A 117,369-nucleotide genomic window follows, 5' to 3' on the forward strand; every position below is an offset into this window, starting at 1 on the left:
GGAATTTGTGTCAACACTTGGCCCTCATTATACATGGTTTGGGTAAGACGCCAGTATGAACTGACCAACCCTTCAGCTGGAGGCACAATCTTAAAATAGTGTGTTATTGCATAGCTGAAATGAAAGACTTGGTAGAAAAGGCACAGAGACACTTCTTTTAAAGTAATCATAGTTTACACATAAAAAGAAAAGGAGTACTTGTGGCACCTTAGAGACTAAAATTTATTTGAGCATAAGCTTTCGTGAGCTACAGCTCACTTCATCGGATGCATTCAGTGGAAAATACAGTGGGGAGGTTTATATACATAGAGAACATGAAACAATGGGTGTTACCATACGCACCGTAAGGAGAGTGATCACTTAAGGTGAGATATTACCAGCAGGAGAGCGGGAGAGGGGGGCCGGGGGGGGACCTTTTGTAGTGATAATCAAGGTTGGCCATTTCCAGCAGTTGACAAGAACGTCTGAAGAATGGTGGGGGGTGGAATAAACACGCGGAGATAGTTTTACTCTGTGTAATGACCCATCCACTCCCTGTCTCTATTCAAGCCTAAGTTAATTGTATGCAGTTTGCAAATTAATTCCAATTCAGCAGTCTCTTGTTGGAGTCTGTTTTTGAAGTTTTTTTGTTGAAGAATTGCAACTTTTAGGTCTGTAATCGAGTGACCAAAGAGATTGAAGTGTTCTCCAACTGGTTTGGGCCAGATTTCCCAAAGAGTTCAGTTCCCATTCAGACACCAAAATAAGTGCCCAGATTTTCCAAAAAGAGCTCAGCATGCAGGGTTGGCATCTTCTCTCCGAGGACCCCAAAGCACAATTCACACGTCCTCTCTTCCTATTTTGCCAAAAGATACATCAGAATAGCCCAGTAACAGACGCACAGTTTCAGGGTAAGCTTTGTCTGCCCATGATGGGAAGGGAGTGTCTTGTACCATTGTTTAAGGGTCTCCCCTGGCCTTTGAAGAAGAGGAGGAACATTGGAAAATTTGAAGGGACTTTTTGGTTTCCAAAGGAATCCCTCTCCCGGAACATAAGAAAAGTTCTACCTGCAGTATGGAGACCTGGGTTCTAGTCCCACCTCTGCTACTGACTCATTATATAACCTTTGACAACTACTCTCTCCCCACCAGACAGATGGAGACAGGAATATGTCCCATTCTTTGTAAAGTCGGCTATTTAAGCTCTAACTATATTTAAATCAATGGAACTTCTCATGGGACTCAAGCCATGTCTACAAGCTGTGCTGCTGTAGCCCTGTATGTACGTACTTGCTACAGCAACAGAAGGGGTGTTTTCTGTTGCTGTCATAAATCTACCCCCTCAAGAGGTGGTAGCTAGGTCAACAGATGAATTGTTCAGTCAGCCTAGCGGTGTCTATATGGGGGCTTAGGTCAACTTAACTGTGTTGCTCAGGGGTGTGAAAAAATTTTCACACTCCAGAGAGATGTAGATAGTTTGACCTAAGTTTTAGATGTAAACCAGGCCTAAAGATTAGGACATGTGGAAGAGTTTCCAGGATGAGAGCCTGAGGAGGTGCCACTTCCAAAGCATGAGAATACACAAACTTCCCAATGGTGCAGTAATATATACCCTGACGCGCTCAAAATCTTGCCCAGTAAACACTTAAAAAAAAACCTCCCTCATGTGTCCAGCCAAGTGTTTCATTTCCCTTTCTTCCAACCAGAGATTTAATGAACCCTGAAAATAGTCACCTATAAGCAGAACAGTTACTAAACTGGTCTTCTCAAGTGCTCTGCTTGGTGCCATCAGCCCTTCAACAGCCATGGTGGATCCTCTGTGTCCACAGAATAGGAGTTGAGGGTATTGCATGCCTCCGAAAACTCTCTCCTGGCTTGATCTGGCATTCTTTGTTCACCCAGAATTCCCACTGAACTCAATGGGGGCCCGATCCCACTCTCATTTACACAGGTGTAAATCTGCAGTAACTCCGCTGAAGTTAGTTATGCCAGAGCAAATGCAAAGTGAGAGCAGAATGTGCCTCTAGGTGGTTTGAGAGAGGTGTGCCAGGACTGGGATCAGGCCCCTGCTGGCTCCCCTATGCTCAGGAAGAGGGGCTATTATTAGTGCTTGTTCATCTTGTATGGGTCTCTACCCCAGCCGGGAAGCTGGCACAGCGACTGGGAGCCCAAGCCGCCCGTGTAAATCCATTGATTTCAATGCACAAAACTAGCGTAACACCGAGAATTCCTCCCCTGCACTTCATATCTACCCCATGACTTCAGTAGGCTTCGCATCGGGCCCTGTGTGCATTTGCCCAAGACAGAGGCTATTTGTCCACATCCTCTGCCTCACGGTGAATTTCCACATTGAAGATGCCAAGACAGGGAGGCCCTTAATTACCCAAGCAGGAAAAAACACCCAGGGAGACAGAGTGAGCCTGTGAGCCAATGGAAAGCTTGGGAGAGGTGGCTCCTGCTTCACAAAAGACGCCCTGTTCTCCAACCCCCCCCCCCCCCGGCCCCCGACCAGCCAGGTCAGTAATTTTCCCTCCTCGTTCTCTCCCGCCCCCGCTGCCCAAATCTTCCCAGATGACAGAAAACAGAAATAACGCCCGCCCCAGAGCCCTCCCTGCCCCTAGCCCAGGCAGCACGAAGCTCTGCTCCCCCGCTCCCCACCCCGGGCCAGCAGAGGCGCCCAGCACTGGAGGCAGCTCCAGGCATGCCGCCTGCCAGCCAGGGCCTCGAGCTCCTAGTTACACAGTAACCTGTTGTCTGGTTGCGGCTCCACCTCTCCCTGCCTCCCAGCCCTCCCCTCCCCATGCTGTTCCTCCACTACCCAGCCGCCTGTCACCTGCTCTCAGAGACACTGGGGAGACCGAAGTGGAAGACAGGGGCAGAGCGAATATAAAAAGGAGCCACCCTGGAATATTAGGTGGGTTCCCCCCTCCCTCCCTCTCCGTTAAACTATTCAGCTAAAAGCCTCCGGGACACTGGGGCTGTATTCACATCAGCCAAAGCAATTTGCTGAGGGAAAAAGCACAGGGACGCCTGGTGTACTGAGAATGGCAGCAGGACTTCCCTAACAGGGCACAGCTAACTGGGAGAGGAAATAGAGACCAGGAAACAAACAGCAGAGGCTTCTCAGCACCGGTAAGTCTCACCTCTTAGTTCTCCACAGTCCCTTATTCTCTGTGACATGTGCCTACTTCAGAGAACGGGGCCATGCAGCTGGGGAAGGGTGGTAAGAATTTAGTGCTGGGAGACGTTAAAGAGAGGGATTTCTCTAAAGAAGGAAAAAGCAGCAATTTTCACAGTGTTTTCCTTTTCTCTCCCTTTCCTGCCCAGTGTCCTACCTCCAGTAGGTGGCACTTTCTTGGCAGGGGACGGCCGTTTGGCAGAGAAGAGGCTTTTTAATGAAGTCTGAAGTTTGTATTTTTATGTCAGCTCTGTTTGTTTGCAAACAAACATTGGGGTTTCCTCCTCTCTGGAGAAGTTGGAAGGAATTTCTCCTGTTTCAAATCTGGATCCTTTCTGACTTGCTGGTTTGCTGGGTCATCCCACAGCACACAAGTTTAGACTGTACTTAAAAATCTAGTGGGAGTAATTTCTGAGCTGCAGAGCTGACCCATGACTGTGCAGACTCCCTGAAATCTTTCATTTTATACCTGTAGCAAGAGACATTGTCTGTATGCTTTCCCCCTTGTGCTTATTTGGATGTTAAATACTGGAGCAAATTCCTCAGGGGGACATTTGGCGAGACCAGATTTCTTTAAAGTGTTGACTGATGGTATTTTTAAACTCTGGGAATTATTTCTCATATTGGCAAAGAGTCCTGTGGCACCTTTTAGACTAACAGACGTATTGGAGCATGAGCTTTCATGGGTGAATACCCATTTTGTTGGATGCATGCATATATTCACCCACGAAAGCTCATGCTCCAATACATCTGTTAGTCTATTAGGTGCCACAGGACTCTTTGCCTCTTTTACAGATCCAGACTAACACGGCTACCCCTCTGATGCTATTCCTCATATTGTGAAACAATCAGGCAGTAAAAGATGATGCTACGTCTCCTATAATTAGGGCCATTCTGTGTGATTCTGCCTCTGCTGGGCTGCTTTGAAAATGTTCCAAGAACTGTCTGGAAGATTAAACAGGGCCAGATCCTTCAGTTCTTACTCATTCAAAAAGCCTGTTGCAGTCACTGAGCTGCCCCTGCAGGGTTTGCCTTGCAGTGAGGCCAGTTTCCATGTCAGGGAAAGCAGTTGCAGTGAGAGGGCCAGCTCCTCGACTGGTGTAAACTGTCCTACCTGCCTAGAAGTCAATGGAGGTACACGGCTGTCCACCACCTGCGAAGCTATCTGGGAGCCTTCTTGGTGCCAAACAAAATACAGCTAATATGGGCTCCAAGAATTCAAAGCTTGCAGTTATGTGTCCAAGGTTCCATTTAGTTGTGTAATCAAGTGATTTGCTTGGGCACAGAAAAGAATGGCTCAGTAGAAAAAGAGACCCTGACAGCTAAGCTCTTTGGAGGTATAGGCCTTTTAAAAGGCTCTGTCATAAAAAGGGAGATTGAAAGCCACAGACTTGGCTATGGAAATGCAAATAAATGCAGTAGAAACTGTCACACCGGGCGGCATAATGTTCTCATTTAAACAAGAGGCATTTAGAGTAATATAAATTATTTATTTACCATCCTAGATTTGCGGTCAGACCTGATCCTGATCCTTAGCTGGTGTCCAAAACTGGTTGCCTAGTATAGGTTGGTCTTTATGATAAAGTGGAACCAAACTGCACTGGAAACTTTAAAGTGATTGCTTGGGATGAGGGTTTCCTTGCTAGTGCCAGGTGCTGCTTAATGCAGGTGCATGATTATTTGTCTGACATATTAAAGCTCTGATCATTAGGTTTTGTAGTATAGCACTTGAAAGCTGAACCCATGCTAAAGGAACAGATTAGGCAGAATCTGCTATGGGTATAAATCAGCTGTGGTAGCAATAAATCAGCTGTGGTAGCAAATTGAGTTATGCCAATTTGCTCCATCTGAGGATCTGACCCCTGGATCGGACAGATCACTTTCCTTTGTGCATTGCAAAGGTGAGTGCCCTTCAGATAGGCTTGTGACTGTCCAGGTACCTTATTAGGGATGTGGGAAATTTAAGAGGCCCCACAGTTCTAAAAGCCCCAAATGCTCCCAAAAATATTCCAGAGGTTTTTTAATTTCAGATTAAGGAAAAAGTGAAATATATCTATGTATTGCCAGTGTGTGTAGCAATGGGGTTGAGGAATGTCCATAGGAAACCACTCAGAGCACCACATGTGATCAATTAACTATTCTGGGGCATGAAAAAAATCCCACATTGGAATGTGTGTGTGGGAGGGGGAGGGGGGAGTGCAAGTGTAATCTCACAGAATTATTGCCTGGATGATTCTTTTAGGGCTGGATCCCTCAGCTATGTCCTCCTGTCTGTCCCTCTTCCTTTCTCTCTCTCTGCTCCCTCTCTCCCCCACATCAGTCTCTCTCTCTCTCTTTCGTGAATGCTGATTCTGGGAAGGTTAAGTGGTTTTGATGACAACCATTTTCTCCTAGCACAGGGCCAAATTCTGCCCTGACTCACACCTTGCATAAATTTATAATTTCAGCGTGATCTGTAATAAAGCTATCCCACTACCTGCTGATTCTACCCAAATATACACAAACCTGCCAGCCTTCCAAACATCCTCTCTGAGAGACCGTCCCCAGAGGCTATGCCTTTGAAAGACCATGGACTTCCTGGAATAACATCAGGGCCAGGGATTATTTCCCATCCCGCAATAAAACACACCCAAGTGGCCCAACCTTTGCAACTGTTCCTCCTGGAATGATGTCACAATGGCACTGCAACATCACTCCTTTGCCAAGGTATCCACATCAGGTCTCGTTTGACCTATGTTCAACATTAGATAGCTAGCAAAGTGCCCACATTACTAGCTAAGGTCCTTCAAAACCTCTCACCTGATCTCTGAGATACCCCTTTCTTCCGCTCCCATTGTACTCATCTGTCATAAGAAGCCTCATTGAAGAGCTTTCATAAACAACATGCATGTGATTATGCTACTGCTAATCTGAAATTCTCTAGCCACAGAATAGGTAGTGGAAGTTTCCAAACACTACCCCACCTGTATTACAGCAGGGACTCTGGACCCCAGCCAAGAATGAGCTAGACCTTATGCAATCCGAGGCCAAGGTGGGAACAAACTTTGGCTCCGGACTCCCAGTCCAGTACCCCACCCACATGACCATGTGGTCTATTTATCTTACCTCTGGGAGGTGCCATTGTTAGAGGATGGAGGGGAGTTTGAGTCTCCAGACCCGTTCAATCATTGGCCTTTCTGTCGAGATGCATTTTAGGGTCAGTGGTGGTAGGGTGGACACTTGTTCACTGTAAACTGGGCTGAGACATTCCATGTGTCTTTCATATACCTTTAAGGGGGTGACAACAATTCACCCTACCTGCACTGGATTTGAACAGACAACCTTAGGGCAAATTTATCCTATTACCAATCCCTAAAACAGCTGGTCACTACAAACAGGGAGTTTAACTTTCAACTGGAGCACCTTAGGCAGCCGGTAATGCATGGAACTCTGATTGCCCTGATATTGCACAGAAAAGGCCCCTTTTGCTAGGCAGGTTTGTATGCAAATGGAAAGCTTTTCCCTTTGAAGGGAAGCAAAAGGTTTCCATTCACATTATGCAGTTCTTCGGTGGCAGAGTGATTTGTAATCCTCTTTTGATGAAACGCATGATGCCAAGGATAAGATGACCTGTTTTCTTCCCCCGGTAATCTGGATAAATGAGTAGGAATCACAACTAAAAAAAGAGAAATAATCTGCCCTGAAAGTGTCCATGTAGCGGAACAATTTGGAAGCCTCACACAGTTAGTTTTGGTTGCACAATGATTTCCCAATGAATGCACTTAGGCTCCATCCATACTACAGCTCATCAGTGCTCACAACACCACCGCTGAAACAGGCTTGTTTCTAGCAGGGCTCTAGTGAAATTTCTTTAGCTTGTGGGGATGGGAATATTTTTTCTAACAACCTCGTTATAAACCATGCTCTGGACTACAGGGTGTAAGGGATCACTATTCCATTCCATGAGTCTCAGAAAAACTGTTCCTGTCCACACCAGCCATGTGAACACCCTGCTAGCAAAAGTCACCTAGAAAGAGCAATGGGTGTATTTCCTGAGGCAAAGGAGGCTGCTCATCCTGTGATGCTCTCCTCACCAGATGTTTTCAGAGGAAATACAGTTCTTGGTTAGGGACAGCAGTTTCCTCAGTCTGCTCCTCCCACCAGCAGGCTCCTGTTGCTTCCACATGGAAAGACCCCATTTGACTTCCATGGGCTTGAGATCAGGTCCTATTGGTCTCCCACACAGGTGGACGATGTATCCCTGAGAGCTGGGAATGGCCCTCACTTTCAGGCTTGTCCAGATATCCTGGTTATTCTATGAGAGGTGTTTTGTCCCACTTGTTTCAAACACTTACATACTTGTGTGGCGGAGCCTCTAGCTAGTTAAGCCAGTGAAATTGACCTCTGGCAGGCGGAGTGCATCTGTACCTCAAGGATGTCCTGCAATCAGACTTATCATGCTGTCCTCTCTGAGGCACTCTAGCAAACTCCCAGCTGCCAAAATCCTCCTGCCTGCGCTTTCCGGACACCTCACCAGAACCATGCCCTGCCCCCACGCCAGCTACAGCTGGCTGGGACTTTCCACTGTGAAAATGGGGTCACTCAACTCCTGCTGCTCCCACTCCTCCCGCCTTCTCACTGGCTGAAAAAGAAAAATAATGACTTCTTTGCTGCAGCTCTCAGCCTCCCTGCTTCGAATGCTGGGGGCTGCCTGCCACATGCTCGGTCTGTCTCTGGGAGCAGCTCTGCTCTCCACAGCAGCCTGGCAAACGGTCTTGACCCTACCTTTGCTTAAACCATGTATTAGAGTAGTGCATTTAACCCTGGATTCCTTAGGATCCAGCCCTTGGCATACGTTAGGAGGAGAGGTGCAAAGGGGGGGGAGGGGGGGCTGCTCTGCACTGGCCCGCAGGTGTGAATTACAACAGCTGTTGTTATGGCAACTAGGGATCATTAAGGGTGAAGGGGTGTCCTAGCCATGCTCCTTTCCCCCCAACCATCTCCCCACAAGGGCTGCATGGAGGAGTTGGCAAGATTTCTCCTATCTTGCAGAGGGTGGAATCCTTCTGTGGCCAGTTAAAGAGGCTTTAGGGCAGTTTTGCCCTGGGGTTGCAGCTTACAGCTGCTTTGACACAGCAGAAGATCTGGATTTTAAACTACAGGGACCAATTACAGCCTTTGCATAAGAGTGCAACTCCCACTAGAGCGAATGAAAAATGCACCCAACTGGATATGGCACTAATAAGAATATTACAAGCTTCATTTGGATTTGTTCTTTCAATGCAAATTCTCAAGGGAGACAGCAAATTTCTCCTTCATTCTGGATCCTAATTCTGTTATCAGCTCAAAACAGTCTCTATTTTATTTTCTCTGAATTATTTCTTCCTGTTTTCTTTTTCTTGGTTGTTTATTGCCTTATCAGTCTCAAATTGTCCAGATTTATATCCCGCAAGGGCTAAAGTGCAGTCCATTTGCATGGCAGTAAACCAAAGTACCATCCATCCAGCAGTGAAATTCACCAGCGCTGTGTAACTCTGAAAGAGAAATACACTCCATAGGAAGAAAGGCACAGTCCTCCAGACCAACACTCCCCATAACCAGCACAGTTTACATCCTACCCCAGACAACCTTCCTTTTGCCAAGGACAGCTGAATGGGAATGGTCTTGGAGCCTATAAGTGTAAGAGTCCCTGAGTCACACCTTGTAGCAAGGACTACGTTACAACTCAGACAATCATTACAATGGTTTTCATTAGTATAAGGAACAAAATCGTTTATGAACGATTGACACGGGCCAAAGCTGGAACCTCTTTGAATTTTATGGAAGTTGGGTGATAGGAGGTTTGGAGTGAGAGCCCAGCATCCAAATGTGCCCCAGTGGTTTTGGTTCTTGTTTGGATCCAAAGCCAGAGCCACTGTAATGATCCCATTCGGATGCAGCTTAAATCTCCTGCTATCGTGAATCTTTTGCCCTAGGTGGGAGAACTCTCACACAAATAATTGATCTCACAGGGTTTCTGGGTTAGTGACTCCAAACCTTAACTCTTCCCCAAGTCAGCCTTCAACCCAAACAATGTCCGAAACAATCTGGATCCTGCCTCATCAGCCCAGCTCTACTGACTTCATGAGTGGATTTTCTTGAAGTGAGCTGTAGCTCACGAAAGCTTATGCTCAAATAAATTTGTTCGTCTCTAAGGTGCCACAAGTCCTCCTTTTTTTTTTTGATGGATACAGACTAAAACAGCTGCTACTCTGAAACCCATCAGACTACAGTAACTCCTCACTTAAAGTCGTCCCGGTTAATCTTGTTTCGTTGCTGATCAATTCAGAAACATGCTTGTTTAAAGTTGCGCAATGTTCCCTTATAACGTCGTTTGGCAGCCGCCTGCCTTGTCCACTGCTGGCAGGAAGAGCAGCCTGTTGGAGCTAGCTGCTGGGGGCTTGGAACCAGGGTGGGCCGGCAGCCCCCCCGTCAGCTCCCCGCTCCCCTAAGTTCCCTGTGCGGCAGCTGCCCAGCAGGCTATCAATTGCCGGCAGTTCAGCTGTACCTCCCCCCACGGCCCATTGCCAGCAGTTCAGCTGTCCCTCCTGCCCTCTGCCTTGGAGCTGCTCCCGGGAGCCTCCTGCTTGTGGTGCGGGCTGGGGTGGGGTAAGAGAGGGGCTAATATCAGGGTGTCTCCCTGCTCCTGCCACCTGCTTACCCTATCTCCATAGAGCAGGGAGGGAGGGAGGGGAGAAGGGGACATAACAGGGCTCAGGACCGAGGGAGCTTACAGGCAGCAGCTGCTGACTCAACTTCTGGATTTACTTAAAAAGGCAATGTACTTAGAATGCGGTTAGCATACTTAAAGGGGCAATGCGCATCTCTCTCTCTCACACACAGGGTGTGTTCCTCTGTCTGCCGTGTTGTCTCCCCTCCCTCCATTTGTGCTGCCTTGTAGAGTGTGAGGCTACATTAACAACAATGTGTTAACCCTTGAGGGCTCTGCTGAGTTCTAGTTCATCATTTAGCAGTAAGGCATTCCCTGGGAAATATCCCACCCTCTGACTCCACCACCTCAGCCAAGCATCACAATCATCATTGCTGTGTACAGTATTAAATTGTTTGTTTAAAACTTTCTGTGTATACATATATTTACATAATATGGTCTTTTGCCTGGTGAAAAAAATTTCCCTGGAACCTACCCCCCTCATTTACATTAATTCTTATGAGGAAATTGGATTCACTTATCATTGTTTCGCTTTAAGTCACATTTTTCAGGAACATAACTACAACATTAAGCAAGAAGTTACTGTATTCGCTACCTGCTTGATCATTGCTGCAAGTGGGACTTCTCTGGAATCCCTTCACGGCCTCACTTTAATATTTCTGATACTAACCTGATGGAACTAAGGAATTCACATACTGATGGTGGATGCTGGTGCTTAGCGTAGTCAAGGACTCTCTGATCAATATTGTGGGCCACAGTCTATGCTGATTTACCCCCAGTGCAACTCCAAAGGACCAAATTCTGATCTCAGTTACACGGACTTCAGTGGAGTTGATCCAGATTTACACCAATGAGCGATTCAGATCAGGTCCATAGATGTCAGTGTGGTTGCCTGGGGAATTAGGCCTTGATCCAGAAAAGCACTGAAGCATGTTCTTAACTTTTGGTGTGTGAGTAGTTCCATTGACTTACAGGAGGGTTTGAAATCTGTCCCCAAATCCAGACCCACAACTGGATGGTCCCTGTTTCTATAACGGGCTGATTGAAAATCCCATATCAGCACACCTTCAAAATTTCATGGGGGGTGTAATCAGCAGGCCTGATCCCCTCTCTTTCACTGTGATATAAACCAGGAGTAATTCGTTGAAATCTATGCATCAGAGCTTCAGCATGGCTCCAAGGGAACTGCACCAACTGATGCCAGCTGAAGATCTGGCCTTATAGTTTTACATCTGTGCAAAACCAGTGCTAGTGAGAGGAGAGTCGGGGCTGGTATCCAGATCCAGATTTGCTGTAATCAGGCAGTATCTTGGAGTCCCAGGCACCCCTTGTGATTCAAATTAAACCTGAAGTAGGCTGGCATGTGAGGAATGTGAATAAAGTGGTTTTTTGCCCTGGAGATGAGGAGGGAAGAGTAAACATGTCACAAAAGGCTCAGGGCACTGATTTCAGTTCACTGACCAATCTCAGTTGGGGCTGAACGCTGAAGAAAACATCCAAAGGTTAATTACTGCTGCCGGTCACAGCTGCTTTTAAAAAAACAAAACAAAACAAAAACAAAAAAGCTTAATTAGCTGCAATAAGCAGCAACCCAGCCAGCTGAGACTCAAGAGAATTAAAACTGGGCAGGAACAGATTCAGCAGGATAGAGAGACCAAAATGCACTTGTGTTGTGATCATAGCTATCTCTTGCCAGTGTGTGCATATGATACCTTGGGAGTGCCCAGCTGATTTGGTGATCCTGTCACATGTGGGATAGATGGGAGGACCCTTTTCCTGCTGCATGTCCATGTGACTGTGATTTAATTACTTATTAAAATGTGAACACCCAAAGTGAATAACTTGTCATCCGAGCTGGAGTTGGCCAAAACAGTGATCTAGAAAATGGAGCACTAAAAATGTGTACAGGCAGCTGTCCATGGCTGTGTGTCCTTATTAACAGCTCCCCTTAGCCAGCAGATGGGGTGCAGAAGAACAGTGGTCCTGATTACTATTCAATCAAAGAGAAGGTAGGGTGAGTTTAATTGCAGTCTGGAAAATCTACATGAATCAGTCTCTGCCCTGAAGGGCTTTGTACTGTCTACTCTGAAGTGCCCCACGTTTCTGCCTCTTCCCTTGGGAGGCCATTCCACCACCTGACAGTTCTCACTGAGCCAGATTCTCCACTGCTATTTAGCCTCAGGCTGCACAGACTATATTAACTGGCCTAGGTTACTGTGCCCTTAAAACAGCCACCACTAACTCTCCCTTCAGCTCCAGGAGCCCATCAGTCTGAGGCTAAACAGGTGTCTCTGTTGCCAGGCTCTCCCCTGGCGTTGCCAGGAGCTCACAAAGACCAATCGTGCTCACCCTGCTTCCCTGCATGGTTTTAAAAGTGCCTTTCCGTTAGATGAGCACCAGTCCTGATCCCCTCGTTCCCTGCCCACCTGTCCCCTGGGAACTAGCACAAGGGTGTCGAACAAGGGTGCTCCTCCTTTGTGCCCACAGGCAAAGTTTTACCTGTGATACCCTTCAGGGCTGAAAATCAGGGCCAAGCCTCTGCACAGACATACAAGAGACCTGGTAGCTCAGAGGGGACAACTTGGGGGAAACTGGTAAAGGCCTGATGGGTTCATTGATCGCAGGGGGTTTGGTGCATCCTACATCCGTGAGGTAGGTTTGTGCTGCACAGATGACTTTTCCACCCCTTCCCTTCTCAGCACCATTGACTACTCCGCTGGGTTCCTCCTCTGCCAGCTGGCATGTTGCAGCAGGCACCTGCCATAACTTCTGCTGTTTGGCCCTAGAACAAGAGCTCTGATAAGGAGCCAGGAGAAATCACATGGCTGATGTTCTGTGACCCAGAACAAGATCCCCAACATGGGTCCAGAGCTCAAATACAGTGACAGCTTTTTTTCCCCTTGTGCCAGGTTAATTATTTGTGCTGAGGTTGTTAAAATGCTTCTGCATCATTAAGATTAGAAATGGCCCTTTTAAGCTGCCTGGACAAATCCAGCGACACACTTTCTTCCATTGGAAATGAAACAAAGGGCAAAGCGAACAGACTTCATTTGGAACGTCTCTTGTGGGGGGGGGATCATTCTGGTTACTGTGTAACTCACCGTGCAGCACGTGTTGTACATCCCCGTGTGTCTGATCCACAGAGGATATGTTTCCGACAGCTCCTAGATAGAGGAACTAGTTCTGCTTTAGCTCTAATTGTAATTAATTGTAGAGGCTCATGCTCTTAGCTGTGTACATCCAGGGTTTAGTCCTTAGTGCTGACTAAAATGCCACTCATTCCAACTGCACACTAGATTCAAGCTACTAGAGAGAATTCAGAGCTTTGGCCTGTCTTTTAAGCAGACCAGATTGCAGAGTTCAAATTCAAATGTGAACTAAATGGGGGGGTCTCATTAGAACATCATTCCAGCTTATAGTGACAGCTGATGTGAACATAAACCACATCTCTGAAAACTCTCCTTAACAGAATGAGCCAAATACTAAAATGTGGCCAGAAACTACCTGCAGAACCATACAATAGACTTGGAACAAAGGCAGGCAATGCATCAGCCAGTACTGGAATCTAGGATTAGGGTTCAGCCCAATCTCTGACACACTTTGGTTTCGGGAGTGTTGAGATCCAGATTCAAACTGTGTGTCTTGGACCCACCATCTCCCCCTCCAGGTATGGCCCACATTACCATAATATCCAAGCACCTCACAATCTTTAATGTAATTATCCTCACAATAACCCTGTGAGGTAGGGAAGTTACATTATCTCCATTTTACAGATGGCAACTGAGGCAGAGTGGCTAAGTGACTTGCCTAAGGTCACATTAAGAAGTCTGTGGTGGACTTCTGAACTGAACCCCTGACCCATTCTTCTTGCCTTAGCACCTTTTCAAATGGCAAACTGAACTAGGTCTCCACCATCATGTCTATTGAGTATATGCACCTTGTATATTAACAGAGATGTGGCACAGTGCTATGGCAGGCTGCAATAGTTGAGGGCAACCCTTGCAGAGCTATATTGAAGCATTTAAAGGTAATTCAGGATTTCAGAAAATGGGATCCCTGTTCCACATACTGGTTGTAATCCCAACTCCTGTCATCAGAGAGACAGAAACAAGAACCATATAGGGATGATCTATGATTCAGACATAGCTGGCTGGTACCACAGTGCCTCTGTGTTTGTGCCTTTGGCGGATGGTGTTTCTTTATCAATAGCTGGAAGTGGCGACTGACGAAATAAAATGACTTCAATGAAATAAAATAGGGCTTACCTGACTGAAAGCCAGCACTCTTCTTCCAAGGCACTTTGAAAACCAAAACCTTCACTTATAGTCATTTTCAGTCAACAGTCTGTTGCCCTTATTCCTTTGTTTGCAAACAAACAAAGGTTGTTATTCCTGGAGCTCTCACTTGGAAGAGGACGTCATGAATAGAGATGGCCACAAGCTTTCCACTGACAAATGCCATTTTATCAAAATAGAAAGTTTTCATGGAAACATAGAATCATAGAATATCAGGGTTGGAAGGGACCCCAGAAGGTCATCTAGTCCAACCCCCTGCTCAAAGCAGGACCAATTCCCAGTTAAATCATCCCAGCCAGGGCTTTGTCAAGCCTGACCTTAAAAACCTCTAAGGAAGGAGATTCTACCACCTCCCTAGGTAACTCATTCCAGTGTTTCACCACCCTCTTAGTGAAAAAGTTTTTCCTAATATCCAATCTAAACCTCCCCCACTGCAACTTGAGACCATTACTCCTCGTTCTGTCATCTGCTACCATTGAGAACAATCTAGAGCCATCCTCTTTGGAACCCCCTTTCAGGTAGTTGAAAGCAGCTATCAAATCCCCCCTCATTCTTCTCTTCTGCAGGCTAAACAATCCCAGCTCCCTCAGCCTCTCCTCATAAGTCATGTGTTCCAGTCCCCTAATCATTTTTGTTGCCCTTCGCTGGACTCTCCAATTTATCCACATCCTTCTTGAAGTGTGGGGCCCAAAACTGGACACAGTACTCCAGATGAGGCCTCACCAATGTCGAATAGAGGGGAACGATCACGTCCCTCGATCTGTTCGCTATGCCCCTACTTATACATCCCAAAATGCCATTGGCCTTCTTGGCAACAAGGTCACACTGCTGACTCATATCCAGCTTCTCGTCCACTGTCACCCCTAGGTCCTTTTCCGCAGAACTGCTGCCTAGCCATTCAGTCCCTAGTCTGTAGCTGTGCATTGGGTTCTTCCGTCCTAAGTGCAGGACCCTGCACTTATCCTTATTGAACCTCATCAGATTCCTTTTGGCCCAATCTTCCAATTGGTCTAGGTCCTTCTGTATCCTATCCCTCCCCTCCAGCGTATCTACCACTCCTCCCAGTTTAGTATCATCCGCAAATTTGCTGAGAGTGCAATCCACACCATCCTCCAGATCATTTATGAAGATACTGAATAAAACCGGCCCCAGGACCGACCCTTGGGGCACTCCACTTGATACCGGCTGCCAACTAGACATGGAGCCATTGATCACTACCCGTTGAGCCCGACAATCTAGCCAGCTTTCTACCCACCTTGTCACACACATGTTGTGTGTGACAAAATTTTGTAAAGGAAAGAAACCGAAGAACAACAACAAAAAAAGCATTTTGCTAAGGTCAAAACGTTCTCTTTTGACGTTAACAGAATGGAATATTTTGATTTTTGTTTCAAAACGACTCTTCATTTAAAAATTGATATTACAAATTAAAAAAATAAAACCTGTTGAAAGCGGAACACAACTTTCTGATTTGATCGAAATGGAACATTTTAATTGATCCAAAATGACAGCTTTTAGAAAACTGCATTTGGCGAGATTTTTTTTGCCGTCATTTAGTTTCGGAATAAAAACAAATTTCAAAAAGTTTCTTGCAGAATGGAAATTCTGAGTTTCGACCAGCTCGAGTCATGACCACAGAGCCAGATTACTGGGGTTCTGCCGCCAGCAACATTTGTAGAGACTCCTTACAAAACCCGAGAGGAATGATGGTGGTGTGATTAAGACTGGAAATCAGAAGATCTGGATTCAGTACAGTTTTATTTTGACTTAATAGCATCGTATACCCCCTTTGTACTGGTGTAAAGCAACAGAGAATCAGGCAAAAAGTGCACAAAAGGACATAGTAAAGAAGGTGCCGGAATACAGAAAACTGATGTACAAATGCAGTGAAAGACATGTATTTGTACAGTAAAATGGGCAGTGCAGTTTAGCTTGTTGTTGAGGCCAAGAATTTGGCACCATTCAAAGAGAGATTGTACATTTACATGGATAACACAAAGTTATAATAGTTAATGCTAACAGAACCCCATGCTGCAAGGTTTAAACCAACCTCTAACCATTAGGGATTAAGGAGAGACCTTCCTGGGGGTTTATACTACTTCTGCCTATTGTGGAGTTTCCTGCCCAGTTTACTGCTGATTATTGTCAGAAACAGGATAGTGAACTAGATGGACCACATGTCTGATCCAATATGGTAATTCTTATGCTCCTATGTTGACTGGGATCCCCGCACATATCTACCACACAGTCAAGCATGAACCTGGGACTTTCTTCCCCTGTGGATGCTCAGGGCCAAGTTCAGTGGAATTACATCAGCGGAGAAGTCAATGGATTAGGTCTGTGGAATTATGCCAGCTGCTAATTTGGCCCATAGACACATTGCATCCTGTAAACAAATATCAGTCTACATCCAACAGACTCCCACTGCCTTTTGATCCTGCCAGCCAAATCAGTCTGGCCAGATCAGCTCCCCTACCCCTTGCAGAGCCATCTACCCCCATAGGACAACTCTGACCACAAGGGGTGAGGAAACCTAACACCACTCCAAACAAAAATCCATTCATTCTCTCTGGCTGCAGCTGTAAATGGAGCTGGCTGTCATAGGCACCTATTGTGCAGCGGTGCAAGGAAGACTAGCAGGCATGAAATATTAACAGCAGAAGTGTGTCGGGCACACAGGAGGAGCAGCTGCAGGGATATCACCTTACAGAAATGCCACATCATTCAGAGCCACACTACCCTCCAGGTACACGCGGGGCATGGCATACTGTTGATCAGCCCCAGCAAGCCCTCTGTTCAAGACTTCCTCCAACTCACTACTGTCAAATAGAAGCCCAAGCCATGGATGGCTCCCAAGTCTACTGATCCCCAGAAGGGTTCTGGGGAGTAGGGTTTCCAGAGCTCATCAGTGCCACTCCACATATTGTCCAGGGGCTGAATGGGCTGCTTCAGTAGCACTCCCAGCCCCTGCCAGGCCTAGGGCTGGAGACTCACGCCCTCCCCCCATGTGGTTGTGCTGCCACCAGACCGGCTCAAACAATATCTGTTTGTTTTATAGGGACACTCCCGGCTGAGTTCCTAAGTGCCAAGTTTCAGCCCAAAGTGAATTGTTAGCAAGTGTCCAAAAATATACAGACAGGACGTGAGTAAGAAATAGAAACCGAGCAGGAGGAGAGGGAGATGAAAGCAGCAATAGTTAGTTTACAGACTGAAAAAAGCCCTAAAGTGTCAGACACGATTTCAGCAGATGAAACGTCTAAATCCTCCATCGCCCAGCAAAAAAACCCTCAAAATTCCCACAGTTGTCAATGGAATTTACGGATGCAACAGTTTATCCCAACTGAAGGCATCTGTGAACTGCTTCAGGCCCCCTGGAAAGGGGAGGAGAGTGACTCTAGGGCAGGTGACGCAGCTACTCACCTGTGGGGTTAGACATGGGAATATTTGCAGCTTTATTCCTCTCAGGGCATTAGGGGAGCCTGACAGAGGCTTCTTGACTCAACAGAATGAAGAAGCCAGCAGTTTAACAGGAAAGGGACCCTAAGAAATGGAGAACATCTCCTGAAGTGGGAGGGGTCAGATTCACCAATCTGGATTTGCACCCAGCTGCAGTCCCATTGATATCCATCAGGGCATGTGAATCAGCACTGAACCTGGTCCAGAGAGTCCATCCCCCTTTGGGAGGCAGGCTGGCCAGCAGGCACTTGTAAATGCTTAATGCTAAGCCCCATGCCTTGCATTTACTGCCCCTCCTTGCAGAGGGCATTCTTCTGTTAACCAACAGGTGTAAAGCCCTGGTTTCAGTCTTTGATGGAGTGACTTTATCCCTTTGCAAGCCTGAATATCAGCCAGCAAGTGAGTCCAGCTTTAACATCCACCTTTGGGGAGTGTCAAAAACACCCTTAGCAGCCAATCTCTCAGGTGGAGCTGGTGGAAAAGAATTACAACAGCCTCCCAGTCACACACACAGCTCACTGACCTCAACCCCTTCAATAAATCATCTCATGGGCGGGGAAAGGGGGAGAGAGGGGGGCTGCAGAGGCTGAGAAAGGCTCTTAAAGAGGAACACACCTCAGCATTTCCTGCTGGGTGGTGTGAAGCAAGCCATTAGGGCAGGTCTTCTTTCTCGAAAGATTTTGGCCTAGTTCAGACTGGTACCATAATAACACTAGTGACCACAGTGAAGTACAGCTGTCACTGTGGTCACTAGTGTAGACAGGGCCTTTGCTGGGAAGCAGAACGCTGCAGTGCATTTGCCTGCCAGCTCTATTAAGAGCAGCTTTATGGGTCACTTATGAAATCAGATAACAAATTGGTGTTGAGGGCCAGAGGTATCTTATAAACAAGGGAATCTTGTAAGGGCAAGCTAGAGATTATTGTATTGTGTTAACATGTTAACTTGGCCACCCAGCACGTGTGTTAAATAGTGGTTTTAATTAAATATTTATGCAGGTAAATGATTAGCTTAAAATAACCGTCACTAAGAAGCCAATCACTGACCTGGCTACCATACGTTATAGCTGCGGTAACAGTTATTACTCTCAGTATAAGAAAAGAGCTGTGATCTGTCATGTCACTGTGCAGCGAGTGTGGGCTTTTAAATGACAAGTATTCTCACTGATGTGCAGCCTGCTTGAGAGTAAAGCTGCTGAAGGAAGCAAGGTTTTGCATTTTCTGATTGATGTGCTTAAATAGTGTAGTTTGGGGTATTAAATAACAATGCATCGTGGGTATATTCCACCCCATTTCAAGCGAGGATCTGAGCTCTTGAACATTCCTTTACAAAGGCCCACAGCCCCCACTATTAGGTAGATCAGTAATACTGTACCCTTTTCTTAAAATGGAGGCATAGAGCCTTCAAGCAACTTACCCAATGTTATACAGTGAGTCAATGACAGAGCTGGGAGTCCTGACATTCTGTCTTCCACTCCAGCCACTAGGCCACACCAGCACATACATGCCACTGGCTGCTTCAGAAGTCAAGTGCCTGCTAGCTTGGAGAAGGCAAATGTGCAGTTCTGGCTCCTGGGGGAGGTGTGCGTGTGAGGTAAAGCTCTTCAAATGCGAGCGCTCAGCCAGGAGAAATGGACACGCTACCATTCATAGACACCCTCCACACTTTGCATAGACACAGAGCCCCTCATTCAGTGCCATGTTAGGAGTTTGGCTGGAGTAGAACATTATGTTCCCCTGGAGTTTTTCTTGCTACTCAGGAGGTAGACAGTGCTCTACTCATTAGAATAAGAGTCTCACACGCACAGCCATTCCCTGTTTTGATTGGCTAGGCTTCCCATGCAATATAATTCCCTATTTTGATTGGCCCAGTCTCTGATTTATAATGTAATCACAAGGTGCACCAGAGGGGAAAAAAAGGGGGGGGGGCATAGGATTCTTTTCATCTTGAGACTTCAGGTCAGATGCTGCTCCCATTGAGACTACTTCCACTCCCACTGACTTCTCCGATGAGCCAGCCCTTAGTTCACTCTTTCCAACCTGGCATTATACACTAACTGTACTGGATTCATGGTCCTGCGTCAGGAATGGAGGAGGGAGAAATATTCCCATTTGTGCTATTCGGATCTGAGAGCATTTCACTCTGAAGCCACCAATGCACCTCCTAAGCAAGCATCTGCCCTATCTGGCGCTAAGGGGTCAGGATCCAAAGCCCAGTAAAGTCAAAGGAAAGATTCCCACTGACTTGGATGGGCTTTGAATCAGGGCCTCGCTTTCTCCCAGCCACCTGAGTCAGACTTGCTGCTGAGATTAGAAATGTTTCCAGAATCTCTTGGTCTGTTCCCATGTGTTGTGGATTCTGTGCTAATTATAGGGCAAGGTGGCAGGTTTTACTGACTGCAGAATGGGAGAGCGGAAAACCAAAACTAGCCAACATTTCAAGGCTTTGGGCAAGAGGAAAAAGCTACAGAAGTCTCCGCAAACACGGGCACTGAGCCATTCCCAGGGAGCCTGGGGAATCTGGAGCTGTTTTTCCATATCAATGACTCATATTACAGACCCGCCCTTCTGACACTTTTGATTTGGGTCTTTTTAAAAGATTTTCTATACAATGCCCGTTTATTTACCTGTGCCTGCATTCCCAAAAGGCTCCCCTGATTTTGGGTGTCTCCATTTTGGGGTCCCCATCTTGAGGCACCTAGGGCCTGATTTTCAGAGCACTCACAGCTCCCATTGACTTCAGCTGGAATGTAGGGGCTCAGACTCAAATCAGGCCCCTGGGCTCACAAGGGGGCACCCTAAAGCAGTGAAAATTTAGCCCTTAGTTCTCATTATTATAGAGTAACAGATATTAAGGCAGTCAGGATTTTAGAAGGGATCATTGTGTTCCTCTAGCGGACGTTCTCCATAACACAGGCAGACCATACCACCCAGAGATTCCTGCATCAAGCCCTTATTAGATCCTTAGGAACTGATTAAGGCAGAATCCTGAGGCTCCAAAACCTGCATTCCCAGGGACCCCGGAAGCAGCAGTGAGTCAGAGAAGGCAGTAATGCAGTGCAGGGATGACCGCTGCTATCTGTGGACCGCTTCCTTTGGCAGGAAGACTTAGGAATGGAAGGAAACAAGACCTTATCAGAAGGGCTTGGGGGAAGGGATATGTTTAAATCAGACGCCATATGAAATCGGAGTTGTTCCCTTCCAGTTATTTAAAATCACCTTCGGGCCTTTGCAACTAGAGGGCCTGATTCACCATTGGCCTGCACCGTGTGTAGTCACACCAGTGCACAATGAGTGTAGAATGCCACCAGATCAGAATGGCCGTGCTCCACACCCACTTTGCTCTGGGTTAAGCACCTCCTCAAGGTGCCAGGCAATGGACAGTCAGGCCCTGTGTGGCTACCAGGTTTTCCTCACCCTTAGCATTTCTGCCTGGTGCCTGGAGAGAGAAAGCAAAAAAAGAGTAAGAATAGGAGGGAATTTCAAAAGCCAGGAAAGAAAGTGCCCAGTTCTGAGCCACAACTGTTTACTCATGATAGAAGCACAGATCATGAGCGGCATGGCATCCTTGGCAAGGTATGTGATCAGCAGAGACACGACAAGCTGAAACCTGTTGTGTTTTTCCTTAACTTGGATTTGACAGGGCTGTCAATACAGAAGCACAAGGTAAATTCACATGATATAAATCAGCTCAGAGACTGGAGAGTCTGCCCTCTGCTAATTCTCCCTTCAGACGGACACTGAAGTCAACCTCCAAACTTCTCCCAAGAGCTTTTAGATTCTGCACTTTCCCCAGATATTTATAGATCAGCGATGCTGACGGGAACGTGCACGCAGCCAGTTCTCTCATGTTCTTGAGGACAGATTCATCTTCTAGCAGGAATATTCTTTTGGTAGCAGCAGTAGTATACATGATGCTATTATTTGGGTCTCTTCACTAGCATTGGGCCCAATCCTGTGAGCTGCTGAGGGCCCTCAACTCCCACTGACCCCACTGGACATTAAGAGCTTCCAGCGCTCTGCAGGAATGGACTCTTGAGCTATATCTGTCTAGATTAAATGTGGCTTGCAGGTTGACAAGGGAGGGGAAATAGCCCCCATTTCATGAGCTCCTTCCAAGCGGTTTGTGAATTTTGTATAAAGATTCTGCAAATACCAGCATGTTCTCAGCGGTGGTGCTTTGTGGTATCAGTTTTATGTTTTGAATGCAGCTTGCAAGATCAGGCTTTAGTCTCTAACCCAGGGGTGGGCAAACTTTTTGGCCCGAGGGCAACATCGGGGTTGCAAAAGTATATGGAGGGCCATATAGGGAAGGCTGTACCTCCCCAAACTCCCTGGCCTCTGCCCCCTATCTGCCCTCTCCCACTTCCCGCCCTCTGACTGTCCCCTTCAGAATTCCTGACCCATCCAACCCCCCTGCTCTTTGTCCCCTGACCGCCCCCCCGGGACCCCACCCTCTATCCAACCCCCTCTGCTCCCTGTCGCCTGACTGCCCCAACCCCTATCCACACCCCTGACAGTCCCCCTGGGACTCCCACGCCCTATCAAACCCCCTCTGTTCCCCATCCCCTGATCCCCTCCGAGAACCTCCGACCCATCCAACCGCCTCCTGCTCCCTGTCACCTGACTGCTGCCCCAGTATCCCCCACTCCCCGTCCCCTTACCATGCCGGAGCCAGCCACGCCGTCACACTGCCTGGGAAGAGCAGCGGGCCTGAGCGCTGGTGGCGTGGTGCAGCACGCTCAGGCTGCGGGGGGTGGGGGTGGGGGGGGACAGCGGTGGAGGGGCTGCGGGCTAGCCTCCCTGGCTGGGAGCTCAGGGGCCAGGCAGGGTGGTCCCGTGGGCCAGATGTGGCCTGAGAGTCATAGTTTGCCCACCTCTGCTCTAACCCCTTCTGTTGATCCACAGTAAGGAGGGCAGCCGCAGAGGCAGTCCCTGTCTGAGCTCTAATCCAATCTGGCAGTGACCTTGCAGTCCTCCCTCCAAGGGAGCAATCCATGCCAAGCCCAGTCTCAGGAGAAACACATGGGTGGTTTACTTTCAATGCTGGGAAGTTCACCCCACCTAAGCCTTTTCTCAGGAAACCTTTTTTTATTTTAGTACAAATCCTGAGTTTATTATTGTTTCTGAGGAGCTTAGATAACAGAGTATTGGGTTCTTTGGAGAATTCTTCCACTCTGGTAGCATAACGATATGGGTTAACTGTGGAAGAGACATTTTTGTGGCTGCTGATTTACCCCACCATGTGCAGTAAAGGGGAAACCAGCCTTAGTTTCTGATCCAACTCACACTCTGCAGTCAGTGGGAAGATCTGATGCTCTGCAATATACCTATGACATGGGTAGGTACGTAGGGCAGGGGAGATATGACACAGAGAGGGCTGAAGAGGCTCCCGTTGGAGGTGTCAGTGCTGAGTACTGCTGGGCAGCAGAGCCCAGGGGAGTGAGTGTGATGGGGTGGGACAAGGAGCTGCTCCAGTCCTGTGAGGGTGGACTGATCCCTGGAGGAGGGGGGAAGAGGTTTAACATGGGACAAACCTGGACCATCACAGAGTCTTGATCCTCTACTGTTCCCCCCCCCCCCAAATACAGCCTACTATCCTGCCCCTGGTTCTGAACTGCAAGGAACAGCCCCAGGAGGTAACTGGGTGGGGTTCTGAGGATTGTCAGCATGAAAGGAACGGTCAGCATGAAAGGAACGCTTCCTGCGTTCAAACTAGACACCCAGAGACGTCTCCTCCTCAGCCTTAGGGTTCTTTCAGACACACCTGTCCCATTCTGACTACCTGCCCAGTTAGCTTTGGCTAAATCCAGAGCCAGTGGTTGCCAGCGACTACGGTCACCTCCCCACCAGCTTGGATTATTTTTAGCTGTGTGTATCTTCTGTAGAATCTCTGATATGTGAAATATTTAATTTGGAGAACAGGGAGTGTTTGTTTCAGATTCCTAGCAGGACTCACTCACTCCTCTAGTCACCACAGCATGCCCCAGTGCCACACACACAGGCTGCCTGCACTCTCACACTCACCTGGGTGTGTTCTCACACAAGCAATAGGCCAAGATCTTCCAAAAACAACTAACAATTGTGAGTGCCTCAGTCTTCAGGTATCCAGTTATAGACTCCTCGCATCGGCCTGATTTTCACAGGCTGGGAATGCGGCACTTTGGGAAAATCTGGACCCTTTAAGGCACACAATTGAGGCACACCAAATCACTAGCTCCTTAAAACAGGCTGGCCAGTCTTCCCCTCATTTGAGAGCAGGAGCCATCAGCACCAGTTTTAAAAAAATATCCATCCAAAACAAGCACCAACCCCCCAGATTTGCTCATGTGAAACAAACAAAACGTGGGGGGGCACATTTCGGAAAACAATTTTTGAAAAACTTGACCCTAATGTTACAGAGAGGATTAACAAGTGCTGGTCTCCCTTGCAACAGTTAACTTCCCTTCCAACTAAAACAATACAGACCTTTGAGCGTGAACCATTTTCTTTTTCTAAATTTGTTTCTGTTTAGAGACAGATGGATTTTTTTTGTGGTAGGCGACAGAGCCCTTCGCTTCTAGTTCACATGTTCAAATCCAGTTTAGGTTGGTAGTGGTGGAAATTCATTGCCATCAAATAGCTGTTAGGCAGCCTGTGTGAAATAAACCAGTGATCTCAGACCAGTACCTAGTGGATTGGTGTCAATGACAAAGAAACCACACTGCAGTTGGCCCTAGCAGGCACCCTCACTGGCAAACCCAGCAGAGCCACGATGGGGAAACAACTGAGGATGGTTCTATCACGAAGGCATTAGATGGAGGCTCAGGAGAGCTGGGTTAAATTCCTGGCTCTGCAACGAACTCCCTATGTGATTTGACAAGTTATTCAATGCCTCACCCCCCACCTGTAAAACAAGGCTAATACTTCCCGCCCAGGAGTGCTGTGAGGATGAACACATTAATGTTTTCCAGGAGCCTAGTAACAGCGGGGTGGGGGCCGGGGGGGACATAACAGGCCATGGAAGACAGGACGACACTCTCACCTCTGGAGGTGGGCAGCCCAGGCTGTGGTAATGTGTGCTGGCAGAGCAGCGTAGGGCATCTGGTACAGCTGCTGGCTGTGCTATACCTGTTCTCATGGGCACAGGCAGACTTAGGCACCTTTCCCCAACACTATACACTTCCAAAACTGTCCAACAACATGAACAGATGGAGCTTTGTTATCCTGGGCACTTTAAGAGATAACGTCATGTGATCAACAGCTAATGTTTCTAACTGGAGCCTGGTGTTATTTGCTCAGGCTTTCCCTAATCTAGCATTCTTGTGTGACCCTTTCTGTCGGCACTGACCGCAAGTGTGGCCGCCAAAGGCAGAGTAAGGTCAGATCTGCCTCCTGCGTGGGTCCCCCCCCACAAGGGCAGTGTTTCTGTCACAAACATCTCATCATCGCCAACCCCTTTCCACTAACAACATTTGGTCCTTGTGCAGGGTCTTCTCTCTCAGGATCAGGATGCATTTCCTATGCATTCATTAATTATGCCTGACAGCATCCATGGGAGGTGCCAGCCCTGCTCAGACCGCTCTCTTGCTTGTGCCGTTGTCTCCTTCATCCGCTTTGAAGGAAGAGAGGGACGGAACCTGGCATTGACAGCAACACGAGAGCTGGCCCATGTCATGCCAGGCTCCCTTCGCTCCTGCTGACACCCACAGGTTCCATGTCAGCTGGAGTGATCACATGGCCGTGGCTAATGTGCTAAAGCTATTAGCTAAATGTGCTAAAGCTAAAGCCCTGACTAGGATTCCATTCAGATTCCATTACATTTCAGTCCTACCGTTTGGTGAGACTTTAGAAAATGCATCATCTCCTAGGGACAATTCAACATCTCCTGGGCCAGAAAATACACAAAGAAGGGCATCAGATAGACACAGTTGCCTAATTAACCCCTTTTTGTGTTTGCTCCAGTTAACCCAGTCCATGCTGAATATGATATGCCAGCTCCACTTAGGAAAACATGATCCGCCCTAGGGGCCAATCCATCAGATAAGCACCGTCATGCCAGTCACACAGACAGACATTCCAGTGACAAGGCTGATGAAGACAAGGACATGGTCTGTTGGTGGCGAAAGGGTTAAACCCCAATGTGAAGCTCTCAGCATTACTCCTTAGCTAGCTCACGTTTTGTTCCTCTACATTTTAGAGATAGGACTGAAGCAAAACTCCGAGTGGCAATCAACCCTGTACATTAGGGCAGCGTGGACTAGTGGATAGGGCACTGAACTGGGACCCAGGAGACCTCAGCTTTGCTGCTGACCTGCTGGGTGTTCTGGGAGAAGTCACTTCACCCATCTGCCTTGTCTATTTAGGTTGTAAACTCTTTGGGGCGGAGACTGTGTGTGTGTACAGAGACTAGCCCAAAGGGACCCTAATCTCTGTGGGTCCCTCTGAACACAACTGTAATCCAAATAATGAATAGGAATTAAGGTATTTATTCAAATGTTGCAGCTTTGGCCAATCTATAGCAGATCTGTAGGTTTTGTAGCCATTTTTAAACCAATGGATTGACTTCCTGCCAACCCATTTCTGCTGTAGGACTACACAGGAGGTGGGATTAGCATGTTTGGCTGGAGTGGCTTCATCTCATGCTCCAGTAACATGGCTATATATTCAGTTCAATTTCATTTGACTGTTTGCTCTGCTTATGATGAGCCTTATTTTAGGGAGGCCATCCCATCTGAGCTATTTGGGATATTCCTATTTAGGGAGATACTACCCTAGATAGCAATACTATGCCAGGCAGTATGGCCTCTAGAGGCTAGAGCACTGGACTGAAACTCAGGAAACCTTCATTCTGCTCCCAGCTCTGTCACTGGCCTGTGTGTGATCCTGGACAAATGACTCTCCATGCCTCTGTTTCCCCATCTGTCAAATGGGGATGGATGATACTGACGAGTGCCATGCGGAGGACAGAACTCCATTTCATGAAGGCGTCTGACATTTCGAAATTTGGCTTCCTTGCAAATTGGAATGAAAAACCAAAAATTTCAAAAATTTTCCAGGAAAGAAAATTCCAAACAAAATGTATTATGGGTTGACCAAAGTCTTTTGTTTCGAAAAGACTGAAATGTGTTGTTTAAGTTTTGACTTTTTTTAGAAAGTAACTTCAAAACGAAAAATCATTTCATTCCAAAAACGTTGAAACGGGGGGTTTCCAATACTGTCAGAACTTTTTATTCCAGTTTTCTTCAGAAAGGAAATTCTGGCTAAATCAACCCAATTTCATGAAGCATTTCGATTGCGTTGGAACTGAATATTTTGATGGAATATGCTTCTGTAGAAGTTTCTCCGTCCAGCTTTAACATGTACCCCCTTTACAAAGCACTTTGAGATGAAACACGCTATATAAGAACGAGGTGTTATTACTATTCCTAACACTACACCAGCATTGCTCAGCCTTTCCTCGTTGGCAAGCCTTTATTCAAAGTCAAAATTTTTCATGATCCTCTCACATTTATTATAAAAGTAAGAGTAAAAAAGTATTAATATTCAGTGCCTCACAACCCCCATGATTGCCTTTTGTGGCCCCCCCTTGGCAGTCAAAATCCATGGGCTTTGACAAACACTGCACTACACCATCAGATAAATCAACCTGGGATAGTTCTGAGACTGGTCACCAGAACAGAATAATAGAATCACAGAAATGTAGGGCTGGAAGGGACCTCAAGAGATCATCTAATTCAGCAGTTCTCAAACTGTGGGTCGGGACCCCAAAGTGGGTCTCGACCCCGTTTTAATGGGGTCGTCAGAGCTGGCATTAGACTTGCTGGGTCCTAGCACCCAAGCCCAAGCCCCACCACCTGGGTCCAAAGCCTGAGGGCTTCAGCCTTGGGTGGTGGGGCTCAGGTTACAGGCCCCCAACCTGGGGCTGAAGCCCTTGGGCTTTGGTCCCCGCACCCGGGGCAGCAGGGCTCAGGTTTTGTCCCCACTCCTGGGGTTGTGTAGTAATTTTTGTTGTCAGAAGTGGGTCATGGTGCAATGAAACTAATCCATCACCCACTCCTGAGTTAGGATTCAATATACCTAGACCATCTAAGACAGGCATTTGTCTAACCTGTTCTTAAAAACCTTCAAAGACAGTAATTGTGCAACCTCCGTACGAACCAGTTCCAGTGCTTAACTATTTGTATAGTTAGAATTTTTTTCCTAATACCTAACTTAACTCTCCACAGTGGCAAACTAAGCCAGGAGACACAGAACAATTGATCTCTCTCTCCTCTGTATGACAACCTTTTACATATTTGAAGTTATGCCCCCCCCCTCAGTCTTCTTGTCTCAAGACTAAACCTGCCCAATTCTTTCAACCTTTCCTGACAGCCATGTTTTCTAAATCTTCTATCATTTTTGTTCTCTTCTGGACTCTCTCCAATTTGTTCACATCTTTTTTAAAGCATGGTGCCCAAAACTGGACACGGTACTCCAGCTGAGACCTCACCAGTGCTGAGCAGAGCAGGACACCTCCCGTGTCTTACATATGACACTCCCGCTAATGCATCCCAGAATGACAGTTGCCTTTTAAGCAACAGCATCACACTGTCAACTCAGTGATCCACTATAACTGCCAGATCCTGCAGTACTGCTGCCTAGCCACTTATTCCTTATTTTGTTTTTTGCATTTGATTTTGTCTAAGTGTAGTACTTTGCACTTGTCTTTATTGAATTTCATCTTGTTGATGTCAGACCAATTCTCCAGTATATCACGATTATTCTGAATTACAATCCTGTCCTTCAAAGTGCTTGCAATCCCTTCCAGCTTGGTGGCATCTGCAAATTTTATAAGCGTACTCTCCCCAGCCCCATCCTCCAAATTATTAATGAAAATATTGACTAGTACTGATCCCAAGACAGACCCCTGTGGGACCCCACTGGATATATCCTCCTAGTTTGACAGCAAACCATTGATAACTACTTTTTGAGTGCAGTTTTGCAACCAGTTGTACACCCATCTAATAGTAATTTCATCCAGTCCTCATTTCCCTAGTTTGCTTAAAGAATATAATGTGTCAAAAGCCTTACTAAAGTCCAGATATATCACATCTACTGCTACTTTAAATACTGATTTAAACAAAGGCAAGTTTCCTACTGAGGGGGATGAGAAAAGAAACAAATAGTGGCAGAGACAAAGCGATCCCGATACACAGTGTTCTAATAATCATATTGCTAAATCTGCCTCGTTTATTTTTAAAATGTACACTTAGTGCCCCATGAAATACAAAGCAAACAACCACGCCCATCAGGAAGATAAAGAGATTTCAGGAACTCTTTCATCAGGAATGCATGAGTAAGAAACCAAGTGAAAGCAAGCGGAACCCAGAGTGAGCGCTGGAGGCTGCGGCGATGCCCCACGGAGAGGAAAGAACCCGGGATGGTGGGGTTGATCACAGGCCTCAGCGCTCACACATTTTCTTTGGTCCATGTCTATATTCAAAGTTGAAACAGTTTAACTGTCAATCTATTTAAAACCCACTTAAACTTGGTTTATCGCAATTTAGCTTAATAATAATACCACCACCCCCCTAACTCTTGTGTAGTGCTTTTCAGCTACAGATCTGTCGATAAGGAATTGAGTTTAACTGATATAAGCCAGGTTTAAAATCAAATTCAGAGCGTTCACAAAAGAAGATTTTGCACAGATTTAACTAAATCAGTTAGACATCACACCCTCAGTTACATATAGACAAGACCTATTGGTGAGAAGTATTAGCTGCATAATCACATGAGACTTTATCATAGTGAAATAGTTCAGGGTGGAAGGGGGAAAATCAGGCAAGGGTTAAATACTACTAACAAATAGTAATAATAATGCTGACTAAATGAGAGGGATGGAAGTACTGAAACACGTGCCTGCTAGCTCCCTGGGCTCCTTGCGTGTTTCCTGTTTTGTGTTTTCTTTTGATACTGTAAGCTCATTGGGGCGAGGGCTCTCTCTCAATCTACCTAGCACTGGGGCTATTGACAGCTACCACAATATAACTGATGATAACAGATAGATTCATAGATTCCAAGGCCAGAAGGGACCACTTTGATTGTTATACCAATAAAATAAAACCCAGCAGGATCTTATTAAAGGAGAAAAAGGCAAAATGCCACATTTATTGTGAATACAGAAAGAATCATAGTAAGCAGTTAGTTATAGCTATAACATTCCATTCAATCTCATATTTATTCTCACACACAGGTTCTGCAAGGTTGTTATCATAGTTACCAGCCTTAGATTGTTATCAAAGTTACCAGCCTTGCTCATGCCAAGCCACTGGCCAGGTGGTCTGGACACAAGAAGGGAGCAGGGCCTTGTCAGATGCTCATCTGATGCTCCTGGAAGTTGGTTTGCAGAATCAGACCCCAAAGTTCTCACTTTCTAGAGTCCACTTTTATAGGAATTTCTTCCTATGCCAGTCTATGGGAATTGCTTCATCATGCTGTTGCTGGATCAATCAGCAGATGGCACATTCCCGACGGCTCCGTGCTGCCAGATGTTATCTTGTTCTTTGGTTCTCCCATTCTTGGGACTGTTGGGTGGATTCCAGTCTGCCCTCCGGTTATTTCCACTTGACGCCTTCTTCAGCCGATGGACACTGGATTCTTAGGCTGGCACCTCCCTGATCATTCAGTTATTATCCACACCAAGCATCCATCCACACACATCCTCTATCTTTAATCACAATTGTTAACAAAGCAAGATGAATACAACAAAAGGGCGGGGAGTCTCTGGGTGCTGTTTCTGTTGTTACAGAGTAGTGCTTTGAGTCTCTCTCTGCGTGAGTAGTTGTTGTTACAAAGAATTGCTTTAAGAACAGACTCTGTCTTAGAATGTACTAACACAATTAGCAGCTTGCAAGTTTCATACATAGAGGGAGAGAAACAGTACCAAAAATCAAGAGACCTCTTAATTAGTAATACCCTGGAATTTAAACTGTGGGGAATCAAACTCATTTGTGATTTTAATACAGAACTTCTTTAATATGATCCAACATGATCATCTAGTTTGCCCCCCCGTATAACACAGGTCTTCCCCAAAATGATTCCTAGAGTGTATCTTTTAGAAAAACATCCAATCTTGATTTAACAATTGTCAGCGATGGAGAAATCACCATGACCCTTAATAAATTGTTCCAATGGTTAATTACTCTCACGGTTGAAAATTTTACATCGTATATCTAGTCTGAATTTGTCTAGCTTCAACTTCTAGCCTTTGAATTGCCTCTGCCTGCTAGACTGAAGAACCTGTTATTAAATATTTGTTCCCCATATAGATACTTATAGACTGTAATCAAGCCACCCCTTCATCTTCTTTGTTAAGCTAAATAGATTGAACTCCTTGAGTCTATCACTAAGGCATGTTCTCTAATCCTCTAATCATTCTTGTGGCTCTTTTCTGAACTGTCTCCAATTTATCCAACCTTCTTTATTTGTGGGCACTAGAGCTGGAGATAGTATTCCAGCAGCTCTCACACCAGTGCCAAATACAGAGGGAACATAACCTCTCTGCTCCTACTCGAGATTCTCCTGTTTATGCATTTTAGGATCGCATTAGCACTTTTGGCCCCAGATATACTTTGGGAGCTCATACTCAGTTGATTATGCTCCCCACATAGATACAGGGAATCATTCAACAACTAGTGAAGTCACTTCCGGGATGGAATGTAGCTCTATGATCTGTATTAATTAACCTAATATAACACCAGCCCTTCTATCGATCTGCAGGGACTGACCCTTGGACCTTGGATCTAAAAAGCAGGAGCCCCTACTGCTCGAATTACAGGAGCTTGAGCAGATTCTGAGAGGTGGTAGCACTCTCATTAGCCACTAGAGGGAGACAAAGCACCACTCCATAGTAGTGTGGCCTACACCCACAAATACCTGAGCGTGGCTAGGTACCTGGTATGCTGTGACTGCTGCTTAGTACACTAGTCAGTAATCTCACTGTCACCGCATGCTCCCCATGTCTACTTGCTGAATCCACCTGTTGCCTCGCTTCACACAGTTAGACCGTAAGCTCTTTCAAGCAGAGCTCAACTTCTCTGTGTGTGTGTGTGTATACATACAGTACCTAGCACAATGGGGCCCTGATTCCTGATGGGCAGCCTTCCACCGACTTCAGTGAGTTCTGGATCAGGCCCTTAGCATGTGCCACTCATTCTACTGTAACTGGACTCTTACTGAAGTGGCTGTCGCAGCACGATGACTCACCTTTAAGTCAGTGGCAGCTTTCTACTCTAGATAAATGTGGGGAATTTACATGCGACACTCCCACCGAAATGCCGGCAATGCCCGTGTATGTGAATCGCACACTTGGCCAGATGAGACTTTATGAAGCCTTCATGTGCACATGGAGCTTACCGCAAATTAGGGTTGCCAATTTTAGTTGGATGTAGTCCTGAAGGTTTCATCACACGACATAATCTTTAATGAAAGATGAATCTTTAATTCCTGGGGACTCCAGGCCAATCCTGGAGACTTGGCAACCCTAGCAGCACTAGGAGAGGGACTGTATCTATGTGGATGGTGTATCACATTTCAAACAGCAAGTTTTAATAGGTGACAGATGGCTCTGACTTCCTTTGAGGCTCTTGCTAGACCAGAGGGGGGCAAACTACGGTCCGCGGGCCACATCCGGCCCGCGGAACCGTCCTTCCCGGCCCCTGAGCTCCTGGCCCGGGAGGCTCACCTCCAGCCCCTCCCTGGCTGTTCCCCCTCCCATGCAGCCACGCCAGCAGCAGGGCTGCGAGCTCCTGCTGCTCTGAGCAGCATGGTAAGGGGGTGGCGGCAGCGCCCTCACGCTGCAGTGGAGGGGTTGGGTAGGGGGTCCCGGGGGGGGGGGCAGTCAGGGGACAGGGAGTGGTTAGGGACAGGGGGTCCTGGGGGGCAGTCAGGGGTCGGGGGTGTGGATAGGTCGGGGCAGTCAGAGGACGAGGGGGTTGGATAGGGGGTGGGATCCTGGGGGGGCGGTTTGGGGGAGGGTCCCAGGAGGGAGCAGTCAGGAGACAAGGAGCAAAGGGGGTTGGATGGGCCAGGGGTTCTGAGGGGGACAGTCAGGGGGCAGGAAGTGGGAGGGGGCAAATATGGGGCAGGGGCCAGGCTGTTTGGGGAGGCACAGCCTTCCCTACTGGACCCTCCATACAGTTTTGCATCCCGATGTGGCCCTCGGGCCAAAATGTTTGCCCAGCCCTGTGCTAGACCATTATGCAGGATACATTTTTTGGCTGTTCTCCTGGGTGCAATGGCTTATTCCCCTGGTGCTCCATTGTTATCAAGGTCACTTCATTTTATGGCTTATACAGACTCAGTAGGACTCCACGCAGCTTCTCTATGGGAGCTTGTATAAAGCTCTGTCATCCCTCCACAATAATGGATTTGCTGATGGGGCAGCATGCAGGGGCTGCTATCTCAGAAACCAGATGGGGTTTGATTGAACCTAGCCCTATAACGGGAGGAGAAAGGGAGGTAGATCTCACAGCATGACGCTTTCTGACAGAGTGTGTGAAGCAACACAAGTGCTACGGTTTTTTAAGATGGCCGCTCCATCAGTCACCTCCCCAGTTAGAGCTTTCTGTTCTGGGATGCTGGAGGTAAACTGCCAACTCCCTGGGCCAAATCCTGCTCTCATTTATGCCCATGCAACACTTTGGACTTCAGAGAGATTGCAACCATAGTGCAGTGGTTTAAGGGGAGGTATGAACAGCACATAAAACAGCCCTAAAGTGAACAGAGTACAACTGGGGTTTATAGAGCACAGTCCATTCTCCAGCAATCCTAAAGTGCTGCACAAAGAGATCCATCAGCAGTGTGGGGATTATAAAGAGAAAGCAGCAATTTTGAGCTCAGCAGCAATTCACACACAAAGCCTCAGGCACTGGAACTGGCTTTAAAAGGCTTTACCTTCTACCTGGGCAGAGATGAACAGAGGGAACCTTGGGTTAATCTGTCACCTAAATGACGTGCCTCTAACACTGCAGCAGCCTTTAATGATCCTGCGGTAATGCCAGCGTCAAGTCATAAAACGACAACATAGGACAAACTGAAAGCATTCGGTTAGGAATGGGCCCACAACCTGCTGTGGAACTTGAATCCAGGACTTTTGTCTGCCTGTGTGCACACATTAGGTGTTTCATATAGGGAGATATAGCAATGCAAACAGATGTGCTTCCATGACCTCTCCCTGCTGCACATTAGGTGCAACTAAATACGATTATTTGCACACACTATTGACTGTGGACACAGAATCAAAAGCTGGAGCCCTGGATGCCGAATGAAGTCCGATTATGAAGTGTGGTGCACACCCAGGCAAATATTTCATCAGGTCAAACAAGTAGAATGTGCTAATCACAACTCCTTTGTTTCTGTTACAGTTTAATGTCTTGACAGCAACATGAGTCTCAAAGGATCTACCAGCAGCCAGCCTGGCTCTGCAAAGTAAGAACCTGAATGACAAAGTTTGACTGAATGGCTCATCCCCAAGAACTGCAATAGATTACTACCTTCCACCACAAACACATTTCCTTCCACTCCGGGTTCTCCCGTAAGGGCGAGACTCTGCTTTCTCCTGCTCACTTACTTGGGTCTCCTCAGTTGGGGCCAGGGAAGATTCCACCTTGCCATGTCCCAATGCAGTCTAACCGAACATGCTCACGCGTGCCATCATGTATCAAGGCTTTGCCACAAAGTGCCATGTGGTTTGATTGACACTCTAGAGGGAAAAGAAACCTATGTCTGGTTGCCCTGTTTCTGTAGTTCTAGGGTTCATTCAGGTGCCCACAATTTCTATGGGGCAGATTCAAATTATACTTGGCCTGGATACACAAAATCACTCCCTTCTCTCCCTGAAAGCTTCAGCCAACCCTGGACAGCAGGGTGCACATGGCAGTACACGACACAACTCTGAGCTGCTGCCTGCCCCAGGAGGGGGAAACCAGGACACAGCTCACTATCCTGACTGGCCCCATTGCTATAGCACCCCCTGGCATCAGGACATGGCATTGCAGGGTACTTTGCTGCTTATGCCCCCTGTTGACCACCTGTGCTGGCCTCACGATGGCCTGTTGCTGTTTGGATTTTCTGTGGCCGTCACCCCCTCAAATTCAGCCCCCTTCCGGGGTAACAGAAATCCAGCTGTAAGTCCAAATAAATACCCAAACTAATAGTTCTTCTGCCCCTCTCAAGCAACCCTGAAGTTCTCTACTCCCCACCCCCACACCTGGCCCTGGCAGAGTTTCTCCTATGCTGCTTCCTCCCCACCACAGGTCTCCTCCACTGCCTCCCCTCCCCAGGAACCCCAGCAGCTTCCCTCAGGGATCTCCCTGCTCCTCACAGGCCCTACCTCAGGGTCCCCCACAGGAACCTGACCTGCTCCCTGAGTTGTATCCTCCAGCCTGACTTCCCCAGGCTCCTCTGAGAAAGGGGACTCTCCTGGCTCCTCTCTGAACTGAGTTCACGGCTCTGTTTACACAGTCCTCTCTCTGATCTCTCACAGCTGGGATCAGGCATTATAATTAAGTTTCCATCACATTCAGCTGGGGGATAGCTGTCTGGTCACAGGCAAGGCTGAGCCTTGCTTGCCTTAAAGGGCCAGCCAGCCTGTGACAAGGCCCTACAGACTAGAAGGGACCAGCAGATTCTGGGAGAACAAAGAAAGAAAAATGGGTGATGTTCAGTGATGGAAGATCCATACATCTGTTGTCTGAGGCAGAGAGTCCTCTGCCCTTTCTAGGTCTGACCTGCCTGAAGGGAAAGCCAGTGGGCTATGCCTTGGAGTGAGCGAAACCTCAAACAGGAGTAGGTCAGATCCCCTCCCCTCACCAAAAGTAGAGCTCTCCAGCAGACTATTCCAGCTTCCTGCCAGGCTCCCCAGCTTGTTGCAGTCGGAGGTGTCACTGGAGAATTGGTGTCAGTGACTGATACTCCTCCAGCTCACCAGGCAGGGTGCTGATAACTACCTCACTTCCACACTAAGGCAAGCTGGTGTGAAAAACCCATTGCCCTTTGCCATTAAGGTGGTTTGAAAAGCCCACTGCCATTTGCCATTCAAGCACTAGACCAGATTAATTGGTTACTATCTGTGTTGCTCAACTGAATCACATAATGAAGCCAGTAAAAAAAAAAAAACACAACAAAAAACTTTCTGAGATTTGTTGTTTATTTGCTCCTTTTCTTTCCTTTTGCAGCAGCAGTCTGGGCAAAGCAGATGGTGCTTCGAGAATGAGTGCAAAAGATTTATATGGTAAGTCACCACCACGGATACACTAGGCTGCTGCTGAGATTTGTGTGAGTAAAGACTGCCAGGTTCAAACTGGTAGCGGGGAAAGCCGAAGGCATCTTTATTGCATGGCTTCCTGTTTGTATCTCATGGTGGGACAGGGTGGGGCAGTTGTGAGATGAACTGACATGGACACGTCACAATTCACCTTTAGGGGGCTTCTCACTTTCTAATGAAGCATCCAGTAGAAGAGGCTATTGCAGACAGGACGTCAGACTAGACAAGCCACGGGTCTGTTCCAATACTGTTTCCTATATTTCTCCCTGCTGAGGTGCTATGTGGCAGCAGACAGGCAAACGACATCTGTTTTCCTATACACCATGCTTACAGCAGGTTTTCATGACATGGTAACAGAAAGGCACATGTCCTCTCTGCACTAGTGGTCATGCCATTGCAATCACTTAGTGCAGCCACCTGATAGGGGCTACCACTCTTGTATTAATTTTGCTAGTGTTACAAACCTGTACAAAACAGACACACGTCCACAGGAATCCCTAACGTTCTCTGGTTGATTTAGCCAGACAACCAGGTTCTCAAAAGTGTGAAGCTAAAAAAGACTGTTGTGAGCAGGTTAATGATTATACTCATTAATTATTCCATATACCATGAAAAGTCAATGTCCTCTGAAGCTTTCAAAGAAGAGAGAGTTTACAAGAAATCATTTTCTAGATGGCAAGAAGAGCTTCAGATGAACATGTGGGGCCAGATCCTCAGCTGGTGTAAATTGATGTAGCCACATTGAGGTCAATGGACTTGCATACAAAAGCATCGTATCAGAGATAGATATTAATAATCATCAACATAACTGATGGATCTCAGCTGATTTACACTAGCTGAGAATCTGGTCCACACTATGTAGTGATGGCCTGAACAAGCAAGGGGAGGGGGTGAGAAGAGAAGTCTTCTCCACCACCCAGTTCAGCTAGGAAGATAAAAGATCCTTAGTTTGGTGTACTCTAGTTGTGCTCTGGAAAGCCTTCTGTGTGTAGAATTCTCATTGACTTCATTAGCAGGATCCGGCCACAGATACATAATGTTAGTTTTGTGAGTGCAATGTGATGGGTGCAGATATAAAGCCAGAACTGAACAGAACAGGGCTTTTCTGAATTTGCTTTCCAGCTGCAAAATTACTACACAACCTTGTGGAATGCTGGCAATTCGTCTGGGTTTTTGTAGACTATCAAAGCATTCCAGCAGCAATTCAATGAGTTGTTCAGACTTGATTACAAACTTGCCTTTGCCTCTTGGTTGCCTGAGATATTTTCACTGTATCATAGAATCATAGAACTGGAAGGGACCTCAAGAGGTCATCTAGTCCAGTCCCTTGCACTCATGGCAGGACTTATCTAGACCATCCCTGACAGGTATTTGTCTAACCCGCTCTTAAAAATCCCCAATGATGGAGATTCCACAACCTCCCGAGGCAATTTATTCCAGTGCTTAACCACTCTGACAGGTAGGAAGTTTTTCCTAATGTCCAACCTAAACCTCCCTTGCTGCAATTTAAGCCCATTGCTTCTTGTCCTATCCTCAGAGGTTAAGAAGAACAATTTTTCTCCCTCCTCCTTGTAATAACATTTTATGTACTTAAAAACTGTTATCATGTCCCCTCTTAGTCTTCTCTTCTCCAGACTAAACAAACCCAGTTTTTTCAATCTTTCCTCATAGGTCATGTTTTATAGCACTTTAATCATTTTTGTTGCTCTTCTCTGGACTTTCTCCATTTTGTCCACATCTTTCCTGAAATGTGGCACCCAGAACAGGACACAATACTCCAGTTGAGGCCTAATCAGCGTGGAGTAGACTGGAAGAATTACTTCTTGTGTCTTGCTTACAATACTCCTGCTAATACATCCCAGAATGATATTTGCTTTTTTTGTAACGGCATTACACGATTGACTCATATTTAGCTTGTGATCCACTATGACCCCCAGATCCCTTTCCACAGTACTCCTTCCTAGGCAGTCATTTCCCATTTTGTATGTGTGCAGTTGATTGTTCCTTTCTCAGTGGAGTACTTTGCATTTGTCCTTATTGAATTTCATCCTATTTACTTCAGACCATTGCTCCAATTTGTCCAGATCATTTTGAACTTTAATCCTATCCTCCAAAGCACTTGCAACCCCTTCCAGCTTGGTATCGTCTGCAAACTTTATAAGTGTACTCTCTATGCCATTATCTAAATCACTGATGAAGATATTGAACAGAACCAGACCCAGAACCAATCCCTCAGAGACCCCACTCGTTATGCCCTTCCAGCATGACTGTGAACCACTAATAACTACGCTCTGGGAATGATTTTTCAACCATTTATGCACCCACCTTATAGTAGCTGTAAGGTGATCGTGGTCACAGATGGGGTGTCTGGGAAAGTTGTCTCTCTAGAGTGTCCTCCATTGCAGCCTGGTTGCCTGGAGATTTGTCACTGTAAAGTGACCTCAGCCTGGGATAGTATCACCGTGAGTGACCTTCTTGGCTCAAGGGCTGAGTACTTAGCTTAGTGGATAAAGTGTCGAACAAAGTAATCATTAATCATTTAGATTAGCTGCAAAGACCAATACACACAAATAAAGGGAGGAGATAATTCAGTGCTATTTGCACCACTCACTGACTATTTGTGGTCTAATTTCTGTCTGGGGAGAACGTGCACCGGTTATTCTATTGGTCACTTGTGTCTGGTGACTAAATAACATGTTTGAGTGGGAAAAAGAAGTGCTGATGCATTGGACTAGTTGGACCATATTCTCATTTGCACTAAGGTGCCATTACACAGTGTAAGGGGGCCATAGTGCAAATGGGAACCAGGCCTGTTATGTTTTGTAACTCCTATGTAATTCTGTTTTTAACTGTATGTTGAAGGTACCCAGAGCTTGGCTAGGGGAGGGCAGGTTTTCGTGGTGCAAAGATTTCAGTCTAAAAGCCTCCTTCAGTAAATACCTTGATCATATTTTAGTCTCCTCCGAAGGTTGGTCAAAATAAAAATTAAACCGAAAGTTGAAAATAACATGTTTTAAACATCTCATGTACTAAGGCCACTTCCCTTAAGACAGATATCCACCAACCATGTGAACGCATCACAGAACTGAGACTTGTTATTAGGTAATCAACATGTGGGTGTTAAAATACTGGCTTTGTGCCTCTCCATAGGGACACTGGCAGCTCTAAAATAGCTTTACTGCCCAAAACTGGAAATGGAAAATAAGTAGCCAATGGTTTGGCAAACACTCCCAAAGCACCATATTCTCTGTAAAACAAATTTGTTCTCAAAAACAAAAGTCAATCACAACACTTAGGTGAAAAGTGCCTTGCTTTTTGGTGAAGCTGCCCCAAAAGCAATTGTTACAAATTCACCGACACTGAGAGCTTTTCCACACAGCTCCAGTGAATAGTAAGCAAGCAGCATTAGGCTGTGGGCCATATTCTCAGCGGGTGTAAACTGGTATACCATCATTGACTTCAAGGCAGCTCTGCTGATTTACAGCAGCTCTGGATCTGGCCCGATATTGCACAGAGGTGTGTATGTGGCATCTCTCATGCCTAGGGGCACATGAAACTCCCCTAGGTAATTTGTCAAGGCTCCTCCAAATATCCCTCTGCATGGAGTGATTTCCCAGTCCCAGGGTGCTAGGCCTCCAGCCTCCCTTCTTCAAATCGCTCCCAACAGTTCACTTCTGCAAAGCTCACAAGCGGGGAGAAAAATTAAAATTGTGTTAAGAATTACAGTTAAAAATGCAAATAAAATAAATCTGAAGTGGCCTCAATTATATGACTATGAAGCAGCCAGGGAATGTTAGGTGCTTAGAACCTTGGAAATGCACTTTTATTTATACACACACACACCAGGTACATTTGTTGATGTAAATGATCAAAGCTCCACTGGGGCCAATGGAACCCCTCCAGATTTATATCAGCTGAGAATCTGTCCCATTTTGAGCTCCTGGGTTAGGATACATGTACAAATACAAAGCATTATTCTTAAGTGAGCAAGGCCTTAGTTTTATGTCTCTTCCAAAAACAGCCCCTCCAGCAGCACTGTGCCTTTTTAACACACTGCAGCGTGCCACCCATTCAATTATTATCACCAGTACCTGGGGCTTCGGTGGTGGTTTCCCATCCAAGTACTAACTGGCCTGATTCTGCTTAACTTGTCCAATCTTATGGGATTGTAACACAAAGTGGCAGGGATCTGGACTAGACCATATCATTCCTGACAGTGTTCTGAGCCAAACAAAGCCTTTTAAAAGTTGGCATGCTCAGTCCTAAGGCTCTTCAGCTGGTACAAGTCTGTGTAGTGCCTTTGAAGCTGATGGAGCTACACCAATTTACCCCAGCTGAGGCTCTGGCCCGGTGAGTTGCAATAATTTAGCATGGAGGTCAGGAAGGCATGATTCACAGTGGCCAGGTCATATAGGTCAATACAGGATGCAGCATCCTGGCTAGCGGCAGATGGAAGAAGTGTTCTTGGAAACTGTGGCTATCTGAGCTTCCAAGTACAGTGGGAAGTCCAGATGGATCCCAAATTCAACAGTATAGGAACCAATGGCTGAGAAAATCTGCCCTTACCATCAGCTATGGCTGCACATGGTGGAAAATTACTACAGACAGCTTTAGAGAATTAATGTTCTCAATGATTCAGCCAAAAGAAGCACAAAGGAATAGTGCTTTTTTCCCTTTCAGGTCCACAGGCAACCGAGAATGAGATGTGTTATCAGTGTAGAAATGAAAAAAGGTCCAGCTTCATTACCATCCCCATGTCACTAATGGGGAAACTGAGGCACAGAGGGGCTAAATGACAAGTACTGGCATCCCACAGAAGGTCTGTGGCAGGAGCTGGGAATAGGAACCCAGGGTCCGCTCTCCCAGCCCCATGCTAGACTACACTGCTTCTATATGAATGAGGTAAGCCTTCTGTGTGCTTACTTTTCTGCTGAAAAACCCTCAGTGGTTGGACACCTATCAGTCTCTCCCACTTTATTGACCTGTATAGGCAATATTTTATAAATGTCATTTAGGATGTCAGAGGTGCAGTACCCCAGTAAATAGAGCATTGAACTCAGACTTGGGAGACCTAGATGCTATTCATGGTTTGGCCAGCAGCCTGCTAGATCATCTTGGGAAAATCACATTACTGCACTGTGCCTCAGTTTCCCTGCCTGTGAAATGGGGATAATGACACGGACCTTCTTTGTAAATCACTGTTTATCAGTAGATCTCAAAACACTTTACAAAGGAGGCAAACGTTGCATTAACCCTCTTTCTTTTTGCATTTAGTTACCCTCAATCTGATGGGGTTTAAATAGGCTGATTCCATTAGCACTAAGGGGAATTTCTCCCACACATCCATCCTCATACCCCATTCACTGATGAAATAACAACAATAATAAAATAATAATAATGCAAAAAACAAACCAAAAAACCCTGAGGTTAATGCAACATTAAATGTTAGAACATAAGAATGGCCATACTGGGTCAGACCAAAGGCCCATCTAGCCCAGTATCTTGTCTTCTGACAGTGGCCAGTGCCAGGTACTTCAGAGGGAATGAACAGAACAGGTAATCACTAAATGATCCATTCCTGTTGCTCATTCCCAGCTTCTGTTGTAAAATCAAACACTCAAAAGTGAGGAAATTCTGAAAGTTACATTTTCTCCTGCAATGTAAAGTTGGCCACCTGCTCATCCTGTCTGCCTAGTATGAATTCCTACACATAGGTTTACATTTAACAAGAAGGATAGGAAAAGAGAATACCATGGGCAGAATCACTGGTACAATCTGGCTGCTTTGCATCACCAGGCATCCAGAGTATACTAGCAAACCTGGCCCTGTGTATGTGCCTTGTGTGTGAACAGTATATGGTCAGCATCTCCTTCAGAGTCAACTAGCATGGCTGAGCCACAAACAGATGAATGATCCCTCACCCAGTTTGCATGAACAGAGGGTGAATGAGTCGCACCCAGCTGTTGGTGAGCTTACCTCCAGGTCATCATGGGTATATAGGGTCATCACCCTTAAAAAGTAAAACACAGTCTCTCCTTTGCTCAGCCCCAAGTTCTGGAAGGGTCTCTGGCCGCATTTATAGAAAGTACCATGGCTAGCCAGACAGCAGGTAGAATGACAGGTAGCTATCACGTTCCTGACTTATTCAACGCACAGGGCGGCCAGCTGAATAAATGTTAGTGTGCACCATGAATAAATAAAGCTGCTTCTCTGCTTACTGGCTTCGGTTCTGAACCTAGATGAAAGGACATTGAGGGAAATCCATTGTATTCTTAGCAATCCCAAGAGAAAGGCTGGGAAGGAAGTACTTTAACATAATTAGTAGTTTACACAACAGGCTTATTGCTGTCTTTGTGGTTGCCTTAGCCGGCAGCCTCCTACTGATCTAAACTGTTTTCAAGGCTTAATAAATAATACTGTACCCATTCAAGGGTTATCCACTGAACCCAGGGGGGAAAGGGACTGATCCTAAGATAACTGAAACTAAGGGGGAGAGAGACCCCCTCTATTTACTTCAGTGGGCTTTGAATCAGGCCATAAGAGATATTACACACCAGCAATATTCTAGTCTGTATAAGTACTTATACTGTGATCATCTGAGTGCCTTCCAGTAGTACATTCAGCAGCATGACTCACCTCAATCACCCCTTCCCAGTTGTCTGTACGCCATACTAATTTACTTGTGCCTAGGGAAGAACTAAGACTGATGCCTACAAAATGGAAGGGGGATTTCACAGCCTGTAACTGAGCTCACAGCAAGAAGTAGTTGTGCTGTCTTATCATGGAGCCCAAGCTCTGAGAGTGCTGAGCACTTTGCCTGCTGCAGATTAAGCAGCTGATGAAACAGTTAACTTAAGGAGTGACAGCCTGTCAGCCGTGATCACTCGATACCAAAAGCAGTTTGTAACCGAAGAAAGGTTTCTACGCTGTAACAGAACACTGGGCACGATGGGCCCAGTCATTCCCACCTGCCTGGCTTAGGCAAATGATACCATCTGTCTGGAGGTGCTTTGCTTCAAGCAGGGGTACTCAATTTTTTTCTTTCCAAGGCCCCCCTAACATGCTATAAAAACTCCACGGCCCACCTGTGCCACAATAGCTGGTTTTCTGCAAATAAAACCCATGGCCGGCATTAGGGGGTAGCAAACAGGGCAATTGCCTGGGGCCCCATGCCACGGGGGCCCCCTTGAAGCTAAGTTGCTCAGGCTTCGGCTTCAGCTCTCGAGTGGCAGGGCTCAGGGCCCTGGGCTCCAGCCCCATGCGGTGGGGCTTCGGCTTTCTGCCCTGACCCCCAGTGAGTCTAATGCTGGCCCTGCTTTGCGGCCCCCCTGAAACCTGCTCACGGCCCCCCAGGGGGCCCTGGACTCCTGATTGAGAACCACTGGCTTAAGGCAGTTGATGTGCTGTAGCCAGGAGACTCTTAAAAGGGGCAGTCTGCACCCAACCTATGGTGATCCATTGGCAGCACAGTCTCCATGGAGAAATGCCACTGTAGGATCCTTGGCACATAAGAGACCTCATGACCTCATTGGCTGAGTGGAATGTACTACAGGTCAAAGATTAAATTACAACCCGACTGATCACAGACTGGTTTCCACAGTTACACAGCCACAGTATCCTGAGCGAAGCTGATTTCAGTTATCCAACAGCCCGAGCTCTTTGGGAGACTTGGGTTCAATATCTGAGCCTAGCATATAGTTACATGGGCTGGGAGCTCTGCAGAGGGAAGTGAGTAATCTGAACTGGAAAGAAGGTTTGGTTGAACTGCGTGTGCATGAGGTAAGGGTCAGCTCAGTCCGTATTTTTCCCAAGCTGACTTGCCTCTCTGTCCCTAAACAGAACGCAGCAAAGTGCTAGATAAGTGGCAGTTGCTGGTTCTCAAGAACAGAACAAAACGCTTAATGGACTCATCAAGATTGTGATTCTGCAACTGGCTGCCCACATGCAGAGCCCTGTGTCCAGGCGGAGCCCAGGCGTCCATTTGCGTGGACCAGCTTTCAGGATCAGGGTTCTACTGAATAACCGCACAGTCCTACAGTCCTAACCCGTGTCCTCTCCCTACCCCAATTTTGACTTGTTTTGCCTCTCACTTTGAGTGTGTCTACACCGCAATCTGAGGTGTGACTGCGGCACTGGGAGATGTGCCTGCTTCAGCAGAGTCTAGCAATGTGAGTACATCTCCATGGGCCCACAGTGCTGCATCTACGCTGCTGGTTTGAGCCACGTGAGCGCTGGGATGTCTTCCCATGCTGCAACCTCACTTTGGATTGCAATGTAGGCATGCTCTTTGTGTCTTCTGTGAATTTACCTTGTACTTTCCTCTGCTCAGGGATTGTCTCTTTATTTGTTCTCTTGAGGAACCTAGCATGCTATCAGATACTCAAAAATAATGTCAGTTCCAGCTCTGCTGTAAATATGGCGTTGGGACGAGAATCAGTGTTCAACTGGTGGAACTGAACAAACAGGCCATAAAAGAAATGTCGCTTTCTAACTTCTAACAGGGGCTGATAAACAGCAGCATAAATGAAAATAAAGGGCCCAGGTGATCCCTCAGCTGGTATAAATTGGCACAGTTCCACTGACATCCGTGGTGTTACGTGCATTCACACCAGCCAAAGATCTGGCTCCAAAAACACAAAGCTCTAAAAATTGCCTTGAGACTCTTTTTCATAGAGCTGGGTAGAAAATAGCCCTTAGTTATTGATTCATTAGCATGCTGGACAACAACAAGGGTGATTATTCAGCATTAGTTACTGGTAATCTCCTGTATAGAACAATGGGCTTGTTAATTATTCCAGCTGAGCTACATGTGACATTCACATGAAGATAAATGGATACACTGTAACTGCGCACATGAAATATTTCCTCCCCCCCCAGAAAATTCCACATCTTTCACACTGGTTTAACAGGTTTCAGAGTAGCAGCCGTGTTAGTCTGTATTCGCAAAAAGAAAAGGCGTACTAGTGGCACCTTAGAGACTAACCAATGATGCATCCGATGAAGTGAGCTGTAGCTCACGAAAGCTTATGCTCAAATAAATTGGTTAGTCTCTAAGGTGCCACTAGTACTCCTTTTCTTTTTACTGGTTTTACATGTGTAGCTAATGTCTGCAATGTAAAACTTCAAAGAGAATTGATTCAATAAACAGAGCTCAACCAACTATTTTGTTTAGTGGATTTAGGCCTTGATTCAGGGAAACACCTAAGCACAAGCGTAAGGCCATCCCAGTTCAGGACATAACCGATACGTGCACTACTTGAACTTAAGCTCATGTTTAAAAGTAAACCACACGCTTAAGCCCTGTCTTGAATTGGGATGCTTTTCTGAATCAAGGCCTTAATTTGGCTCCCAATTTTGGGGACGAAAGCAGAACTCTGTCCCAGAGACCACCAAAGAGCAGACTTCGATAAGTTACAGCTATTCACATTAGCAAGAAATCTCTCCCCATCCCAGAAAATGAACACAGCACTCATAAAAGTACACTGGCTATTAAGAGCCTTGGAGACTTCACCTAATTTCTCACTCCAGCTCATTTATCTCCTCGGGCCCCTTCTTTCATGGTTATTTGCCCTGCATGGTGATGGGTGGGGAGGTGTCCATTAAGTGCATGCTTAAGTTTGCTTCCAATAGGTACGAGGAAGAAAGAAAAACATGCCTCTTTGTGATCATCCGCTTACGAGAGGATTTGTGCACTTCCTGTTCAGCAGCATGTCTAGTGGGTAGAGCACTGGAAAGGGAATCAAGACTCAGGGTACAATGTGTATAGTGGGGAAGAGCCATTGAACCAAAATGTAAACCGGTTATATAATGGAAACCACTTCAAGCCAGGGGTGTGGCAGCACCTAGGTCAAGATTCCAGGATTCAGTTTCCCTTTCTGTCACTGGACTTGGGCAAGTCACTTAACCTTTCTGTCTGCCTGTTTCCCCATCCACAGAAAAGGCTGTAAGAAAATATTGACATCCATAGAGGTGACTGTCACAATTCATTAACTCGACTGGGGCAGGGTGGGGAAGGGGTGGAATTTCTATGAAAAAAAAGTCAGTGTACACACTGCTGCATGCTGCTGTCATCATCATTGAAAGAACTGGGCTACAGTTCAGGCTGGAGTGACTGCACAGACTGCCAGGAGAGGCTCTCCACGGAAACGATCATTTGAAAGGAGTGATGTCAGAGGTCCAGAAAAAAAATAATCGTCACTTCTGCAGCGGGGAAGAATTGCTGCCCTCGGATTCCATTGCAGCGTATCAGCAGACAGCTTTTATGTGTATGTAATGTGGTTGGTCAGTATTATTGCCCAATAGGAACTGACTTTCTTCACATGACTTTTCTCAGCCAATTGCAAGCCAGGATTTTCTCATGTGTAATACCATCACTAAGTTACATTACAGGGTGTTGTAAATATCTGTCCCCGAGTGTGGCCAGACTGAGCACAGGGACTGCTTCCTGAATGTGACCCCTGGGGTGCCAGTCAACCCACAGGAGGCTGGGAGGGGGCAGGGCCATGGGGCTTACACGTCTCACTTGATGCCCTGACTCTCCCACTGGGGCAGAGCCACTCCACGCTGCCCCCAGTGCAGGGCTGTGGCTAAATCTGGCCCTTAATGTCTGGGACGTGCTTTGAGACCCTTGGGCACAGGGCACAATGAAAGTAACAACATTGTCTCCAGTGGTTCCCTACCCTATCGTTATGGTTGACGTGGGTAGTTTTCTGGCTTCATATGTGCCCCTCCCCACCCCAGTGCCTAACGTCTCTAGCCAATAAGATGCTGTTCATGTTCACCTTTATGGGTCTGAATATTTTAGTCTCGCTATGATAATTTCTGCCTAGCCCATTAAGAACAATACTCAGCAGGAAGAACACTGTACTCAGCAGGATTAATGCAGCATTCTCCCACCTGCTGGCCATGCAATTCCTACCTCCAGCTCTGATCAGGGGTCCAATGGCTAGTGCACTGGTCTGGGAACCAGGAGACCTGGGATTCATTTTACCAACCTGTTTGCATCCACTTGGCAGTACAGAGTCTGCTCCTATCTGCAGCAGGCAGCTTTCTGCTCTGATCAGCATTCAGAGCCCTGAATTGCTTGGCCAAGTCACTTCAGCTCTTTGCGCTTCCCTCCCGCCCTGCCCTTTGCGCTTCCCTCCCACCCGCCCTGCTATTTAGACTGCAAACAGCTTCAGGGCAGGGATTGTCTCTATACTGCGTTTGTGCAGTGCCCGTCACAATGGGGCTCTCATTTCATTTGGGGCTGGTAGGCTGAGGCCGCAGGTTGCCCATCACTGCTCTACTGTGTGTAAATACTAATCAAGAGGACAGCCTTTTGAAGCTGGGCCACTTAAACCTTCCCAGCGCCTGGTTGCTGTGTGTTTATGCCCCTGTGGAAGTTGGTGGTGGAGCTTATCTGGTTTCATGGAGCTGTGCCACTGGAATACCTGAGGCACGCTAATTCCTTGAATGACTACGTTGTTCAGATCAATGTCTCCGTCTGGGCGACTGCAGGGTCTCTCTTCGCGTTCCTTTCCTACCACAGATCCCAGCTTCACGTTACCCCTCGCTTTTCCCCACTGCAGTGCAGCTCTCCTCTTACTGGCGACCTTTCTTCTTAAAGCCCCACTCACCCTTTCCTTTTTCCCTGCACCATCTGAAAACGGAGCTTTTTGGAAGAAGAGGGCAGCATCCTTTGGGCAGTGTGTGTATTCAGTTCAGCTCCATTAGGCTTGGATAGGTGTCTGAATGCAGCCAAATCCATGGTCATCACCCTGCTGCCCCATTATTGGTATGACAGTAGCATCTCTAGGGGCCCCAACCAAGGGTGAGGCCCCCACTGTGCTAGGGACAGACAGGGAACAAGAAAACAGCCTCTGTCCCAGAGATCTCACTGTGGGAAGCAGCTGAGTAGCTGCTGTTGTGAAGTAAGGTTGTGGGAAATGGCGGGAGAATTCAGACAGCAATGCAGGGCTCTGAAAGGTATGTCTACACTTACTTTCGGAGCGATCAATCCAGCGGGGGTCCCCATCTCCGGTCGACTGCGGTACTCCACCAGAGCGAGAGGCGCAGGCGGAGTCGACGGGGGAGCAGCAGCAGTCGACCTACCGCAGTGAAGACACCGTGGTGAGTAGCTCTAAGTACGTCGACTTCAGCTACGCTATTTTCGTAGCTGAAGTTGCGTAACTTAGGCCAACTTAGCTCGCCCCTTCCCCCCGGGGTCGACCAGGCCTGAATGCTGAACAAAGCAGAGAGCTGCCTGCTGCAGACAGGAGCAGACTCTGGTTTCTGTGCTGCTAGGTAGAAGCAAAATGTGTATTTGTTTGGCCCATGTTCTCCTTACATTAATAGGGAGAGCACCACACAGTCTAGGACAGGGGTTCTCAAACTGGGGGTTGGGACCCCTCAGGGGGTCACGAGGTTCTTACATGGGGGGTTGTGAGCTGTCAGCCTCCACCCCCAACCCTGCTTTGCCTCCAACATTTATAATGGTGTTAAATATGTTTTAAAGTATTTTTAATTTATAAGCGGGGTCACACACACAGGCTTGCTATGTGAAAGGTGTCACAAGTACAAAAGTTTAAGAACCGCTGGTCTAGGACATAAAAGAGCTCTTTCTGTGCTTCCCAGCCTTCTCCCTTCTTTCTGCTCTCCCACTCCCCCCGCCCCTGATACCTTTCTCTAGCTTCCCCAATTGCAAACAGGTCCCTGCTGCTCCCTCATGTCCCTCATCAATGTGCTCCCTTTTTAGGATGGACATGGGTAGTTTTCTGGCTCTGTATGCCCTCCCTAGAGAGCCTAATGTCTCTAGCCAAATACAATGCTATTCACTTCCCTACGATCCAAATTCTGTCCTTGGTTACACACACCCAAATCCCACTGAGTTGCAGGTGTAGACAAGGGCAGAAACTGGCCTGCTGTTAATACTCCCTAGGGGGAGAGAGGGGTCCGGGTTCTAACCCCCCTCTCCTGGCCTCTGGCTGGCTGCTTTCTTCAACCTGTGTGCATTCAGCCATGTTCCACAGCCCATTGCTGCTTGTCTCTCTGGAGATGCTCCTGAGATCTGCTGAGACCTCTCAAGGCTGGTGGTTGTGGTGGGACAGCTATCCAAGCTGATGTGAACCCCAGAAAGTATTACTCTAGCTCTGATTTTTTTCAAGCCAGTCCATCCATCCTATTGTTTCAACTTGAAGCCACAGTTGGATGATACTAGGTCAGACTTGCTGCTGTGGCTGAGATCTGCTCAGCACAACAGGTTGGGGAGCTCCCTAATTCTTTGCCCAGATTTGCCCTGATCACTGCCCTGACACAGGCTAGAGAAGCCCCACATCAGCTGGCAGTGGTCCCCAAGGGACCATTGTGACAACATCACAGAAATTCAGGTGATGAATATTCGTGAGGGTGGACCTGTGAAGTAGTTTTGACTCTTGCAACACCCAGCCTTCATCCCCAGGCTTCTTTTCTGCACAGTTCAAAGGGGAGTAGGCAGGATTTCTTTCCAAGGTTTTATAATCTTACAATCAAGAATTTTTTCTCATTGTAACTTTTAAAAAACAAACACTGGCTTTTTTACTGGAATGAAAAGTTTTGGGAAAATATCCATTTTGGTAAAAAATTTCCTTCTGTTATTTTGAAAAAACATTTTTTCAATTAAAATTTTTGGTTTTGGGTAAAAAACTTTCAGTTTTTGAAATTTTTTACCAATATTTTGGTAATTTTTTTACCCCCAAAATATACTGAAAATGGTTTTCAAAATAAAAAAATATTTCTGTTTCATTTTCCCCCTATAATCCCTGAAAAATGTTTGTGGGAAATTTAGAAAAAATAATATTTTGCATTTTCTTGCAAAAAAAAAAAACCTGGCATTTTTCATTAAGCTCTACTTATAAGACAGGCGGCTGTCTCTGTATCTAAGCTTACATGACCAAGGATTTTTTTTCCACTGGGTTGATTATTCTCTAGTAAGTTATTTCCCCCCATTTGGTTTCTTGTCCCCAGGCCACAGCATGGGGTGCTACTGTAAATACTGCCTTCCATCCTTGCATGCTGTGACAAGTTAGAGGCAGACATTTGGTTTTATTGATTGCATGAAGCCCTTGCACAATCAGGAGGTTGGCTGTGTTTTTCTTTGCTCTCATAGAGTGGGTTATATCTGCACCTAATAAAAAAGGAATATGAGCCCTTGGAATTGCTTTGGTGATAAACATGAAGCATGAGGAACTGGAATTTAGTTATGCAACTCCAACTAACAGCTACTGACATGCTGTCTATAACACAGACCCCATTATTGTTATAGAGCTTTCATACCTTTGGGCGTCATCCAAAACCCACTGCAGTCAACGGGAGTATTCCCATTGATTTCCAGTGGGTTTCGGCACAGGCCTTTCATCACCAACTAAAAGTGATAGCTTCACCAGGCACAGCTCCCCAGCATGGCCGGAGCAGAGACATAAAATCTCTCACACAGAATTGTTAGGGCCAGCTCAAGATGTATTGGTGCCCTAAACAAAGATGTGAGTTGATGCATTTAAAAGGTGCTGCAGAGCTGCTTCCAAGAAGGTGCAATGCATTGTAGGGAATATTTTTCTTTCTGTCTTTCCCCTTTAAAAGGTACCTTGATAAAATGTAAGTGGACCTGCCTAAAAATGGTACCAACCATGGATTTACTTTTCATGGCATGTTTGAGCAATCCCAGATTTCATCTGTCCTGCGGGTGAGCACTGATAATGTCACAGCATGCAGTACAGCCACACATACTGTGTCCTGCTCCTGTGTGTTACATCTACACTTGGAAGGCTTTGCTGGTGTAGCTATACCAGGCGACCAAAGCACTCTTCGTGTGGACTCAGCTTTTGCCAGTAGTGCTTATTCTATCCCTCCTGAGCAAATAAGCTATACCAGCAAAAGTGCAGTTTTGCTCATATACTGTGTCTACACTAGGGACTTCTGCTGGCATAGCTATGTCACTTGCAGATCACACCTTTTCACACACCTGGAGCTAAGCTGACAGAAATTTGTCGTGTAAACCTGGCCTAGGAGTAACCACTAACCTGTTATATGTGTGAGGCAGCACTATTTAGTGACATGTAACTGGATTGCTTTTCTGACCCAGTAATCAGTTACTAGCAGTAGATTCAATGTCATCAGTATCTTTAACAATCCAGCTCTGCAAATCCAGCTCCATGGTAGTTTTAATATTATGCAGAGGCATTTGTTGTCTTGCTTCGTCTCTATGAGCCTCCTTGGAAAGACTGTGCCCCGACCTGTTGTTTTGGCACAAATGCTAAGAACCATGCTAAACGCTCATGTTACCACAAAGTGTGTATGCTGGTAAAGTCTCAAAACTTCACGTTCCAAAAGACTGCTTCCAAAAGTTGCCTGATTTATGCTGGAGGCTAGGCAGGCTTCGAGCAGACCCCAGAATACAGAGGAGCTCAGAGGTCATTCCCACCCTCTTGCTGCCATTTTCCACGGTTTTAATCACAAATCTCGGTGTGTTTTTCCTTAAAGGCCCAGCTCCTGGAGTCATGGGAAAATCACAGCTTTCACTTAAAACAAAAATATGGGAGGAGAGCTTGGGGGAGTCCATGCTCAAAAAGCAGAAGGCAAATACAAGAAACCCGAACTTCACGCTTGTTAAAAATCTCGTGATTGTTAAGCCTATCTCAAGGGCCTGACTCCTGACTTTGGCTTTTGTGGGGTTGGCAGTACAGCTGCCTATTCTGTCCCCACAGCTAGTGAGTGTAGTTCAGATAGCCTGGAGAAGCTGCCCTGCTCCTGGCCCCTAATACTAAAGTCACAGCCTGTTGCCTGAGATGAGCACTCTGAACCTGGCCTTCCACTGCCTTGTATCATCATTTACACCTGTGCAAAGGGAGTGTGAATCACTGCCAGATCAGAACGCTGGGGCTCTCTCTGAAGTCCATGGCACTGAGTTCCTGGTTATCCTCAGCAGAACTTCTCAGTTCTGCGCATGTCTCTCCAGAGTTTAGAAGTAGCGCAGGGACAGACACAGAGCTCAGCAGCTCTGCCATGGCCTCAAGTCTCTAGGATATTTCTAAACTCCTTAAGGATAGGTGTGGAACTCATTGGTTCCTACTGTGTCGGCTGAGCTCAGAGGCTCTGCAAGGACCATTTTCTGGTCACTGGGAAGGCCTCTGCAATCAGCATGAGAAGCTGCTCATCAAGTGGGCTTCAAAACCTTCCAGGGATTTCCTCTGTATCTGTGGCTAAAATTTCCATCACTATCCCCTGCCTTAGAGGTGGCTGCCTATTAGTGGTTCTTTGCGTACCTAGTTTGCAAAGTGCTGCAGGATGAAAGGCGCAAGGTAAATATGATTACTGGTTAGGCTGCATTGCAAGTGTCACTTAGTTGACCCAATAGTCAGTCCTCTATGCTTCTGCACCTGTGACTGCCCCATATTATTCCCTCTCCTCCTCAATGCCTTCTGCTAGTAGCAGCAAAATCCAATGTGAGAGAAGAGACAGGGAGCCTCCTTTGTGATGGAATATTCAAATTAACCAGATTCGGAGGTGGGGGATAGAGAGCGTGGGGTGCATTCATCTCAGGTGTGACTGGGGACAAATGTAACTGGCACCAAGACTGAGTGTGGCCCCTTGTGTACAGCCACTTTGCCGTTAAGTTTCTGTTTATAGCAATGGCACAAATGCAAATGGAATGGAAGGAGATGATATCTGGGAACCACTCATCTCTTTGGATCCTGTCGATAGCACGCTGCTCTCTGGCTTCTGAAATTCCTTACTCTTCGGAGGGCTTCAAAATATATGCCCCATATCAGGAGGCAGAGGGGAAATAGGGTCAGTGGCATACCAGCATGAATGCTGTAGAAGCCCAAAGTGGTACCGTTCAGAAAAGGCAAAACAAGTTAAAATAAATAGCAATCTTTTTTGCTCCACTGTGCTGTCATCATCCATTAACGTCCTTTTGGAATCAATGAGGTTGTTGGGACACACCCAGTCTATGCCAGATTAATAATTATTCCTATTACGATAGCACCTAGAGGCTCCAAGTGCGATCAGGGCCCTGTTGCGCTAGGTGCTGTACGTACACATCGGAAGAGAGATCCCTGCCTGAAAGAGCTTAAAGAGTAAGAAGACAAAAGGTGGGGGACTGGAAGTCTAATTATCCCCACAGATGCCCCGGAGGCTTCAGTGACTTGCCCCAGGCTACGCAGTAACACTGTGTCTGAGCTGGAAATTGAACCCAGTCCAGTGCCTTAACCATGCGGCCATCCTTCCTCCCTGCATTTTGTCTGGACGCTGTACCTGCTATGAACAGCAGGAGTCATCCAATAAAAGAGGATGGATCAAATTCTGCTCTCACAGTGATGTAAAGCCTAAGCAATTCCATTGACTTCAATGAAGTTACTCTGGATTTACACCAGCTCAATTGTTTTACTGTCTCTCTCTGGCTTTGTGTGTGTTACAGTGGCATCGGCTGAGTGTGCAACACACACACATTGCATGCCCCGGACCGGCTGTGCCTGAAGGATGATTTGGTCAAGCTCCAACATGCAAGGAGCATGTTTTGTTCTACAAAATGGCATTCTCTGCACAGTGTGACCTTGCACACACCATATATGCCAGGTCACTCCGCACAGAGGACGCCATTTTCCATGCAAGTGTTGAACTGCATGCCTGACTAAAAATGTCAGGGCATGCTGCCAGTTTGTAGCCATGAGCAAGGAAGAGAAGGGAAAAAACAGAGCAGTGGTTACTGCAGGTTTATGCTGAGTGGACCACAGATTATGCACTGCCAGCTTTTATCAACATGCTCCTTTCCCCTGTGGGGTTTGCCGTAGCCCTGAGACTTTCCTTCCCCTTTCGCCACACTAACACTTCACACCCCCCATAGTGTATCAGAGCTATAATCTTTCAAGTCAAAAAATACAGGAGAACTTCTTTGGAGCCAATCTATGCACCTCTGTCCAGTCAGCAAGAGGGTACCAGTAATGTAAAGAATTCCTTCCTCTGGGTTGTACTGTCTCTGCAGCACGTGTAGGCTGGAGTGTTTCAGGAAACAACAGACCATGTGTGCAACCAAAGCATCCCAAACGGCAATTTAAAGCAAAGCTATCGGCCATCAAGCTGTTGGTTAGATATTGCACAATACTTTACTTCAGCACTGAAAGGAATAATTTTTGAGTATTGGACATGGGTTGGTTGCAGTGCCATGAGTCCACCATTGCTCTAGCAGATAGAGAGCAAGGGTAAAAGCAACAGTCTGGAAGGCAGCAGATTTAGGGTACGCCTTCACTGCAGAGTTAACTCTGGTGATCAGAACCCAGGTGACTAGCACCTGTGGGGTGAGCAGCCACATTGCAAAGCCCTACCTCAGTCACTGTGTCCTCACTGGTGCTGCAGTCACCTGTATGTGTTGCTAGGGCGTTTGGGGGCACATCCTATGGTTCTTAGCACTGCGGTACCATGAGCTACTCCGAATTGCGGAAGAACTTGTCTGTCCTTCTGGGCACAGAGAGAGCATTGTGGGAAGGGCATCAGTACTCCAGAGGCTCAGCCTGCGTTATCATTGCAAAGTAGGTGGGTTACAAGATCAAGTGATAGTGGCACTCGGGCTCTATTTCATAGCCCCAGCCAGGCCAGCTAGCAAGGGTTGAAAGCACCATTAAATCCAGTGAGATGATTTTGTGTGTGGCCGGGAGGGGGTTGGGGCAACACAGGAGTAAGAACCCAGGTTATCTCTGCAGCAAAGACATAATCTTAGAGTCTGATCCCGACTGTGACAGTGAGCTACCATGTAACTTTGGGAAAGTCACTTACATATCCATTACTTTTCCCCAGCTTATCAGATGGGAAAATGTAACTACTTCACCTCCTAGAGACATTGTAAGGACTGGATAATGTTTGTAAAGTATTTTGAGCTTCTCCAGTGGAAGGTGCTGGAGGAAGACAAAGGATTCTGTTATTAGAGGTGTCTGATAACCCAGAAGGACACAGATAAATTAGCTAATGTTACGGATAGTCCAGCTTTCCCCTGTATAAAATAAAGTTGAGGATAGAGCTGTGTCAAACAGTTGCTTGGGAGACACTAATGAGAAAGTTGCTGGCTTCAAAGCCTTGTTACTGGTTTAACCTAAAAGTATGAATTTAAACCATCATAGTTAAGCCAGTATAAGTCCCAGTGTGGACACTATTTTGGTTTAAGAGATGCTTATTTCGGCTCAGCATAAGATGACTGAGAACAAGTTTATGCTAAACCAAAATCAGAGTATCCACACAGGGGTTTGCATCAGATTAAGTATATTGTTTTAACCCCCCTATTCCCATATTAAACTGATGCACCTTTCCTATGTAGACAGGGCCTGTGACGGTGAGGCTATTACAGTCTACTGCCGTCTTGCTGCTTAGAATCTTCTGTCTGTGATTAAACAGAAGTGAAGTACTCAAGAATGCCCCAAATGGGAGCTTTGCAATTATCCAGTACTAAACATATCGGCATCCTCCTCATTAAGTGTGTCTGTTTTCAGGCAGATTAGTTATGCTTTGAGATTGGGAGGGGTTGGGCGGGATCAACAGGAAGATGGAAGGGGATCCCGGAAGAGAAGTAAACAGAAACCTAAGGTAAAGAGCCAGACAAATGTACATACAACACACACTGCAATCCACCCACTGAGCAGCTGCCAAAGGCCAAAGTGTTGGTTTTAGAAGATCCTCATTTGCATAACATCTAAGGACAGAATCTCACGGTGACAAAGCCAGGTTGTCCTTGTTCTTTGGACCTTAAAAGTAACACAAACATACCGCCCTGGAGAATCAACAAAAGGAGCTAGGAAGTTTTGCCTTTCCTTTGATTTTATTTTTGCAGCTACTTGGTATTGTGAGCAGAGCAGTGGAGATGCAGCACTGATTAGACAACAGAAGAGGCCCCCTGGAGTTGTTCAGCACCTGCATAAATTATCAAAGTGACAGCTTTGTACTTACAAAGAAAATCCTCTCCAATGAGAGATGAGCCTGGTCAGCAATCCATCCCTGCTGGAGATGCCGGCAGAGAGGTGGAGCTAGTCCTAGAGCAGCATGTCTGACCTGATCAGGGCATAGGACCTGATGCAAAGCCAGCTGAAGTCAAAGGAAAACTCAGCCACTGATTGCAGTGGGCTTTGGGTGCATCTCTATATGTATAAGCTTTCGTGAGCTACAGCTCACGAAAGCTTATGCTCAAATAAATTTGTTAGTCTCTAAGGTGCCACAAGTACTCCTTTTCATTTTGCAGATACAGACTAACACGGCTGCTACTCTGAAATCTATATGTATAGTAATCAGATGGCGTAAGTGAAGGAAAGGGAGAACATAGAAAAATTTGAGGTTTCACCACAGCCCTAGAACTTTTCAGGAAGTTCTACAGATTTCTCAAAATATTTCAAAATTTTGTTTTGGGAGGGTGAGATAATTGATTTGCCTTGCCCCACTTCCCAAATACAGCAGACCCTTCAGAGACTTGGGATTCCATAGCTCATTAAGTTCTAAATGATGAGTTCCAAGTACTCCTCTCTCTAGGGCAGCTGTAGCAACCTGCATGGAACTTGGAGGAGGAGCACAGGTTGCAGGAGGGAAAAATTTGAAGGAGGCACCAAGAAGCCAGTCTGTGTGCACATGGCTGGAAAGCTAGCCGCAGTTATGGCAACTCTGTAAATAGTCCCCTTAATAAAGACCTAGTTTAGTTTTTGAAACATGGAGTTCTCTCATATTGAACAGCTCGTATTACGTGGCACATGAAACAGCAGAGATCAACCATTGTCCTTGGAAATGGGTTTTGGGGTCCCTGCTATATAATGAACAACTATGAGAAAATAAAAGGGAGGAGAGGATGAGCGTACTTGCACAAGGAGAGCTGGCAGTATGTAGAACCATGCATAGTGAAGACAGGCACTGTACAAGCTTTCCCACACAGCTCTGCCCATGCACCTCCTCCCTGAGCTACAACAGCCCATCCTGTTCTAAACTTGTCCTACCGCAGCTCTGTCAATGCACCTCAGTCCTCTTATGTAGCACCCCCTGCTATTCCATTGCTAGGCCCTTATTCAGTTCAGCAAGCACCATTACAGATAGGAGGAAATTTGAGATAAACCTGTTCCAATGTTGAAAAGTTTTAGTTTCCAGACCTGACAATTTGGCCTGTTTCACCAGTAGTAAATTCACTTTAAAAGGAAGGCACCCAATGTCCCAAGATCCAAATTGATCTTTATCCCACACAGACTTGGTGTTCTCATTTTTATTAGTGAAATTATTTAGGTCAGAAATGATGAATTATACAACTGCCATTATGGAAAAGTCTTATTCAGGTTAGACATTAATCCCACAGCCCAGTAACTTTGTGCACAAACACTTGAGTGCCTTTCCATCCAAGCTGGGGCAGGTTGTGATTAAAATGAAGAGAGAATAGAAACAGAAAGTTTCTATAGATGTAGGACACTGAAATGGGGAACAGGGACACAGAGAGATTAACTGTTTTATCCAAGGTCATACTGGATGTCAGAGCTGGGAATTGAACCCAGCTCTCCTTAATCAGCAGCTTAATCACAAAAACATTCTTCCTCCCGTAAACCTCTGGCACAGAGCCAACATTATAAAAACAATACTGAGTCTGAAGTTTATAGTCTTACTCATTTATGCTTTTGCCAGTGTATCCATAATAAACGTTTATACTGTGTACACCTACCAGTTAGGGACTACTAGGAGCTGCTGTTGCTCTGTTAAGTAGCTCCATAGACAAAGCACATGGAAATATGTGTAATGTAGGTTTATGGGTCAACTCCCAGACTCAAAATAAAAAAAGTAATTAAAAATCAGCTTCCACCAACCCACACAAGGGTATGATTGAAAGACGATACATCTTGTTCTATTTCCACCTCCATGTTCCTTCCTTGGGATGTTTAGGATGTCCTAGCACCACCAGTTAGCTTTGTTGTTAATAAAGACTAAAAGTGTTCTTCCTCTGGCCAAGCAGCCAGAAACATCAGGCTGTGGTTCCCTGACAACCAGCCCAACCAAGATCTAGTGAGGAATGACTGGTTTCAGAGTAACAGCCGTGTTAGTCTGTATTCGCAAAAAGAAAAGGAGTACTTGTGGCACCTTAGAGACTAACCAATTTATTTGAGCATGAGCTTTCGTGAGCTACAACTCACTTCATCGGATGCATACTGTGGAAAGTGTAGAAGATCTTTTTATATACACAAAAAGCATGAAAAAATACCTCCTCCCACCCCACTCTCCTGCTGGTAATAGCTTATCTAAAGTGACCACTCTTCTTACAATGTGTATGATAATCAAGGTGGGCCATTTCCAGCACAAATCCAGGGTTTAACAAGAACGTCTGCGGGGGGGGGGGGGGGGGAGGAAAAAACAAGGGGAAATAGGTTACCTTGCATAATGACTTAGCCACTCCCAGTCTCTATTCAAGCCTAAGTTAATTGTATCCAATTTGCAAATGAATTCCAATTCAACAGTTTCTCGCTGGAGTCTGGATTTGAAGTTTTTTTGTTGTAATATAGCAACTTTCATGTCTGTAATCGCGTGACCAGAGAGATTGAAGTGTTCTCTGACTGGTTTATGAATGTTATAATTCTTGACATCTGATTTGTATCCATTTATTCTTTTACGCAGAGACTGTCCAGTTTGACCAATGTACATGGCAGAGGGGCATTGCTGGCACATGATGGCATATATCACATTGGTGGATGTGCAGGTGAACGAGCCTCTGATGGTGTGGCTGATGTTATTAGGCCCTGTGATGGTGTCCCCTGAATAGATATGTGGGCACAGTTGGCAACGGGCTTTGTTGCAAGGATAGGTTTCTGGGTTAGTGGTTCTGTTGTGTGGTATGTGGTTGCTGGTGAGTATTTGCTTCAGATTGGGGGGCTGTCTGTAGGCAAGGACTGGCATTCATAAACCAGTCGGAGAACACTTCAATCTCTCTGGTCACGCGATTACAGACATGAAAGTTGCTATATTACAACAAAAAAACTTCAAATCCAGACTCCAGCGAGAAACTGTTGAATTGGAATTCATTTGCAAATTGGATACAATTAACTTAGGCTTGAATAGAGACTGGGAGTGGCTAAGTCATTATGCAAGGTAACCTATTTCCCCTTGTTTTTTCCTACCCCCCCCCCCCCCGCAGACGTTCTTGTTAAACCCTGGATTTGTGCTGGAAATGGCCCACCTTGATTATCATACACATTCTAAGGAGAGTGGTCACTTTAGATAAGCTATTACCAGCAGGAGAGTGGGGTGGGAGGAGGTATTTTTTCATGCTTTGTGTGTATATAAAAAGATCTTCTACACTTTCCACAGTATGCATCCGATGAAGTGAGCTGTAGCTCACAAAAGCTTATGCTCAAATAAATTGGTTAGTCTCTAAGGTGCCACAAGTCCTCCTTTTATTTTTGAGGAATGACTGTCAACTGCCAACTCAGCTTTGTGGGATGGACTATAGGGAACCAGATTAGACTACCAACCCACCCTGGCTAAGCAGTGATGCAAAGCTAGCTAAATCCTTCAGCATGATGGCAAGAAGGGATCTTCAGTCCCTCACCCCACAGTAAGCTGAGAGCCCCAGCCTCAGCAGAGTTGATGCGGTTAGCGCCTAGAGAAGGAAGCGTGGGTGAAGCTAATGTTGCTGTAGAGAGCCACCTGCTGGCCATTCTCAAACAGCATGATCCAAGCTCTGAAGTGAACTCAGTCCTGCCTGGCAGGCTGGAGAAAAAGTTTTTTTGAGGTGAATTAGGGAAAAGGTTTACACAGGAGTCTGCTATAGACCACCGGACCAGGGAGATGAGGTGAACGAGGCTTTCTTCCGGCAACTCACAGAAGTTACTAGATCGCAGGCCCTGGTTCTCATGGGAGACTTCAGTCACCCCAATATCTGCTGGGAGATCAATACAGCGGTGCACAGACAATCCAGGAAGTTTTTGGAAAGTGTAGGGGACAATTTCCTGGTGCAAGTGCTGGAGGAACCAACTAGGGGCAGAGCTCTTCTTGACCTGCTGCTCAGAAACCGGGAAGAATTAGTAGGGGAAGCAAAAGCGGATGGGAACCTGGGAGGCAGTGACCATGAGATGGTCGAGTTCAGGATCCTGACACAGGGAAGAAAGGAGAGCAGCAGAATACGGACCCTGGACTTCAGAAAAGCAGACTTTGATTCCCTCAGGGAACTGATGGGCAGGATCCCCTGGGAGAATAACATGACGGGGAAAGGAGTCCAGGAGTGCTGGCTGTATTTTAAAGAATCCTTATTGAGGTTACAGGGACAAACCATCCCAATGTGTAGAAAGAATAGTTAATATGGCAGGCGACCAGCTTGGCTTAACAGTGAAATCCTTGCTGATCTTGAACACAAAAAAGAAGCTTACAAGAAGTGGAAGATTGGACAAATGACCAGGGAAGAGTATAAAAATATTGCTCGGGGATGCAGGAGTGAAATCAGGAAGGCCAAATCACACCTGGAGTTGCAGCTAGCAAGAGATGTTAAGAGTAACAAGAAGGGTTTCTTCAGGTATGTTAGCAACAAGAAGAAAGTCAAGGAAAGTGTGGGCCCCTTACTGAATGAGGGAGGCAACCTAGTGACAGAGGATGTGGAAAAAGCTAATGTACTCAATGCTTTTTTTGCCTCTGTCTTCACGAACAAGGTCAGCTCCCAGATTGCTGCACTGGGCAGCACAGCATGGGGAGGAGGTGACCAGCCCTCTGTGGAGAAAGAAGTGGTTCAGGACTGTTTAGAAAAGCTGGACGTGCACAAATGCAAGGGGCCGGATACGCTGCATCCGAGAGTGCTAAAGGAGTTGGCGGATGTGATTGCAGAGCCATTGGCCATTATCTTTGAAAACTCATGGCGATCCGGGGAAGTCCTGGACGACTGGAAAAAGGCTAATGTAGTGCCTATCTTTAAAAAAGGGAAGAAGGAGGATCCTGGGAACTACAGGCCAGTCAGCCTCACCTCAATCCCTGGAAAAATCATGGAGCAGGTAATCAAGGAATCAATTCTGAAGCACTTAGAGGAGAGGAAAGTGATCAGGAACAGTCAGTATGGATTCACCAAGGGCAAGTCATGCCTGACTAATCTAATTGCCTTCTGTGACGAGATAACTGGCTCTGTGGATGAGGGGAAAGCGGTGGACGTGTTGTTCCTTGACTTTAACAAAGCTTTTGACGGTCTCCCACAGTATTCTTGGCAGCAAGTTAAAGAAGTATGGGCTGGATGAATGGACTATAAGGTGGATAGAAAGTTGGCTAGATTGTCGGGCTCAGCGGGTAGTGATCAATGGCTCCATGTCTAGTTGGCAGCCGGTATCAAGTGGAGTGCCCCAGGGGTCGGTCCTCAGGCTGGTTTTGTTCAATATCTTCATAAATGATCTGGAGGATGGTGTGGATTGCACCCTCAGCAAGTTTGCAGATGACACTAAACTGGGAGGAGAGGTAGATACACTGGAGGGTAGGGATAGGATACAGAGGGACCTAGACAAATTAGAGGATTGGGCCAAAAGAAATCTGATGAGGTTCAACAAGGACAAGTGCAGAGTCCTGCACTTAGGACGGAAGAATCCCATGCACCGCTACAGACTAGGGACCGAATGGCTCGGCAGCAGTTCTGCAGAAAAGGACCTAGGGGTTACAGTGGACGAGAAGCTGGATATGAGTCAACAGTGTGCCCTTGTTGCCAAGAAGGCCAATGGCATTTTGGGATGTATAGGTAGGGGCATTGCCAGCAGATCGAGGGACGTGATCGTTCCCCTCTATTCGACATTGGTGAGGCCTCATCTGGAGTACTGTGTCCAGTTTTGGGCCCCACACTACAAGAAGGATGTGGAAAAATTGAAAAGAGTCCAGCGGAGGGCAACAAAAATGATTAGGGGACTGGAACACCTGGCTTATGAGGAGAGGCTGAGGGAACTGGGATTGTTTAGTCTGCGGAAGAGAAGAATGAGGGGGGTTTTGATAGCTGCTTTCAACTACCTGAAAGGGGGTTCCAAAGAGGATGGATCTAGACTGTTCTCAGTGGTAGCTGATGACAGAACAAGGAGTAATGGTCTTAAGTTGCAGTGGGGGAGGTTTACGTTGGATATTAGGAAAAACTGTTTCACTAGGAGGGTGGTGAAACACTGGAATGCATTACCTAGAGAGGTGGTGGAATCTCCTTCCTTAGATATTTTTAAGCCAGGCTTGACAAAGCCCTGGCTGGGATGATTTAGTTGGGGATTGGTCCTGCTTTGAGCAGGGGGTTGGACTAGATGACCTCCTGAGGTCTCTTCCAACCCTGATATTCTATGATTCTATGATCCCCAACTAAAACTAGAGGGGGGACAAAGAACAAAAATGGCGTTGAAAGCTCAGGTTTGACCTGCACCATCTAAGCCCTGGATTTTGTTGTTCGAAGCTCCAGCTGAGATCTGAGGTCTCCTTGTGTTTGTACAGTGCAGTGCCTAACGCATAATAAGTGACTGTCCTGAAAAGTTTACAATCTAACGTCTTGTCTGCATGAGAAAGTTAACACTGCTTTAACTTGAAACAGTTTTTAAGCTCCCACGTGGACACTTATTTTGGTTTAAGTGTGGCTTATTTTGGTTACTTAACCCATCTGATAACTGCCTTACGCTAAACCAAAATAAACTGAAATAAGAGGGTCCACACAGCCTTTCACAAGGGTGTAACTAAAGTGGTTTAAAAACTAGTGCAGCTTTCTCATGCAGACTGGTCTTAATAGACAGGACAGGGTGGGAGATAGAAGTGTTAACCCTCTGCTACAGATGGGAATCGAGGAATAGACACAGTAAATGACTTGCCCAGCGTCAGTCCTCTGGCAAAAGCAGGGGATTGAACCCAGGTCTCCTGCATGCTATTTCAATGCCATTAGACTACCCTTGCTCTCGTTCCAGAAGCTTGTTGTGAAGTCTGTACTTTTACCAGCTTTCCCACTGCCTTTTCATTTGCAAATCCCAGCTTCCCAAAGGGGAATAGTGCTAAAACAGCAATAGCCTCATTATCTGAATTTAGAAACAACAAACATATGAACACAGATTTCTCCACTGCCCATTACCAAGTTCCTGAGTTGTCTTTTGCTTGTCTCCCACCCATAAGGGCCCGAGGTCATATGAGGGAGGGAACACACTGGCACAGGATAGACGTTGATTAATATTTTCAAATGGTTAAAACCACAAGATTCTTCATACAGGGTGCCTAGACAGAGTAGTGATGGGTGCATTAGAAACACTGTAGATTAGATTAGGTTCTAACTGATAAATTATGGTCATTTTTCATCAGTACTTTTTGTGGATTGGAAACTCATATTTGACCTGTAAGTAGAGCTGGTCAGAAAACAGAATTTCCTTTTTGCGAGAAATTCCAAGATATCTTTTCATTCCAAATCAGCACAAAGAGTCAAAATTTCCATCGGAACAAGCATTCCCCCCCTAAAATTTTATTTGGAACCAGCAAATTGTTTTATTTCTGCAATATGAAATATTACATATTGGATTATATAAATATAATTGTAATTCTAATAATCAAACTGAAATGAACTGAAATGTTAATCAAAACAAAATGTTACAACACTATTGAAATGAGAAAGTCAATGATTCATTTAGACTTTGTCCCCATCGAAAATTTCCTGAGAATTGCCATGTTCCCACAAAACATTTAGATTTTGACAGAACTGCATTTTCCAATGAAAAATTGTTCCATTAAAAATATTTTGGACTAGCTCTACCTGCTGGCCCTTTGGGGCAGGGACACTTCATTTAGTGTCTTCTGCAGATTAGCATACACTGTTGGTGCTTGACCAATAATGTCGCTCAGATACCACCAAGATGGAGTACAGTGTATTGTGATAACATAGGGCACAGTTTAGTTGTCCAGGAGAAAAGGGGAGATACACAATGCAGTAAGAGAGACCCATTCTCTGTTTGCTGAACCAGCCCTGGCAGCTAAGTCTGCAGCTACCTATCACAGCATAGAAGTGATTTGGACTGGCAGTAAGAGAGGCCTGCAGGTGGTGGCATTGGTCTGCTCCATTTGTGTATTAGGCACAAGCAACCAGTCACAGGTAAGATATCCCTGAGCACACAGGTGCCTCTGGCCACAGGGCTGGTAGCACATGCACAGATGTGGAAGGACACAAGTCGTATTTCTGAAAGTCATGGCACTTGGGTACCAAGGTCCCAGGTACAGCAGAAATCCCAACAATAGATTTTAACATATAAACTCACGGGGCAAGGTACCAGGGCACCACCTGGTCATTGAAAGTCCAGACCAGCAGCTTCCCCTCCCTTTGCAGAGTGGCTGCTTGGGAGAGAGAGGGGAAGGAGGCTTTGGTGGAAAGGAGGACACACACCCAGGTATCGTAGGGCTGAGACAAAGGCCCAGACTGTGCCTTTGCTGTTTGTTACACTGGCAGTTGGCACAGAACAGGGAAATTATTGAGTGATCCATCCCCTGTCGTCCACTCCCATCATCTGGCAGCCAGAGCTTGGGGTTACATCCCTGACCATCTTGGCTAATAGCCATTGATTGACCTGTCCTCCAGGAACATATCTCTTATCTTTTTTTAACCCATTTATACTTTTGGCCTTCATAACATCCCCTGGCAACAAGTCCCACAGGTTAACAGTGCATTATGTGAAGAATACTTCCTTATGTTCCTTTTAAACTTGCTGCCTATTAATTTTCATTGGGGACCTCTGGTTCTTGAGTTATGTGAAAGAGTAAATAACACTTTCTTATTCACTTTCTCCACTCCATTCATGATTTTACAGACCTTGGTCATATCCCCCACTGAGTCATCTCTTTTCCAAGATGAACAGTCCCAGTCTTTTTAACTTTCCTCATATGGAAGCTGTTCCATCCCCCTAATAATTTCTGTTGCCTTTCTCTGTACCTTTTCCAATTCTAATAGATCTTTTTTGAGATGGAGCGACCACATCTGCACACAGTATTCAAAGTGTGGGCGTACCATGGATTTTATATAGTGACATTATGCTATTTTCTGTCTTATTATCTTTCCCTTTCCTAATGGTTTCTAATATTCTGCTAGATTTTTTGACTGCCACTGCACATTGAGCCAATATTTTCAGAGAACTATCCACAATGACTCCAAGATCTCTTTCTTGAGTGGTAGCAGCTCATTTAGACCCCATCATTTTGAATATATAGTTGGGATTATGTTTTCCAATGTGCATAACTTTGCATTTATCAACACTGAATTTCACCTGCCATTTATTGTCCAGACACCCAGTTTTGTGAGATCCCTTAGTTAAGTCCAAAGCAAAGAGTTACAATCTTGAGTAATTTTGTATCATCTGCAAACTTTTTCACCTCACTCGTTACCCCTTTTCCCAGATCATTTATGAATATGTTGAACAGCATGGTCCAAGTACTGATTCTTGGGGGACCCTGCTATTTATCTCTCTCCACAGTGAAAACTGACCATTTACTCCTCCCCTTTGTTTCCTGTCTTTTAGTAGCCAATTATTGATTCACAAGAGTACCTTCCCTCTTATTTTATGATTGCAAACTTTGCTTAACAGCCTTAGGTGAATGACCTTGTCAAAAGCTTTCTGAAAGTCCAAGTACGCTATATACACTGGATCACCCTTCTCCACATGTTTGTTGAGATCCTCAAATCTAATAGGTGAGGCATGATTTCCATTTACAAAAGCTGTGTTGACTCTTCCCCAACAAATCACATTCACCCATGTGTCTGAGAATTCTATTCTTTATTATAGTGTCAGCCAATTTGCCTGGTACTGAAATTAGGTTTACCAGCCTGTAATTTTAAGGATTGCCTCTGGAGCCTTTTTTAAAAATTGGCATCACGTTAGCTGTCCTCCAGTGATCTGGTACAGAAACTGATTTAAGTGTTAAGTTGCATATCACAGTTCGTAGTTCTGCAATTTCATATTTGAGTTCCTTTAGAACTCTTGGGTCTATACCGTCTGGTCTGGTAACTTATTACTGTTTAATTTATCAATTTGCTTTATTTGGAATATACATTTAATTTGAGCCTCCATTGTGGTGTTTTTAAAAAGTGTCCATGCAGCTTGCAGGCATTTCACTCTTATGACTGTTCCTTTTAATTTCTGTTTAACTAGCTTCCTCATTTTTGTGTTGTTCCCCTTTTTGAAGTTAAATGCTACTGTGGTGGGCTTCTTTGGTATCTTCCCCACCACAAGGATGTTAAATTTAATTACTATATGGTTGCTGTTACCAAGTGGTCCAGCTATATTCACCTCTTGGACCAGCACTTGTACCCCACTTAGCATTAAAAGAAGAATTGCTTCTCCCCTTGTGGGTTGTTTGCTGGAACTCTGTTTGTTGCTTTTTGTGAGTAATGTATGGGTGGAGAGCAAGGATGGCCTGAAGAACCTGCTGAATCACTTTCTTGCTAGCACTCAACTATTGACATAGTTTGAAAACATCTAAAGAAGTGACTGGCCTGCTAACTTGGTAGATACTGTAGCGTACAACCACATGAATTGGGAGATGCCATGGGATTCAGGTTTCCCAGGCTGATGGGGTTTGAGAGCATTGCTTGGCACTTCTCTCAGTCATCAGAAAGGGAAGGGCAAGATTAGCTCATGTCCACATTGAAGCAGTTCCTCATTAGTAGCTTTGGACATGAATTGCTTTGACCACGGGACCTTTGTCCTATTGGGCCTCCCTACTTTTTTCACCTGTGTCCATTCCAATTTATCTTCTCCTGCCGGACTTTCTGTATAACCCCCTCCTCATGGGCAGCATGTGAACTGCCGGCTGGGGGAGGCTAGCCCCCAACCCCGCCCCTTCTACTCGAGGCCCCACCCCTTCTGCCCCCTGGAGCCCAGAGCCCCCACACCACCACGGCCACTGGCCCAGTCCTGGCCCAGGCTAACCCCCCACCCCCAAAGGAGTGCTGGGAGCACGGGTGGCATGCGGCTGCAACTCCCACAACCTCAGAGTGCGGGACAGTGGGTGGTGTGTGGCCCCTGCCTCCCCAGCCAGAGCACTGGGGGCTGGAGGACTGGAGCCGCATGCAGGGAGTGGTGGTAAGCAGGGGGCGGGGCCACACCTGGCTGTTTGGAGACGCACAGCCTCGCCCAGCCTATGTAACCTGCCGCCCATGTCCCTCTTCAAATCTCTGCACCATTCTCCTGCCTCCTTCTGCATCATATTCAGATTCCTTCTCCTCACTTCAGGGTTCTGCAGAGTTCTGCTCTTGCCTGCCTCTCAGCTCTCATTTCCTCCTCTGTCTTGTCACTCAATGCATTGCTCATACCACTATACCTTGCTGTCTCCTCCCACTGCCATTTCCTGCCCATTCTTGGAGCCGCCTCCTTACTCCTGGGCACCAAGCGCTCTCCCTCTCCTCTTTTCAGTGCTTCCTCCAACACCCTGCCTGCTTTCCACTGCTAATCTCTGCTTGGGTGTTCCTTATGGCCGCTGCCGCACCTGATCATGATAAGATACGTGCATGCGTGTCTATTAATAAACATATGAAGCAACAATTCCTGTTACAAAAGCTTGTCGTGTGAAAGCAAGCCAGATGCTCTGCACATGATTCTCCCCTTCCTCTTGTCTGGGCATCCCTCTCCCTATCCCATCCCCTCCTTCTTTCTCCACATTTGATACTCACCCTTCTATTATCTTTTAGGCTACATACACACCACAGCTTACGTTGGTATAAATCAGGGGTTGGCAACCTATGGCACGTGTGCCAAAGATGGCAGGCGAGCCGATTTTTAATGGCACGCTGCTGTCTGCCGGGTCCCAGCCGCCGGCCCCGCTCAGCCCGCTGCCGAACTCAGGCCGGGACCCCGGCAGGCAGGCAGCAGCGTGTCTTAAAAATCCTGCCTGCCCCGGCCCACTCTTCTCCGCCCCTTCCCCACCCACCCCGCAGGAGCAGGGTGAAGAAGCTTGGTCCTGCCGGCGGCGGCTGCTGCTACTGCAGGGCAGGCAAGGTCCCCCCTCCCCTGCCTCTTCCCCCAGCGCGCTGGGTTCCTGCCCCTCCTCCTCTCCCTCCCTGCAGCCGATCAGCTGATGGCCCTTGTGCCGAGGGGGAGAAGCGGAGCCACAGTGCGCTTGCTGCTCTGGGGGGGGGGGAGGCGGAGAAGAGGTGGGGATGGCGTCTTGGGGAAGTGGGGTGGAATCAGGGTATATCCCCTCCAGCCCCCTGCCGTGAGCCGCTCTGGGCAGGGGGCTGGGAGCACCCCCATGACCCTAGCCCACACCCCCAGCCCTCTGCCCTGACCCCTCCACACGCATCCCAGCCCCCTGCCCTGACCCCTGCACACACCCCCACACTCCCAGCCCTCTGCCCTCACCCCTGCACCCCCCACGACCCCAGCCCTGACTCTAGCACCCCCCACACCCCATACCCTGACTCCTGCACCCCCCTCACATGCCCCCAGCCCTCTGCCCTGACTCCTGCACCCTCCGCACACACCCGCAGCTCCCTGCCCTGGCTCCTGCACCCCCCCACACCCCATGCCTTGACTCTTGCACCCCCCACATTCCCACCTCCACCCTGAGCACCAAACAGGAGCTCCTGCCCCCCCCCACATTCCCATCTGAACCCCTCACACCAAATGGGAGCTGCCCAGGTAAGAACTCCACACCCAAACCTCCTGCCCCAACCCTGAGCCCCCTCCCTCATTCTAGCTCCTGGCCAGACCCTGCACCCCAACCCCCAGCCTGCTCTTTCACCCCCAGCCCTGTGCTCAGCACACTCCCACCCTCAGCTCAGTGCAGAGAGACAGGAAGAGAATGGGCTAGAATGGGCCAGGGAGAAGGTAGGTACCCACTCTACATGGGCAGGGCCGGGATCCCAGACCGGCAGCGGGCTGAGAGGGGCCGACAGCCAGGACCCTGGCTGGCAGGAGCTAGCGGATGGAACCCCAGACTGGCAGTGGGCTGAGCCGCTCAGCCCACTGCCAGTCCGGGGTTCTGACTGCCGGCCCCTTGCCAGCCAGGGTCCCGGCCGCAGGCCCTGCTCAGCCTGCTGCCGGCCTAGGTGAATGGAACCCCAGGCTGGCAGCGGGCCAGTGGCATAAGATCAGCATTTTAATTTAATTTTAAATGAAGCTTCTTAAACATTTTGAAAACCTTGTTTACTTACATACGACAATAGTTTAGTTATATAATATATAGACTTCTAGAGCGAGACCTTCTAAAAAACGTTAAAACGTATGACTGGCACGCGAAACCTTAAATTAGAGTGAATAAATGAAGACGCGGCACGCCACTTCGGAAAGGTTACTGACCCCTGGTATAAATGATGTCACACAGGGGTGTGACTAAAGCACTCCCCGAGTGACGTACGTTACCCGAAGCGCAGGTGTGGACAGCGCAATGCTGCGCACTGGGACGGGAGAGCTCTCTCCCCTCAGCTTAGAGCGTCTGCACTGGTGCAGCTGCCCCACTGTAAGCACTGTAGTGTAGCCATCGCCTTAGTTTATGGTCTGAGTCCGTTCCCACTGAAGACAATAGGAGTTTTACTGTTGACTTTAGTAGGAGCTGGACAGGATTCTTGGATAACAAGTTCCTCAGGGTGGGGAGCTTGTGGTTTTTTTTAGATTTGTAAAGCCCCATGCACCCTTGTGACACTAAATAAACAGCAGCAGCAGGAAGGTAAGCTCTAGAAAGTAGTGATTTTAGCATTCATATACTTCTGGACATATTTAATGCAAGGGACAGATACGAAATAATTAACTTTCAAAACAGCCCTATGTGGTGCATAAGTAGTGATATCCCCATTTCACAGATGGGGAAAACTGAGACTGAGAGGTAAAGTGACTCACCCATGGCCATACAGCAGGCAGTGGCAGAGCCAGGATTCGAAGTCAAGATCTCTCAACTCCTAGAGTTACGCTCTTTCCTGTAGACCACAATTCTTGGGATTACACAATAGGGAAAAACGGCTGCTAGGAATGGAAGTGTGGGAGATGAAGCCCATGCACACACACTGCCTGTCAGAGTAGCTTAAAGGATCCGAAGCACACCAATTTAGTCTGATGGGGCGAGGGGAGAGAAATAAACCCACTCCTTTATACACTATGAGATTGCATTGAGAGGATGTGAGCATCATCAGGCATCAAGACTTTTTGATGTAACTATTGTAGTTCTCAAGGTTAACCCCTAAAAGTGATGATTAATGTCACTCAAAAAATTGATATTTCAATTTTTTTTTTGCAAATCCCCTCCCAATACACTTTTCAGAGTTTAAAAAAAAACGCTATTTTCAGTTTTCCAAAATGTTATTGAAAGTATTATGGATGGTTTTGAAAATATCAAAAGAAAAAAAATTGATTTTTTTCCCCGTTTGTTTGGTTTTTTAATTTGGGCAGAAACAATTTGGTAAATTTGACCTGAATCTGCATTTAAAAAAAAAAGTTTTGTCAGACATTTTGCCCAGCTTTAATGTAGAGCTTTTGTGCAGCGTGGTGGGTGTTCATAATTTCCCTTTCAGAGAAATTTTGCTTTGTGGCCCTGAGCCAGGTTTCTCAGGCAGGGGAGCCATACCTCACTCTCTCTCTTCTGATAACCTCATAGTTTATCTGGCTTTTTAAGTTTCATTTCTTTGACAAACAAGCTTCCAGAAATTCCCCTGGCTTCCAGAAATCAAGTTACCGGTAATATGAAAATCCAGACGTGTTGTTTGCGAGTCTCTGTAATAAAGGTTAATATATTTTTCTACACATGCGCTGTTTCCAATGGATTTGATTAATCCAATACATTCAGAGGGATTGAGAAAGGCAGTAGAGCCAGTCATGTGAGCTACGGTCCTTGGATCCTATTTCACTGATAAATGAACATTAAATGCAAGGCATGTTTTCTTCTTTTTTCAGAACAAAGGAAGAAATACTCTAACTCTAATGTAATTATGCATGAGACATCGCAGTACCATGTACAGGTGAGTTTGCAAACAGCCTTTACGGGAATGAGCAGTAAACTGCGTCAGCGATGGGTGCTGATAACGAACGTGATTCATTTGTATCATGACCCTTGCTTAATTCACTATGCATGACACATCATGGAACCTAATTAGTTCAGAGGCCAATTAGAAGCCTTTCTACGAATGAGCAAAGGTCACCCTACCCACAGGAAGTCATTGATAGTGGCTGATAATGAAACCTCTTGAACCGCATGCTCCTTTCGCCAGTGTTTAGTCTGCTAGTTCTTTCTTCCTTTTCCCATGCCCAATGCCTTTTGAGGGCTAATGTAAACGTACTGTTACAACCTGGCCCACTCCATGCAGTCACCAGTCTGTTGACAGTGGACTTGTGCTTCCAAGCCAACCAGGTCTGGGCAGAGAGTCTAGTCACTGTTTCTTAGGACACATTCCTGGGCTCAGACCTCTTGCCTGATACTCTTCCTTGGGACAGGGAGGTGCTGCCATCCAGCTACCCTGAATCCAGCGTTCAAGACTTCCCAGGCTCCCCAGTCACAGATACCTGCTCCCCCAGCATTCCACCCAGGCTTTGGGCTTCCAGTTTAAACCCTTCAGGGACAATGTGGCAGGAAAGCAAGGAACACAGCAAAGGAATTTCTTAACCACAGTGATTTTACTCTTAAAGCACCCAACAGATCGAGATCTTTGAAACTAACAAGAGTCCTAAGACACATCCTTCCCTCATCTGATCTCACCCCTTCTGTGATTCCATGGGTTGTCTATGTTTCAGGCTGGGCAGGGTTCCTCCTGCCCTCCCCAGTCCTCCTTACATGTGGTGAAGATTGGCTCCTCCACAGAGCTGCACCCCCTCTTAAGTAGGCCTCCGGGCATAGGTCTACACTTCATTGTAAACCCAGGTCTGTGGGACCCGAGCATGTGGACTTGGTGTTTCCAAGCCTGTGCTTGAGCATCCATACTGCATTGTAAGCCTGGGTTTATGCTAATGAGTCCATACTGCACGCCACAGACCTTCTGACTTGCATCTGCAGCTTGAGCTGCACAATGACAGGGCTGGGCCAGTGTCTCAGCAGGACTTGGCTCCACCCCCCAACAGGGTCCTAGGACCCAGGTCCTGCATGCATGCTGATCTGTGTCAGACTGATTTGTGAGTGGATGGAAGCGGGGAGTTGGGCTCAAACTGCATCAGAGTCCAGCCTGAGCGTGCAATGTCGAGATACCCCGTCTCTCTGCCAAGTGTTCCAGTGCAAAGCTCCAGCCTCTCCCACAGTCATGCTTGACCCAGCTGTGTAGAAAAAGACCTTATGCCATGGGGGTTGGCCAGGAGTTGAGAGTCACTCAAAGTCAATAGCACCAGGTGACTCTCAGTGATAGTGCTTCATTGAGGTATCCGCTTTCCCGGGCATGGCAGAGCAGCTGTGTGGAAACAGTACAATAGGTTGTCTTTGGGCATGTTTACGCTTCTGTTCAACACAGTACAAAATGGAGGCCATAATTTGATACTTACCTATCCCACTCTGCTGCACATACATTATAAATTCATCAATACATCCCTTGTTTGTAGCCCTTGCATTTTGGTGTTGTGGAGAGAGAGGTTGTGAAAGCCACCAAGGTGTTGACGGAATTCACAAAGCCTTGTGATGTCAGGACAACAGTCTTTCTAAGCTCCTGGGTTCAGCACCTCTAGCTAGCTGTTCTGCAGTGAAGACATAGGCCTCCGAGGGTACATCTACACAGCAACTCGGAGGTGCAATTCCCAGTTTAGGTAGATGTTCTGCTCAAACTAATGCCTAAGAATAGCAGCATGGCTGCAGCCCGCAGCAGCATTGCCAGTGGCTCAGTTCAGCTGTCTGAGTACAATCCCACCTGACTCCTCTGGGTATGTCTGTGGGCAGCTAGCCTGAGCTGCCACCCATGCCATCACGAACACACGGCTCTAGCTAGGCACTAGCTAAAGCAGAGCTAGCAAGTGTATGTCTACCCACGCTGGGAATTACACCTCCCAGCTTCATAGACATACCCTGAGAGGGTTACAGGCTCACCACCTCTGCCTCGTTGGGCTGAGATCAAGACCCAGGCCTTTGTGAGGCCTAGCTTGCTGATCTGACACATCACAGATCTCCGGGAGGCAGCAATTCTAACACGCTGAGCTAATGTCAAGGCTCAGATCTCCAGTGATACATCCACACAGCCAGTGGCAGCAAGCCACTGAGCCTAGGTCAACCGACTCGGACTCGTGGGCCCCACATTACCTTGTTAAAATAGCTATAGCTGTCTGAATATGTCCCCAGTGGGTCAGGCACGATTGAACTCATGTGGCTAGCCTGAGCCACTGCCCACGTCACCAATTTTACTGCGCTAGCTCAAACTGATCCGGGAAGCACCCTCTCAGCTGCCGTGTAGACACACCCAGTGCGGTCTCTAGCTTGCTGAGAGAATGTCAAGTTCCCGCTTTTGTGAAATTAGGGTTCACTTGCTTGGCTGATGTCAGGACAACTGCCTTTGGCAGCTCACTGGCCCAGCATCTCTAGCTTACAGGGCTGATATGAAGGCAAAGTTCTCTGCAAAGTGATTAGCTCATCAGCTATAGCCTGCTGAGCTCACATCACGGCAGAGACCTCCTTGTGGGCTACTTGCTCAAGAACCATTGTCAAAGGGTCAGCGGGAGTCCCAAGGCACCACCCTCTCTCTGGCAGCGGTAATGCCTCGTGGCCAGGGTCCAAGGCACCGCCCTCTCTCTGGTGGCGGTAATGCCTAGTGGCCAGGGTCCAAGGTGCTGCCCTCTTGCAGCGGTAATACCTCGTGGCCAGGGTCCAGTAGTCACTGCAGCCAGCGGCTGTATCGCCCAATGGTGAGAGTCCAAGTAGGCTGCTTTCCCTACCGGCTAGGGTGCCTAGTGGTGAGTGTGGCGAGGGTAGAGGAACTCCAGCCCACCCTACTCCAGCTGCTTCCGACCTAGGGCCTTTCAAAACCAGCTACCCTGGTACAGGGCTCAGGGCTCCATATCCCCAGATGCATTCCCTGCGTCGCTTCCTGCCCTTTGCTCTGTCTCTGGGATCCCCTCTGACGCATTGTCTCCTTTGGTCCCCGCGGTTGAAAGGCTTCCTGCTGCACGGCTAAGGTGTGCTGCCTTGGTGGGTTGGAGTCCCGGTGGCGTCTCAGCAGGCATTTGCAGCACACATCCATTCTCCTCCTCAGCCATCCACACTGAGCTGAGCTGCTTCCTTTTATATTCTCCCTCCACTGGGAGCATGGCCCAAAGCCAGTTTTTAAACCCTGCGTCGCCAGTGCAGGGTTGATATGCCCCGTCACAGCCATAGCATTCTGGGTCAACACCAAGCATGCACTGCTAAGTTCTCTGGATCAGTTTCTCTAGCTTGCCCAGATGATGCCAAAGCACTGGTGGCAACTAACTCAGCAGTTTTAGCACGGTAGGCTGTTACCAAGGTCCAGGCCTGTGTGAGGTCAGTCACAGCACCTTGAGCCCCCTGAGCTTATCTAGAGACCCTCAGTTCTGTAAGACAACTCTATCAGCATTTGGCTGGCAGGCTGATGTCAAGGCAAAGACTGGGCCTCTTGGAGCTTGCTGGCTCAGCAGCTTTTGTGTACTGGTCTGAAGCCAAGTAAGCCTCTGAGAAAGTCACAGCCACAGCAGCAGTGGTTAAAAATAGGTCCACACAGGTGAGGGGAGTGCAACCATTGTGGCGGTTGTAGATTGTTATAGGTATTGAGGTTCGCAGTGTTGTTGTAGCTATGTTGGTCCCAGGAGATCAGAGACACAAGGTGGGTGAGGCATTGTAGGAGCTGGTCCAATAAATATATTAACTCACGCACCTTGGCTCATAGGTATTGACATCACATTATGAGAGGATGTTGTGTCATCTCATGTGATGGGACATGGCACGTGGAAGAGAATGGGACAAAGGAATCAGCATACCTGAAAGGAATCCATGTCCCCAAGTAGGCCTGGGCCGGGTGGGGGGAGGGAGAGTGTGTGTGTGTGTGTGTGTGTGTGTGTGTGAGAGAGAGAGAGAGAGAGAGAGAAACACTTGTGCTCCCAGCCTTTCTTTCTACTCTGTAGTGCCAGGAGGAGAGAGGCAGCTGACAGGGCCGCTCTGTCTAAGGGAGGGGAAGTCAGCAGCAGGGTCTCCCTTCCCTGCTCCCCAAGGGGAGGGAGAGCTGAGTGAAGCAGGATCTGCCTTTCCCCCATGTCTGTGCCCAAGGGCACAGGAGGAACCAGCAAGGCATCAGGAGGAGGCAGACTGGGGCCTCCCAACTTGGACAATCCTCCTCCTACACCAGATGGGATGCTGCTGCTCTGCCTAGTGGCAGGAAAAACTCAGAGACTCATCAACTCCCCAGCCAGGCACCAGTCCCTCCTGCTGCTCCCACTTCAGATTCTCCCTGACATCACCAGCCAGTGAAGAGGCAGGAGGAAGGGGAGCTCTGGGAGAGCCGAGTTCTCCTAAGCCTAGAAGAGAAAAGGCAAACGCTTTTGCTCTCTCTGCTTTAAGCATGTGCTCCCCCATGTGACCCCTGAATTTAAACTCTGGTTGATTGGCACAAGCTTATAAATTAAAGGAGAGTCCTACAGTGGTTGCTGAAATCCATCTGCCAGAACAAGAGGGCCCCACTGAGCGTGACCTCCCACCAAGAGAGGTAAAGGGGCTCCCTCTCCAGCTGTTGTTGCTTGACCCTGCTGTGGCCTGCTCGACATCAAGGTAGCAGCACTCCCATCGTCCATTGTTACAGACATCCCACTTCCAAATGAGGAGCCAGCCTCATCGGAGAGAGGATCCTTGCTCCGCTGAGCCCTGAAATGTAGCATTTTGGTGGTGATCCTGTCAGGGAACATCAGGCAATTTCTCCATAACACCAAGATTTGGTCTCCCTGTCATGTCAGATTTTAAAGCCCAAAGAGACCACGATGATCATTTAGTCTGACCTTCTACAGAACACCAGCCACTGAGCTTCACCCAGCCACGACTCCATCTGCTAGGCAGAGGGTCAGAATCTACAGGCAACATGAGAATAACGACCTCACTGCTCTTCTTTGCCCGTCACTACATGGGACTCTTTGAAGGGGTGCACTGGAGAGGAAAAGCATTCTGTGCGGGGTCATGACCCCATCTGGGGCCCATTAATAGGTTGTGGGGGATCATGGCCACCCTCCTTTATATGGCTAGATGAAAAAGGGGGATGGGAGCATCCTGAAAAACGTTTGTTGCAAAATGGCATCAACCGTGTGGAAAAGGTAGAGAACCCCTGAGACAGAGGACATGGAGAGCCTAACACAGGTGTGTTTGGTTCAGCCATCTCGCGGCTATCAAGCTGCATTTTAAAGAATTCTTTTCTAACTTGCTGAAAATTAGGAAAACCATAGACGTGAACTGAAGAGCTAGAGGAGGTAGCAAAATCTGACGCTGCATGGACGGCAAAGTTTGCGGAACGGCGAGCAGCCCTCCTCTGCTGTGTGCAGTAGCTAGGCCTCACAGCAATACTGTTCTAGGGGGACTCTAGGGAGACTGTTGCATCAGAAGGTATCACTGCCACAGATTAACATTGCATTGGGTATTGGAGGCTGAAGCAAGGGCAGGCTGCCAATGGCCTCTCATGGGATGTGTGGATCCAAGTGAAAGGTCTGTGCTTCCTGCTTCGCTCCCCGAGGTGGAATGGTATTACAGAAGCAACACAGTCAGCAGGCAGTGTAGAGGAAGCATCTCTTGCTGTGCTGGGGGAACACCTTCTGCTTGATGCAGAAGTGGCATTGAGCATCTAGCCCTGCTTGGGTTTGTAATGAGCAACTTCTGGCCAGAGGCTGTCAGGTGGAGGAGGAAATGGGTTGATTCCCATGGACCGTTTCCAGTCCACAAGAAATAAAAAGGTATCTAAAACCAGTTGGTCACTTGTCATATATTTTAAATGCACAAGGCAGGAAAAATAGGGAGATGAATTTTTGAGATAAATTCTTTCTTATCAGAGGTTCCTATATACTAAAAGAAGTATCCTTCTGTCCGCTGTAGAGACCTGATCCAGCAAAGCACTTAAGCACCTGCTTAACTTTAAGCAGGTACCTGAGCAGTCCCATTGATTTCAGTGGGACTACTCAGCTGCTTAAAGTTAAGCTCAGACTTAAGTGCTCTGTTGGATTGGGACCCTTTTGTCTTGTATAATTAAAGTTCAGAATAAGTAACTTGATGGCTAAGAGCCCCACTTTTGCTGTTGGTCACTGATGTGCATCTTGATTTTCACTTAAGAAAAGATCCCTAACATGTGACAAGAGTATTAAACCACTATTTCAGTTAGACCTTACTCTAGAAAAAGTGTGCTGTATAACTGCACCAGAGGTGTATAAACTTTGTATTGTCCATATTGTCCTGAATGAGAATATAATAAAACCTTTAAATGGCTTCATTTCCCGCTGGCCTGTCATTTTTATATGCACACTTGTATAGACACATGCTACACATCATAAGCTGAATGACTAAAGGTTCATTTTTCTTCACATCCCTTTTTCTAGATCTCAGATACCGTATTTTCAATCTGATTTTTATTTTAAGCTATCATTAGAAGCCCCATAGTGTTACGTACCAAAAGGAAGTCACGGTGACAGAGAAGGGACTTTAAACAGTGACACACACTTCAACCCCCATTAGTTATGTTTCATGCCACCCATCCGTGAGGCTCCACCTTGAACTCTGATCAGAGCAAATACGTTTTCATTGCCATCCTGCAAGGTGTATGTGTTTCCATAAAAAATGAGTTGGCCTTTTATATGCAGAACAGCGATTTGTATAATGATAAAACTTGTTACTAAATTGCATTCATGGTCCATTCTTACAGTATATATTGGATCTGAATCACTTTACGGGTGAAATAGATTACATTTGCTTTTAGGCTTTCAAGTTTTCTTAAAATGAGATAAATACAAGACAGTAGCAAATGTCCCCCTTCCCTGGTAGCTTAAAAAAAAATTGGTCCAGTATCTAGATAAGAGTGAATGACAGGGGGGAGGAGAGGAAGCAAGGTGGGGGGAGTTAATCTACCAATACATGCTATGACAGTCATGTGAGCAACTATTACCCCTATAAATATTAATATAACCAACAGCAAATAGCAGAGGAATTTATGAAGACTGTAAAACAGGTAGATGAATGCCATAGAGCTGATTAGAATTCCAGGCAGTGACTGTAAAACAATGCAATTCACTGTTCGGAATTCAGTTTTGTCACCTCAGGAACATAAATATAGATAATATTATTGCCTTTATGAAATAACATTTGTGGTATGACATTTTAATTACATTTTAAATTTAATTTAATAAAACACCTGGGTGTGTTAATTCTCACCCGACTGCATGGCCAGTTCCGGCTTTCAGCACAGCTGCTCAGAGCACACCTGCCATGGTTTTGTTTACGTATGATTCAGTGCCCAATGAAGTCAATGGGAGTCTTTTCCTTGCCTTTGATGGGTGTTGAAATGGGCGCCTATTCAGTGCTAGGCATTTTACACACTTTCCTCCCTCCATCCAATCCCACATCTTGGCCTGTCTTTCTCACATCTCTTCATGGATGTCTAGCTATCAACTTAAATGCAACACCTCTATCACGATGCCTACAGAACACGGCTGACAATGGCTAGTCAAGCAGGTGGTGACTGCTACATATTATGCTATTTAAGCTATTATTAGAAGCCCCATAGTGTACCAAGAGGTACTTCCTATGTACCAAAAGGAAGTCACGGAGAAGGGACTTTAAACAGTGACACAAACTTCAGCCCCCATTAGTTATGTTTCATGCCACCCATCTGTATTATGATCATCCTCATCCTCCCCGGGCACCTCTATTTGTCTATTTTATTCACCTGTGGTGTTCCATCATAATTCTAGACTATGAACGTTCTGGGGTAGGAACGTTTAGTACAGTGCCTGGACCAATTGGCCCCTTATCATTGATTGAGGCCCCTCGCCACCACTGTAAATATAAGCAATAATAATATGAAATGATGTCTACTTTGAAAAGAGCTGACATTCTACCCCTGGCAGACAAAGGACAGGGGAAAAGGAGAACAAGGAACAATGCACACTTTCTTCTCTTAGGGTTCAGAGCAGTAGCTGTGTTAGTCTGTATTAGCAAAAACAACGGGGAGTCCTTGTGGCACCTTAGAGACTAACAAATTTATTTGGGCATAAGCTTTCGTGGGCTAGAACCTGCCACTCTCGTTATCACTTCAAAAGTTATTTTTCCTCCCTTTGTACCCTGCTGTCAATTGAATGGTCTCGTTAGATTAACCTCACCCTTTGTAAGGCAATTCACACCTTTTCATGTATTTATACCTGCGCCTGTATTTTCCACTCCATGCATCTGATTAAGTGGGTTCTAGCCCACGAAAGCTTATGCCCAAATAAATTTGTTAGTCTCTAAGGTGCCACAGGGACTCCTCGTTGTTTTCTCTTAGGGTGAGATTCACCACTCTGCTGGGAGCCTATCCAGCAGTGACAACCTATTTTCTGCCTTACAGCTTAAATAGACCATTGCTTTAAAAATGTTACTGGTTTTTCTAGCTCTTGATGTGATACCAGGTTACAGCTACAGATCTGATTTATTTGCATGCCTCTTGTGAAAGGTCAGAAGGTTACATGGCTTTCACTGGAATAATTGTAGAATGCCAGACAATATTATCCAGTAACTATAGAATTCATGTGTGTCACCGCTACATTCTCTGCAGTCAAACAACATTAGCCCAGGAGTTTCCCAATGCTCTTCCTGTGCTGCAATTGCACCTTATCTGCTCGTGAAGCATCCGTAAGTGACAGTGGATTTTATTTTCTAGGCCTTTGAGTTGGATCATCCATTGTTCATCAGCTAATGTTATTCCGAACAAGGTTACCAAGGAGAACTGTGCAGATCAGAGGCCCCTCAGCACCACTGGCATCCAAGATAATTACTTGTGACCCCCTCCTCTCGCTCTCATTCTAACTACCTTTATACATAGAAGAGTTACCAATTACCTTGGTACGGAGGGGTGAGCTGGAGGTGAAGAGCTCTATATTCCTTCATCATTCCCCTGCGTAGGGCCAGCTTTATAAGCAGTATAAGCGGCTGCCTAGAGGCCAGTTGGTCTCACCTTTTTCCATACTGTGACTCCATGTTATTAAAAATAAATAAATACACTCACGATTCCCCTCCCATTGAGCCATAAAGAAAGGGAGGGGGATTGTGCCTCAACCTGGACCAGTTCACACACAGCTTGGGGTTAAAAATCTACGGTTCAGAGCACCATATCTAGGAGGTATTGTGACAAAGCGTGGAGTCTTCATGACTAGCCGGTTAGAATTGCTACACTGGATACTGTCTCTTTAAGGGTAGCTGGAATGGGAGCCCAGCGAGATGGGGGGAGGGAGTAAGAATTATATACCTACGATGCCAATGCTGCTGAGGGGCAGGCTTGCCTCTGGTCCACACAGTCCCCTCTTGGTAAACTTTATTCTGTGCTACATGATTGAAATGAGCTAAGCTGACTTGAGGTCACCCTCACTCTTATTAGCCTGACACCTCTCCTGTGTGTATTCTCCCCCCTGCCCCCACAGCACTTAGCCACATTCATCATGGATAAGAGTGAAGCCATTGTGACAGTGGACGACGCCATCAGGAAGCTGATGCAGCTCAATTCTAAAGAGAAGATCTGGGCCCAGGAGATGCTGCTGCAGGTGAATGACAAGTCCATCCGACTGCTAGACTGCGAATCACAGGTAGGTCGTGACCTTTCTCCTCCAGGGCAATATGCAAAATGGGCAATAGACTGCATTCAAAAGTATGCCACTTTCCGGTTGGCTGGGGAGGGGTAACATGCTTTTCTGGGGCTACTAAACTGGGAAAAATTGATACAAAAAACTGCAACCGGGACTGACTGATTTGAACGTGTAGGACAGAAGGGTTTCCTCTAGAGTTTGAGTGCACAGCAAGGTGGGACTGAACTAACTACCCAAACTCTCAGCTCCTTGCTGCTATGCTCAGGGGTGAACGATAAGTCAGACCTCGGTGGAAGTGACAGGTGGAGATTGATGGGTCCAGTCAGGAGTCCACAAAACGGTTTGGGTGGAATTCATCACTATTAATTATTTGTATTTCTGTGGCTCTAGGAGCCCCCAACACAGATTGATGCCCTGCTGTGCACATGTACACACACACACACACACAATTCCTGCCCCAAAGGGTGTACAAGCTAAATAGCCAAGCCAAAGGGTGGGAGGAAAGTCTCATTATCCCCAGTTTAATAACAGGGAACTGAGGCACGGACACACTTGCCCAAGGTTACCCAGGGAGTGTGTGGCAATGCCACGAATAGAGCCCAGCTGTCCTGAGTCCCAGTCCGGTGCCTCAACCACAACCGCACCCTTCCTCTCCGTGCTCCCCGCCCAGCCCCGCTTGCCTGTGTTAACGCAAGCCCAGCGCTGCTAGTTCACTGCTGCAGGTGGGGCGTGGCAAGGGGACGACCTCTGTAGCACCAACACCAATGCATCGTGCTGCAAGCCCAAGAAGCAGCCTGTGCTCTGGGACCCCATCCCCAGAAAGCAAGGTGGGAAACTCCCCCTCCTCCTAGCTGGTCCCGAATTCCCAGGCTCATTCGTCCTCCCCAGACACTGACGGGAACTGTCTTCAGTGTCCGACACAGAGCTTCAGGGACATGTACTGCCGGGCGGCTCCTGCCCAGTGAGGTCTCCTACTCCCTGCAGCAGTGACTGCGTAAGGCAATGCAGGGGATGTCTAGGTGTTCTTTTAACACCACTCCCGGGTGCATAACCCCCTCCCTGATGTTTCACAGGAGGAACTGGAGGACTTTCCCCTGATGACGGTCCAGCTCTGCCAAACTGTGCTGAATCAGATGCGCTACACCTCCATCCTCCTGCTGGTGTGCCAGGACTCGGAGCAGCACAAGCCCGACATCCACTTCTTCAACTGCGACGAGGTGGAGGTGAGCAGGGAGGGAAAGTGAGAAGAGCTCTAGGAGGGAGAACTCATTACTGCTTGGGGCTAGATTTTCAAACCTTCCCCCTGCTTGGGCACATCAAGATTAAAAACCAAACCAGAACCGTATGGAAATGACGATGCAAGCCTCCATGTGCGGGAGTGAATGCAGAGTGGATGCACAGACCCACAGTCTGCATGAGCTTATCCTAAGCTGGCTCAAGTAAGGGTGCAGAGCAATGAATATTGTCATGCCAGGGTACTTTGCACTGAACATTGCCTTTCGTTCCACCCTGTCTAACATAGACCCAGAGCAGAGACATTTCACCAGAGTACGAATTACAGCGGCAATGCTTCCCATCCCTCCTTTTAGCTGGTAGCACTGGAGAGCGTTCTGCCGGCCTTAACTGCAATGCCTGGCCTGGCATTTACTGCTGCTGGAGATCCCCTTCTCAGTCAGAGCGGTGTAAATTGGTGCAGCTCCATTGAAATCAGTGCAACTGGCACGCAAAAGAATTACGTCAATACATCTGGAATTACTGGGAGGTTTTCCCTGCAGCCCTGTCCATTCTGGACCCTCAGTTGCCTCCTTCAATCCTATCCCTTCCTCTTCCAGAGAGCCAGTATGCGGCTGTGTAGCTTTGTCATCAGGCACACAGTCAGGAGTGCAGCCAGGAAGCTCTCTCCTTATCTACACTGAGATTTCAGCCCCACTGAGACTGCAGCTGCCAGTGAGCAAACCCCTAGTGTAAGCTCAGTTTACCCTAGGGCAACACAATTTGTATCCCAGTTCCAAATCAAAGGTGCAAATCACCAGTGTAAGCACATAACTACCCTCGCGGTTTGCACAGACACCAGTGGCTGAAATCCTAGGACATACGATGCCCAAGACTGTCAAAATCCTGCTGCTTCATAGCTAGTCACTTGAAACTAGTCCTCCTGCTTGAGAACCGGGTCCTTTCACTTGCACCAGTGTTCTCACTGGCTGCTCAGCTAGAGGTAGGGAGAGCACTACACAGTGAAACTGCCAAGTTCACTTGTAATGCAATATGAGCCTGTAGCCAGTGACATTCTCAGCCAGCTATTTCCCCATCACGCTACCTGCATCCTCTAGTTCATTCAAAGCAAAGCCTTTATGAGATCACTGGTTTCAGAGTAACAGCCGTGTTAGTCTGTATTCGCAAAAAGAAAAGGAGTACTTGTGGGACCTTAGAGATTAACCAATTTATTTGAGCATGAGCTTTGTGAGCTGTAGCTCACGAAAGCTCATGCTCAAATAAATTGGTTAGTCTCTAAGGTGCCACAAGTACTCCTTTTCTTTATGAGATCACTGTTTTGTGTTTAAGGCGGAGATGGTCCACGAGGACATAGAAAGTGCACTCGCCGATCACAAGCAGGGAAAGAAGATACGGCCGCAGACGCTCAAGTAAGTGCCGCAGACAGATGGGTTCCCAATGTGCAGTGAGGGAACAAATGCCCTCTGCTCTCATCGGCTACATAGAAGACAGAGTACAAAGGTGGACCCCAGGCTCTCCTGGATTAGTTTGAATCCAGAGACAGGTTAAGGTCAGGCTGGGATTTGAGATTCGGGTTCAAGGCCAAATGAGAGCTGGAGTTTGTTGGCAACGAAATCTTGCACACTGTTCTCGGGAGATTTTGTTCACATCTGAACGAGAGCAGGAAAATAGGCCCCCTCCTGGTTTTGGATCGAACCCAGAAATGAAACTAAAAGGGGAGGTTCAAATCCAACAGTTCAGGTTTATCACACACCTCCATTAAAAACAAAACCTCAAAGGGCTTTGAATTAGATGCTCTGCTTTAGGTCCGCCTACAGTTAATATGTTTAGGAGGACACAGGTAAAAGGCTAAAGTCAGACCTGGTGTAAGCTGGCTCAGTTCCATTGCAATTTACAAAGGGTCTGAATGTCTTCACTCGAAGTTTAGCCCTCCTTTTGCTGTCTGGAAATGGGAAGCGCAGGCACTTTGATAGATAAATGTTCTCATTTCACTGGGGTTCCGTTACCTTCTGTCCAAATGCCATTTTACAGCAATACTCTTTGGTGAATCACAAGTGAAATATTCTGGCTGCTGTGATACAATAGCGGGCTCTAGTTCCTTCTCCGCTCCACATGAGGAATCCCCCTAGCATCATAAAATATTCTGCTGCTTCAAGACACCAGATGAAACTGCCTACTCCAATATCAGTCAGACTTTTCTGAAAGTATGGACCCTATAGACCAGTGGCTCTCAACCTTTCCAGACTACTGTACCCCTTTCAGAAATTTGATTTGTCTTGTGAACCCCCAAGTTTCATCTCACTTAAAAACTACTTGCTTACAAAATCAGACATAGAAATACAAAAAAGTGTCACAGCACACTATTCCTGAAAAATTGCTGACTTTCTCATTTTTACCATAATTATAAAATAAATCATTGACAATATTTATATTCCACTTATTTCAGTGTGTAGTATATAGAACAGTATAAACAAGTTGTTGTCTGTATGAAATTTAGCTTATACTGACTTCCCTAGTGCTTTTTATGTAGCTTATTGTAAAACTAGGCAAATATCTAGATGAGTTGATGTACCCCTGGAAGACCTCTGTGTACCCCTGGGGGTACAATACCGCTGGTTGAGAACCACTGCTATAGACCAAACAGGAGGGAATTCAGTGTAATCAGTTAACATCTGTTCTTTTACTCATAGAAACTTACCAGAAATGCACATGGCAATGTGATCTCTTTTAATGTTGTTATATTGCAAACTCCAAATGCTAATTAAAATGGGAGGTGATGTGTGCCAGCAAAATGCTTTGTACTGAGATGGTTAGTGTTTCTCAAACCCTGAAAGAGCTGCATATATCTAGTGCAGGAGGTGGTTCAGATTAACCCACACCACTCAGTGTGGTGCTCTGTCTCCCTCTATAATGACAGGTTTCAGAGTAACAGCCGTGTTAGTCTGTATTCGCAAAAAGAAAAGGAGTACTTGTGGCACCTTAGAGACTAACCAATTTATTTGAGCATGAGCTTTCGTGAGCTACAGCTCACTTCATCGGATGCATACTGTGGAAACTGCAGCAGACTTTATATACACACAGAGATCATGAAACAATACCTCCTCCCACCCAGGAGGACAGTGGGGTGAGGAGGTATTGTTTCATGATCTCTGTGTGTATATAAAGTCTGCTGCAGTTTCCACGGTATGCATCCGATGAAGTGAGCTGTAGCTCACGAAAGCTCATGCTCAAATAAATTGGTTAGTCTCTAAGGTGCCACAAGTACTCCTTTTCTTTTTGTCTCCCTCTAGTGATGGCTGGGTCGCAGATGAGGCTGAAGGACCTGCTACAGCCTTGACTAACCGAGTGAGTCTTTTAGCTCAAGCAGTAGAGAGACTCACGTGTTAAGATCCAGACATTTCAGGTTTGATCCTCACTGCTGATGGCCTATCCAGGGGTGTGACATTGCACAAGCTCTGTGCACAAGGGTGAATTTCAGCCAAAACAAAGTAGCACACACTGAGTTTCCCTTCCCTGCTCCAACTGGCCACTCTCCGGAGAACAGGAAAGGCTGCTATTGGTGGTAGGATGAATTGCTTTTGTGTTCTTTACCCTGCAGAGTAAACCAAGAGAAAATAAAGCAGCGACAATCTATACTCCCACCGCCCCAAGGGCCAGCTCCTATCCCTATCCAGCACGAGATGCGAGGCTCACTACAGGACCACAGGAACCGTGTGGCTCCCACTCCAGAGCATAATGGACCAGGTACTGGAGACCTTCAATGGCTCTATAATAGGAATATGTGACTAATGCAAACAGTTACGCAGGCTGACTCCCATCCTGGACCTCTGGAACTGCACTGAACTTATTTTGGGTCTGACGTCGTCATAACACAAGAAAGCAAATGTCATTTCACGAGTTGCAAAGTGGTTACTGTAGAACTGGAAAACAAACACCCTTTGTTTATGCATTTCAAAAATGCAACCAACAGTACATATTTCTACCTGCCAGGCTAGCAACTGGTAACCTGAGCAATGTGAGTGGGCTCAATGAATCAAAGCCTGGAAGCTGCTTTTGAGGTCATGTTATTATCATTTGTATTGTGGTAGCACCTAGAGGTCCCAACAGAGATGAGGGCCCCACTAGGCAGTGTGCAAACACATAGTAAGGGACAGTCCTTGCCCAAATGACTTTACAGTATAAATAGACAAGACAAAGGGGATACAACAGACAAGTAGAAGATCAGGAACTGAATTCCTGGCCCCATTAAAGACTCAATGGAGCCAGGATTTCACCCAGAGAGACTCAGTGACTGGCCAAAGATCCTAGAGGGGGTCTGCAGAAGAGCCTGGGATAGAACTAAGGTCTCCTAAGTACCAGGCTAGTGCCTTAAACACAAGACCATCCTTCCTTCATTAGTCCTGATATTTTGTTTCACTTTGATCAGAAAGTTGTTTATTTTTCCTCCCAGAAAGAAGTTCCCAATTTCTTTCTTTGAAAAAGCACGGGTGGGGTAAAATGGCCAACAGATTTTACACGCCTTTATTACAGTTACATGAGTTGCTAACACTATGAGGTTTGCATTCTACCTGCTCTTTTTCTAGGCTCAAGAAAAGCCAACGTAACCAGGGTACAACATGAAACTCCAAATACAGTAAAAGCTGTGTTATCTGGCAAACTCTATAAACTGGCATTTCTGATCTTCAATGGGGTTGCCAGGTGTCCGGTTTTCTACCTGAACGCCTGGTCGAAAAGGTACCCAGGTGGCTCCAGCCAGCACCACTGACTGGGCCATTAAAAGTCTGGTTGGCGTGGGGCTGGCAGGCTCCCTACTTGGCTACGCATGGCTCCCCGGAAGCAGCAACATGTCCCTGCTGCTCCTAGATTGAGGAAGGGCCATGGGGGCTCCGAGTGCTGCCCCTGCCCCACCCCACGTGCTGGCTCCGCAGCTCCCTGCAGGTACCTGCAGGTGGAGGCAGTGCGCAGAGCTGCCTGGCCGTGCCTCTGCCTAAGAGCAGCAGGAAAGTGTCACCACTTTCCGGAAGCCGCCTGAGGTGAGCGTCGCCCAGATCCAGCACCCCGAAACCCCTCCCGTGCCCTTACCCTCTTCCCTGAGCTCCCTCCCACACCCAAACTCCCTCCCAGAGCCCGTGCCCTGCACCCCAACCCCCGGCCCTGAGCCCCCTCCCGCACCCAAACTGTCTCCTTTTTTGTTAACCAGAATTTTTGACTTACCGGCACCCCCAACATGCCTGATAAAGCTGTTACTGCACATAGAATCATAGAAATGTAGGTCTGGAAGGGACCTTGAGAGGTCAGATAGTCCATCCCACTATGTGCTTAGACAGAATCAAGTAAACCCAGTGCAACCCTTACAGGTGTTTGTCTAACCTGTTCTTAAAACCCCCAATGATGGGGATTCCACAACCTCCCTTGAAAGCCTATTCTAGTACTTAACTATCCTTATAGTTAGGTTTTTCCTAATAACTAACCTAAATCTCCCTTGCTGCAGACTAAGACGATTACTTCTTCTACCTTCAGAGGACATGGAGAACAATCAATCATTGTCCTTTTTATAACAGCCTGAGGGTTCTTTTCCCTGACTTCTTTTCTCAAGACTAAATATACCCTGTATTTTTAACCTTTCCTCATAGGTCACTTTTTCTAAATCTTTTATCATTTTTGTTGCCCTCCTCTGGACTCTCTCCAATCTTTCTAAAGTTTGGCGCCCAAAACTGGCCATAGCAAGTAGAGCAGGACAATTACCTCCCATGTCTTATATGTGACACTCCTTTTCAGACACCCCAGAACAATATTTGCCATTTTCACAACTGCATCACATTGTTGATTCATATTCAGTCTGTGATCCACTAGATCCCCCATATCCTTTCTGCAATACTACTTAGCCAGTTATTCCCCATTTTGTACCTGAGCATTTGATTTTTTTCTTCCTCAGTGCAGTACTTTGCACTTGTCTTTACTGAATTCCATCATTGACCAATTCTCCAATTTATCAAGGTCCTGAGGAGAGGAAATACTCTTTGTCGTCTACTGTCCGTCCTTGGGAAACAGCTGATCTGTTCTTCTGTGTAGAGAAATGCTATTTTAGAATCCGCTTTGCATAATGAAAATAATATACAGCTGGGATTAGAAGATAGAAATTTGATTATTTTTTTAAGTAACTGAGGTACACACAATACATACTAGATTTAGAATGTCTTGTTCCTGGATTCAGAAATGTCTCCAGGATGAAAAGGAAAATAATATTTATTACTTGCATTATTGCAATGCCTAGTGGCTTCAATCAATATCAGAGTCTCATTGTGGCAGATGCTGTATAAACACTCACTAAGAGACAGTACCTGCCCCAGAGAGCTTTACAATCAAAATAGACAAGACAGAAAAAGAAAGCATTACTATCTCCATTACCTGGTAATCTAGTAGGTCTTTTCCAGCTCTCATTTCTATGATCCTAAGCTATCATGGTGTATTTTTTCCTGCTCTCTGAGACCACATATGTAAATTACACACTTGGATGATATAGCTGGTGTTGGTGCCCCAACATATGCACAGAAACATAGAACTTACAAGTGTAGCCCCAGCCGCTGTAACTGTACATCATACTGCTGTTATATTTTCATCTGCCTAGCAGTATGGTCATCACAGAGAACTCTCTGTTCAGGATTCACAACCAAGGCCATTTACACATGAGCAAACTGGAGCTGAAAATTCAAATGACTTGCTGTTGCTATTCCATAGCACGGGCACTGCCATTAAAAGAAACCAAGTAGCACAAGACCAGAAAATACCATCCAAGCTATAGTTTAAACAGAGGTTGCCATTCACCCTCCAAACCACCAACCCGATCCATCTTCCACAACAAGGAGCACAATGATAGGCCCAGGACATAATTTTTTATTACGCTACATTTCTCATCTAGCTGGCTTCATTGCTGTAATGTGACTCCAGCCAGTTATGTTCCCTTCCCAGGTGTAATCCTCAGCTACGTGACTAACGCGATAGACCATTGTGAAGTCATAGGCCTCAATCCTGCAAAGAGCTCTATGCAGGTGGATTAAGTCAGCGTGTGCAGCGGTCTGCCCATGATCAATGAAATCAATGGGGCCTTAAACTGTAGAGATCACTAGCTCATTACAAACCTGCAAACATGCATCCTGGCAGACTGCCATGTGCAAAGAGGGCATGGCCACAATCCTAAATAGTTAGCATTGGCCACAGTTTGCAGAGACAAGACTTTGGAATATGTTGGCAACTGACCTCTTCTGGGACAGTCTCTTTCAATGAGATATCTCAATGGGACTTCAAAAATGCCAAGGAAGATTTTTCTATCACTCACTGTATACTTGGCATGAAACCAATCTCTCTGGTTTCCCCACCCCTACATCTAATATCTATGATGTACCAAGTCCCGTTAACAGGATCTGAAGGGCACTTACTGGCATTTTGTTTTTGGTTCCACAAATTACTTCCTTTACTATTTTTCCAATACCGACTTCACTAAGAAGCATGGTATCCCCTCCCCAGCCACAAGCACAGCTGTGTCTGAACTCTCCCTGCTGATCGATACCTTCATGTTCATGGTCAGACTGGGACTGTTCCATGGCCTCTCTGGATTACAGTCACCAGCTACACCACGCAGCGTAGTCAAGTGTATGTCTTATCCTACCTTCATAAAGGAGGTTAGAACTGTGCACCTTCTCCAAAAGTATAAGCTCTGGTCCCTTCAGCTGAAGCAGGATCTTTAATAGCTGTTATTAGGGTTTACACAACACAGGCTGCAGCCACTAGGGGGCAAGATAGTCACACTTGAGCAGGTCTGCCATTCTATCCACCCAAGGACAGTGCTGTACAGACTCTAGACAATGCACTACTAGGTCTCTCACTGAACACTTTTGTTTATTATTTGCTTTACAGTAACACCCTGGGGCCCACTTAGTATCTGAGACCCATTGTACGGGGCTGGACATTTTAGAGTTAAGCCTCCTGTATTTTTTTATAGGCAACACTTCTGGTGCACAACATCATCATAAAATGGCCAAGACCTACATACCCTTAACTCTGCTCTTCACAGTATGTTCCAAATGCTTTATGGAATTCTCTAAATCTGCCCACTACATCAACAGGGCTGGCACTGCTTAAGTTCAGGGACCATGTCCAGATAAAACGGAGTCCGGCGTGTATCAGTGGGACAGTACAATACCTTGAATGTAGATGCTTCACTGAGTCAGTTCACCATTCAGACATAATTCAGTGCTTTCTCTGAACACCTGTCCAAACTTGTCACCTAATCCCCTCAGTTAGGGATGATATGCAGGCAGGTTTTGTGGTTCTCTGCCAAACCAATCTCCCAATGCTCCTGTATTATATATTCTGTGCATTTGTCTGAACTCCTATGGCACTTGCTAAAGGAGACTCTTGGGACTTTGAACTCTTGTTTCCTGAACTTAGTCGTTATTCTTTTAACGAAAAGCTGACCCAGAACCTGCTTATTCTGAAATACCGATATGTCATTGACCAGTCTGTCATTTGAAAGCCTATGGACTACCTGTGTCTTTGTTTTTATTTACTCAGGGTGAGCTTATGCAAATTAAACAGAATTACATCATGAGGCAGCACGTACAAGTCTGCACAGAGCTCCTCTGATCTTTGTACAAGCATGTATAAAATATCAGTCGAGCAGAAATCCTGGCACCCTGGGGCTAGCAGACGAGCTTTTGCATTTATTTGTGTCTTTTATTCTCTCTTTTCTTCAGTCATCCCTTGTATTTTTGATCTTTTGCCCATGTGACACTAGAAGCTTCTGCTGATGGATGGTGTGTATGTGTATTTCAGTCAACCTTGACCTAAGAGTGCACGTGGCAGCTCACATTGTGTTGCTTCGAGGTGTCAAGAGACTGCCGGTCAGATCTCCAGCAGACCAGCCTAGCAACACTGAAGTCAATAGAGCTACAGCTGAGGATCTGGCCCTGCATATTGCTTTCAGTAGCTACAACTAACTGGTTGTTGTTTCTTATGATTCATGCACTGTTTGCATTTGCAAGCGGACAGTAAATCAATACACAGACATCGCAGACAGGTGCTACACCTCTGAAGAGCTTAATTAGCAACATTGATCTCATCCTAGCTGAATGTTCTCTGCATTCCCATAGACACATTTTTGTAACCCAGCATAAATTAACATACAAAACCAATCAAGTTTTATCACTCAGTTGGGTACAATGCCTTTATTATTTGTTGGGAGTGCACCCCCATTTTCATCCTTCTGATTGTTAACACCTTGCTGTTTGCTTGCTTGGCAGAATTTGAACAAAGCAGCTCCAGCTCCCAGGAGCATGAAGAGTCCCGAGCGATCTTAGCACAGAAGATCGAAAAAGAAACGGTTGGTAGCAGGAGTTGGGCATCCATAACAGGCAGAGAGATGTGGGGAGAAAGGGAAGAAGTTTGTCCTTATTGGACAAATTGCATGAAATTTAATCATTTAAAACTGGCACCTAGATACCCACCAAGAGGAGATGGACAAGAGAGACGATAATGCATAGGTCAGATTGTGCCATTTGTACGTGCCTTACTCCTTGAGTAGTTGGGACTTTTCAAAAAGAGTGAGGTACTAACTTGATATGGAAAAGAGTGCCCTGATTAGGCTCAGAGATGCTATTTATGCAGTTTATTTTTTCCAGTTGCCATGCAGTCCCATTCACAGGTGGTCAGATACCACATTGATGAATGCAGTAGAAGTGCCTAAACACAGAATTTTGTGCCTGGAAATCACACTGTTAGAAAAAGATCAATTCCACTTTATTTCATGCCTTGATAAACAGCTCCTCCAGGGGCTCTACAAAAGTGATCACTAGACCCTGGGACTGAGGTCCTGGTGGAAGTTATACTTCAACGCTTGGGCTCCTAAGTCTGATGCAGTAGCTGCTCTTTGGCCCTGGGTTCAGCATTTTTGTTTCTTTGCTCCATTCACAGCAAATCCTGAACAGCACCCTGGATGACATTGAGGTGTTTGTCGCTCGGCTTCAGAAAGCGGCAGAGGCATTCAAACAGCTGAACCAACGGAAGAAAGGGAAGAAGAACAAGAAGAAAGCGCCAGCAGGTATATTCCATCAACCAGCATAATAAGCAAGTGGGTAAACAAGAGGACTGAGTTAATGACTTGGGAGGAAATCTAAGCAGGAACAAATTGGTGTCTTCCTGAAGCCTTCAAGTTCAGGTTGAGTGACATAACAATACATTCAGCACCAGTCTATGACCCAGCTCAGTAAGCCCTTCCCTCTGGGAACCCATTCCTGGAGTACAGCAAAGATTGCAGCATAGAGAAAAGATGTTTGCATTGTCTTTATTATGTACGTGCTGCACTACTAGGGCTCCTGAAATCCAATGGGCCAAATATCCCCTTGTCATTAAAGCCAATTCCTTTAATTCACTGGAAATTTGCAACCATGCTTTGCTCAAATAATCTTTCTTCCCAACTTCTTTTCAGAGGGGGTACTGACTCTTAGAGCAAGACCTCCAATGGAGGCAGAGTTCATCGACTGCTTCCAGAAAACCAAGCTGGCTCTCAACCTCCTGGTAAGGTGCAAATGTATTTCATTCCCTTTCTGTGCTGCACGAAGAGTGCTGTATACCTGTAGGACACAACTACTAGGCATGTACATTGGAAAAGAACTGTGATCTCTCAGAACCAACAGAAAATAATACTGAAGCACCTGCTTTATTTCCTCCTGGTTATTTTACTGTGGGGGTGGGGTGGGACATATTCGAGACTCCCACGTCATAGTCACTTGTTGACAAAATGCTGGTTAAGGCTTTTATATAATGTTTCCTGAGGCAGGTTTCTAAAGGTAAAAAGGTGGAAGGTCCAGGCACAAAAATATTGTTACCACTTTTGACCCGACCTTCTAGTCAAAGTTCAGCCCTGGAGGTTGTTCTGGTAGGGAGGAGAATTGAAGGATGGAGTCTGGTACCTTTGAGGCAATTGTGTTTATTTACACAGAATGCACAAAGTCTGGTTCCCTGAAAACAGTAGGAACCAAACAACAGGAGACAGTGTCCTTGCTCACAGCACCAGACTTCTTTCAGCTGGCACCCCCCAACGGTGCACTCGCTCTCTCTTGGCTTTTCCCAGGATTGTGCTACCAGCTGCTTGCTAGGCCGCTGTCTGTCTCGCTTCTCCATCCACACACACACACCCCCTTACCCGAGGGCAATGACCTGTGGAGCCCACCACCCAGGTGGTCAGAGTTACTGAGCAGGCTCACGTACCCCCTTTAGTCTTAGGCAGGATGGCTCAGCTGTCTCTCAAAACTATATTAAATGAGGGGTGGAGATCACAACAGTTTAAATGAGGTTTAACCCAGCCCTCATATTTGCAGGCCAACATTTGTGTGAGCACAATTATCATAGCTGTGCACGCAAATGGGCCGTTAGACATCTAGATACTCATTTGGGCACAAGTCAGTATTTTTGCACATACCCTTCCACTTGCTGCCTTTAAAAGAAATCTGACTAGTTATGCAATCTTTCTACTTCTCTGTTTCGATGGGGGGCAGGAAAGGAAAAAGGTTGTAAATAGGAAAGAAAGAACCATTGTGCTTGAACACGATTCACATCGGACACTTTATATACAGCGTTACTTTGTATGAGCTCCTAAAATACTGGCCCACGTGAAGTCCATAGGTAAGTGAGCATGCCCATGCTTCTAATTCTTCCCCCCAAATGCTCTATATAGCTCTTACTTTCCATTTCTCCTCTGGATAAGTTGCCCTGTTACGAACAGTACAGCGAGGTACTACCAAGCGTGAAGATGTACCAAATGCTGTTGATTCGGCTTAACTATACATATTAGAAAAGCAGGGTAATGACTCTGTTTGAATGAATTCTGTCATTTCACAGCACTCTAACCAAGCTTGCCCAGTGAACCAGATCTAGCAAGATTCGTTTTAAGGAAGTTAGTGGCAGAGAAACCACAGACTGTAAACAAATCTAGGGCAACTAGCAGACCAACTCCAGACTTTTCTACTGCAACTGAATATTAACCCACCAGGAAATGAGCTGGCAGTGCCAGCAAACCCTACCACTCCTCCCCATAGTGACCATTACTCACAGGGAAGAGACCTGGGGCAAACTCTGATAGGATAACTACCACCAGAGGCCAGATTATGAACCCCACCACAAAGGCAGCATCCAGGGCAGCAAGAAGTGTCCTTAAAAACTGTCCTAAAGAGGTGGCCGAGGATTCACCTGGAGTGCAGGAATCCTTAGCTGGCATGGCTGGATTTACCCCAATCCTTCCTGATTCCCTCAGCCAACAGGGGATGGGGAGGGAGCATGACCAGGGCAGAATTCTGTTCTAGCTGTCACAAGTTAAATCAGCCCCAGAGCTACTGTTAACTTGATGCTGGAGGCCAGCCCACAATCAGGGGAGGTTTAGAGCCACCTTTGCTCCACCCCTGCCTCTAGGATTAAACCACAAAGAGGAGGAGGAGTTATGTAGTTTTCTCCAGAGGGTGAGGGCTCAGGTTAGGAAAATGGGATGTAATAAAGTGAAGCAAAATGTAGGCTGAATACCAGGGGAAAACACCAAGCTACAGGTTCTGTGAGACCGGGGAATGATCACCTAAGGGAAGTGGTGGAAGTACCATCTCTTGAGTCATTTTAAAAAGTGGTCTGGACTGGAGGATATTGTAGGGAACAGTCCTGCACCAGTTCTCTAGGAGTGACCTAGTAAGTCTTTCCCATTGCTAATTTTTCTGACTCTGATAGAAAGAATCACTCTGGCTCTTCAACTTTGCCTCGTTGGAGGAAGCATTGAGGTGTTCCAGTTAGAAAGGAAACAGTTTGGGACCAGGGTCAGCTCTGTTAGGCATTTCTACAGTGCCTAGCACAGTGGGGCTAGAGTGTCTAGGTGTTACAGCACTACAAATAATTAATACTATAAAACTAACAGCTTTAAGACTAGAGCTGGCTGCGAGAGGATTTTTCCCTAAAAAAGTTTGTTTTCATCTAAACAAAAGGTTCATGTTAGCAACATTTCAGATTGTAATTAAAAAAAAAATGTTTGGTTTGATAAATATGGGATTTTTGGCAAAAATTCCTATTTAATGGAAAACCCTTTTTCTGTTGGAAAAAATTATTTCAGTGGAAGATTTACAACCAGCTTCTTTGGAAAGTTAATATGGTGACTTGCTTAAAACTTTGTCCTAGACAAAACTCAGCTGTTGCATGTTACAATTAGGAGTGGGGCACATTATTATACATTCACACTGGGCCACATGAAAGTTTGAAATGTGTATGTAAAGGCGGCACAATGTTCATCTTAATTTCCCTTTAAATAGCTCTTGCCTCAGCATAAATCCATAAAGGCTGGTTCTACACACAGATTTTCTATGGGATAAACATGATAGGAGTGTGAATTTAAAAAAACCCAACAGAATGGTTATGCTGGTACAACTCACAGGATGGATGAAGTTATACCAGCATAAAGGTGCTGTCACAGATCAGGGCAGCTCTTCCTGTATTGCCCACTTGTGTTCCAGCCAGGGCACCCACTCCAGGGTCCTAGCTCTTCAGTCGTCACTTCTCTTGGGAGGACACCTGCATCTCTCGCCTCCTGACAGGGGTTTTTCCAGTCTACACAGTTCCCTGCCTAGACTGTGAATTCCCCAGCAAGTCAGACTGCCTAAGACAGCTTGGATCCATGCGTTGCGTATTCCTCAGAGGCAATAAACAGAAATTGCCCACAATTATATGTTATGGCACAGCTCTTTCTAAACAAGCCCAGTTATTCTTACGGTGAAAGCATTACAGAGAAAACATATTATGGACAATAAAAACCCTACACATGTGCTAATAAACTTACCAGAGCTCACCCCCAATTCCAGCAAGGGCTCTGGTAGGTAATCAGTCCTTCAAACCCCTCATAGGAGTTTTTCTTTGGCTACAAGTTTGTTACAGCTTTTCGTGCAGAATAAGCACATATATGCATAGGTTTGCCTTTCCTGAATACAGTGTGGGTCTTTGATTTTCAGAGCCCATGAATAGCTAATCAGTCAGACAATGGCTCTCTCTTCAGGGAGTAGCTTCAAAAGGTTGAGTCTGGAGGTGGGAATTTTCATTCACCTCCCTCCAGGTGTTTTCTAGGAAACCCACTTAACTTTCTTTGTTCCAAAAATTCTTTCGTGTCTTGATTGTTTAAAATAGTCCTTTGAAGCTCATAACACTTCCCAGAGTTTACACTGGCCATGTCTGCCTCCTAGAGAAGTTGCATACAATCCCACATCCATATATAAATTTTGCATTTACAATACAATGGAGTCCAAATCTACTGAAACTTAATTCAATAAGATCTCCCAAAGATATTGAAGGAAATTGCCATCTCTGTCACAGGTGCCTTAAACCGGTAGAGCTTATTCCTCTTCCCATATGGGAATAGTTATACTGATATAAAAGTGCCTTTATACCGGTATAAATTCATCCACACTAGGAGGTTTGTACCACCTTAACTATACTGTCATGGTTAGTTCCGTACATCTTGTGGGTTTAGATGAGTCCTTAGTCATAGACACAAACTGCTGCCCTGAGGGAACATAAAGGGGAAGTAGTAACGACATTATTAATAAATTAAACTAGCCCCAATAGAAACACAGCATTTGCAGAATCCCAGGTTGTGTAACTGCACACACGTTAGGAGGGGTCACTTCACTTAGTAGGCTTATGTACATCAATTCTTTTTTACATTTTCTTCTCCACATTAATATTTAAAACACACACCATCAGCCCAACGTTACTTAGAACCTACGTAGCACTTCCCCAGCAGGAATCCGTCCTTGCATCACGCTTGGGAATTGGGCAGCTCCACTTTGCATATGGAACCACTGAAGCAGAGAGGTTAAGTGATTTACCCAAGACCACAGAGTGGGATTTGGTGCTAGAGCTGGGACTAAAGGCAGCCGTTCCTGGCTCCTAGGGCTGTGCTCAGATGACCTCACCTGTCTCTCACAACAGGATGCATGTGGCGGAAATAATTAAGGCACAAAAATAAGGATTTTAGCACATGCACAGCCGCAGTACCTTGTAGATCCAGTGAGAGATCTAATTTTCCATTGTAGCAATGCCAACAATTTGTGACAGCGAGAGAAAATAAAGGAGGCATAGACTGAAGTGGTGTCACTACATCTCCCATTGATTGCTGTAAAAATACACTTGATTATCATAATATAATCCGAGGCATTTGTTCTTCCTTTACAACACAGCCCATTTCAAAAGGCAGAGCATTTAAGCCTTGACTGTGCCTGGGATTCCGCAATCAGTGGCCAACAACTTCTCTAGATACATTGGTACAAACCCCCAAATATATACAAGGCCTTCGGCCCTGTCTACACTACAGTGGTGCAGCTGTGCCACTGTAGCATAGATGCTTCCCAAATCGATGGAAGGGGTTTTTCCATCACTGTAGTAAATCCACCTCTCCAAGAAGTGGTAGCTAGGTTGACAGAAGAATTTTTTTCCGTCAAGTTAGCTGCATGTCTACAGTGGGATTTAGGTCAACTTAATGATGTCACACACAGCCTTGAACAATGCAGCTAGGTCGACCTAAGTTTTAGGTGTAACCCAGGCCTCACTGAAGAATTTTCCCTGTTGGTAATTTGCTGAATACATTTGCTGGGCACATAGCTCACAATGGGGTCAATGTCTAAATACCCCTGAAGTTCTAGACCCTTCTCTCTACCCAGAACTTTATGGTCCAGGTTTTCAAAAATGACCAATGCTTTTGGGTTCCCAACTCAAAACACCTTGAAAGGTTTTGATTTTCAGAGGGCAGATGCTTGGCACTTTCTGAAAAATCAGGCCTCTTTATGGTGTTTCAAAATGGACACCAAAGGAAAAAAAGAAAAAAGAATTGAGACACCCAAAATCATTGCGTCACTTGGGCTAGATCTCATGATTGGAAGCTAACCATTTATTTTTTTTAGTTCTCAGTCTCCTACAGTAAGGGAAAGTACCAGAAAACAGTAATCTGTCTGTATCACAGAAGACAGGAACCAAAAGCCAGGTTTGGATCAATCTGGGATTCTTCTCTTTTCAGGCCAAACTGAGAAAGCATATCCAGAACCCAAGTGCTTCAGAACTAGTGCATTTCCTGTTTGGGCCACTGGAACTGGTAACCCTTTAAATACAATTCTTATTCTTACTAATGTGCCTGTATAAAAGGCAGCACCAGCAGAGAATAAGAGAGACAGAAAGATACTGGGACATGACCCAGCTAAGGGCAGGCATGCCAGTATTTGCTGTACAAGTGCAAGGTAAGAAGGGAGCACAGAAGCTGATCCTGCATTAGTGATCAGCATTGTAGCAACGCCAACCGTGGGCATGTAGCTCCCCAAATTATCCCAGAATGCTAGCAGGTGCAACTGTAACCAATGTTTGGGGCATGTTGTGTGTTCCTCACAGTCTAGTACAGTTCCTGCTCACAAGATTCAGTCCTTTAGTTCAAACTATAGAGTCTTGTGTTCTTAGCATTGGCCGTCCCTGATCATAACCAAGATGGCAGCCATTGCAGAAAGTCAGAGGGGCAGTACATAGCCAAGCACCTCACTTGTTAGATTAGGACAGCTCTGAAATCCTCAGACACCCACCACCTATTTTTATCCGGGGCACTTGCAGGGAGCATATGGGAATTCAGACTACTGTGCAAAACTGCACGACGAATTCACAGCCAAACCTTGAAACAGCATAACACTCATCTGGGTTCAGGTTTAATTACAAACTTGAATGTGGCTCAAACTATTAACTAGGGTTGCGAGCCTTTTCAGACTTAGGGCCTACAGTAGTGAGAACAAAATATGGTTTCAATTTGGAGTGGCCCTGGGCCCCAGTTTCAAGCAAATATTACTCAATATTTGCCCTGAAATACTATGAGAGATTCCCAGTTTCAATGAGAAGCTCAGAGAAATTGATTTTCAGTTTGAGATTGTGGGATTTGTTCATGAAGTGAAAGTTTGTAACTGGCATTGTGTGTATGTGACCTAGATCGTCCATAGCTGTGGAGGCCCTGAACTCGCAAGGTCTATCCTCAGCCCGCTTCTCTCTAAAGACACCATAGATTTCCTGAGAGGACACTTGACACCAAAAGAGATGATGCTCTGGGAGTCCATGGGCGAGACGTGGACCAGATCCAGGTGAGAGTTAGTCTGGGCAAAGGGACAATCAGCAGATTTCCAAGTTCTAAGAACAATTCAGAGCAGCATTTCACTTCTGTAGCCCGTTCAGGGGGGCTGAGCATGAGGGCAGGATTTCATCCAATAGGTTGAAAAACTAGGGGCCTGATTCACTGTTTTTCTGCACCTGTGTGGCTATTTACACCCTCTGCACTGATGTAAGAAATGTCAGCGGGTGCAGGGCAATGGGGACTTGGGTCCTAGAAATGTATCATTTGAGGATCTCACTCTGCATATAATTTTTCCCTCCCATCTTCTAAGAGCGGAATGGCCTAGAGAGGCTGTTGTCCCAACCTACATCCCAAAGTTCCGCAATGGATGGGAGCCGCCCCAGGAAATCTTCCGCGGAGCCCCATGGGAAATAGACATTGGACATTTACAAGAAGAGGTAGGTCTCATGACGCAAGTCATCTTCCTTTTCTACCAACTTACTCGGCCAGCAGGCCAGATCCTCTGCTATCCCAGTTTACACCAGCTACAGATCTGGTCCTGTATTTCCAAGCTGTCAGGGACAAATGCCAGGTTCACAGCAAGAGCCTTGCTGTTTTTCCGCTGGGTTGATGCAGACGTGATATCTACTGACTTTCTTGAGATGAGGCAATGGGCTTTATTCTCCACTCCATTACTGCAGTGAAATGCCATTGAATTCAATGGAGTTCACCAGTTTTATGCTGGTGTGAGCGGGGAATCAGGTGCAAAGAGTCAGTGGGTTGGTTGGGTTAGAACCCAGGTTCCGAGCTCTCTGTTGCCAGTACTAAATCTCATAGGGCAGGTCTGCACTGCAAAAAAAACCCAACACCCAAAAACCTGCAGCTGTGAACCTCAGAGCCTGGCTCTATAGATTCAGGGTTACACTCTGGTGTTAAAACTGGCAGTGCAGATGTTCCAACTCGGGCTCCGAGACCCACCCTCATTGCTGGGTTTCAGAACTCAAGCAGGAACATCTAGTGCTATTTTTATAGCTGTAGTGCAAGCCTGAGTCTGTAGCCCTGGGCTCTGAGATGCACAACAGTGGGTGTTTTTTTGCAGTGCAGACTTACCCATAGCATATACACTGTACAGAGCAGAGGCCAGAAATCCAGAAATCTAGTTACCATCTACAGCATCCTGGCCTCTTCAGCAGTAGCCCAAAAATCACACCATACTTCAGGGGGGGTGGTGCCATCAGGGGCTTCCCAAATATACAAAATATCCTTTGACCTAATTGAGCTACAATGGAGTTTGTGATGGAGTCTGAAATACAGTAAAGGGGTCGATCAAGAGCGGAATTTATGTTTACTAATCTGAAGAAACTATAGAAACTCGGAAACACATTCATGGATTTTAAGGCCAGAACGGAACACTGTGATCAGCCAGCCTGACCTGTATGACACAGACCTTAGCATTTCACCCAGCGGAGGGAATTATTCTTCCCAATCCCTACAATGTAAGCAAGCCACAAACAAGCAAAATAACTTGTGCTTCAACTAGAGGATCTGTTTTTGAAAGACAGCCCATCTTGATTTAAAGACTCCAGGCGATAAGTTTACAACTACCACCTTCCTGTATCCGATGCAGATTTACGCTCTCTCAGTAACACTATGACTCCATTTTACGTTTCCAGCTGTCATCAGCCAATGGATATCCCTATCGTAACTCATCAATAAAACGTGGCCAGACGCCTGAGCAAACACAAGCAGTGGATGCCTTTAAACAAGGTGTTACTCAACATGTAAATAGGTAATGTACTAGTCCCGGTGCTTAGCACAATGGAGCTGTGATCCTTGATTGGTGGCTCCAGGCATTATCACAATACAAAACTAAATACTAAGATATTTGTCCTCCCACCCGCCACCCCCTTTGGTATGTCTTTGCTATCATTAATTCATGCTAGTTGTCTACATCCAGAGATGCCAAAGACCAGTCAAATAATTATTCATGCATGTATTGCCTGCCTGAAAAGCATTTTAATCAGCACATATGCAAGGAAATGGGTTACCCCCAAGTGCATTTCATCTTTGGAAGAATTATCAGCTGATTTTGTCAGTCAGTCAGTATACTTTTATTTTCAGACCATCGTGCTGACATTAAGAAGTTGGTGGAGGTTCTGTTTCCCTGCAAATTATCCTGTGTTTGGGATACTCTGTTGCAATGTTTGTTCAAGTGGAACAGTTGTATGGCTACAGAAGTTAGGTTGCTCCTTTATGTTCATTCCCCCTAGTATTACGTGTTTAGGGAAACACACTTTAAGGATAGAATACATGCTAAAACCTACAGCTGGTCAAGAGTTTTCTGCTGAGATTTCTGTTGTTGAACAATGCAGTATTTTGCAAAAAAAAAGTGCGATTTCAACAACATTTTTGATTTTTAATGAAAAATTCTAAATAAAAAATGTTTCGGTTTGTCAAAAATCAAAATGAAAATTCCCATTTTAAACAAAATTGTTTCAGATTCCTCCTCCCTCCTCAACAAATTGAAACTTTCCCCAAAATATTCTAAATGAAGTAGTTTTGTTCAAAAAAAAACAATTCAACCAGCTCTATATAACAGCTAGGCATTTATCATTATTATTATTACCAAAACATCTTATTCTAGTATCTGTTGTGATTTAAAAAACTGTCATGGAGATGAGGATGGGCCAACTCCAGAGCTGAAACCCCCAGATCCAAACTCCCAAAAAGCTCAGATGTGAATCAGATCTAAACTTCAGGATTCAGAATTCTTTCTAATGAGCCAAAGCAGAGCGCCAGATGTGATATCCCCCTCTCCCTCCTCCTGTGCCCCCTCCCAGCCCACACGCAGGAGTCTGGGAAAATTCAAATGCCATCAACTATGTTAGCCAGTTCCAGTTAATTGGAAATCAATGAACACATTATAAACTCCGGTGTAGACTGAGGCCAGGACTACACTGCAGATCTATATCAGTATAACTACCTTGCTCGGGGGTTTGAAAAATCCACATTCCTGAGCAATGCAGTTATACCGAACTAGCCCCCCATGTACACAGCACTATGTTGACGGGAAAGCTTCTCCCATCGACATTGCTACCGTCTCTCGAGGAGGTGGATTAAGTACGCCAATAGGAGAAGCTCTCCCATCACCACAAAAGCATCTTCTTGTAAGCATCTTCGCTGCGTGTGAAGACAAGCCCATATTCAAGAAAAGCATGTGGCCCACTGCATTCCACCTTTTATAGCCAGAATGGGGAGTTCTTTGGTAGGAATTACAAATCAGTTAAGTATCTGAATAATTTTTATTTTGCAGTGTTTTATCGATGTAACATCAATTTGCAGCAGCCACAGTTATAAAAGAAATCTCTCTCAAAAAGTTTTAGTGCATGAAGAATTTATTCTTACAGACATTTAGTTCTTTTATCAGTAAATTCCCACAAGCAGGCTTTGCTGTCCTTATGTTTCTCGTTTTACCAGCTTATCCACCTTTCAGATAGGATTATATTTAGCAGCATCCATGACACAGCTGTAGTCATATAGGCCTTGATTCCAGTTAAGTACATGCTTAAGTACTTTCCGGAATCAGGGCCAAGTCTACACTAAAAAGGGTTTGCTGGTATAATCCTCCTAGTGTAAACACAGCTTGTTCTGGCAAAAAAAGTTTTATGCAAATACCCTGAGCAAAATAAGCTATACAAGCAAAAGCACTACGGTTTTTGCTAGTATAAAAGTGTGTGTGTGTGTGTCACACACACACAAACACCACCCCTCTGCCCGCTTAGCTGGCACTGCTATACCAGCAAAAGTTCTAGTGTAGACCTGGTCTTAGTAATGGTGGGCAAAAAACCTGCTGCAGGTTTCTCTGCAGTTAAACTCCTCAAGTGCCAGCCCTTCCCCTGGTGACTCACTTTGCTGCGGGCATGCTACAAAAATACAACTCAGACATTCCTCTCTCTCCCTGCCTTCAGGGCAACTGCTGGGAAAGGTTACCACTCCCTTTCCTGTCTAGTAGATTCAGGCTGCCAGTGAATCGATTCCAAACCACAGCCAGCACCATAGACTTGCTATTGACATACTGTACAAGGCTATAATTATTATGACAATTTATTGCCTGGAACACAAGTTCTCCCAAGCCAGGAAGACTAGAGGCAACATCTTATGGCAGACCTCACAGCTGGTTCTCTGTAGGCCACTGCTCACATAAAATGGAGCATATATTAATATATGTTTAAGAGCCATCATCTTTTGTACTTGGCATAGACCTCCCAGTTGCCAGTTTTTGGGTGGGGAGAGGGTGGTTTAGGACATACTAGAATAATAAGAATTAAAAAAATCATGACACTGAGGATGTGTTTCCATAACAACGTGCTGGTTATAAGCCAATCAAAAGTTAGGATTGTGGGGGAAACACACCTTTTGGGGAAGAACTATTACTAGACACTCCAAAACCACACAATGGGCTGGGGGTCAATAGCTAGACAAACAGATCAAGAATGTGAGTGTGTGTATTCCAGGGATGCAAAGCTAAAATAATATTTGGACGACATTAGCAAGGTTGGGCCAGATTCTCAGCTGGCATTCATCAATGGAGCTACACCAGCATAGCTCCACCAGAGGAGAATTTGGCTGCTCATTTTACACTCGCTATAAAGACAGAAAGCTCCCAGCCATCTGCAATGCATAGCCACACAGACCTGAAGATCCATAGAGAAAACATCTCCCTGGTTCTAGTTTACACCATTTAAACATTAGCTTCCCCTTCCCCAAGATAAGGAGCCTGCTTCTCTCTTGAGAAGTCATTTACCCCGTGCAGAGTGGTAGTGTTTCACAACCATTTTGCACCTGTGTAAATGGCTACCCAGGGTGCCAAGGCACAATAGAATCAGGCCCATGAAGTCTGCTCAGATTTATGGCATGAACAGCTGACATGCTCTGGTTAGCTGGCTACTATAACTTTGTTTCAGTACAGTAAATTCAAGGGTTTTCTGTGTCTCACAAAATTGTCTTAGTCCTCATTTCAGCATAGAAACTACTGAATGGAGAACAAATCTGTCTTTTTGTATGGTCTGCTTACATCAACCTCACAGCTATGCTCTGGTCATTGGTTGAAGAGCCTGCACTTTCCATTTGTGTAGGACTTTTTACTGGAATGTGATGAAAATCTTTTCACTTCCTGGTCACAAGGAAAGGGGACTTGTCCACGGCCTTTGCCCCATTAACAATCTGCAGTCTCTTTAGCTGCATGCTAACATAGTTACTACAAATACCAGTTCCTCCAGCACTGGCTTTACTGACATGGCTGTCAGAGGAGCCCTGATTATAACCTCATTTTGTCTCTTGAAGGAATTTTGAGGCACAAGGGATGGCCCTGCCGAAGAAATATGCCAAAATCCGCTACGATTTCACTGCTCGAAATGCCAATGAACTCTCAGTGCTGAAGGATGAAGTCCTGGAGGTAAATTAATAAACTCAGGAGCAAATCTTTGTAGTCCCTGCTTTCTAGAGAGGAAAAGATGATGCACCAAGAGACTGAAAAATCCCAAATAGTTTTCCTCTGGAAGTTCTGAATAGCAACATGAAATTTCATTTGGATAGTAAGCTTTAAATTTGAGTAAGAAAAGGAAGGCTGGTACTTTTCCAGTGCCTTAGCACATGGGCTAAGCTGAGATTTGAGACCACACTCCGGTTGAAAAAAATAGCAGCAAAGAAAAGCATATTATAATACAGTGTCTGACAACATACTGAGCCCAATTTCCAAGCAGAAGGCTCAGTCTTGCAGCACTGAGCACTCTGGCCTGAATGCAGCAAAGCACTTAAACCTTTGCTTAATATGCTCACCTTTAAGCATGTGAGTAGCCCCACTAAAATTCATTGTTTGGTGCAAGAAGGGTCTTTCTGCCTTAAATTTCAGTATGATGGTGAACTCGGGGACTATTTTCCACTAAAATGTGATACAAAATTTTTAACCAACACCAGTCTCTCTCATTGTAACACACTTTGTTGTCACAAAATACATGATATGACTTTAGTCTACATGTTAAGGCTACATTGGATTAAGAGACAGACTTCTGTTAAATATGTATCTGGAATAATTGTACGGTTGCATCACATTGGGTTCGCAAATCTGTAGAGTAGGAAACCTGACATTTGGTTTGTCAAATATAATTATATTAAAATCTTAATGCAAATAAACACTGAAGCCCAGGCATGTGTTTCCAAAATCTTTGGGTTAAGGACAGCTTTCACACACCATTTTTAATCGGAGTTCAAAATAGAAAAAGCCTGTAAGAAGAGACAGGTGATGATGCCAAGAGGAAGATATTCAGCTACCAATACACCATCTTTTCCATGTCCTGTTTATGTAATGGATGGGCTGTCATTAGGTTATATGAAAATCCTGCAAGCACTTTTTCCACCTCTGGCAGGATTCACTGTTAAAGTGTTTTTGGGGGTTTTTTTAAATGCAAAAGCAAGGCAAGCATTTCTAGACATGATCTCTCTCATCAACTAAAGCTTTAAAAAACAACATGCAAATTAAGTGGGAGCTGGGGGTTCCTAAGGACACTAGATACATTTTTCCTCAGAGCTGTTGCCCAATAGGCCACTATTATGATTGTTTTATCAATCCTTTTCAGGGAGTGTTTATTAAGGTGACATTGGAATTTAATGTTACACGAAGCTGTTGCAGTTTCCTTGCCTGCATTACAAAGCTCCCATATAATTGTGTGTTTTTTCCACTGCAAGCCCATGCAAAGATGTGAAATTTTTGTTACCTTGCATGTGTCATGAATGCCTGATGGTCTCAATGGCTGAATTACATTTTCTCCCTCACAGGTGTTGGAAGATAATAAGCAGTGGTGGAAACTGCTAAACCGGAGCGGGCAGGCTGGTTATGTCCCCTATAACATCCTGGACGTGGTGAAACTGGAAGATTATGAACAGCTCTATAGTCAGGTGATGTTTCATCGGTGATCAGCTGCGGTGCATAATCAGCCTCTGCTTATGGCCAGCTTCAGTAGGCATTAAAAAAAAGGGGTGGGGGGATACTTGTAGACCTTTTAAGACACCCTCTCCCGGACTGTATAGATTTTCATGAGTTGTGCTGTCCTCGCACCTAAGCGTTATTAGGGAGTCAATGCCCTATGTAGACACCTCACAGCTGGTGTAGGGGGTGGAGTGATGAAGTAAAGCTCCACAATGAAGACCCAATTAGGCTTTCAGCAGAAAACCCTGTGAAAACAGCTGCTGGGCACTTGGAGGAGATACAGCTCCACACCCAGTTGCTAGAGGATAAGGTTATCGCTTGAGATGGGATTTTCTGCTTTATGTACAGTCCTGTAGTTTCTTTGTTTTCATAGATGTGCCCTACACCAGAGGTTCTCAATCTTTTTCTTTCTAAGCTCCCCCTCCACCCCAACATGCTATAAAAACTCCACAGCCCACCTGTGTCACAATAAACTGGTTTTCTGCCTATAAAAGCCAGGGTCGGTGTTCAGGGGTAGCAAGCAGGTTATTTGCCTGCCCCACAAAGCTACATAGCTCAGGCTTCAGCTTCCGTCCTGGGTGGCGGGGCTCAGGGACCTGGGCTTCAGCCTCATGCGGTGGGGCTTCAGCTTTCTGCCCTGGGCCCCAGTGAGTCTAATGCTGGCCCTGCTTGGAGGCCCCCCATAAACCCCAGGTCCCTAGTTGAGAACCACTGCCCCACACCACCAAGAAAGACCTCAGAGAAGCCATACTCGCTTACCAAAAGGCCTGAGTCATCATTGCTCTGCACTATGTTGTCACTGACTCCATTGCAATGCGGGAGTAAATACTACCAGCTCTGACTCATTGGCATTTCACAACCACTGTGCACTGGTTGAAATCCCTGTGCAAGCTGCAGGGCAATAGAAATCAGGCCTTTGGTTTTGTTCCTGAGCCAGCTAGCCCCCTCCACCAGCTTGCAGGCATTTGGCACATCTCTAGCCTTCCATTCAAGGATCTCAAAGTAATGTAGAGCTGTTAATGAACTAGCCCTTGTAGCATTGCTGGGAGGGTGGGTCATTATCATGATCACCATAGGCATAATGACATATGAGGAAACAGGCACAAAACTCCAGATTCACAGAGGGATTTAGGCACCCAACTCTCATTGAAATTGGTGGGAGTTAGGTGCCTAAATACCATTAAGGATCTGGGCCAAGGTGATTAAGGGTCTGATGTCATGGGGACTAAGCCCCTGCAGCTCCCATTGATTTGACATGGAGTGGTGGGTGCTCAGCACTTCTGAGAATCAGGTCTTAAGGCCCCAATCCTGCAAACACTTACGCAGGTGCTTAACTTTACTACTGTGAGTAGTCCCATGGAAAGGAAGAAGTCACTCACCAAGTCAGTGACAGAGCTGCGAATAAAATCTAGCTCTCCAACGTCCTAGTCCTATGGCTTAACCATGAGATTACATCACCCCCCGTCAAGATAGCCTCATGGTCATCTGTTCTCTTTTCTGTTATTACTAATTATTAATTAACTTTTATACTGTGGTAACCACTAGAAAGCAACCATGTCAGGGCTCCGTTGTGCTAGGCACTGTATAAATACATAGTAAAATGACAGTCCCTGTCCCAAAGAGTTTACAAGATTGAACAGGTGGGTGACACAAGCAAGCGAGTCAGGGTTGATGGAAATAGGATAATAAAGAGAATAGGAGACACGCAATTCTTAGCCAGTCAGTAGTCACAAATTGCCACCTGCCTACCTCATCTAATTGCATCTCTTACAAGTGGGTGGCAGTCAAATTTCACAATTTTAAGCATAATGATTTTTTGTTCTGTGATTATATGGCCAAGCCATTGAAAACTTCATGTACTGATGAAAGGCTCTTGCCAAGCTAGTGTAAATGATGAATTATTGATCTAAAATGGCAGTGAAACGTCACCTACAGGCAGATAGGCAGAAGACAAATTCAGTATTGTCAGCCCCAGGTATTCAAAAACCCTGGAGTGCAAGAGGAGATAGACTGGAGTGGAGTGAGATTGATTTAAAAAGCACGAACCATTAAAGATATCATACAATTCCTTTGCCGTATGGATTCTGAGCCTTAGGGGCCACTCATGTCACATTTTCTGGCTTTTCAACAGTCATAAGTGCAGGAGGCTAACCTTTCATTTAAAAAAACTGAGATCCTCACAAAACCACTTGACAGCTGGAGTGGGGACTTTCAGAAAATCCCTCATTACTGCAAAGTTCCTGATAAAATCCTGGGAGCTGGCAGCGCTGTAAATTAGTACCTTTTAAAAAGCCCTGTGGCAAGTCATTAAGCAATGAGCTTTGGACTTTGCAGGGCCAACTGTGTATGATCACATTTAGCTTGGCATGATTTCAACAACACAACAGTGAGGCCTTCATGCAACCTGAGATAGCAGGTGGCAACAGCGTGTGAATATTCATGCCTTAGCTAATGGAGACCCTTGATTCAATTTCATGGATGGTGTAAAACACAGAATTAAATGGCAGCTGGTCAAGTACAGTTTCTCATCATTACATGTTAACTTCAATAGAGCTAGACCAGTTTACAGAACAGCTGAGGACGTGGCCCACTGCGCTCTAATCTACTATGGTTGTGGGGGGACAAATATTTAATAATGCTGAAAAAATATTTTACTTAATAAAATCCCTTTTATTTTTTATTCTAACCAGAAGTACAAAGGAGACTTGAGTCCGAGAGGAATTGGCCCTGCCAGCCCTACTCACAGGATTCCTGGTAGCTATGCTGGTGATAAATGGGGAAGTGAAATGTTAGCCGGGAACTCTCCTCACAATGCCAAAGAACGTAGGTGCATAGTACCAGGGTTCTTACCGTTTACCACAACTCAGACATGCGATATTGTTTCACAATACACAGTCCAAACAACTTGGCACTGCAGTTCTGGAACCTAGATTTAAACTGAGAAGCTTCCACCAGAGTGTTCTTTCCTTTGTTTGTATTGGGTGCTAGTGGATTTCTTCTTTATTTCCTTTTCTAAAAACTGTTCATCTGTTAGTTTCCTTAGTCACTGTGTATATGGGCCTAAATCTATGTACCTAAATCCATATTTAAGTACCTAAATATGACATAGGCAGCAGAAAATGGGGAAAGATCTTCACCCCCCACTCAGGCCTCTTTATGCCATATAAAAGGGCCAGTGCAGCACACAGGGGCTGTAAGAACTGTGGTTCTGGCCAGGGGAGGATTCCCCCAGTGCAGTCACTATGGAAGACAGCCAGGAAGCTGCTTTCCGAGACTCCCTGTGCAAAGCCTGGTCTAGGGGGCATGCCAGGGCTGGGGCCATAAGAGGCACAATGAGGCAGGGTTGCAGCACTGTTAAGATTCTGGGCTATGCTCCACAGAGCAGCCCTGAGGAAGCTGCTGCAACTTACACGGCCCGCAGGGCTGCGCAAACTGCATTGTAGGCCCCACAGCAGCCCAGAATCAGGAGCAGCTTAAAAACACCTTAACCTCTCCTCCCCATGAGCTGCAAGGTGTGTGCTGCACCAATCTCACTCCCCCTGTGTTTAGCCGCCTACTAAGTGGCTATTCAGGCACCTACTACTATATGTTGCAGCAACCATGTCTTCCCCCACAATTTTTTCTTTATTTTTTCTTTTACCTATTCTCTACTGTACAAAACCTGTAGTACTCCGCACACTCCAATGCATTGTGTGGATGGTTATTGCAAAATAAACAACCCCTTATCTTTTTTAATTGTCATATATTTATAATGTCTTCACTTTAAAAGTGTGCTAGACTTCTGGCTCCAAAAGAAATCACCCAGCTCTTTGGGTCACCAAGCACTTTTCAGTAATAGTTTCCCAACCAGCTCTGACTTTAGTAAAGATCCAGCCAGCTAAAAGTAAGGCGGTCTATAGGTATGTGTTCATTTTTCTCACACCTTACAAATCATGGTTTGGTTAATAGTGCCCCTTAGAATACACGTTTATTAAATGAAATTTAATCATGCCCCATAAAGTTTGCCATTGTGCACCATGATAGAGAAGGGTTTCTTTACCAACTGGAAATTATACAGCTTTAATAGTTATAATCATCTTGTGAACTAGAAATCCCATTGCAACAATTCATTTAACTGAGAACTGAATACACAACCATTCAATCATTACCACCATGTTAAAAAAAAAAAAAGAGAGAGACAGATCCCTCAGGTATTAGTTAGAGAGGTAAGACACAGGAGGAGGGATTTACCCTGTGTCCATATGTCAGTACTGTCCAGTCCTGATATGGTGGCTAGTAACTACATAACACAATGCCGTCTCTGCTATCTGTCTCCTTGCTCTCAGGATCACCAACAACTATTCCAAGATTCTCCAATTAGCCCTGCAGGAGTTGCTTTAGAACTTAAGCTAGGATCTTGCATTGCAGGACTCAGGGACACAATACCTGCACCCAACCACTCACTCATCTTAGGAGCAAGTCACCCCAGGACTGATTCTCACCTAGCTTTTTGAAAACTAAAATCAGCCTAAAACTCTGCTACAGGGACTTGTGTCTAGCTGTTATTTTGCATTCCCTCCATCGGAAGAGGTATTGTGGAAATACAGCATTTAAAGCATGAAAGGAGGTTTTCAGACCTCAAAAGCTGAAAAAGGAATTTGAAAAGATGGGCGCTAGCTTTGGGGCCTGTGGGACATGAGAGAATCCTACAGTTTGTTCAGCATGTTGCTACTAAGGTGATGGCACATTATATGTTTCCTTTACACTTTGTTCCTGAAGCAGGTTTCATGGTCAAAATGTCATGTCTCACCCATCCCGCAAAGCACTTAAGCACCGTCTTTAAAGTTAACCACATGATTAAGCTTCCTTGATTTCCTCTCTTGAGTGTGTTTTTTTACAGAGTTAATAGAGCTGCAGAGTCAAATTCTGCCTTTACTTACACCTTATGCAACCTCACTGATTTTCACTGGTTGTGACTTAAGACAGAATTTCATCTCCGGTCTCTAATTTGTCACCTGAAAGTGTGCTCCATTTTCCAGAACTTATCCATCATATGGATGAGGTGAACGATGAGCTGCTGAAGAAGATCACTAATAGTAAAGTTCAGCTCCCCCAGAGAAACTTTAAGGTGGAGAAGACTCAGCAAGTTGCTGTGCCCCTGATGTTTGAATCAAGCGCTGAAGAGGTCAAAGCATGGCTGGAAGCAAATTCCTTCAGCAAAGGGTAAATCTACACAGCTGCTACGTGAGATGCTGAACTTTCATTGAAAAGGAGGCAGCTTTTGACATTTTTATTGGATTACAGGATGTTTATATTTGTTTAATTTATAAAACCTGTGAGCAGGTGACATTTCTACCCTGCTCTTAACACAGTATGCACAGCAAGTACAGAGTCCAAACTACTCCTAGGGCTTTTGGTTTACTGACAAAGAGACAATCAATGTAACACAAATACCAGCCGGTGTCTTCTCTCTAGCTGTGGCTACTCCTACAGTTCCTCCCTGAGGACTGTTCAATCTCTACACCACCTCTTCAGGGGAGCACTCCCACCTCCCTTATATCCAAGATGGAACGAGCAAGCAGGACCCAGTGGTCAGCAGAACCCAGTTAGCATCTCCCAGTAGGATCAACCCTGGATGACAGGGTTAATTCACAGAAAAACACCTTACTGCTGAGAATCCCAAAGCACTTTGCAAAAGTAGTTATTTCACTGGGGCACCGAAAGGCTAAGGGCCAGATTTTTAGAGGTGTTTAGATGCCTAGAGATAGTGAGGCACCTGGTGGGATACTGAAAAAGTTCAGGTGCCTAACTCTGTTTAATATCAATAGGAGTTGGTAGCTTAGGCACTTCTTGAAAATCTCACTAAATCCTATCTATATCTTTAGGCACCTAAGTACCTTTAAAAATCTGGCCCTAAGTGACTTGCTCAAGACTGCAGAGAGAGTCAATATGAGAATTAGGGTTAGAACTGGATCCCATGTCTGGGCTGTAATTCCTAAACACCTCTTACCTAGAGATTATAATTAAGTATAATAACTAAATATGGGCTGCTAACTTTTCTTAATAATATTAAATATATATGGAGACAGAGCCTAATCTCATATGTTGACTGCTCATTGAGTGGACACTGCCATAAGAGGGCAAACCTTCATAGACTTCTCACTCCATTTTTCTCCTTCTTCTGACCCATTTGTATCACATGCCTTTCATTACTTGTGTTTTTCTAGGACCGTGGAACATCTTGGCATACTTACAGGGGCCCAGCTTTTCTCTCTGAATAAGGAGGAATTGAAGAAAGTGTGTAACGAAGGAGCCAGGGTATACAGTAAAATTACAGTGCAAAAATCTCTCCTGGAGGTAAGAAGTTTTCACAAAATCCTATTAGTATGGAAGCCAGTAGCACAAAATACTAGCAAGCTCTATTGAACAGGCATTTTAAGAAACACAGTTATATTAACCATGATAAGAGTCCTGCTGAACACTTGTTTTAGCATGAAAACTAATAGAAATCTTGTGAAAACTACAATTTAGAAACATTGGGCCAGATCCTCAGCTGGTGCAAATCAACCTAGTTTAATGGAAAGATCTGGCCTATTAACTTATTCCCTATCTCCTTGAAAGCAGCTCCACCTTGACAGCATTCTATATAGCTTATTTAGGTTAAGCTGTAAGCAGTTTTGAAGTTCAAACTCTTTATGTTTTGTTGCCATTCCAGAAATGTGGAGGGGATTCAGAGCTCCAAGAAATTATGAAACGTCGCCATGAGAGGAGTGATTCTGCTCTTTAAAATTCTATCTGCTTTTTTCAACTATTTATCATAGTAGTGCAGAAAAAGGGAATAACAGCACCAATCCCCGATCAAAATGAAAGAGACTACAGAGACCATCACCTACCAGTGTAACTGCCATCAAACTGACAATTCCTGGAACACTGTTGATAAGGAGGATACTCATTCACGAATATGCTATCATGCTGAGAGAGAAGTTTTAGTATTGCATGAAATATTATTTTTATATCTATATATTTTATACAGAAATTTTATGTGTATGCAGTCCAGAGCATGAGCAGGATCTGAATTCATGGGATTCTAAATGTATGAGGCAAGGCTGGATTCAAGTTAAACCACCAGAACCTTATAATATACTGCTATATGGCTCTCCATTGATCTGATAAAGCTCTAAAAAGAAGGCTAGAAATAATTCTCCCAACAAAGGACTGCACGAATTGCTTAGAGTTTCTGTACCATAAACACTAGAGCTTTTCCCCCCCTTGTTTCCTTCTTGTCTGTGACAGAGACACTAAGCAACAGTATCCTGGGTTTCCCTGTTCATGAAGGCCCAGCAGCAGTTAAGTTTCCTCTCTCTGTTCTACCCCTGGGCTCCTCCCAAGCTTTAAACATTTTAAAACAAGGGCTGGGCCTGTCTGTGCCTGAAGATGAAATTACAATAGTGTGTGAAGATGAAATTACAATAGTGTGTGTTTCAGAGTAACAGCCGTGTTAGTCTGTATTCGCAAAAAGAAAAGGAGTACTTGTGGCACCTTAGAGACTAATCAATTTATTTGAGCATAAGCTTTCGTGAGCTACAGCTCACTTCATCGGATGCATACTGTGGAAAGTACAGAAGATCTTTTTATACACACAAACCATGAAAAAAATGGGTGTTTACCACTACAAAAGCTATTACCAACAGGAGAGTGGGTTTGGGGGGGGAGAAAACCTGGATTTGTGCTGGAAATGGCCCAACTTGATTATCATACACATTGTAAGGAGAGTGATCACTTTAGATAAGCTATTACCAGCAGGAGAATGGGGTGGGGGGAGAGAAAACCTTTTATAGTGGGTAAACACCCATTTTTTTCATGGTTTGTATGTATAAAAAGATCTTCTGTATTTTCCACAGTATGCATCCGATGAAGTGAGCTGTAGCTCACGAAAGCTTGTGCTCAAATAAATTGGTTAGTCTCTAAGGTGCCACAAGTACTCCTTTTCTTTTTACAATAGTGTGTGTAACAGATTTTAGGGTTGGAGCACCCTGTTTAAATATATATACAATGCTACTGCTTTCTTTGAGGGGCAGGGAGTGTTTTAATTAACCAATAAAGAGCAGTGAGTAATATCCTGAAATTATTGAATTTGCCAATTGGGAAGCAATGTCCAACTATAGTCACCCACACAATGGCTACCAGTGGATGGGGCCTAGTGCGACTATGCAGCAGTTTGACTTGGCATTGATCCCAACTGGCAAACCACAGTATTGTCAAACCCAAGACTTCAACAATCAGAAGATAAACCCATAAAACTTACTCCCAATCTGAAACACACAAACACACACGTAACCATTCCCTATGCATGTAGCCTTAGGCCCTGCTTTAATAAAATAACAGTGTTGCAGCAGTTAGCAATCTGAGACAAATAGTGAACATACAGGAAATTAAATGGAAATTGGGATGGCCATTTCACACACAATTAAAAAAAATCTTTGAAAAAAAGTCTGAAAAATTACTTACTGTAATTTAGCAAATACATTTATCAGTACTTTACTTCCTGTTTTTTCTAATGTTGTTAAATATCTAGATAGCACTGACAGGGTTCAAGATTATGTATATATAAATGATGAAGACAAGGTCCCTGCCCAAAGTAACATAGAATCAAGTAATTGTGAAGTGATAATTTATTAACATATTTTTAAAATCAAAACAAGTATAAAATATATTTCCTGGATTTTAGCATGCACAGTGAAATTGGCACGTTTCCAGTGATTCCAGTGCCAACAGAACAGATACACCTTTTCTTGACTTCTTCCACCAACCTTACAGAGTGCAAAGGACAAATAAATTTACAGGTACTGCTCATTGTCTGAGATGGTAGTAATAAAACTGGAGTAACTTTAATCTGTTCTCTCCTTTATCCATATTCACTTTGGTTAATGTCAATGGAAATTCTGGCCCTGATCTTGCAAAGACTTACCTGTGTTTACTTTACACGGAGTTTACACACATTGACTTCAGTGGGAGTACTCACTGTGCACTAAGTTAAGCACACGCATAAGCCTTTGGAGGAAGGGGGCCCAGGCTTGTATATTTAATCAAATACAGCATGATTCATCATACTGAACTGTATGCACCTGTAAATGGAGGAATAGGTGTGGGAGTTGGTTTCTATATTAAAAAATACCAATGCATTATTTGTTTTTTCTAAAACGTTTCTGAATGGATGATTTTTTAAAAATAAAGCCTTAGACAAGGCCATCATTAGCACCAGTGGAGCTAAAATGATGACTGAGCAACAGTTAGAGAAAATTATCAATGCAGACAAGGCACTAGATTGTGAGGATAATATTCTTTCCCACATCAGCACTTACCAGGGTAGCTGGAATTTGAAAAGGGCACTGGTTTGGCTCAGGGAGGAATGAAGGAGATCAATCTTCTGGAGAACCATCAGCTTTTGATTGGGGTAGAGTGAAATCAAGCATTAATACTGTAAAATGATAACAGTGGTATAAGGATGGTGGGTTAAATGAATTCTAAAAAACCAAAAATAAACCAAAAGGTGAGCTAAGAAGCATAACACACCGTTTTTGTCTTTATGTATAAAGGAAACAAAATCACCCACGATTACAACTATTTGGATTTATATTAGCCATTCCTTCAACAGTTCTGTAAAGAATTGTTGCCAAAGCTGAGAGCATCTATTAAAATATACGCTTTACTAAACCACATCATAGGTTTAGTATCCATATGAATGAGCTATGCATCTGATATATTTGTACTGTCTGCAGATAAAACTATAATGTACATGAATGTAATTCAACTAAGGATAATGATATAACCATGCACTGTTTAAGATTTATTAAAATAGTTAAATTATAACACTTTCTTGCTCTTAATTGGATATGAGCGAAAACGAGAATTTGGGAGCAGATGGCTGGTTTTTCAAATGTTTTGTTGCAGCGGGCCTGTCAATGTACAGCAACAGTAGAGCTTTGGGGAGCCTATTTCTTCTTGTTTGTCAGCAAGTAATGTTCAAAAGTGAGACCACTTCAGCATAATGATCATTCAAAATTAAAAATGGTGCAAAACCTAGTTCTGAAAGAGCCCAAACTCTGGGAAAATTAGGCTCTGGATCCAAACTTCGCATTCTTTGATACTTTGAGGGAGGAACCTCTTTCACCTCTGGAAGAGGCAATTTGGACAGTATAGCTGTATTTGTAAGTGCAGAGCTTCAAATGTACTGCATTTCATACAAGCAGGCTGACACTAATGATGCCCAAACCTAGAGGAGCATGGCAGCCAATGTAGGTATCCCTGTACTGAACCTGCAGATTCTGACAAAGAGGTCCCGGTCAATTAGGAGTATAAGTTTCCTACCAATAATCATGAAATTTGAGAATCCCAAAACACTAACGTTTCTTTCACTAATGTTTTCTGTCTTGGTGCAAGGAGTGGAAGGTTTATGCAGCAGAGTATTCTGACACATCAAGCAGATTATGCAAAATCACTGTCACAGATGAGGCATTACAAGATAAAATCAAGGGAAAGGTATGATCAAAGTATCTAAGATAAGCTCCATAGCTGCATCCGATGAAGTGAGCTGTAGCTCACGAAAGCTCATGCTCAAATAAATTTGTTAGTCTCTAAGGTGCCACAAGTACTCCTTTTCTTTTTGTGAATACAGACTAATATGGCTGCTACTCTGAAACCTCCATAGCTAAGGCTATGTTTTAGTCACGGGTATTTTGAGTAAAAGTCATGGACAGGTCACAGGCAGTAAACAAAAATTCACGGCCCATGACCTGTCCATGACTTGTACTATATACCCCTAACTGAAACTTGAGTGCTCGGGGGCAGCCTGGGGGCACCACAGGTGCTCGGGGGGGGCGGCCAGGGACCCCCCCTGGTGCTAGGGAGGGCAGCGCACAGCCCAGGACCCCTGCTGCTGCTGGGAAGGGAGGGGTTTGGCAGGCTTCCTACCCAGCTCTGGATGGCTCCCCAGAATCGGCGACATGTGCCTAGGCTCCTAGGTGGAGGCATGGCCAGGGGGCTCCGCACGCTGTCCCTGCAACTCCCATTGGCTGGGAACAGCAGCCAATGGGAACTGTTGGGCAGCACCTGCAGGCAGAGGCAGCGCACAGAGCCACCTGGCCACGCCTCTGCCTAGGTGCCAAAGGACATGTTGGCACTTCTGGGGCAACCCCCCCTGAGATAAGCGCTGCTTGGAGACCTCACCTGTGCCCCAACCCCCTGCCCCAGCCCTGAGGCCCCCCCCCCAACTCCTGCTGCTGCTTGGGGGGTGGGCAATGGCCTGAGACTGCCCCAGCAGCAGCTAGTGTGGCTGGCCCAGGGGCTGCCCGAGCTGCTCAGGCACCTCTGGGCCAGCCGCTGCAGAAGTCACAGAATCCATTACCTCCATGACATGTTTTGCCTATTCAAAGGCCAGTCGACAGGCTGTGGAACATTCCCAACACCCTTTTTTATTCAACTATTCAAGCAACACAGC

The 117,369-nt window shown here is 45.8% G+C and overlaps 1 protein-coding gene across 4 annotated transcripts; it reads left to right on the forward strand.

Annotated features, from left to right (window-relative positions):
• Positions 1 to 2,618: 2,618 nt before the first annotated feature.
• EPS8L2 (EPS8 signaling adaptor L2) lies at positions 2,619 to 113,134 on the forward strand. Of its 4 annotated transcripts, none has more exons than XM_084632324.1 (21): positions 2,619 to 3,110; positions 33,978 to 34,041; positions 35,793 to 35,845; positions 70,714 to 70,778; positions 80,365 to 80,526; positions 81,600 to 81,749; positions 83,089 to 83,168; positions 85,358 to 85,503; positions 91,059 to 91,138; positions 91,729 to 91,855; positions 92,243 to 92,331; positions 97,847 to 97,921; positions 98,791 to 98,939; positions 99,240 to 99,366; positions 100,582 to 100,697; positions 104,252 to 104,363; positions 105,743 to 105,862; positions 108,584 to 108,716; positions 110,912 to 111,095; positions 112,100 to 112,229; positions 112,588 to 113,134. In XM_084632324.1, the coding sequence occupies exons 2-21, from the start codon at positions 33,998 to 34,000 to the stop codon at positions 112,657 to 112,659; spliced, it is 2,214 nt and encodes a 737-aa protein (XP_084488450.1). In that variant the 5' UTR covers positions 2,619 to 3,110; positions 33,978 to 33,997; the 3' UTR covers positions 112,660 to 113,134. The 4 variants fall into 4 exon arrangements, with proteins under 4 accessions (XP_084488450.1, XP_084488451.1, XP_084488448.1 ...); XM_084632325.1 differs by having other exon boundaries at positions 2,619 to 2,892; XM_084632322.1 differs by having other exon boundaries at positions 2,620 to 3,110; positions 35,790 to 35,845.
• Positions 113,135 to 117,369: the final 4,235 nt, after the last annotated feature.

This window comes from Lepidochelys olivacea (genome assembly GCF_965140295.1).
Source record: "Lepidochelys olivacea isolate rLepOli2 genome assembly, chromosome: 6".
In the NCBI taxonomy this organism is placed as follows: Eukaryota; Metazoa; Chordata; order Testudines; family Cheloniidae; genus Lepidochelys; species Lepidochelys olivacea.

Excerpts from the sequence above, each read along its gene's own strand:
- EPS8L2 (XM_084632322.1), top strand. The coding sequence starts at position 33,998 with ATGAGTCTCAAAGGATCTACCAGCAGCCAGCCTGGCTCTGCAAA. Across the intron at positions 108,717-110,911 it reads TCCTCACAATGCCAAAGAAC|AACTTATCCATCATATGGAT; the intron begins GTAGGTGCATAG and ends TCCATTTTCCAG. Across the intron at positions 112,230-112,587 it reads TGCAAAAATCTCTCCTGGAG|AAATGTGGAGGGGATTCAGA; the intron begins GTAAGAAGTTTT and ends TTGCCATTCCAG.